Genomic DNA, 132,648 nt, shown 5'->3' on the forward strand with positions numbered 1-132,648 from the left:
AAACATGTTATAATACAAATACTGGTCTTTATCTGACACGCTGCACAAATACCTTTAAACAGAACGTGGACTCCAATGTTTGACTGAGGACAAATATAATATATCTTAAATATACATCTATATATATCTTTATCTTCAGACGTTTGTATAAATCATCCAGTAAGTGTGTTGTTATTAGTTTGACAATAATTAGAATTAAATTTGACTACTTCAGAGCGGACAAATCCCAGCGAACCCTCTGTGATCTTTGGCGGACCCCTAAGAGGACCCGGACCCCAGGTTGGGAACCACTGACCTGATTCTCTTTGGTGTTTCTCTCTGAGTGTAAATCCACTACAGCAGGTGGTGGGTCTTTACTTAGCACTATGACGAAGTGACGGCCGGGGAACCACACACACACACACACAGAGAGGACAACCAAGTCTATCTGTGAGGCTGAAAGAAAGACAGACAGACAGACAGACAGGAAGGAAAGAAGGAAGAAAGAAGGACAGACAAGAAGGAAGACAGACAGAGAGACAGACAGACAGGATGGAACAAAAGAATAAGGAAAGACAGAAAGACAGACAGACAGACAGAAAGAAAAACAGACAGACAGACAGTCAGGATAGAAGGAAAGAAGAAAGAAAGACAGACGGACGACAGTATATTTGGACAGACAATGACACGTAACGCTGAACAGAACACATGAGACTCAATTAAAGGTCAGGTGGAGCTCGTTCTGTCAGTCTGCAGCGTTTAAAGGGAAACTCCACACATTACACTTCAGAGACTGTTTACAGGTCTGTAGGAGTACTTCATGTTTATGTTTTAAAAAGTAATACATGGTACCAACATTCATGCGAGAAAATAACGTTTAAAACAAAGATCTGTACTGTTTTCTTTAGTGGAGCCACCAAAATTCATGGTGAGGAAATGAGGGACAAATCAAACACTAAGAGATTACATATAGTATGGATATTTATATTCCTGTAGCCTTTATTATGGAAGTTCAAATGACTGATTTCTGATCTGTTGTGGACGCGTGGAGCTTATAAAACACGTTCAGACACGCAGGAAGGAGATGCTTCGTTTCACCTTTACCATAAAGAACACTCACTGTCATCTCATCCTAATTCTAACCCTCAAACAGATCTTTAAAGTCCTCTTTCTCATCTGTGACCTAACACACACACACACACACACACACACACACACACACACACACACACACACACACATTTACACATGTTGTGAACTGAATGACCTGGTTACCTTTATTCTCCCCTCCGGCGAGGGTCATTTTATTTTTCCTAGTAAACATTTTTTCGGTCATGTGATCCGGTACATTAAGGTATAAACACCTGGAGGACGACTGTTCTTAAAACAGAGAAAATCTGATTTCATCTACAACTAAAATGTCTTTAAAAAGTCCTGAATGATGACGATAACTCTCTGTAAGATTCAAAATAATGACATCGTAAATAGCTCAAAATTTTGACTTTTGACACAGTCGTGTTTTCACGAGTCCAAATTCCCAGACATGAGTCAGCACTTCCTGTTCCCTCGTCCTGAAGTCAATGGGTATTTGAATGTTTGTCTGTTTTTTTATCGGTAAAATAATACATTTAAGCAACCGGTGTTGTCAGCAATTCATTTAACATTTTGACTTTATATGACTTGTGTATGGAATATTTTGATACTTGTATTTTGTTTTATGTTTAGTCCTATGAAGCCTGTGTGTGTGCGTGTGTGTGTCTGTGTGTGTGTGTGTGTGTGCGTCTGTGCGTCTGTGTGTGTCTGTGTGTGTTTGTGTGTGTCTGTGTGTGTGTGTGTGGTCCGTTTGTAGTGGAAATGTATAGTTTCATTTCAGCTGCCTAGGAACTGCAGATGGAAGTTAGCTAGTAGCTAAATCGGGTACAAAGCATCTCTTCTCTTTGAGATTAATGTATTTTTGAAAATGGTTGATGTAAATATATTAAATAAACTAAAGTAAAAGTCATCACTAGAACACTGCCTTTATCTTTTTTAAGTGATGTGACCGTGGTGTAGTTACTTTAATGTTAGTTTATTCAGTGTGGCTTTGTAGCACAAAGGCAGTAAAACTGCCTGTGCCAAAGCACACTGTATATAATCCATCGGGCTTAATGATAATCATAATGTTTATCCAGAAAGTTTGGCACGCTTCTCCTCACACAGCGTTGCCAACACCTGCGCAAAAAGGTGTAAGTATTTTTTAGAGAGATTCGCCCAGCGGTTTTCCCGAAAATCCCCAAAACTGAGAAAAAAATTTCCATTCACTTGAATGGGGTTTTGGCATGAAGAGAGCTAAAAGAAATACTTAACTTTGGGCCCATATTGACTAGCCGTACATTAACGTAGAAAAATGATTTGAAGTTTAAAATGTTGACAAAACGCTGGACTTTATTGAGCCAAAGGGACATTTTGATAGCTAGCACAGTTTTCATTAAGTCACAGATTAAGTTTCAGGAAAATGTTGGGGCCGTTTCAGATTTTATAATGGGTGTGTATTGCACGGCTCGTTAAGAGCTAGAGTGAGAGCATAACTGTCAGAGTGGAGCGGAGCATGAAAATATTCTGTGATTTTTCCAAACAAATTGCTCCAGGTCCCACAATTTTTACTCTTTATACACCATTTTTGGCCAAAAAACTTGGAAATGTTGTGCTGTCGCACACAGATATCTATGGAATCCGACAGACTTACACATTTGGATCAAAAAGCCGCAGAGCGACATGAACCCCAACCAACTGCTCCATTAGTCTCCATGTTAAACCTGACCATTAATTTCTCAAAGAAAGCAGACGGTACCAGTTTTGTATATTGCTCTAGAGCTCACATTTTTAACACCACAAACATAAAAACCACATCAACGCGTTCGGCAGAGTCTTATCTTTCTCATGTTTTGGCACTCAGACTCCTGCTTTTTGTTAAAAGGAGGCAGGAGTTTTGTTCAAAATCACTGTTTACTGTAAAGTTTCTTAATCAGTCTGCCTCTGACACCAGGTGCGTCCTCACCATGGCACAGTGACACACACGCACTCTCTCTCTCGCTGTCGGTCTCTCTTTGTCTGTTTCTCTGTCTGTCTCTCTTTGTCTGTTTCTCTGTCTGTCTCTCTTTGTCTGTTTCTCTGTCTGTCTCTCTCTCTCTACACACGCACACACAAATGACTTGGAGATATTCAGTCAAAGGCATTGTTAGACCTCCTGTCTGTCTGTCTGTCTGTCTCTCTCTCTGTCCGTCTCTCTCTCTCTGTCTGTCTCTCTCTCTGTCTGTCTGTCTCTCTCTCTGTCTGTCTCTCTCTCTGTCTGTCTGTCTCTCTCTCTCTGTCCGTCTCTCTCTCTCTCTGTCTGTCTGTCTCTCTCTCTCTGTCCGTCTCTCTCTCTCTGTCTGTCTGTCTCTCTCTCTCTTTGTCTGTCTCTCTCTCTGTCTGGCTGTCTCTCTCTCTGTCTGTCTCTCTCTCTGTCTGTCTGTCTCTCTCTCTCTCTGTCCATCTCTCTCTCTCTCTCTGTCTGTCTCTCTCTTTGTCTGTTTCTCTGTCTGTCTGTCTCTCTTTCTCCGCAATCTCTCTCTCTCTCTCTCTCTCAGACACACGCCTGTCATTTAATAACCTGTGTATGTGTGTCAAACATTATGATTCTGTCTCCTCTCCCCCTCTCTCACCCACCCAGTCCCACCCTTTCAAAATAAAAGCCCCTTGGAGTAACCATATCTTAACATTAAACTCAGAATTTGCCGAGTTGTTTTTGTATTTTTTTTCTATTCAAATGTGTACACTGCACTCTGGTCCTGCCTTGTATGAATTTGTGGTTACTTGTGAGCCCAAGTGGTTACTTGTCAGTGGGTTGGGTGTAGTTATGCATGATACATTGATAATACATTTTAAAAACATTCTTTCAGTCATTCATTGATTCATTTCCTGTTGCAATGGTAATTAAACAACGCAATACAACCATTGTATTCTCTACATGTCTCTCACAGTGAAACACACAGAGCATGTGGTGTACCTTGAAAATACATACTTAGTTACTTGCTTACGCTCCTTGTTGATAAGTGAAAGTTCTGTTCGACCAAATCAACATTTGGAAATCACTGATCTTTCAGAAGATCATGGTACTGAACTACTGAATTTAGTTTTTATATTGTCTCATATATTGACCACCTCAGCATAATGTCTTCATCAGCATAATGGAGTTTAATCATCTTTTAATAAGATCGTAGATGTTTAAATTTGGTGATTCTGAGCGCTTTTGGGACTTCTTGATTATTTCGGCTTAAAAGCACAAACAGACAAAACACCATGTGTAAATGTTAGTGAAAGGTGTGGCAACATAATCCTGTTCATTTTTTCCATATGCCGTTTAGGCGTCAGTGCAATGCATTGTGGGCTATTCCCTTTAGCACATTCAGCAGAGAGGTGAACAAGAGAGCCCTCAAAGACTTGCTGATTTCAGGCCTGAGATGACGTGGACTTAGTGAGAGAAAGCATCAAACGTCTGTGAGTAAACTAGGTCATCGTGATTTATTTTTTCTATTTCATTTTTAGATGATTCAGCAGCTGACTGTCAAATCTAAAGTTTTAGATGCTTTGGCTGCAAATACAAATGTGTTTTGCTGGTCATGTTTTCTTTTATTACGTGTATTTTATATTACCATTTCTATGATCTTTAAATGCCCAGTTTTTTATTTCAGGTTGCCACCGTCGTTCAATTCAGTTACTTCATATGTGCAAAACACTCACACTATAGATGACGGAGGCTTTATCCCACTTCTGCTTAGTCATGTCATGTGACGCTGTTCCTGTTGGATGAGGATATGAGGCTATAAAGGACCTGACAAACATCCATGTTGTGCAAACACAATATTTACACACACACACTCTCCAGTTTTTTATGAGATGAGGCTCATAAATCCACAGATAGCAGCTTATTTTATTATCAGCTGGTACATTTCCAACTTACTTTTCATTCACCGTTGAAAGCTTCTGAACTCATATCGAACTTTACATTCCAATAACTTCTTGGATAAGTAGCCAAAAATATATGCAATCTGAATTATCAACAACAACTTAAATAAGTGGGAGAATGTGAACATGTGTAAGGCTGTGCAGAATGAAATCTAGTGTAAAATGCTGTAAATTTAGGGATCTGGATCAAGAAAATTATGCAAAATAAGGTTTTTCATCCATCAGCCAAGTGTGAAAATACAATTTTTTCCCAAGGCACTAAATTCTTAAAGTCTTATTTAGCTGAAGAAATGTGCTGTTGTGTCTGCTGGTCCAGACTGATCCCTTAATTCCTCCTGAATCACAACAAGAGGTCTAATCCTGCAGGAACTTTCCTCATTCATCGCTGTAAATATGTTAACGCTACAAAGCAGCTTAAACCGAGAAAAAACACCGACGAAAAACAAAACGAGTGATAAAAACCTGCAGAACAAGTTTCAGCGTTCATGGAGAGCAAGTAAAGTGTTGTTCTGTCTTTCACATCTTAAGTTTACAGCTTGTTATAAAAGTTTGCATTAAAAAAAAGAATCCACTAAAAGGAAGAGGCAGATTCAAGGAACATGAATTAAAATAGACTGAGGGGCAAAAATATAAAGACAAGCAAAGTCTATCCTCTGTACTCTATTCAAGTTACGTTGAATACAAACTCTGATCGAGTTCTGGGGTCAGCAAGTTCAGCAGACTGGGGGATTAGAGAAGTAGCCTGTGTGTGTGTGTGTGTGTGTGTGTGTGTGTGTGTGTGTGTGTGTGTGTGTGTGTGTGCGTGTGTGTGTGAGAGAGTGTGTGTGTGAGAGAGTGTGTGTGTGTTTGACCTCCGCTCCATTTGAGGTCCGCTCATTGACGCAGGGTCACAGGGTCAAACACCACTGGTGAGCGTCTGGACATATGTCCGTATGTGCTGGCATGCTCTGTGTGTGTGTGTGTGTGTGTGTGTGTGTGTGTACTTATGTCTTTGTGAGGACCAGTGACGGTTGTGAATAAACGAGGACATCTTTTTTTTTTTATGTCCTTACACTTCGGTTGTTGAGGGTTTAAGCTGCGTTCAGACCGACTTAAGCTCTGCATGTAGAAAAAAGCAGCTCTCGCTTTAAATGCAAGTACACATTCCTTGTGGATCAATATCATGAATTCTGCATTTTACGGTTAATCTCTTTAACGTTGAAGCGTGAGATAAAATAATTGCTGTCGTGATAACTTTCCAGAGTTGTATAATCCTGTCTGTGAGTGTTGTGCAATGTTTCGGCATCTGATATCAACACGTAAATCTGTTAATCAATCTGAACTTCCTGGATTGAATTTCACATCTCACCAACGCAGCATTAAGGAAGACTGTTTTCTGGCTAAATCCCCGCTTGAACCTGGTTTTAATGTCACTTTTTTTGTCTCTTTCTTGCTGATAGTAGGATGTGAAGATCGACACCACTCTCTTATCTGTATGGTAAATATGAGGATGGGCAACATGCACGTGCAGCCGGCCCGGCTGTCACAACAAAGCATGGTGGAGCTCAGATTAAAGCACACACACAGACGGACATTACCGCACGATAGCTTTACATAGCTATTTGTTATTTGCTGCTTTATTAATGTTCTGAATTGTAAAATACAGCTATATATATATATGGAGCCTCACCAGCTTTGGCAACAGAGCTGCTTGTAAATGTTTCTCTGAGCAACACTGTTGGCTTTTCGTCTGCATTTGGAGCAAACAAAGGTCCTAACAAGGCGATACAAAAGAGCCGGCGGGCAGGTTTACTAGGTGGGGCTGAAACATACATGCAAAACAACGGATTTACACAACGCAAATTCAAGCACCAATCATTCAGCTGTCACCCTTCAAAGGAAAACAGCAAAGTCATTTGGAGTTTCAGTCCACCTGATGACATTTCTCGTCATTACATAATGTGACCTGTGTGACATTTAGACAACATCCAGTTGATTAGATAAGAGAGAGAAAATGTAAATAAATATAGAAAAATGTATAACAACTTTTATGTTCATAGTTTTTGGTTGACTACGTTACATTTCCGTGTGTTTTGTAGAGTAAAGTCCACTTCCACTAACTGTAAATGAGATTTCATAATTTTGTTAACCCCTCACTTTTTAAAAATTGTTCTACAAATAATAAGCACAAGGCAAATGTTTGCTTATGCAAATGTTTGTTTCCTGCACTGAACACACATGCTGCTGGTTTTACCGTCTATTTGAAGACGGCAGTTTGTTGATTGGCCGCAGGTCTCTTTGGAAAAGGTGAGATAGCGCTTAAGTTTTCTTGACTTTTCAAGCTGGAGTTCTGCAAATATACATTCAAACATCAGCGTGAACCAACAAAACAAATTTAAAGTGACATTGACAGTGAGCGTTAATCCAAATCTAGGATTTCACGAAAAGAATGTTGAGCAGGTTGTGACACAAAAGTGTCCTTGAATGGAAGAATACCGGACCAAAAAAATACCTCTTAATGACTAACTTCACACTATCAGAGGAAAATAAACGGAGTGAAAAGAGTACTTTAGACTCTAGAATTTTAATGACAAGAGTGGAGAGATAGACAGTTGAATGAAGAAGGGAATTTACAGCAGAGATAAGAGGGAACTGGGAAATGGGAAATGTTTGTTAAAGACAAGATGAAACTAACAGAAACAAGAAGAAAATATGAATCGTCAGATGGACAGAAACACATCACGGTTAAAAAACGAAAAACACAGGAAGTGTCTCTTTTCTACAATTCAGCAGAAATAATTAAATGTGTAAGAGGAGAAAAAAATAGTGGCATTTCTTTTACAACATATCGTTGTTTGTTTGATATTTTTGCACTTAACTATGTACACCTGCCTTTGTGACAGTTTGCATAATAACTGACTTTAACTGACGTTGGAGGATTCAGTGACACAAACCCACTCTGGTTTGTTGAAGAGCCTGTCAGCCGTAGCTAAGAGGCATGCAGGTAAAAGTTGACAGCCCTCCTTTGTGAGTCACGTACAGACCTGAGCATTAAAACTATTTTAAACACACTACACTCATCACTCATACTGTATGTGCAACATGATGCTACTGGACACAATGCATGTTTTATAATGTCTATGAATTAGCTTTTAAGTCCTTGTGGTAATATAATCTTTATTGTATGAAGGTGGACGACTCAAATGTTGACTAGATATCGTTGGTGTTGAGTGAATGAAATATTTCAAGTGATTTAGGTGACCGTGTTTACCAGCTTCTCCTCCCTAAATGAGACTAAAACTGGTGCGTTCAGGTGCTCCTCCTCCTCACCCTGTAAAGTTACTCATGGGTTTATCACCAGAACGTTGCCCTCAAATAAATACCCACTATAAACAAGAACGTTTCATGATCCCTGAGTTTACAGGTTGTAGCCAGTAATGTTTCACTTTGAGACATGAATGAGTTTAGTTTTCTCTTGTAATTTCACTTCATTAAAACTGTTTGAACAAATCTGAGTTGTGGATGTGGATTCAGAGGTTGGAACAAAGCTAAAAAATGTTTTGCCACCTCTTTCAATCAAATGTCTCGTGATTCACACACATGAGTAAAGACTTCTGGCATTTGGCCATTTCACGCCCTGAAGAAATTGCTGATTCATTGTGACACAACACACACAAATGCACTCTGCAAAAAGGCTGCAGTCGTTCACCCTTTTACGCAGAGACCCATACACATCTATTTGATCTAAAATATGACTCTAAAAATGACTTTGTGACATCCACAAGTGGGTGATGTCACAGAATATCCTTCGAACAAATAGAGATAAGACGGAGACACAAAAGGTCCAGACAGTCAATGAAAATGTTTTATTCTCAAATTCTCCTCGTGGCTTACATCGTTTCATTCTGTAACTGCATTGTGGACATTGTTGACGAATGAATGACGTAATAATGAGAAATACTCGCCTGCAAATATTATGTCTAGGGGTTTTATTGTGAAAGGCGAGAGTGGAAGGATTTGATCTGCTCTGTGACAGCTTTTGTCGATGTTGAAAGGAGTAATAAAGTTTTGCCGTCTTGGCTTGGACTATTGTTTTAACTGATGTGTTGTCATGTTGTTTATATTTGAGTTATTGTAAAACACTTTGTAGATGTGTCTTTGAAAAGTTTTCTATAACTAAAGATTTAAATTATTATTACTATTATATATTTGTCTGCATTCCAAAAATGTAGGGAAAACCGTTATCTATATAATTTAATAACCAGCTTCACATAGAAATATAAGAACAGAAATATACCTGCTGTGAGATTTGAAAGGTAGAAACAAATACACCAAATGCTGGATGTCTCGGTGAAATCAAATTCTGCAGCCAGAGTGCCGGTGAGCAAGGCACTACGACACCGTGTCTGATAATCCCAGCGATCAACATAATGCCGTTTCAGCCCCGACAGCAAAGTGTTACGTCAGTCAGCCTCTCTGCACAAAGACAAAGTATTGCATAATCTTATTCATGTAATATTTTAATCCAATTTGCAACAAACTCCCCCGACCACTCATGTTCACACAGTGTGAGCAGCGAAACAGGATGACTTACATCTTAAAGGAACAGTTACGAAGGTATTATATATTTGTGTGTTAAGTGCACAGTTTACATCAGACGTGGTTAGCCTAGCTTAGCATAAAGACCGTTGCAAGAGTTGGCGTCACATGCTGGAACTACTTCTTCAAATAACAATGCATCCACTATAATCCAGTGAAATCCAGTGAAATCCCAGTATGTCTGAGCAGCGTCACCGGCTGCAGCGTGGGTTGCCAGATACAGTCGGAGGTACACTGGCTACTGAATGTCTGCACACGTCGCTTTTCTTTTTAATGATAACAGTGAAGAAAGACCTACCCGGCTTTACAGGGACAGAGTTGTTCCTTTAATTTCATCATCTTCTGTCCTAAAGTGAACCTGGTGATGTGGTGGTTCACTTTAACTCTGTGATCTGTAGCTTTAACTTCTTATCTTTATCTTTTTAACATGTTTTCACTGCTGAATCAGTTTGACATCCTGGATATATCCTTTAAACATATATTGTAGACCCTTCTGTCTGCTTCTCTGTGAAATCACATTTTAGTTTTTTCCATTAATTTAATATTAAGGCAGGGAGTGCAGTTAGTGACAGTGTGGGCTCCACGGTAATGTAGCTCTGACAGCTTGATGGAGTCGCAGAGGGAGGCGGGGCTTGTTGAAGAGTTAAATCGAGTGCTACAGTGTACATCACAGAATTAATAATTCAAACGTTCAATGCTGTCTCTTAAACTGCATGTGGCCTCTTACAGCATGTCCCCCGTCATGAACAGCTATAGAGAGACACATTCAGGTAAAATGTCTTACGCGGCACATCTCGCCCGTCGCTGTTTTCTTTGGGCTGTGTGAAGTCCGAAGCCCCCGAGCTCAGTGTCTGACCACCACTGTACCTCACTGTGTCTCTCTGTCTTGTTCAAATGTTCCCTCTGTTCCTGGAAAAAAAAAAAAACGACAGATGAGGAATGCTTTGTGTACTTTTAACCCCTCGCAGGCCCTTTTGTCTGGCTCTGATCTGTTCATCCTCTGCCTGTGATCTCGGCTGTTGAAAGCAGATCCCCGTGACGTCGGCACACACGGACAAAAGGAAAGCTTCCTGGACGGGATTACGCGGTGACTCACAGGCCGGTGTTGGGTTTCCCAACGGCATCTTTAGACTCGCACCGCTCGGCTTTCACACCAAAAGCTGTCATGGCCCTTTATTTGACACCCGAAGCATTTTTTCCTTTAGGTATATGAGGTCACATTAAGTGCTGTTTCAGATACATTTTTTTCCCAAATATTCCCATAAATAGTGAAAGCATTTCCAATTCATCCACCACAAAGAATTCAAAGTCTGCAGGTTTCCTTTTCACAACTTGTTTAACTGTGTTGATGCTACAAACGAAAAGAAAGAAAAGTAAATGTTGAAAATCAAACATCTTCAAAGTAGTGTGGGACATAAAGCAACAATGATGTCCCACCATTGTTCCCCAATCCTTGGCAACATGTTGAGCTTCCTCGGGTCTATTTTGGTCTTCCAGGTTTTCTCTTTTCCTTGAGTCCACGTCAGTGAAAGCTTTGGTATATACAGTAATCGTCCTCCATTTGAAGTATATATATTTTTTTTTTATGATCTTGTTAGGCCAGAAGACTGAACCAGCTTCGGGCATTCATAACGGTCCATTACCATGGACTTATAATTGTCTTTTTATAGATGGACTTTTGTTTTTAGCTTACAGATTCCAGAGGTTTTTCTTTCTGCTGTCCTTCCTGATAAGTCCGTCTTAATAATCAATATACTTTGACTTTCCATTTTTTAGATATTGAACTAGAAATAAAAATGTTCTCCCACTTTAAAGTGCTTCAGTTGCCAAAACCTAACATGTCCTTCGTCCTAGTACGGCCTTAAAACCACATTATCAAACAGAAACTAAGCCATGAACATAGAAAAGATTCATCCACCATTTCTCTCTACTTGTATTGGATGAGAAGACAACCTGGACTGGTTGGTTTGTCTGTTACAGAAGCTTCCTGGTGATTGTTTTACGACTTTCTAATTACAAACCAGTTTAGTGTCTCAATCACACACATCAACATGTTTGCATTCCAGCTCGTCACATGCTATCCCTTTTGTAAATGGTAAATGGACTTGTATTTGTCGAACACCTTTTTAGTTTTCCAACATGGCATCATTCACCCATTTACACCCACTCATACTGATGGCAGAGGCTTTCTTGCAAGGTGCCAGATATAGACCCTGAACTAACTCACATTTATTAACTGGGAGCCTTTGGCAGCTTTTGGGGTTTGATGTCTTGCCCAAGGACACTTCGTCATGCGGAGCTCATGGAAGTTACCAGATGCAGCGTCAATATTCATTGCAAAAACAAAATCCCCATTTTGTTAATGGGGATAGTGACTTAACAGAGATTTATTTCCCTTCATACACTGTTCTTGTGATGGGCTGCACGTCTTTGTTTTGTGGGGAAGGAAGCGTTAAAAGAATTTACTTAAAGGGACAGTGTGTAGGATTTGGTGGCAAATAGTGATGACAGACTGCAAAGTGCAAAACTATGGTAACGGTGTCACCTCGCCACTTCACTACTTGCAACTGAAGTCAGGCTGCAGCTGTCGGTGCCACAGTTTTGCACTCTGCGACTCATGTTTCCACAGTTTCATAAGTGTGTCGGAGAACTACGGTGGCCTTAAGGTAAAATACAAACACGAAAGGCTCTCTCTAGAGGTAGTGTTTGGTTTGTCCATTCTGGGCTACTGTAGAAAAATGGCAGTACAACATGGCCGCCTCCATGAAGAGGACCCGCTCCCTAATGAAGGGCTCATTCCAGACGAACGAAAACACAACAATTCTTAGTTTCAGGTGATTTTACACTACTAGCAACATTATGATTATTATATTAGATTGATGCTAATAGATCCACGAAATACTACACAATTGTAGTACAAATCAAAGTATCAAAAGTAATCCTAATCCATGAAATAGTCTGTCAAAAATGTAAACCTTCTGCACATTTAATGCTAAAAGGAAGACCGAGTTTACAATAACATCAAATGTCCGTATGAAGTTCAATAAATAAATAAATGATGACTTGACTCATTTCTATATACTGTCAGTTAAAAGGTTGTGTGTTAACAGCCAGATCAACCACACATTTACAAAAGATAATAGAACACAGATTAATAATAATTTCAGAGGTGATAAGTGGACCCGTACAAAAGGGTTTGAACATCTTGTCCTCCAACAAAAAGAAAAGTAATTTTAAAACTGTGCGTGAGAGACGCCTGTTGCTCTGCCTCACTAAACACACAACATTACAGAGATTTCTCTGTGAGATTTCTGGAACAAGATAAAAGGTGTGACTGCTGGAGACGGGCCATCAGTACATTCTGTACAATTTAACTTCATCAGCTGCCTGTTTTACACGTGAACAGCTTGTCTGCAGGCCACAACACATCTGCTAGTCTTATGCCAGCAAATGTATATATATTTATTTCATTCTCCCAGAGGCCTCCCTATATCTGCCTCTCTGATATAGACTGCTTGTGTTTCTCATAATGGCTCCCTTGTTTCATGCTGCATCGACATTTATATTTTCTGAAATATTTGAACAATTAATTGATTTTACACTGACATTCATGGTTCCCATGCAATGACTCTGACTTTTCCTCCTGCTTCAACATGAGGTTCACTTCTTTCTTTAAACCTCAGCTTCATAGTGACGTCACCCGGTGGTTTGTGGACTGTGGTTTTGAAGCCTTGAGTTCGGCATTTTGGCCGTTACCATCTTGGCTTGTTTGCAACCAGTGAAAGGAAATGACCATATTTGGACGGCGGAGGAGTGACGTAGAGACGCTTTCTACAGCTCTGATAAGGTAGACACCTGTCAATCACTGTCTAGACCCGCCCTAAAGCATACTCTGCTTTATGGTCTGTTTGACTCTAAATGGACCATAATGTACTAAATGAACATCATGCTGTGTTGAAGAAGACTTGAAACTAGAGATTGAGACCATAAACTCATGTTTGCTGAGGTAATAAATCAAGAGAAGTAGAGTCATTTTCTCATAGACTTCTATACAACCAGAGGAGCCAGGAGGTTGCCGTCTGGTATGTACCAAGTGATGACTTTATAGTTGAACTTTAGGGTGAACAGTACACCTGCTTAGCATCATGCGTGTTAGCATTGACATTATGATCATTTTAGCTTGCTAATGTTAGCATTAACATAGTCCTTAAAGAATAATAAATAAGAGTAAAAAAGACCCCCTGACCTTTCCTTTTATCACCATTATCAAACCAACATTTCCACTTATTCACAAAATAAATATCAAAGAACGATTCATTTAATGGAAGAATGAAATTAAACCCATTCATGCTCCTAATTCTAATGATCCAGAGGGACGTTGCTTGTTTTATTAATCTGGCTTCATTTTCATTTTTCTGATAAAATTATTGATTATCTAGAATCTAGTTAGTTTAAACTTTTGAGACTTTCACTGTATGTGAATAGAAGCAAGTGCCAATCGACCAACAGTTTAAAAAAAAAAATTCCACCCAAGTCTACTTCAGATTCAGCTTCATTTATTAGGACGGGAGGGGGGAAAAGGGGGACGGGACCTCAGAGCGACTCGTCGTGCCCCACAGATAGATCCCCTTTGGGCAATTCACAGACAGAGCGCCCACTCTGTTTCAAACCACCACCGCTACAAAAACTATATATATAAAATAATAAAATATATAATATTATAATAAATAATATATAATAATATAAAACAATAATATAATAATATATATAATAATAAAAAACTATACATTAATATTGTGTTCGGTTCGAATTAGTATTGTGCTGGAAAGTTAAGATGGACTAAACAACACACACATTGAATTTACCTAAAAACAATTTTACATTTTTGTAGTATTTGTACATTTACGTAAGTAAAATATCTGAGTACTTCTTCCACCTCTAGATATCTGTTACCGAACAGGAGCCCTTCGGCTACTTCCGTCGGTTATGTCATCCTCGTACTGGCCTCGTGCCTTCTCCTCGCACACATAGACGATCTTTCTTCTTCGTCTGACGACATCGCGCGTGAGGTAGCAGAACCAGCAGCGGAAGGTCGCTTCTGATTGGTCGGCTGGGTGTCGGACTCGGCGGTGACCGTATATATATAATCTGTGAATGTGCAGCTCCGAGTCGGCAGCAGGACGTTTTAGTGTCGCACATGTAACGGAAGAAACCGAATAAAGAGCGTGGAAGGAATGAGAGACAGAAGAAGATAGAGGAAGAAGAAGAAGGTTGCAGTCATTTCTTCTTCTTGAGAGCTGAAGGAGAGCCGGCATCAGCGGGGAGGAAGAAAATATCTGTGAGTTAGATTTCATCTTTGATTAAAGCGGCGCGTGGAAGGCGGATGTTATAAATGAGCCGTTAGCCGGTGCAATCAAAGACTCGTTCGTTCAAAGAAAATCGTACTTAATGGAGCTTTATGTCACATTCTGGCCATTAATATAGCAGCAAACTAACTATTAGCTGTGAGAGGATTTGTGTGTGTTGTCATGGGAGCTTCTCCTTTCTTTGTTTACATTGCCGGCATAACCTCGCGTGCTTCTTAGTGCGTGTTAGTGCACGTGAGAGCGTGCCTCACTTGCTAGCTTATGTGCCCGCTGCGCTCATATGGAGGTTACAGTTGATGACGTCGCGGAAGACATGTTGAGAGCCGTCAAGAGTCAATCGAATGCTCCCCGATCTCGATGCTAACACGCATGATGCTAAGCAGGTGTACCATTCACCCCCTGTCACGATTTTAGTCTAGTTTATTAGCATGCTAGCATTAATGCTAAGTAGCTTTTAACACAAAGTCACTGCAAGGTGGAAGAAGTACTCGGATACTATATTACAAAAATATTTTAATTGAGTCAAAGTACAAAAGTATTAACATCAAAATGTACTTCAAGCACAAAAAAACTAAAAGTACTAAATTTGCAGAATGGTCCATTTCATAATAATGTATGTTTATGTAATTACATTATAATGATCTATTTACTGATGTGATCATCACTGCTGGTAGATGTGAGGCTAATTTCATGGATATTTAAATCCATAAAAATGTATTCGTTTATTACATATCACAATAATAATCTCAATCTGCAAAGCACAGTTAAAAGTACAATACTTAGAAGTATAACGTAGCAGAAAAATGAACCTCTTCTGTTACATACAAGACCTTTTTGTTTTTAATAGACTTTTCAAACTCATTCACGACATCATTATGTAATGAGCGTGTCGTCTGCAGCATCCATCATTTAAAGGTATCTGTTGTCAGATGAGTCTGAATCAACACAAACCACTTCAGTACGTTTACAACTGGACTCGTGTGTCTCCTTCGGTGGGCAGATAATTAAAATCTCATTAGCAGTCTGGCAGATGGTTGACTGCAGGAGGCCGTCAGTGCCGGTGAAAGATGGTGTCCGTGTATTCAAATGACACCAGCAGCTGGATACGACTTTGGGCTTTGCTGTATTTGCTGCAGAGGAATATGACTCCTGTGACAGCGAGGGTGTCGGATCTTTCTTTATTTAATGTTTTGCAAAAGCACCGGTTCATTTAATGGATGAAAAAGTCTTTGTCGCACAGGTTCAAACCTCAAACGTGAACCAAAATACGTTGCGTCACGGATTTTCTTCTTCTTTTTTGCAATTTTCGTTTGGTTTTTCCCATCAGAAAAAAAAACATAAAATAAAAGATGACTTGGTGTTTGAAATTGGTTTGTGCCAATAAATTAAACTCTAAAAACTGAAAGTCTTTTGAAATATATTCTTAATCTGCTGTTGAGGTCTTGAAGTGTCTGTTTGGTTTCTTTTGTAATGTGCCGATGTGATGTTGCGTCATCAGAGGAAGTTAATGTGTGTTTGTTTTGTAATGATTGACGACGACATCGTGTGCCGACTGACTGATGGAGGAAAGAAACCAGAAAACTTTCACATTTAACAAACTGGAATCAGAGAATTAAAAAAAAAAGTCAGAAAAGGCCAAGTTCTTGTGTCTCTCTGTGCTGATTTTAAAGTGAAAGGAAATGTTAACGACGACATCTACATCTGACATCTGACATCAACAAATAGATTGTTTTGTCTTTTTTTTGTTTTTTGTTGAGTTAACGTAAATGATTGTGTTAAACAATAGTTAGGCCCCCTATTGATTATAAAATTGTATCGTATGAGCGCGCATACATGACTGAAGTGCTGCGTCACTGTTGTGGAGGGCTAAACTTTCACAGACGGTAACTTAACGTTGTTACAGCCAACATTCGGCTCATTTAATTAAAACAGACTTTTAGCTCCTCATGTCTGAGCTTGTCAATGAGAAGATAAACCTGTGTGGTATGCAGGTTCTGCTTCAAGATAAACATTAAGATGAACAAACTCAAAAAACAATGACTGTTGTCAGGTGTTGGTCAACTCTTTTTCTTGGCAGACATTCTTTTAGTGTTTTTACTGCCAAACAAATGAAGGAAAACCAATTATTATCCAGTCAAATCAGTTCAACAAGGAAACTGGGCCAGTAGTGCTGCTCGTAGTACAGTGTGTGTGTGTAGTACAGTGTGTGTGTAGTACAGTGTGTGTGTGTGTGTGTGTGTATGTCCAGTAAACCCATTGGCTATTAAACACCCTCTGGTCTGGGCTTGCTTCCAACCTCTGCACTGCTCTTATATAACCTTCTTTATCTCTTCCTCAACGTGTCTGTCTGTCTCTCTGTCTCTCTGTCTGTCTGTCTGTCTGTCCTCTTCCTCCTCCTCTTATTTATTTATTCCTTCTTTCATTCGTTTCACTCTCATGTTATCTGTGTAAGCATGACTTTGCAGATTTCCCCCACCCACCCCCCACCCCCCGGTGGGCTCACGGTTGTCATGGTGCTCCTTGTTTTAACTCTTTGACCCCGTTGACTTCCTTTTAACCCCTTCCTGCCTCCACAAACACTCGTATGTCTTAGTTCAATACGATCAGACGGAGAGTTTGTTTCTGTGCAGTAAGAGAGAAAAGTGAACAATGAGCTTTAAGATTAGAAATGTTATGATTTTGTCGCTGGAGCTCGAATATTTCTATTTTTTTAAATTAATCCAATATTTTCTGCACACTGAATTAGAATATTTTGAATGATCTATGTTAATTTATTATACGTAAAGATTCCAGCTATAAAGTCTCCAAAGATTCTCAGGGTTTGTTCTTCAGTCTTCAAACATTTCATGAAGAATATTTTCTGTTTCTGCAGGACGATAAATAGTTTAATTGTTTGCTCCTCGTGCTTTATCTCTCCCTGAGGTCACACTGCTTCTCAAGTGTGTTTATCTGAGGTCACACTGTGTGTGTGTGTGTGTGTGGTGTGTGGTGTGCGTGTGTCAGTGGAAATGTACTGACTGACCATTGTAACTCATTGTAACTGGCCTTAATGATTAACTACTTCACCCTTTACTCTGCTTTCTCTCAGATAATAGTGGTGATAATGGAAGTTATCTTAACGTTGCATTGATAAAGATATAATATTAATAATGATAATGTCTCTTTTCTCTCCTCAGATAAATATGGATCGTCACGATAAAGAAATTATCCCCGGAGACATTTTGCCCGCAGTGATCATCGGTAAGAAAACACACGCACGGTTGATTTTATGCAGCAAGAAAAGAACCTTTTAAAGGAGAAAGCCGGTAGATGTGTAGAGAACTATGACACAGCACAACTCCCCTTTTTCCTACCTTCTCCCAAGCACCCGAACGCACCAAAAAAAACAACCGTTCGCTCTCTCAGCAGCATTACAAGGTAACTATGAAGTAAAACCATCTCCAGTGCAACTGGATGGAAACAAACAAAAAAAAAAAAATATATATATATATATATATCTTACAAATAAGAGCAAATTTTGCTAAATTTCGTATTGATCTGCCAAAAATATTAAAGTGAAGAAGAAGTGGCAGAGTAGTGAGCGAGGAGTGTTTCAGTGCAAGTTATTTCAACTTAAGCAACAGGTTGCCGAACACGCACGGGTTGCTAAATACAACAATATCCTTAGAAAGTGTTGACATCAGCCGCATGCGGTGTTGCGCGAAAGTTTCCCAGCAGAGAGATGATGAATGTTTTTTTGGATTCTGCCGAGTCACCGGCTGCTCGTACGGGTTACTGTGTGGCATTCAAAACTTGCTGAGTCATGCTGCAGTCCCAGCCAGTTTTTATGACAGCGTGCAATAGTATTTTAGCCGTTTTGTCTTTTCTAAAGTAGCTGTTTTATTTATAAAATGCAGAAGACAGATCATAAACACCCTCCCCCCCCCCCAATTGCACACACTAACACAGCTAGCAGTTGCCAGTGCAACTGGAAACCAGTCACATCGCTTCCACTGCAGCGACCTGACAGTCTCGGTGACGCTCACCTGTCTCTCTCTCTGTTTCCTAAGGTAACGGCCCGTCGGGGATCTGTCTGTCATACCTGCTGTCGGGTTACACGCCGTACCTGTCGCCCGAGGCGTCTCACCCCAACCCGCTGCTGAACAGCAAGCTGAGGGAGCAGCCTCACCTGTCGCTGCTGGAGCAGGTACATGCACAAACACGTGTGACGTTTGTCAATAAAGTTGTATCATGAACGTGTGTAAAATGGGGAGGAGCCTCACACTCACGGTGTCTCTCTTGACCCTACCTGTCCCAGGATCTGGAGTACCTGTGCGAGGGTCTGGAGGGCCGCTCGTCCAATCCCGTGGCCGTGCTCTTCGACTCGCTGCTGCTCCCCGACAGCGACTTCGGGCTGGACCACACGTCTCCGCTGGCGTGGCGGTACGAGCCGGAGCGGGCCGTACCGCACCTGGTGCTGGGAAAGGGTCCGCCTGGAGGGGCGTGGCATGTACGTATAGCTGCAATACGGGTTATTTAGATAAATAATAATAATAATAATAATAATAATTTAGATAAAAAATATGTATAGTCATTTATAATATTGTATTATTTAAAAAGATATATATTATTATAATAATATTTATAATTATTATTTAGATAAATAATAAAAGCATGCATTTTGCACTTACATTTTAAGTGTCATTTTAAGAATTTCAACAGAATATTTTACATTGGGGAAAAATAAATGTGTTCAGAAGAAAGAATACGTTTTAGTGAGTTTAAAACAGCAGAAATCTTTTTTTTTTTTTTTTTTTACTCAATAGTCTAGTAATAGTTTTTAAATGGTTGTTTTGATAATAATGTGTACTTACTCAGAAGTAGTATTACTTTTATCTTTCTGTAAATATCTGTGATTGTAATTGTGTTGTTGTTGTTGTTGTTCCCAGGCTATGGAGGGCTCCATGCTAACCCTCAGTCTGGCTAACTGGATGGAGCTTCCTGGACTCAAACTGAAGGACTGGATGAGAGAGAAACGCAGGTTTGTCCTCAGTAAACAGTACAGTTGACTCGCATTACTGCTCGTGTGTTTAAATACACAACAGGGTTAATAAAACACTCAGGACTTACAGTCGTCACACGTTTCCTGGTGTTCTTTTAGTCCAGAGAGGCTCGTTCACAGTTTCTAAAACGTACGTTGGTTTTCACAGGTGATATATATATATATATATATATATATATATATATATATATATATATATATATATATATATATATATATATATATATATATATATATATATATATATATATATATATATATATATATATATATATATATATCACCTGTGAAAACCAACGTATATATATATATGTATATATATGTATATATATATATATATATATATATATATATATATATATATATATATATATATATATGTATATATATATATATATATATATATATATATATATATATATATATATATATATATAATAATAATAATAATATATAATATATAATAATATATATATTATTATATATATATAATAATATATAATAATAATAATATATAATATATAATAATATATATATTATTATATATATATATATATATATATATATATATATATGTATATGTATATGTATATATATATATATATGTATATATATATATATATATATATATATATATATATATATATATATATATATATATATGTATATATATATATATATATATGTATATATATATATGTATATATATATATGTATATGTATATATATATATATATATATATATGTATATATATATGTATATATATATATATATATATATATGTATGTAATATATATTATTTTTTTCCAGAAATGTCCGTAATGACCGCGCCACACCAGCAGAGATAGCCTCGTACTACCAACACTACGTTTCCCAGATGTCCCTCGAGCAGAACTTTGCCTGCGGCACCACCGTCACCTCGGTCACCAGACAGCCCGGCGGTGACCGGGAGGGGGCGCCGCTGCCCTGCTGGAGAGTGACGGGACTGCAGCGCAGAGAGGGGGAGGAGCTAGGAGGTACAGCGAATAAAAAAATTATTAAAATCAACACTCCTGATTATAGCGTGTTTTAATAAATGAACGAGTGCCACATGTTAACCTTCACTTCCTGTTTCCTCTCCTTCCTTCCTCCTCCCTAGATGGCTCCGCTGTGTCGGAGGAGGTGCCTTTCTCCATGTTGGCCCACAACGTGGTTCTGGCGACGGGCACCCACGACATCCCGGCCCGGCTCGGCGTGGAGGGCGAGTCGCTGCCGTACGTCTGTCACTCCTTCTGGGAGCTGGAGGCGGCCATCTCCCGCGGCGAGCTCGACAAATCGTCGGACCCCGTGCTGGTGGTGGGGGCGGGGCTTACGGCGGCAGACGCAGTACTGGCCGCCCACCACCTGAACACGCCGGTGTACCACGCCTTCAGACGCTCGGTCAACGACCCCGGACTCATCTTCAACCAGCTGCCCAAGCTGCTCTACCCAGAGTACCACAAGGTAAGGAAACCGACATTTAATGTCAAGTATTCAACGTGAACCAGTCATGATCCAGATTATTGGAGATTAATTTCAATCTTAAAACAATTTTTTTCCTGTTTTTAAAAAACAAAAACTCGACTTTTTAAGGTCTCTTTTAAACTTTTCCAGCCACTACAGAGTAAAAATTCTAAATGTTTTATTTTAATTTAAATAACTGTATTTATTAAAGTGTCTCGCCAAAAATTAACTTTTACAAGATGACATTTGAACACATCATGATAACGTCATACAACGTTACCTTCGCCCAATACTCATTTTTTACTATTTGGAGCTTGAACGCACCACAATGTAAGTGAATGGAACCTCCGTTGACGTTAATTGTCGACTCCCGAGAGACGCCGTAGTCTGCAGAAGAGCATGTGAATGATTTACGATATAATATTTCTAAGAGTCTGATTTTAAATTATTTGTTTCCAAATGTTGCTATGCTGTTAGCTCCGTTATTTAGCTTTCGTCTTCCCGATTTCAACGGATTTTTTGTTCACAATGTGGCTTTATGAAGGAACGGTGGCTTGAGAGCATAAATGGCTAATCTCCAAATCACATATTTTTACCCCTTAATAAAGATCACATTTCATCTTTATTTTAATTAATTAATGAGGCATTCCACTTGCCTGAATACAGTTTACTTGCGTTACTGTTGATCCCTGAAGTTGCATCAAACCCACTCTTCTTTATCTTCGGTGTCCAGATTCACCAGATGATGACTCAGCAGCAGTATCAGCCGGACCCACCGCCACAGGACCACGCCCAGAACCTCCACGACCCCTCTAGCTCTTCCTCCCTCCCTCCTCTCTCCTCTTCCACCACCTCTTCATCTCCTTCCTCCTACCCGGGTTACCTGAGCTTCCCGCGCTACAGGGTCGCTGCGTTCCGACCCGACCGGAAGTGCGTCCTGGAGTCTGACTCCGGCCAGCGGACCGTGGTCCAGATCTCCAAGGCGCTGGTTCTGATCGGCGCCCACCCGAACCTCTCCTTCCTGGGTGACGACAACGGGCGCACGCTCGGCGTCTACCCCGAGGAGCCGATCACGTGTCGGAGGAACCCGATCGAGGTGGACCCGTTCACCAACAAGGTGGTGGTGGCGGACGGGCCGGGCATGTACGCCATGGGGCCGCTGGTCGGCGAGAACTTCGTCAGGTTCCTGAAAGGCGGAGCGCTCGCGATCGCGAGCGACCTCGCCAAGTCTCTGAGGGAGGGGGGCGGGGGGGATCTGACCGCGGACGGGTTCGTGGACAGAAAGGAGGTCTGCGGTCTGGATTCGTAGCAGGAAGAGAAGCTAAAGACTGAGCACGAAGTAGGGAAACGAAAAACACTGCTACGTTGGCTGTGCTACGTACGACGGTTGTGAGAAAGTGACGGTGCGTTTGGGGTCCTCCCCGTTAAAAGGATAAAGCTTGAAAAAAAAGAAAAGATGTTCACCACCTGGAAGTCTCTCTGGAAGGCCGTAAACTCAGCAATACTGGATTTTTAGAGGCTTGTACCAATAACTGCATTTGAATAATCAAAACTCTGTACAATATATATCTATATCAATCTTTACATAACGTTTTTGGATGATGATGATTCCTTAAATCTGGTTATGAAAGAATCATATGTGCTTTATTTTAAAGGGACAAAACTACTTTCAGTGCCATCTGGTGGTCAAACGCTGTACTGCAGACTCTCTCTCTTTCATAATGACCTCAGATCTGCTGCAACATTTGGCGTCCATGTGCCAATGTGTCTTTTTAACATTTATTTATATCCATATTGTGTCACACAATAGCTGCTCGACATGTCCGGGCTCATAACACCAAACATACGAGTGTAGAACCTGTAAATGTGTACATTTCTTTTTAAACCTCACGAGGTGATGAGGACGGACGGGAGGAGATGTGGGCATGAGGAAGAGGAAGACAGTGACTAGAAAAGAGACTATTCAAAGAAGAAATCCTTTTTCAGTAATTCTGGTCTGTTTGCTTCCTGGTTAACCAATCGGCATCACACTCGACCAAAACAGCCTCTTTTTATTTTTTTATTTAATGAATAATATACGATGAGGATGATTTCACACGTTTCTGTGGTGAAACGTCAGATTCTTGCGACACTACTGTGACAGTTTTCCACAAAACAAACTCCTGCTCGTTTCTGTTGCATCATTCTCCGTGTGTGTCTTTGTATATTATGGGTTTTATGAATATGTGTGTGTGTGTGTGTGTGTGTATGTATGTATGTATGTATGTGTATATATATTTGGTGCTTTATTTTTCTATGTAATGAGTTTTAAGCCACTGTACCGACCGGATATCTTTGTGGATCTGACGATTATGAAAAGCTTTTGTACTTCGTAGAAACTGAAGAGAAGCGTCTATATCTGTATCTGATTCCTCGTTGGTGGAATGATGAACGACGGATTCCAGCGGCGGTTTTTAAACGATGTTCTTTCTCTTGAATCTTCCACACGTGTGACTTTTTATTATAACAGAGGAGATCCTCTTCTGTGCTTCTGATTTCAATCAAAACATGTTGATTTCAACGATATAAAAACATTTTCTCAGCTTAGTTTACATTCTTTTTTTTCTTCTGCTACTTTCATGATGTACTTTTTAAAGTATTTTCACCACAAACTTTTTAAAGTTGTGTGTTTTGTGAACGAGTTGATGCGTTCAGGAACAACAGTTTGACGGTAATTCATCAATTAATTCGGTTAAATTTTAGTCACAATTCAAATTTAGTGTAAATTTAGTTTAGTGTAATTCATCTTTAGATTGTAAACATATTGCAGCATCAGACTATAGTTCACTTCTTTCATCTGATTTATCTTTGATCTTCAATATTATGCTTTAAAATATGTATATTTAGCGCAGCTGTTTATGAATGTTACGGTTTGACGACTAAACCGTCACATTGCAGATTGTTTCACCCCAAAATATTTTATTATTTGAGAAGTAAACTGCAGACTCGACCAAGAGACTTTCAAAATAAGACTCACCTTTTACTTTTAATTAATGATAATTAACCTTGAAAATTAAATTAAAATATTAACAGAAAGACAAAAGTTCTACAAACTGTATCACAGCTACCCTTTAAGTGATGAGTTGATCGTTATGTCAACAGATATCTGTCCGTGGCACGTTACTGAACACATCTTTAAGAACGAGTAACAAACATTCAGTTTCTTAAACAGCTGGTCCCTGTAGTTTTTATCAAAAGTATTTAATTGTATTTAATAATAAGATGTATTAAGCTTTAATACACAATACTTGGAAGCAAATCAATTATTTTTATGGGTTTTATTGACAATAAGAAAAATATAGAATATCAGATTCATTCATCACTTAATGTGTTTCTTTACAGATTCATTATGAGTTCAGTTCTCTGGTCTCAACATATCGGCTACTTTAAAGATGCACTTCTACTTATATTTGTTGATAATCGCTTTTCGTCCCGGCAGCAATTAATAAATAAAATTAAAAATAAAGAAGAATATGAGGCTGAGTCAGCAACACTGAACTGGGTTTTTGGGTTTAATAACTCGTTAAATGTAGCGTACTCTCGCTCGTTTCTCAATATTACCGACCGTAGCTTTATGACATTTATAATATACGAACATTTTAAAAAAGAACTGTCTTTCTCACTATCGAATACCAAATTATAAATTAAAAGTTCCAAAAACAAGTGAGACATATTATTGTGTTATTGTATATGAGAAGCAGGACTGCAACTAAAATTATTTTGCTGATCATTTTCTCAATTAATTCATTAATTGTTCAGTAAAAGAAAACTGTAAAAATTCCATCACAAGTCCATCTTCAGATGCTTTTCATACCAAAACTAATAAACTTAAAGATAATCAGACAACACTTTAACAATCGATTATCAAATTAGGTGCTTATGAATCTATTGTCAATCGATTATTAAATTGTCTTATTGTGTCAGACACAGACAGGGTTGGTGTGTTTTCATGAGTATCCTTCATACTTATTATTTCATATATGTATTTAAGGGTTTATGCATTTATTGTGTCAACACTGTGTCTACATTCAGTGCCTTTAACACATATTTATGGTTTCACTGCAGGTAAAAATCATGTCCAGTCTTTTTTATCAACACTTGTTACTTGTTCATATTTTTCTTATTAAATTGGGAAAAATTAGCATTGCTTTGAGTTTCTGGGTCCTTATGTTTTAACATACCAAAGAAAAAAATTCCAAATCTACGAGCATGTTTTCACAATAATGATCAATGTAGAAACACTTTTTCTGTGATTCGGGGGGAAACCAGTCAAAGCATCTTCTTACTGTGAAACTATTTATGAATATTCCATTTCTCCTTCAGTTCAAACTACCACCACTTATTGTTTTTAATACCAGATTTGACAACAGGTTGTTTAAGTGATGTGAAAAAGGACGCCGGGTTAGCTAACGCTCATACTTCTCATGTGCTGAGTCTGAAAAGTGGATTTGATGCTGAAGTGACTTCATCTTGAGTTCTCTCCACTGACCAGCAGGGGGCGACTCCTCACTGACAGATACTAAAACGTTCCAAATGAGTGAAGAAGGTGAATCCTGGCCCGTTCATAGTGGAAGAAGTACTTTTAGTAAAAGTAGAAATACTACAGCGTAGAAATACTCTGTTACAGGTAAGAGTCCTGCATTTAAAAAAGTAAAGGTGCAAAATAATTAGTATTACAAATATTTAGAGGCCCCTTTATTACATATGATACTCCATATAATACATGATTAAATAACTATGCTTTGTATTATTGATTTGAATCTGCAGAGTAACTAGTAACTATACGGCTGTCAATAAATGTAGCGGAGTAAAAAGGAGGCTGGAATAATCACAGAATCACAGAACAGTACTTGAGTAAATGTACTTAGTTACTTTCCACCACAGAAAGATGACATGTGGAGTATCGATAGGCACACATATGAGTACTGATAAGCAGTACACTGCAAAAATTTAAATCTAAGTAAGATGAAATATCTTAAATCAAGGCAATTTATGCTTGTTTTTTGTCTGACAAGATATTTCTTCTTACCAGGCAGTTTTTATATTCGAGCATTTCACTTGTTTCAAGCGTTCCAGTCCTTGATTATCTTAATAAGGTATTATAACTTGTTACTGAGATTTTATTACTGGTTCTGAGCAAGTTAATGCTTGAAACTAGAATTGCCATAATTATAAGGCTGTTTGATCACCACTGACAAGTACAAAACTGCTTTGTCAAAGTCAGAATTTCTTATTTCAAGCATCCTAACCTTTTCATCAACGACCAAATGGAATTCATTGTTTTATTGTCAATAAAATATGTGTTATGTAGGAATACATAACACAGCACAGCAATTATGTATTCCTAGACAAAATACAGTACAGAGCAAAGACAGTACTTAACAAAGTCAAACTGTTGCTTTAACAACAAACGTTCTCCTCGGCCTGTCTCGTCCTTTAGCGAGTTAAAGTGAGTGAGCACTGTGCTAACATCTCATCTGGAATATAAAGGTTGACATTACATTCATCTGGCCAAGATGTGGTTATGAACAGAAGCAGAAATGCCATGTGATAATTCTGTACATCTAAATGGACTCTTAATACATTTGATCTAACAGACAATTAAAACAACCTCCAATAAACGCAGCCAGTATTATACCAAGATTCAGATGATTTACTGTATTTAGGTAGCTATCTTTATAGTTACGTATTTTCACAGCCGTATACTTCAACAGTTTAACTACAGAAATGATGTGTAAAAGGGTTAGGGTTAACTCTCACCCTTTTATTTTTAGATGGAGCCATTGTTTTACTTGAAATGAGAGAACATTTATTTATGTATTTCTATGTATTATTTATAATCCATCCAGTTAAATTGGAAAACTGAGAATAATAATTGTTAAAATATAATTGATGTGTACTTTCTTTATTTGATTTGACAGTTGTTGACTACACAGAGACGCTGTTACTATATATGGCACTAAATAGCGCAAATTAGATATTGCCTCAGAGCTGTCCAGGTGTCTTCTGTGGAGTTGTTGAAAACAGTAGGCGCAGGTTCAATTCAATTCAATTTATTTTGTATAGACCAAAATCACGAATCACAAATTTGCCTCAAAGGGCTTTACAATCTGTACACATACGACATCCTCTGTCCCAGGACCCTCACATCGGAACAGGAAAAACTCCCCCAAAAACCCCTTTAACAGGGAGAAAAGAGGAAGAGACCTGTGGGAGAGCAACAGAGGAGGGATCCCTCTCCCAGGATGGACAGAAGTGCAATAGATGTCATGTGTACAGAATGAACAACATTTACAGAGTTACAACACATTCAATGCATATGACAGAACCACGGCAGGAGGCAAGACCAGGGTCCAGGTATCACCAGGATCCACGGAAACCTGCGAGGTGGGAAAGCACAGAGAGTGAGTGAATGAGTACATAAAAACACTGTCCTAATGTAGGAGGTTAGAGTAAATCCCAACATTCTACATAGTTAGTTAATTATTATTTACAACTGTATGATTATAAACACTATATTTCAAAATATCACTCCTATAAGCAAAGCTCTCTAAGTTTTACTGTACTTAACTCTCAGTAAATAATCAATGTTAACAATTTGATATTCAAGGAGGGATTTGGTAATCCTTAAATTACTATAGTGGCATAAATACAATTACGAAAAGTGCTAACGGACAAAATCTATTCTGAATCCAATGTTACAGGTCAGATATGCTGCTGGTTTACACGACAAGAGTTTGGTGAGAGTATATTACCCATCATCCTACATCGGACACTGAAAGTACCGCTAACGCAAGTGTTCACATGATTTGAAGACTGGCCGCTCCCTTTTGACTCTATTGAAACAGCGACCAAACAGTGTCCTGCTGGTCTTTTAGAACCGTGAACGCCTCTCCCCGACAGTTCACACTCACTGTCCCGATCAAAGCAACCAGGGAAATTACTCTTGCATATGACACAACTATGGCAGCAGCAAGACCAGTGTCCAGATATAGCCTAACGATGATCCATAGAAACCTATGAGAGCATAAAAACACATGTCCCAATCCACCATCCTACATCGGACACCGGTCGTACCCTAACACAAGTTGTCACATGATTTGAAGACTCCCACCCCCTTTGACACTATTGAAACAGCAGCCCAACACAGCGTCACCGTGTTTGGGCTGTAAAGACGCGACTGTCTCACCGACAGTTCACGCTCACTGTCTCGGCACAAACAGGGCAATTAGTCTTGCATAATTATGTCACAACTACGGCGGAGGCAAGACCAGTGTCCAGATATAACGATGATCCATAGAAACCTGTGTGATTATGAGAGCATAAAATCACTGTCCTAATGTAGAAGGTTAGAGTAAATCCCAACATTCTACATAGTTAGTTAATTATTTTACAACTGTATGATTATAAATACTATATTTCAAAATATCCCTCCTATAAGCAAAGCTCTCCAAGTTGTACTGAACTTAACTCTCAGTAAATAATTAATGTTAACAAAGTGGCACCAAACATACTAAGTCAAATTACGAAAAGTGCTAACGGACAAAATCTATTCTGAATCCAATGTTACAGGTCAGATATGCTGCTGGTTTACACGACGGGAGTGAGAGAAAGCACAACCAGTGAGTGAATGACAGCATAAATACGCTGTCCTAATGTACATCCACATACAGCAGTGGTTTGCTTTGAAGATGAAAGGTCTTTGAAGATGAAAGGTCTTTGAAGATGAAAGGTCTTTGTGACACGTCAACATTCTAATTTAGAATTTAGAATTTAGAACATGCATGTTCCATCCGGCATTCCATTCTATTCTCAATGGCATTTTATGAATTATTTTATGAATTATTTTATGAATCATTTTATGAATCATTTTATGAATCACTTTATGAATTATTTTATTAATTACTTTATGAATCATTTTATGAATTATTTTATGAATTACTTTATGAATCATTTTATGAATCATTTTATTAATTACTTTATGAATCATTTTATGAATTACTTTATGAATCATTTTATGAATCATTTTATTAATTACTTTATGAATCATTTTATTAATTACTTTATGAATCATTTTATGAATCATTTTATGAATTATTTTATGAATTATTTTATGAATCATTTTATGAATTATTTTATGAATTATTTTATGAATTACTTTATGAATCATTTTATGAATCATTTTATGAATCATTTTATTAATCATTTTATGAATCATTTTATTAATTACTTTATGAATCATTTTATGAATTATTTTATTAATTACTTTATGAATCATTTTATGAATCATTTTATTAATTACTTTATGAATCATTTCATGAATCATTTTATGAATTCACTATTTGCTAGTTCAGCGATCACCATGTTTTCCATGGCACAGTTTTCACAAAACTCCACACATTATGACCCATTTACAGTACGATGGGAAAAGATTGTACTGACTTTTTGAATACAATTCAGTTTCAAGTCAGTTTCTTTCTGTAATCTACCGTTTCTTCTGACTAGTTTTTAAACTTTCCTTCACTTAATGATGTCATCCTATAAGTCTGGATAAGTCTGGATAAGTCTGGATAGCATCAGTGTTGCTAATGAAGTAAGTTAATTGATCAAACGGTCCGGTACTTCTCCACCCTGCAGCTCACGATGTTCTTCACGTTCTCCATCATGCTCAATTTCTCAAACCAACTCTCCCTCTCCTCCTTATTTCGCCCCGTCACATGCAGTCCCACGTCCTCTGTTCATGTGCTAATACCATTAGCTGCTGTTCATCTTAATGCTCTGATTCATTACATTACTGCAGCGAGTGAAGCCGGAGGGAATTCTGGCAGAAAGACTCTGCCACCTCAGAGAGATCAAGTCGTTTCAAGTCCGGCCTGTTAATTCGGAACTGTCGCGCACGGACATTTTCCCCTCAACAAAACCCAATTAAATGTACAATTACAAGTCGGCCAATTTTACAAATCTGCTTTTGGTTCCCATCAATTATGAAGTGTGAGGTAAAGCCCTGGGTGAGTGATTATCCCTGACAAACACACACACACACACACACACTTGAGTACACACAACCCTTGTTATCTGCTAATTAATAAACTAGCAGGCTTAAGAATTTCTAAATGTATTATCTGTTTGCCACAACATTGGCGCTCAGTGTTTCCTCTGACGTCTTCTGGAGCAAAAAATAGGCAGAGAAATCCTGACTTTTAGTAAACCACCACCTCTCATTATTTAATAGTAACTACGGGGGACAGATTCTGACTCATTAGGAAAATGGTTGTGAAATCATCTCTCATCAGCCCTCTCCACCAACCATCACTACACAGGTTTGTTTGTCCGATCACAGACATGCTGTCTGTACTCCGCGAGAGCACAATTTTTAAATCAATAAAATATATACATTGTGTGTGAAATGATTGATTTCTTTAGTAAGTGGCCGTGTAATAAGCGTGATAATAAAGCAGAGACGGGGACAAATGGCTAATTATTTTACTTCAAAAAATAGCTTCAGAAGTCAGCTCAAGAGCTAGGATTAGGATGTGTTGGAGCTCCCTACTGTCACATGACCCTCCCAATAAACAAATATTCCATCTGCTGGAAGCATCGTCATCCATGGATTAATTTTGCAGAGCTTTTATGTGCATGACTTATTATGTTACCTGAAGTTACAAGGTTATACTCTCTTTGTATTTTGCCAGGTAATCAGCATTTTCTACGGTAATTCACTGGAGACGCGAGGCTCAACACAAGCAATGAAATATGCTCAAGCATCCACAACACAATAAGCATCGTGAGAGCGATCGCCCCTTCATTCTGGACAAATCAAAGCTGCTCTGAGTGCTGCTGATTAGTGGAGACCGCATCAATCCATTCTGCTCAGCCTAGTCTGTCGTTTCACTGGAGGTTCTGCTGAGTCATGGTTAAGCTGCCAGAAAAGGAAAGGAACACAAAACGAGCAACTGCAACATGCATGCAGACAAAAGACGTCAAGAGCACATGTCGTGTGAGACAGGAAGCATGAAATGCACAACAGCAAAGCAACCAAGCTGATGGGAGACGGGGATGTACAGATGTATGATGGGATATTCTATTGAGACGTTTGCACACCAAGTCAACATTTTTAGTACGTCTTTTTAAAATGAAGTCATTGTGACGCAGAAAAACACTTATATACAGTGTTTTAACGGTCGCAGAACAATTCATGATGGACGTGTTAGTTGTAAACATCTGCACAAAGAACACAAAGTTGTATTTACTTTCTAACTTCTCACATTTTCAGACTAAAATAACGGTGTTGCGATTACTTTACTCGAGTGTTTTTTAATAATTAAACCTTTAAGATGAGTCGTGGGTTGTACGCTCATTAAAGCGGCAAGATTCAAGCAGGAAGTGGACATCCGTGATCCGTGTACAAATTATGGAGTTGAAGCTGGATGGAGGGATAGTCATGAGCTTTTCACTATTCACAATTAGAGTGGGCACACAAGCTCAGCTGAGCATTTGTCAAAGAGACACGGGGAGGAAAAATGAATTGATGAGGCTCGAGAAAAAGTGCAAGGGAGAATCCAAAAAGGTCTCCCCATGAATAATGAATGCTGCTTTTATATCCTCCTCACTTGCCTCGGATATCCCTGTTTTACCATCCTCTCAGCATCCCTCCCTCTGCTGTGCCGTTTCAGTCCACACCTGCCATCTTAAGTCCCATCAGGGTGAAAGAACAAAGAGGATGCAGCGATCCAGGGCTAACGCAGACCCGTCACACTCCTCGCCATGTGAGGGGTCAACAACTATGACACAACTTTGCACAGAGCGCGACAATGATATGCTTACTTCAGACAGATGTTCCTACCCGTGTATCTGCTAGAAATGGGCCTTTAATTCTCTCCTATGCAAACTATCACTACAGATACGTCTATAATGAGCAGAACCAGGACTGATCCAACCGAAACCGGACAACACGCTGCATGAGAGCTGAGCGAGCCGTTCCTCACATCCTGATTGTCCACCAGCACTGTAAATATATTGACGGCTTATTATGAACGGACAGAAATCCACCTCTACATGTGTGCTACATTTTTTTATTTATTGTTTGCTCACAGCGGTGCAACATAAAAACAAAGCAGAGCCTTATATATTTCCTGAATGTGTGGGGAAACAAGAGATTAAACAAATGGGCATGCTGTGACAAACATGCAGAATTAATTCTTCTCAAATTAGAACGTTTTGGATTATATGAATTGTGAGTAATAACGCATCAAATAAGCTCTAAGTTGCAGTAAAGGGCTAATGCTCTGTGATCAGGATTTACAAGTTTTTAAGCACCAAATTATTTGAAAATAAAAAGTCTGTGTGTGAGTGTGTGTCCGGTTTCAGGTCGGTCATCAGCTGCTTCTGCTCAACAGCACGAACCATCCCATTCACCATCGGCTTGTGCAACCCCCCTCCACCCCACCAGGGGTGCTACAGCCACTACGAGGACTCACCAAGATCCTTAGAGCCTTGACTTTCGCTGGCCATCTCGCCCATCCGCACCAGAGCGTCGAAGTAGCCCTTTGCAGCATATGTGACACCTGGAAACATGGAAGCATTGGGCATCAGACCAAATTACGTTGAAACCAAAACACGTTGAAATCTGGTCTAAACGTGAACGTTGAATCAACGTCTTCAAATAGTCGGCTAAAAAACTTTCACTTTTCAATGTGTTTTCAACCTCACCGTGTTTTCACCGTGTTTTCAACGTGGAAATGCTCACAGTACTTCTGGGTATAGGATGACAACTCGACAACCCACAGCACATTAAAAGTTACATACTTAGTCATAATACATTAACATCTTCCACTTACATTAACATCTTCCACTTAAAGGACAACAAAAACGCAATGCTCTTCACACATTTGTATTTATTAATGAACAATATAAATATAACATGAAGTATGTTTATTAAATAAAAGCACAATAAAATAGGAAAGATGAACAACTATGGAAATAAAACTATATTCTGCTGAAATCAGCTAGCTCCCACCTGTCCTGTCTTGAAAAACAACTTTTTTTTATCAATAAACAGTCAGTGTAGCATTAACATAGCACCTTTATGTTTCTTTTATTTTTAAAAGCCACCCCCACCGGACCTCCCAGGAGCCTGCTTCAAATGGTCTGCCATGGCTCTGTCAACTTTTGACTCTGTGGCACTGGGGTCGGACCGTATGACAGCCTCTATAAAATTAGGAGAATAGCATTATTGAATATAGTAGATCATGAAATGAGAGACTTTGACTGTACAACCATTCATTAAATGTATTTTGCATATTAGAACATATATTACCTTTAACCACAGAGTACAGTTCAGTTTCCCTGAAGGCACTCTTGTTCCTCTGACCACCTCCTTTCATGTTGAAAGTGGCCATTAATCTGTTTGTGAAAAGTCTGTGAATAAGAAAACGCATAGTGTCACTTAGGCAGTTTCAACTCCCAGTAATGCTCACCTGTTTAGAATGGCTCCATAATGTCCATGCCATATCAATTGTATTTCCACTTCTTTAGTTGACAGATATTACCGTGTTGGTATGACGTTCACACCTGTCCATGATTTTGTTTGTTGCATCTTTTATATTCTTCCCCCCAACGTTGGCCAGCAGATGAACCTGTTTAAAAATAAAGGCGTACAATCTATTGCTCTGTGCTCTTAGAGACCGACTTCAGGTTTTTCATAAATGTTTAAACTTAAAAATAAATTATCTTTAAAAATCTTTTCTTTTTACCAACAATGCCCGCTGCTCAGCATTTTTTAGTTTGCCCTCCAGCTCATCCAGCTCCTCGTTGCTGTTTAATGTCGGGACCTGTCTTTGAAGTCCTTCGTGCTCCACCCCTCTCCCGATTCTTTTCACTTCCTCAATGAGGTCCACCAACTTCCCGAGCACCACCCTCTGGAATTCTTTAAAAAAAAAAAAACATGGCATGGTCATTGATGTAGATATTATAGACAAATCACTCAGTCTAAAAGCTATTACTTACTTGCTGTGGACATCGGAAAAACACTTGACCTTTTGTTGCCTGGAGAAATTGTTGGACAGATGGAAAAGGAATGTTATGATACTGTGTTGAACATGTCAGTCAAGTATTTTGTTGAGTCATACTAAGTTGAAAGTCAAAGGAATTAGGAGATACTTTAAGGTCTTTATTACAGGGCAGGCTGTAGTACTTTGTTAGTGGTTAAGCCTCACCTCTTTGAGTTTGTCTGTGGACTTCTGTGCCCATGGTCTGACTGTTCTGGGGAGCTGATGGTGCTGGTCTCCAGGTGAGTGCGTACAGAACCTAACAAGAGTAAATCATGACACATTAGCATGAACAGTGTGGAATGTCAACGAAAAATGTTATTAACTTCAGAAAAAAGACTGGAAAAGGGGATGTTTGTGTGTCTTCTCATACCTTTAGTAGAGTGGTGACTGCGGTGCCACATCTCTCTATGAGACGTCCTGGCAGCTTCATTTAAAATGAAAAGAATTTAGCAGGGCTTTAACAAATTTTGCAAACATGCTTCTTCATAGCTGTTTACGGAACATTATGACAGTGACAGGATTGAAGGACTGGTGACATCTTGATGTGTGATGCAATTGTGTAGTCTTACCTTTCCACATTTGACTGGGGGAGGGTCTTCCAGCTTTATCAACAACCACACATCATGGACACGATGTAAGGGGAAAAAAAGGATCCAAATTATGCATTTTAGTGGCAACTTAAAAGTATAGAATGTACCAATACTGGGACTTTATCTAGATTACATTTCTGCCTGTTGTGTTCAACGTGTTTACATATCAATGTAACCAGATCCTAAGGAAATTAAATCATGAAATGTTACCCCAAATATTTATGTAGCCATATATGTTAACCAGCATACCTCCTCTGGGACTCTGTCTATGCTTTTGTTGGTGATGTTCTTTATGTATAAAGAAAAACAACCACAAAGCAGTTTTGTCAAAATTGAATGCAAACATTGCTGGATGAGCTCATTTTTATTACTCCAGTAATATGATAGATTCATTGAATATATGGCTGTGTGGGTGTTACGTTCCCCTTTTAGGCATCTAAGGGATGCGGGGAGTAACGGTGTTATTTTACCTGGGGGAAGAGAGAGAGAGCACGGCGAAGGGTTTTAAAAAAGGATCGTTTATTGGAGATCAGCCCGCGGCAAAACAAAACTACCCTCCGATAGTCAGAGGGCGACCCAAAAATGATAATCGCACCAACACGATGGCGACACCAGCCCACACGGCTGTACCCGGAGAGATCCACGGCACCACTCTCTCAGCTTGGTTGCGGCTTCGGCCCCGGAAAAAGAAGACTGTCATTCCGGAGCTCCTCTCCTTTTAACCACGCCTCCGATCGTTGATTGGGCGCAGCTGGCCTCTAGTAACGGGCGGCACCCGAGAGGACACTGCGTGTAATCAGAGAGAGCACAACAACAACACACGGCACGTAACAGTGGGTATAAACCTTTTCCTGGACTCATTTTATTTTGAATCATAGACAGCTTATCCAATTTATGACGCCACATATCTGTGAAATAAAACCAATGCCAATGAATTATCATTCAGTACAAAAGGCCCCATAACATCATGTTTAGTACAAATGGAGCAAATGCTGAGGAACATAATATGATCTTAGTTTTGGTTATGTGATTTAGTGGGGTGAGGTTACCTGTTCTCGGGCTATAAGCTGGATTCTTGGAAATGGATGGTCCCCGCCGGGCCATATCCTCCCCGCAGCCTTTTGTCCTCTCTACGGATGAATATCGGAAGTCAGCCAAAAGATCTCGAAATCTACTCTGTAAAAAATCCTTGTCATTAACATCATCATTCAGTCAGGTGAGGGTACGCAGGCGCACGCTAGCTGCCGCTCCTCTTGACACTTTGTTACCGCTTGTGTGATTTATGTGATTTTTTACAGCTATTTTATTCAACCCCCGTTTTAGTTTTTTTTTTACGTATTTTGATTGCTCCCGTGTTGGAATACAATAGGAATACGGCGGACATTTGGTCAAACTGAGAGCTTACCTGCTCTACTGGAGTCCTTGTTCTGTGATGACTATTGGTTTTTGAACTGTTGGCATTTGCTGGCCTGTGATTTTGAAAAACAGACCTCACTACATCCATAGAGGTTCGCGCCGCGGTTTCAACGTGGAATCAGGAAACAAAACAAACCCAGGAGTCATCATCGGAAACATCGCGAGACTATCCAATACTAGGCAAAATGGGAAACATGGAGTGGATCGCAGTGTATTACGGAGCTTGCAGAGACTTCCACCCTCAGCTCTGACTCCTACCACCATGGAGCTGCTAAACACACAATCCCTCACTAATGAATCCCTCCTCATATACGACCATATTCTGGACAAAGGGCTTGACTTCATGTGCCTAACAGAAACCTGGCATAAACCAGGGGACTACTCCATGCTTAATGAACCATGCCCCCCTGGCTATAACTATATGGAGAAAGCCCGCAGCTCTGGTCGTGGTGGTGGACTAGCCATCATGCACCGGGCTGAACTAAAACTGTCTCCTCTGCCAATGCCTGATCTTTCCTCTATGGAATGCCTGGCCTTCAAATGCAAACCTCCATACTCCATGACAGTGCTTCTCATATACCGTCCTCCAAAGCCAAACCCATCTTTTCTACCTGAGATAAGTGATCTGCTTACCTCACTCTGCACTATGTCAACTAACATTGCCATTGTTGGTGATTTAAATATCCATGTCTGAGTGTGCTTGAGTGTCTTGGCCTGCAGCAGCATGTTGAGGTTCCTACTCACACCAAGGGGCACACTCTGGATCTGGTTATCACTGACTCTGCTTCCATCAGTAACCTACAGGTTTATGATCTCGGTGTGTCCGACCACAAGGCGGTCTCAATGGCCTTGACGTTTGTGCTGCCTACTATTAGCCCTAAGCGTCAAATGTCTTTCCGGAACTGGAAAAGCATTGACTCAGCCACAATGACCACGGATCTCCAGCTCATCACCTGCCCAGCCTCTGCATCAATGGATGAATTAGTGGAACTCTATAATACATCCCTGAGCAGTGTTTTTGATCTCCATGCCCCTGTCAAGTCACGTGAGGTCAATTTCTCATGCTCCGCTCCATGGTTCACACATGAGCTGCGGAAAATAAAAACAGCTGGGATGTCTTTCCACCTGGGATGTCTTTCCACTGTTATGCCGACGATACACAGCTCTACATCAAAGCTGCCCCAAGCCCCTCTGCAGCCATGTCATGTCTCACCGCCTGTCTTGGGGAGATAAAGGCGTGGATGAGCAACAACTTTCTCCAGTTAAACAGTAGCAAAACCGAAGCCCTCCTTGTTGGCACCCCACACCAGGTTCAGTCATCCTCCATAACTCATCTCACCTTCGACGGTCAGGTCATCCCCCTCTCCTCCACAGTCACTAATCTGGGAGTTAGATTTGACCCACACCTGACCTTTAATGACCATATAAAACACCTGTGCAAAACCTCGTTTTATCTCAAAAACATCTCCAAACTTCGCCCCACTTTAACCCAGTCAGATGCAGAGAAGCTCGTCCACGCCTTTATCTCCTCAAGACACTCTTCACTGGGATCACTGCCAAGAACATCCAGAAGCTGCAATACATTCAAAACAGCGCTGCCAGGATCCTGATGAGAGTCCGGAAGTATGAGCACATAACACCCATTCTGCACTCACTACACTGGCTCCCTGTCTCATTCCGGATTGACTACAAAGTCCTACTACTCACACATAAATGCATAAATGGACACGCACCTCCCTACCTACAAGAACTCATCACTCCCCAAATCTCCACCCGCACCCTCAGATCATCAAACAGCTCGCTCCTCCGGGTCCCCAACACCAAGCTCCGCACCATGGGCGACCGGGCCTTTGGCTCGGCAGCGCCGCGCCTTTGGAACAGTCTCCCTGACCACCTAAGGGCAACACAGACACTGGTCTCTTTTAAAACTGGCCTAAAAACCTTTTTATTCAGGAAGGCGTTTCTGACCTAAGTCACTGTCAGTTATTTCTTTTGTGTTTCTGTTCATTCACTGTTTTTTTTTTAAATATTTTTTTTATGCCTACTAGTTATTTTATTATAGTTTGTTTTAACTTTGTTTTAACTATGTTTTTTACTATGTACTGGCTCTGTGGCACTCTGAGATTTTTTTATGAAAAGTGCGTTATAAATAAAATGCATTATTATTATTATTATTATTATCTGCACCCATATTTTAGGATTCAATTTTCACTGTTGGTAAGTCAACACAAGCAACGATAACAAGGAGGTTTTTGGAGCAAAATTGCGCACCACGGCTACAAAAGCTGCGAGAAGCACTCTGTAGTTCTTCCTAATCCCAGTGACTTACTTGAACTGAGAATGAACAACCGTTTGTAGCAACAGAGTACCAATTTCCAAAAGGTCTCTGTTTAGGCCTCGATCCACCACCCACTTTGGAAACATTACCTACACAACACAAGTTTACAACACGGATCATTTTCTTAGTGAGCATGTGTACCTGTTAATGGACTGGGGGTTGATGCGGAAGCAGCAAAACCCTTGTGTGTGGGAAAGACAGAGTGTGTAGAACACCCCTCGAGTGCAGACATGGACGAGTCCTCTTGTACAGATGCGTTGGAACCCTCATTAACAGATGTGTCCGATTCCTCGTGTGCAAAAGAACCCTCCTGTCCACCATCAGTTGTGTTTGAAGTAGCTAAATCATCAATTTTGGCTTTTTGTTTCCTCCATTCTTTCAAATAATTGTAATCCATGATTGTTTGAGCAGATGTTTAATTACTGTAATGTAAAATGTAGTTGTGTTAGATTCAGCTTGTGTTGAGATTTGACAAATTCAAGTAAATTTCATGTAGTCAACTTACGTTGTGCATGTTGTCCCTGTGGGTGATTGATAGGGAAGACGCCTGTAAATAAAAATATTGTTACAATTAGTACGTTGTTAGGTAGAATTACATTATTAGATTACCAAATAAATATAATTGGAATCAGTTAGTTACCGAAAAAAATACATGCAATTAAATAACAGTTTCTTATCAAAATGTTGGTGATTACAAAGGGGTTACACACAAATTTACTCTTTTGATAAAAGGCTTAGGCTAGAATATATGTAGAAAAGAGCATTCATTATAGTACCCCTTTCTAATCTTAAATCAAGTTATATTGAGGAACTTTAATACAAGTTTGATAGTATTCAATGTTGATCGGTGTTGTGAGGTTTACACTGCCTATTTATGGTGCTCTTTTAAAAAGTTTTCAGCATTATTGCCCAGTTTAAAAAAGTTATACAAATAAGAATGAAAACATACTCACATGTAATAAGTAACTTGTCATTAATAAAGTAAATACAGCTTACTTATTACACTATTAACAAGATAACTATTCATTTCTAAGCTATTACATTGATATAGTAACATTCTCAACACTGTGCATTACACTCTATTATACTATACATTTGTTGCTGTTTAGCATACAGCAACATACAATGTTTTGGCCCTCTTGTTTGCACAAGGCTTTGTTGTTTACTCCCTCTCCCATCCAATCTGTATTTAGCCCCTCTCGCTTCTGCAGTGTATTTTCGATGTGAAATGGGCTTTAAAAGTACTTTATAGGCAACAACGACAGTCCACTGAGCCAAATGCATTAGCAACACCAAACACACACATACATTAAAGTCTGGGAGACTATTTAAGTTTACTTTTTATCGTCGCCGCGACAGGTGTTACAAGTTAGCATGCTAACATTACAAGCTAGCATGCCAGAATGAGCAGCCTATCCTGTATCGTGTGGGCAGCATAAAGTGAAAGAAATAGTTATAATTTAAGGTTTGCTTTATTTGAAATAGTCAACGTACTTACAAAGTATGTGTAGCGTGAAGCCTTGGGTTTAGTAGCCCGTTCCTGACGATCTGGCTCCGCAATGTCTCTGCTGTTCTTCTCTGGCGTGCAGTCGAAGCGTATAAGGATTTGCGCATGCGCGTTACAGCTGTAAACAAACTGTCTTATTTAAAATAAATGTATAAAAAGGACCGAATTACGATGTCCTGTAAGCTTATTGTGGCAGCAAACAGTCAATATAGTTCCATATTGATGACGTTTTATATGAAACATTAAATGCGTTGAAATCACTTTTATTTTGAAATATTCTTCTTTCCGGCTTTCCGGGATAGCTGTTACTATGGTTTTATGCATCTTTTAAAAATTAAAAAATAAAGCGATTTTCATAAAACGAATTATTGCTATTGTGGACTGTGGCTGCAAAAGAATATGGACGAGGACAATTCAACACTAGTGGTGAGTTATTGGGGTTGTTTAAATTACTAAAACAGTGGCTTAATGTTTTAATTGGGGCGACCATGGCTCACTATTAAGAGGGTTGTCTGGTAACCCCAGGGTCAACGGTTATATCCTTGACTGGGACGTGTAACGTGTCGAAGTGTCAAATTTCGTATATATGTATATGACAATAAAATCCTAACTTTAAAACTTTAATGGAAGGAAAGCGTTACCGATTTTCTTCTAGCTCAGTGTCATTCGAGTTGCGCCCGTCAAACTCCCGCCCATCAGCCGATGTTGGACAGCTAACCGTTAGCTAGCTTCTTTGTTTAACTGCCTGGGTTCTTAAATTATGTTCTGGGCATCATGATTATGTGATGGAAAGTTGAGTCATGTTAGCATTCGTGAGCTAGCAAACACTCGGTATCTTTGTTATATTGAATTCCAGTGGTGGAAAATTTTCTTGGTACACTCACAGAAATATTTAGGCCTAATAATTAAGATTTATGTATTTTAATTGCATATACAATTTCCATCCATTTGGATTACATAGTTTTAATATAAATAAACTAATAAACTTAATGTGATTTATATTTGCTAGTCAAACATAAATGAAACACGTAAAATGTATGTAATAATACTAGTAAACTCAATGTGTTTTGAATACACAATATCATTTTTATTAATAAAACCAATGTTCTGTCAAATTTGCGTTTCCATTCTCCCCACACTCACAATATGTAATACATAAAAAAACAAAACGTGTTAGTATGTACAGTTGTGTTTAAAATAATAGCAGTGTTTAAAAAAAGAGAGTAAAGCCCAAAATCCTTATAATAGCTTTTATTTTACACTGCACATTCTATTCCAAATCAAAACATGAAGAAACATTTCTGAAATGTATTACTTCACAGAAAGTGAAGAAAAAGGAATATTTGGCTGTTCAAAAAAATATATTCCATATGATATGATATATATATTATTATATTATATTATACTGAATTGCTTGTGAGGGGGACAAAAATAAGTTAATATTAAGCCATACAGTAACAGTATTCAATGAAAACTATCACTTTATTTTGTACAGGCGATGAAAATGAGAGCTCGGTCTCAATGGATTTTGTCTAAATAAAGGTTAATAATAATAGAGCTGAAATACTGATTAATAACTGAATAATAAATCAGTTTTTTGCTTAAAGTAAATATTGTCTTATCACTTAATTTTATTCTCAGAGTACACCAGAATGCTACATTTTAAAGCTCATATTTAAAATGAAATTCTCCCCCAGCACCCAGCACCCCCTCCCCCCCCCAACCGGCCTCCAGGGGAGCCGCTGCGCCGTTCACAGAGGAACACTGCTGCAGGAAGGTGAGTCTTTAGTTTTAAATCTCAATTCAAAGTAAGAGGCTGTTATCATGGTTTGTGGGGAACATTAGTTAGGGTTTTCTCATCAAGGCTCTTTTTTAGATAGGGATGTACATTTTTCTCAATGTCCCTTATTACTCACGTGGTGGAGTGGGTGGTGTAGTGTTAGCACTTTTTTTGAATTTTTGGGGCGGCACTGGCAGATTGATTCTCTGAGAAGAGGACTCTATGAAGGAAAAATGAGTTGCAGTTTTTGGTAGTCAAGAGTGTTAAATAGATGAGCATGTCAAAAATTCAATCACAACATATCACAACAGAAACAAAACTTTCATCAATATCCCTTATTACTCACGTGGGGGAGTGGGTGGTGTAGTGTTTGCAACTCTTCTAATTTTATTCCATGGCACTGGCTGATTTGTTGTCTGAGATGTTGACTCTGTTTAGGATAAACGGTTTTCAGTTTGTTACACTCTAGAACTCAAAATACCTCAGAGTTAAAAGTGTGTCTGTGTGTGTAAGTGTATACTGTATAGATACACACACACACACACACACACAGAAACACATGTAGCCGATTACCACAATGGTATAACAACTGTTATCTAAGTGATTTACTACTCACGTGAAGGATTTCGTTTTTCCTGTGTGTGCCTGCTTTTAAGAGCTCCCTTTGAATTAGTGGCGTCCTCATCAGGTGAAACGTCGATAAGATATACGCTGGCATTAAGAAGAGTATAGAGGCCTTTTAAAAACATTCAGATAGCATTAATAATCAGGGTCTATAAATCCAAGAGCACACAGGTCTAAGTATTTTTAATGATAATGCACAAGATAAACTCACTTGGAACAAAATCTTGGAACACCCTATGCCTTCTCACTCTCTTGTCAACTACAAGGTTTAGAGCCATTGCCTGGGAAAAGAAAGAAATGGTTAATAAGCATCTCATAAAGAAACAATATTTCTGTCAATTTGCACCCATAAAATTCTACTAATATAGTTACCACTAACTATAGTTATTCCATATCGTGGAGAAGAGGAAAGACCGCAAACCCTTCTGCGTACAGAAGACACACGGCTTTTCTGTGCAAGTCTTTGTGCTGCAACAGACATCTTTTGGCTTTCTCCATGGGGCTAATGACATAAACTATGTCAATCAGCTTTGACTTGCAGGGACTCTCAAATAGGTCTTGTGTGTCATCCTGCTTAATGACATCAGCAACAAGAGTACCGTCGGCTTGTACAGGCGATAGTTGTTGCTACTCTTGCTATCTTTGTTTGTATGTCTAAAACTTTTGAAAATGAGAGCTCGGTCTCAATGGATTTTGTCTAAATAAAGGTTAATAATAATAGAGCTGAAATACTGATTAATAACTGAATAATAAATCAGTTTTTTGCTTAAAGTAAATATTGTCTTATCACTTAATTTTATTCTCAGAGTACACCAGAATGCTACATTTTAAAGCTCATATTTAAAATGAAATTCTCCCCCAGCACCCAGCACCCCCCCCCCCAACCGGCCTCCAGGGGAGCCGCTGCGCCGTTCACAGAGGAACACTGCTGCAGGAAGGTGAGTCTTTAGTGTTAAATCTCAATTCAAAGTAAGAGGCTGTTATCATGGTTTGTGGGGAACATTAGTTAGGGTTTTCTCATCAAGGCTCTTTTTTTCAGACCCGGCCACCAGTCAAAGGGCGAAGGCGCCCGTGGGCTTAAGCGTAGCGAGGCTCCCGGTCAAAATACCAGCTTTCCACCGACCCCTGCCAAGAAGCCCAAATCGCTCCCACCGCCCAGAGACGATGTCACGGACTCTTCCTCCTTTGCCTCCACCTCTTCCTCTTCCTCCACCACAGGCCCCAAGACTGAGACCTCCAATCCTGGGCCAGGATTACAAGATATTCTAGAAAGTGAGTATTCCTGATCTTTAATGCTTTGGCTTTTGTATAGTTGCTCTCTAAACTTTGCTGGTTTTGTCCCTATAGCCCTACTGGAGGCCAAGGGTCTCCCCCCTCATCTTTTTGGGCCCCTGGGACCACTCTTGAAATCGGTGTTCCTAACATTTGGTAAATAACCGATGAAATGTTCTGCCCCGCTGTCCACAGGCTCCAACGCTCAGCAGTTACTGCAGGGCCTGCAGGCCACAGGTGACGAGTCTCAGCAGCTCCAAGCTGCCGATGAGATGTGCCAGCTGCTGAAGATTGGCAACAAGGAAACACTCTGTGGATTCCCGGTCAATAGTGTGGTGCCCGCTTTGGTTCGTCTTACTTTGTTTAGTCATTAGTTATCTGTGTGATATTTGACTTCCACTATTCTGATCCCATAGTAATACACTCAACTGTCTTTTTCACAGATCACACTGTTAAAAATTAAACAAAACTGTCATATTGTGAGTATGAGGAACTTTTATCTCTGTAAATGTAGTCGTCTTTTGTGTGAGTCGTTCATTTTCCTAATGATGCTCATTTGAATGCCTTTGATCCGTGCACACAGATGTGTCGTGCCTCTTGTGCACTCACATACATGATGGTCGCGCTCCCTCAATCCTCTGCTGTGGTGGTCGATGCTATTCCTGTCTTCCTGGAGCAGGTGAGACACTGTGCACTCCGTCTGTCCCTTATCGCTTGTTAATTCGCAACGGTGGCTTTTTTTGATATGCTAATGCCTTGTTTCACCTTCTTCTGTGCAGCTTCGGGTGATCAAGTTCATTGTCGTAGCAGAGCAGGCCCTGATTGCCCTAAAGATGCTTTCAGGGCGACATAGAAACGTGATTTTGCAGGCTGTAAGTGATTTTTTTCACACTCTGAAAACATCCCATCTGTCAGCCACAATTATATACAGCCATCGTGTTATTTCTTCCCCTGCAGGGTGGGCTCGCTGACTGCCTCCTCTACCTGGAGGACTTCAGCATCGCGGCTCAGAGGGATGCTTTGCTCATTGTATCCCGCTGCTGCAAGAGCATCAAGCCGGATGAGTTCCACTTTGTTGCGGATTCTCTGCTGCTGTTGACTCAGCGACTCACACACCAGGTGCGTTTTTCAATTTCTCAACTTTCATCCATAGTTGGTGTTTTCTGCGCAAAAGAAGTTAAAACTGCATCTAGTTGTACGACAAGCTGAAAAACGGAGAGAAACATGTGATTTTCTAATGTATAACTGTATACAAAGTGTTAAACCTAAAGTGTTTTTTAGAGAAGTCGTACTACTGGTATAGTGTGTTGGTCAATCATTAGGAAATTAATCATTTTAACTCAAAAATGTAGCTTTGCCACCATTTATTCCTCCCCTGTATCGTATCATATCCTCAATACATTGTTCTTTAAATTGTATTTGTATTTCAGTCATTTCTTTCAGTTCAACCTGATTTACTAATGGCTATTTTCACTAACCTCTCTTTCAGGATGAAAAATCTGTCGAAATCACTTGCCTCTGTTTCAACAGACTGGTGAACAGCTTTCAACACGAGGAGGTTTGTGCCTCAATTGTTTTTAAGACTTAACACCACGTTTGCTGTTTCTGTATTATCTCCTCCATTTGCCATCCAACTCCACCACTCATGCGCATGTCTGTGTTTCAATCGACAGAAGCTGCTGCAGGAGGTGGCGTCACGGGACCTGTTGACCAACATTCTGCAGCTGCTGGTAGTGACCCCTCCTGTGCTCAGCTCGAAGATGTTTATCATGGTTGTGTGCATGTTGTCCTTCATGTGCTCTAACTGCCCCTGCCTGGCAGTCCAGCTGATGAAACAGAGTGAGTAACACACACACACACACACTAGGTCACACCCTTGCCACTCACTTATGCTGTCATGCATATTTGTATACATTGGTACTGTATGTACTCACGACACTTATACTTAATAAATGAGATAGTTACTAGCTGTTGCAGCCTGATAAATATTTTGCAGGGGAAAAAAGGTAAGTGTGGAATAGCAAAGGAAACCGTTTTTATTCTATGTTTCAAATCTTTCAAAATATTACAAATGTAACGGCCACTTAATTATGCTAACAGTTACTCAGCCCCTATTGTCTTAGCAAACACTGGTCATTATCAAAATCGTTTTCAAAGACCCCAAAAGTGGCGATGGAACACCAATGTCCCTCTCACGGTCAGATTGATCTCGCTGTCAATCAATGTACAAACTGACTGATATAGCAATCCAATCAACACTTCAGCAACACTTGAGCATCAATTTGGTTGTGTCCCATTCTCCCTAAAGGGAAATTCAACTGCCCTTCATCAGAAGATCGGCAGTTCGATCCCCGACTCCGCTAGTCCATGTCGATGTGTCCTTGGGCAAGACACTTAACCCCAGATTGCCCCCGGAGGCTGTGCCTGTGGTGTGTGAATGTTAGTTTGATGGGCAGGTACCTTGCAAGGTAGCCCCTACAACATGTGAATGCCGTGCAGTGTTAAATGTTGTAAAAACGCTTTGAGTGGTCGGAACACTAGAAAAGCGCTGTACAAGTGCAACTCCATTGACTTAATAACTGCCTCACTTATTTATTGGTTATGAAGCTTTAGTGAACTATTCACAGTTTAGGTGCCCTCACCCTTATGAAGTCAGAAAGTAAACGTACACTGATTAGTTGTTACTGTTTCTTTATGAGCTAACACATTCGACACATTCACAATTCTAGTAAAATACATTTTGTAGCAATATTTCAGGAAAACGTGGGGTCTGTGATGAAGATCCATGACAGTACAAAATGTAGCTTGTAGCTAGCTAACACCTATCAACTGATGTGTATTTGTGTGTGCAGGTGTACATGCTATACTCAAAACATTTTCAACTTGAGCAGACACATCTCTGCCTTCATTTTAACCTTCTAGACCGTATTCACGTCTGTTCACATCAACTCACATCTCATTGGCTGCCTCTAAAATTAGCTTAGCATTCAGTCTTACCTTCCTTTTGGAGAAGTGAAAGAATATTACGTGTTAAAGGTGCAACAGACATATTTTTGATGTTTCCTTTTTCTCACAGACGTCATAGAAACTCTGCGTTTCCTTTTGTGTGGTGCATCAAAGAGGTCCTGCAAGGAACACATTAACCTGTTACCCCGGAGCCCGGAGGAGCTTTTTGAACTGACCTCACTCATATGGTAACATCTATTAGCCTGACTTCTTTTCAGTATGTTAAGGGTTAAGATCATGCAGGGCAATACGGCAAAAATATCGCAATTTGCATGATGGTTAAACTGAATTAGATAAAATGTCGTAGCCTTCTCAAACCGCTCTTCTTCTTCTTCCAGCGAGCTGATGCCCTGCCTGCCCAGAGAGGGCATCTTTGCAGTGGATTTGATGCTGAAGACGACGGATGGAGCGATCTGGCAATGGAGGGATGACCTTAGATTGTGGCACAATTACGACTGCTTTGTCAGCCGCAGCATTGAGGTATGAGTGCATCACCCACATTCTGTATTAATAATATGAAATCATAATAACTGGAGATATAAATAGTGATATGTTGTATTTTAATCATCATCAGTATTTTTGGTCAGTCATTCTGGACCTCGTCACATTACAAGTTAATTATCTGATTGATGAATAATGGATTTAATCAATTAAAATGTTGCATCACACTACTTGACAACATCCAGTCTTATTTACAGTGCGTCATCCTCTCTCAATACATTTACACACACACAAATATTTGGGGCTTCCCCGTATGGAAAACTGATGTTGGGTGGTGATTATCTTGCCCTGCAGACAGCACACCAGAACGGGGAGGATGAGATGAGCTTGTCAAACCGGGACTGTGTGAGCACTTTCAACCTGACGTCTATGCAGGAGATTAATGGCACAGGAAAAGCACTTGGTATCCAGAGGAATCCCTATCCTCTTGCCAACCCCGATACAGGTAATACAGACCTTTTCAAATAGCATTTGTGTGAAGACGACAGTGCATAGCAGTATGTGATAAAATAAGAGGAATGCATTGTTAATTACAGTAATTAGTTGTGATGTTATGATCATGGTGATTTATAATCACCATACATTTACTGCGTGCAAGTCAGTGGAATTGTGTCACCAAATTCTGTGTGGTTGAGGAGATGAGCCTTACCTGTTCGCTGTCTTTCTCCAGAGGATGCACGAGCCCGGTCGATGGAGGAGGACCCTGAGCTGGCAAAGCGCTTTATCGAAACCCTGTTCGGGGTCTTGTATGAGGTGTACAGCTCGTTGGCCGGCCTTGCTGTCAGACACAAGTGCCTTAGAGCAATGCTCAGGATCATCTACTTTGCTGACGCAGAGCTGCTGAAGGATGTGCTGAGGAACCATGCCGTGTCCAGGTATCCGTTCACTGATGGATTACTGTTAACATTGACATTAAAACCTGCTCAGAAGGTTGCCTTAAATGAAGTTAATAACCTTGTAGTATTTCTAAGGCGCTAGGAAATTACTGGTGTAAGTCTTTGAGTTGAAAGTAACTTGACTTCAATCTATATTTTTTATTTCTACAGTCACATTGCCTCCATGCTATCCAGCCAGGACCTGAAGATTGTAGTGGGTTCTCTTCAGATGGCTGAGATCCTGATGCAGAAGCTGCCGGATGTCTTCATTGTCTCTTTTAGAAGAGAAGGTAGCGTATAATCCAATGAAAAACTCAAATGCCTATCCTATACATTACATTAGTTACAGATACATGACAAACATGCTTTGAAGGTGCAGAAGACTCACCTCCGCTGCTACAACTCCATCCTAAGGCAAACACTGTGTTGCTGTGTATTGTGCTATTGTTTTGAAGGATTTATACAATTCCGGTCCCTCTGCTTTCTCTTCCAGGTGTGATGCACCAGGTGAAGAACCTGTCCGATTCGGAGAGCTTTCGAGTCACTAGCTCACCCAAGGACTCAATTTCTAATAACAGGTACGATGATGACAGTTTCCACTCCAGTGTTATTCAAATTGTGCTCTTTTTCTTGCAGTGTTAAGTGCCAGTGATTATGAGGGTAATATGTGTTTACTGTATGTAATCGGTGAATTGTTTTTGGGTTTGTAGAGACAAAATAAAAGCCTGGATTAAAAAACAGGCGAGTACGTTTGTGGAGAGCAACTTCAACACTGAAAATGTGGATGGCAGCAACCCTGCACTGAAAGTACTCCAGAGACTTTGCACAGCCACTGAGCAGCTCAACCTGCAGGTATAACACATCCACGCACAAGATAATAACATCCACTACAAACTTAAGGATATGTATGGTTGTTTTAGATGTTGTCCTTTAAGTTGAAATTGTTAAACCTGATAGAAATCCTAAGAGAGAGATGGATGCTAATTTCTTTATGAGCTAACACATTCGACACATTCACAATTCTAGTAAAATACATTTTGTAGCAATATTTCAGGAAAACGTGGGGTCTGTGACACATTTATCTGACGATGCGTTTTGTTTTCCCAGGTTGATGGTGGTTTGGAGTGCCTGGTGGAGATATCCAGTACTGTATCTGACTTGTCGTCTTTTGCGATCGAGCACAGCGGGCTGGTGAAGCAGCTCCTGGTCTACCTCACCTCCAACACCGAGACGGACTTGCTGAGCCGCGACGTGCGGCTCAAGAGGTTCCTCCATGTGTTCTCTGGCTGTCCGGTGAGGAACTAGAATACATTTTAAAGAATTTCATGGACTTTGGCAGTCTAGATATTCAGAATTTGATTTTGGTCCTCTCTCGTTTGGTTTGCAGGTTCAAGGAATGGAGCCTATAGGTCTTCTGGACCCGAGAGAGAACGGCCCGTACCTGGCACTGGTGCACAACATGAACAGCTACCTGAGCCATGTTAAGAAGTTCCCCGTCGAAGTGCCAAAGTGCCGAGCAAAGCGTCATGATTTGCCCAAAATGTATGGTTTGATATACGTTTAAAAAGTGTTTTTAAATGCATCTTTGAAGATGTCTTCTGCCTCTAAATGTGTCTGTTTTGCATCTTCCAACTTTCTTAACCTTCACCGCCACTTTTAAAACAGAAGAGCAAGGATTTGTTTTCTGAATGTCATTAGCCAGTCCTTGAAGGGTCAGAGAAATATAAACAATGTATCTCATCATTTACACTAGTGGTGCCTCGCCATGCAGATTTATTTCAATTTATTTTGATATACACTCTACAGTGCAGTGGGGACTACACAGTAGGTGATTAACACATATACTCGCCAACAGTTGGAATTGCAAATGCTTATTGGCCTCAGTGCATTTCCTCCTTGACATGTTCATACCGAGAGTCACATGCTCGTCAAAGCGCTCAGAGACATAACGTCCCTTCTTACTTCCTAGCAAAGACGCTGTGGCTGGAAGGAGCGGTCAAGCACAGAGTGCTCGCAACAAAACCTCGCCTCGCAACTCCAAGATGCAGGATGAGCTGTGGCATGGTGGGACCCTAAATATCTCGTAGTGAAGGAAGCACATGTTTTGATCACACAGCTTCTGATCGTTTGTCTGAATCTTTACTCCTGTTAATTCCTGTCTCTTCCAGATGGCGTGTGTCCCAGTGTCGTCAACCTATTAGAGACATACCTCACGTTGGAGCGTCCAGAGACCATAACCTTTGATGACCCTTCTTTAGAGGTCAACCTGCTGCTGAGGGTCCTGCACACCATCAGTAGATACTGGTTCTACTTGTACGACGTAAGTCTCTGTCCTGAAGAATCACACGAGGAAGGCAGTGACTTGTAGTCACTTTGTTGTGCGTTTGTGGAAGTAACATGAAGATATGTAATATTTCTGGTTGTTTTGCAGAATGCTGTCTGTAAGGAAATCATGCCTACCAGTGAGTTCATCAACCGTAAGCTGACCGCCAAAGCTAACCATCAGCTGCAAGACCCGCTGGTCGTCATGACGGGGAACATCCCGACTTGGCTCATTGAGCTCGGAAAGACCTGGTAAATGTTTCATACTTCAGACCAAAAGGAGGAGTTAGAATTGTATCCGTCGCCTGTGTTGTATCTTGGCGACAGAGTTAATATTGGTGTTGATTTTTGGCTAAAATGACTTGGTTCTAACAAACATTCTCTCTCTCTCTCTCTCTCTCTCTCTCTCTCTCTCTCTCTCTACAGTCCGTTCTTCTTCCCCTTTCACACCCGACAGATGTTTTTCTATGTAACTGCCTTCGATCGCTACAGAGCGAAGCAGTTCGTAATGGAGTCAAACCCTGAGCTCCAAACATCAGATTTCTTGGACACCGGACTTACAGCAAGTCTCCACAGGGAGAAGGTACAATGTTTTGTGTTATATTGAACAGTTGTACTGGACGCCATCTATTGTACTGTGTATCTAAATGGAATTAAAATTGCGTTGTGCCTTTTTATGATTGTTGGGATCTTTTTCTTATTGAAATGGTACCTATTTTTGTTTTTAAGGACAGCTCTTAAACTTAATGTCTTTCCTCTCTTGTCTTGTGTTCAGAGGACGATAAACCGCAACGAGCTGCTCGAAGAGGCAGAGTCTGTGTTACAGGACCTGGGCAGCTCCATGGCAATGTTGGAGATTCAGTATGAGAACGAGGTATCTGTTATGTTAAAACCGGATGATGACTTGCACTTTGGTGCAATAAAATGCTTCTTTTTTTTTTTTATAGAAGTGATTGTAATCTTTTAATCTTCCTCCAGGTCGGCACGGGTCTTGGCCCCACTCTGGAGTTCTACGCTCTGGTGTCTCAGGAGGTCCAGCGGGCTGATCTTGGCCTGTGGAGGGGCGAAGAGGTCACACTGGCCAATCCTAAAGGTACGAACCTTCAGACTCACCGAGAATATGATGAAAAGCATCTCATGTTAGTGTTAGCTTTGACCTTTCACTCACAACGTGAGACACGGCCACAGTGAAATGTACTTATTTTAAATTAAGAGCTCTTTGTCCCGGACTGATCTTGTGTAGATTTAAATCCTTTGGTGAAAGTGTGTGTATATAGTGATTTTATTCTGACCATACTTGTGTCTCTGCCCCAACAGAAGACCAACAGGGAACAGGGTACATGTTCAACTCCAAAGGACTGTTTCCTGTTCCCTTCGGAAGGACAACCACACGAGGAGACGAAATCACAATGAAGTTCCGCTTCGTAGGAATGCTGATGGCCAAAGCCATCATGGACTTAAGATTGGTAAGCAGCTCTATTTTCTGTTCTTTAAATCCAGCAGTAAATGAATCTTATTTAGATCTGTTGCAGTCAGAGCTTTCAGGCATCATCAAGGTGTCTGCTGGCAGTCAAATACACTGTTGTTATTTCAAATATTGGTCCTAATATATCTTTCAACATTTAAAACATTGTATTTTCATGCACGTTTTCATTTGAACTGACTTCCTAAACCACTTTCCTCTCGCTCCTTCTCCTAGCTGGACCTGCCTCTGGGGTTGCCCTTTTATAAGTGGATGCTCCGGCACGAGGCGTCCATCAGCTCCCATGACCTGGTGAACATTGACCCCGGTGTGGCGGAGTCCATCCACCACTTGGAGGATATTATCCGCCAGAAGAAGAGGTTGGAACAGGACCGGTCACAGGTGAAGCACGGCACAGATGACTTTTCATGAAAGCATCTAAAAGTACATCATTAGTCTCCATTGTAGTCCTGAAATACATTATTTTTCCCTCTGTCTCTTTGTTTGTGTGCAACAGACACGGGAGACCCTACAGCAGGCCCTGGAGAGCCTGAACATGAACGGCTGCTCAGTGGAAAACCTGAGTTTGGACTTCACTCTTCCAGGATTCCCACACATTGAGCTGAAGGAGGGCGGCAAAGACATTCCTGTCACTATCTACAACCTGGAGGAGTACCTCAGGGTATGTGAAATAGTCTGTTCTTGCAAACAGTCACTGTTTCATACTTTTTGTCTGTCTTGAGATTGTTCCTCTTAAGGCTGATCTTTTCCGAGTTCTTTGATTTTTCTCCTCTCTCCCTCCAGCTGGTGGTGTACTGGACACTAAATCAAGGAGTGTTCAGACAGTTTGAGTCATTGAGGGAAGGCTTTGAATCAGTCTTCCCCCTGCATCACCTGCAGTATTTCTATCCAGAGGAGGTAGGCACATTTCATCTCAGTCCATCATCGCAACTGACGATATGATTCAGTCAATAAAAACATTTACAGCTACATCAACTCTTGAACAATCACGCACAATTCAATAGAACTATTAGTTAGTCCACAAGTTCCTTCATTGTCTCTCTTCTCCTGCTGTAGCTTGACCAGTTGCTGTGCGGCAGTAAAAAGACGTGGGACGTCAAGACGTTGATGGAGGGCTGTCGATCGGGCCTCGGCTACACACACGACAGGTGAGACCACGCTCTTTATTTATAATGGAGCACCATTAGATACGGGTGCAGACTCTCTACATAACGTCTGTCTAAGTAACTTTTGTTTCGAGACAAATGCTTGACGTGTATTTCCTCCCGTGTTTTTGCAGCCGTGCCGTACGGTTCCTGTTCGAGGTGCTGAGCAGCTTTGAGGCCGAGCAGCAGAGACTCTTTCTGCAGTTTGTCACAGGAAGCCCCAGACTGCCTGTTGGTGGTGAGTCACTTCACAAACACAAACACTTGACATTAAGCCTTTTCAGCCTTTTGACAAGTAGTTGAGTTGTTCAAATCAACAGGGATTTGGACAATTAGACACAAAACAAGTTCTAAGCGTTATCCTTTTACTTTATTTTCATATAAAGAGTTTATTTGCATGAAAACACCTAGCCAAAAGTACATTTTATAAGATTACAGTTGAACGCATCATGATATCGCTGTACTTTGCATTCGACCAATACAAGTTCTTACTGTTGGGATCCTGAACGCACCATAATGTAACTTAATGCAACTTCTGTTAATGTTAGCTCCGTTATAAGCAGGACTGTGTTAAAGAGGGACTCTGTCACTGTGATTACTTTCAGTAGCAAACATGACAATGACTGACGATACAATAGGCCTACATGTCTGATTAAGTTCATTGTTAGCTCCGTTATTTAGCCAAGAAGGACTGTGCTTCCAACTGGAAGCTAACGGCTAACGTTACCTAGCTCTCCTCATGTCTCTACTGTAACTTTGCCCGTTATCTGGATCTTGTGTCTCAGGTTTCTGGGGCCTGAAACCCCGTCTGACGGTTATTCAGCAGATAATGGAGTCAACCCAGAACCCGGATGACTTCTACCCGTCGGTCAGGACCTGTGTCAACTACCTGATCCTGCCCGACTATTCGAGCATGGAGAGACTGCGGGAGCAACTATTGATTGCGGCCCGCGAGGGCCAGTCTCTCTACTAGGAGGAGAAAGGGGCGCAGAGGTACCGCAAATCAAACATGCTTTTCTTTTATTTTTCTGACCTTTTCAAACGCACAACGTAGAGTTTGAGATTGTCAAATGTTTTTTCCTTCCCGTCTTCCATTCGTTTTTATTGGCAGACTCTTCAGACTTGACTTTAGTACTGCTCGTTGGTGCCAGGTGCCAAACATCACGTGGGTCAGATAAGAGTAAGATGAGTGTTTCTACAAAGGGACTGTGTATTTCCATAGGTGCTGCAGGATAAAATGACCACACCAAATGAGGATTAGTGTGGCGCTTTGCTTCCTGTGTGCCCTCATAAAAGAGAAATCGTAGCGATTGTGAAACTCGTAAAATTTGGTTTATAAACTGTTTTTATTCAAATACGAAGTTGATCCCAGTTTGAAATGAGTTTTAAAAATAATTCTACAATCAAGGGAAAGAATTAAAGATACTTTAAAAACTGTTAGATCTGAAACAACGAACAAGTTGACCTCATTTTAATTACAAACTAGTCTTATCTATTATTGGTGTTACAAATAGAGAGTAGCTTTTGGTTACTTTTCTTTGTAAATTAACACGTTTTGGGCATTTCGGTTGCCTTTTTTAGACATTTAACATACAAGAAACATGGAGGAGACTGAGACAAACAAAGGTCTGCAGCCATAATCATAATCAAACTAAGGACGTTGTGGTTAAATGGTACAGTACAGTACAGTTAGGACAAGATACGATACGATATGATACTATAATATATGAAAATACGATAAGTTATATAGGATAGGATAAATCGAAACGATAAGATTTGATAATACGATTACAGTTAATAAAATGATATATTATATATATGCATTTTATTGTCAGTTTACACTGATATTCATTTTGCATCCTTTGGCAGTACACCATGAGTTAATGTGGCCTGTTTATGTGGGATATCTTAACAACATATCGTTCACCTGTTTATGATCCAAATACATCAAACAGTCAATATTCATTTCATGAGAAAGTCATTTTAGCAATACTGTTGCAGGAGACCGCTGAACAGCTGAATAATGATGACAATCTCTGTGCCTCTTTGATAAATCCCTAAATTTGAATTCCTCCATCTGAAATCATATAAATAGACAATCCAGATGTTGTTCTGTGATGCTGACGATAGTCTTCTTCACTTCCCTGTTTTATAACCGAGCTCCTGGTTCAGCATTAAGACAACAGCTTCCTCATCAGCCGAAGGCCTTTCGTTCTCTGACTTCATTTCAGATCACATGGAGGAGACAGAGGAGACTCTTCAGATGATCATTAATTTATCAGCTGAGAGCCGAGTGTCGGGTTTCTTCCCCCCATTATGTTACACCTACTACTCACAGATGGTGAAAAGAAGCCTCAGTTACTGTCGACTCTCGAGGTCTCGAGCTCTGAGACTTGTGAGCTGTACTGCTCTTTAGTAAAAGCAACCTGCAGATCAATTATGAGCGGGATTTCAAAATAATACATTATTAATATATCAAAACCTGCAGCACAAATCATGACATTTTCATCTTGCATGGTCTAAATGCTTCAATAAAGATGCAAGGTGGAAAGTATTTAATGCATCAATGGGTGGATTCTGAGACAATGGACCTCAGGGCACAGACATGCAAAAGGCCCCACCACCTCTCCTACATGGAGCAATACTCACAAACTTTATAGTTGTTTATCCTCTTTTTGTTGCTGTTTCGTGTCTCTTTGTAGTCGTTACGCATCTTTCTGCGGGGTTCTGTCTCTTTGTAAAACTTTTGTGCCACTTTGGAAAGGTTGTTTTTTTGTAGTTATTTTTGTATGTGGTCACTTTTTGTCTCTTGGCAGTTGTTTTGTGAATCTTTGAGGCCGTTTTGTCTCTTTGTAGTTCCTTTGTGTTTCTTTGTGGTTGTTTAGTGTCTTTATAGTTCCTTTGGGTTTCTTTTGGTCGTTTTGCATCCTTTTTGTAGTTGATTTAGGTGTCTTTGTAGTTTTGCACCTTTACATAGTCCCTGTGAGTCTATTTGTGTCACCTTGTAGTTTTGTGTCTATTTGTGGTAATTTTATATTTTTGTAAATGGTTTGTTCTTTTGTAGTTATTTTTTTTGTCTGTGGTTGTTTTTGTGTCTTTGTAGTTTTGTAAGTCTTGTCGTTTTGTGACACTATAAAGTTGCGGTGTTTCTCTTTTCTCACATGTTTGAAGGTTCAAATGTTGCAGACAGAGTGTGTTTACAGCTATCATAAACATGGTAACTCATTTGTCAGAAAACAGTAAAAAGCACTTTTTCATTTAAGCAACATGGACATCTGACAATCTTAAAATAATAAATGTGTGTAAACATGAAACGATGGATGATGACAGATGTTTTAAATCCATCCTATTGTGTGCGTGTGTGTGCAGGAAGTTGTGGCAGTGGGGACGAGTTTCAGTGGACGAGTGGATAATGCATCAACATAGCTTGGAGATGTGATGGGACTAAAGACTGCACAGATGACTCAGATGAGCTGAACTGATGTGAGTATTACACCCAATCCCTGGAAACACAGATAGCACCAAGCATAACATTCTCAATACCCATCTGTTAACTGGGAAATAAAGTTTGCCAGGAAAAAAGCAACAAAGAGAAGAGTCTTACAGAAACATAAATCCATGCCTCAACACAGCCCTATTATGTATGTGTTAACTCTTTATATTGTTTTGTTCTTTGTGGCAGCAACTCCATCATGCACCTCGTAGGAATTTAAGTGTGTGACGAGCGGTGAATGCATCTCTCTGGGATTTGTCTGTGATGGAGAGGAAGACTGCGTCGATGGTTCGGATGAAAAAAGAACCTGTGGTATGCAAAGTGGACTGTTTATTAGCTGTTGTTAACAATGAAAGACTGACAAAAACTCACAAGTCATGAAAATTGGCTCAAAGTAGTGAACGTAAACAGCTGAAGGAACCTCACAGAAAACAAAAAGCTGCACGCAATGAAGAGTAAAACCACTAGATGGCCACATCAACTCCCTTTAAAATATGAACCCTTCAATAGGAGTCCAAATTATAAAAATAGAAATAATACAAAAATAAATATAAGGAATTTAAATTACATGCAAGACTTGTAAATAAACTGTATTTCTCTAATGTAAACAAAAACATACTTGAGATAGGAAACCTATTTTCAAACTTCATGGGACATTTACTTTTAGTGGTTTGGTAATAAACAGATTTATGTAGGTCAAGGTTTTACTGCATTTCTTTTTTCCTATATTGTTTATTCATGGCTTTCCATGTCAGAGTGAGAGAAGTAGTCAAGACAAACAGATTTGACTCATAATACCAAACTGCCCTTTAAGAACTTTGTAATTTTACATTCCAAATTGCGAGTCTAATTTCCCTTTTATCATTGCATTTTGAAACAAAACTGCCCCGCATGCTCTTGGTTCTTCAGGTGGACGGACCTGCAGCCCAGACCAGTTCACCTGCCAGGAGGGCCAGTGTATCCCCGGAAACTACAGATGTGACCATGTAAAGGACTGCGTGGACAACTCTGACGAGAACAACTGCAGTAAGACTTTTACATCTACAGTGAACCTAAGGCTCTGTACTTTGATGTCAGTCAAAAATTCACAATATGGATGTATGTCAGATTTTTTTGTTTACCCTTTTTTTGGGTACCCTCCTTATCTATAATATGTGGTTTTGATATGGATCATTTTATTTGCATTGTTGGACAGGAAATGTATCGTCCTTTCAATAAAATAATACACTTTTTTTGCAGACTATCCACGTTGCACTGAGAAGACGTGTGCCAATGGGGCCTCTTACAACCACTCTCAGCACTGCAACGGACTGCAGGACTGCCGAGATGGCGCCGATGAATTCAACTGCAGATGTACACAAGACTTTGGACCTCCAAAGTCTTGTTTTGGACCACAAGCACCTACAAGGCGGTGGTGGCCTTCAGAGTCACAGACAAGTCCAGACGAGACATTGTGACGGGATTAAGGAACCCAAAAGGAATTGCAGTGCATCCCAGTGCTGGGTGAGTGCTCTGATTTATAAGGTGTAAGTACTGGAGAGTGACTGGTTTGTTCTGAGGAGATTTCAGGTTGTAGGGACAGCAAGGGAATTAACACAATACACATTATCTATTACATCATTCACTGTTTTACAACTTTTGCACTTGAATATCTCCGTCTGAAGCTTTGTTTGTACTCAAGCTTGGCGCCGTAGAACGAGTTCCGTTATTACACATGAAATGACATCAAAGTTAACTGATTTCATTATATTGTATTTTTGATTGACACTTAACAGATCTGTCCTCTTCTAAACGTTCATCCACAGCTTCTTCTTTTGGTCTGACTGGTACCGTCCAGCGGTCATAATGAGAGGCTTCACTGATGGAAGCAATGCTGTTCCTCTGATCAACACAACACTGGGATGGCCGTATGGACTTTCTGTTGACTTTGTGTAAGCACGGTGATGACCCAAAAAGAACAATTCTCAGGCTTTTTCAAGGAATAGAAGAACGTATGTTTACATTCACTGGTTGATTCCTTGTGATTGGTCTTCAACAGGATGGACAGGCTGTACTGGGTGGATTCCCAATTGGACCAGATTGGTCACATTAGCATCCAAGGACATGACAGACAGACGTTTACCCAGATTGGCCAGATCACTCAACCCTACTCTCTAACCGTTTATTCAGGTGGGTCTCTTGGTCTCTCCTCATTACTCACACTTATTCTAGTAAACCTATATGATACATGCACAATATCATTCCAATTGTATATGATATTATTCAGGTTTATCTTCAGCTTTGACACAAACTTTTTCATAAACCTCTAAAAATGGCATTTAGTACATCCCTAAAATTTTGGATTTGTATATATGGATTTGTTTTAATACCGTTGCAAGTCTTTGTTAAAATAATAAACCATCTATTTTTTTGTAGACTACCTGTATGTACAAGGACCAGAGCAGTATTCGAGATGAGGAAGAGGGATGGAGGAGGAAACACTATGATGAGACAAGGAATCACGGGCATCATGAATGTCAAGGCCTACACAGCTGACCTCCACAGCAGTAAGTTCACACACAGCATTGGAGTCTGCAGATAGTGTAAGACTCCAGTCCTACAGTAGCCAATAGGCCAATATTCTGACAGTTTAGATAATAAGGCGTTGACTGCCAGTAGGCAAGAAGTGCAGTAACAAAATGGAGCTAGAAAAAGAAGATAATGACATACATATCACATTCTGATACCAGAATAATCAAAGACTTTAATACCAGGGCAATTGTTGTGTGTGTGTGAGTCAGCCAGGCATGATAATCCAGAAACCCGCCGACCGCTTCTTCATCATTCTTCTGACAGTGTTCACCAGCCACTGCAATATGGTGTTCAACGGGCGCTGCAGCCACTTCTGTTTCCCGACTCCCTCCTTCAGTGGAGTGTGTGGCTGTCCGTACGGCATGAAGCTTCAGGCCAATCAGAGGGACTGTATGAAGGACGATTCTGTTCCCCCACCGGACAACAACTGTGGCGACTTTGCTTTTGAGTGTGATGAGGGACGCTGTCGACCCAACTCTTACCGCTGTGATGGAATTGCTGATTGCATAGGTAAGACGGATGAGGCCAACTGCACTGATACAGGTAAATGTATCTTATGAAAAAATGTTGTGTTTGAGGAGTAGTGGAAGGAAGATATTGAGCAAACCACTTTATTAATCCGTCTGCCTGCCTCATGTGTCTTTACCAGGAGCGACCTGCTCTCCACGAGCGTTCACCTGCAACAACAAGCACTGCATCCTGTCCAGTTGGCGCTGTGATGGCATGGACGACTGCGGCGACGGTTCTGATGAATTGAACTGTCCCACTCGTCTCCCTCCCACCTGTGCCGCCAGCTACTTTACCTGTGATAACAATAGGTGTATCTCTAAAATATGGGTGTGTGACGGTGACTGTGGCGATGGCTCCGACGAACACAACTGCAGTAAGTGTGTGTGGGGACAAATCTTAATTTGTCCAGGTCATGTAACAAAATTCCGATAAATGAGCTGTATCTGCGATTGACAGATTCAACCATCACTACTTGCCCTCCTACCTACTTCCTGTGTCCCGACCACCGCTGCATCCACAACTCATACGTGTGTGATGGAGACCAGGACTGTCTGGATGGCTCTGATGAGAAAAACTGTGGTAGGAATCACTATAACGTCAATATGTGTTGTGTACTGTTTCACTAATGTGATTCTTTTATGTAAGACAGAACAACTTATTGATCCACAAAGATTCATTTTTGGGGTCTGAAATACCATTTTCTTTTTGTGTTTTGATATTTCAGTTGAATTATCTTTTGCTTCTTAATTTCTCCTTTCCACCTTAAGAGTTTGACTGTGCCTCCTATCAGTTTGCCTGTGCCAGTGGGGACCAGTGTGTCAGTTCGAGATATCGGTGTGATGGAGTGTTTGACTGCAGGGACCATTCTGATGAAGGAGACTGTTGTAAGCTTGCAACCCTGACTGACGATGTAACACATATAATAATTGTGTTTACTAGTATACTTAAAATTCTGTCAGCTTTACTGTTGATATTATTCATTCAGATAGGAAATTAATTTTGACCTGAATAGTTTACAGTACACCTTTGTCTTGATGTTCAGTGTTTCAGTTTTCTGTTGGTGAGTAACTGAAATCTCTCAGAGAAAGCATTTTTATTTTAAAAAGTAATTTTAAAATATTTGTTGCTCCTCCACCCTCCAGCCTCTCGAGGTCCTGGCCTCTGCCACAATAACGAGTTCCGATGCCAGGCAGACGGTTTCTGCGTACCGGGTGAATGGGAGTGTGACGGCCATCCAGACTGTGAGGATGGATCAGACGAACACAACTCCTGCCCACCTGTCACCTGCAGACCCAACTATTTCCAGTGTACCAACCAGGCATGCATCTCGACAGGCTGGTTGTGTGACGGCGACAACGACTGCCGGGACATGAGTGATGAACAGAACTGCCCCACCCCTCCTTTTAGTTGCCCCTCCAGACAGTGGCTGTGCCCCACCGACCAGCTGTGCATTGATCTGGACAAGGTGTGCAATGGCCAGAGGGACTGCCCCAATGGAGCCGATGAGTCACCTATCTGCAGTGAGTTTTTAAAATATCATGCATTATACATACCATAATTAAGCCTCTGCAAAGAGGTATTCCTACAAAAACAGAATCAACCGAATGGTGCTGTTGTGTAGTATGTAAGAGAGATATGAATAATCAAAAAGTAATTCAACATATCAAATAATCTTAGACCACTGTTAAAGTAGAAATGTAGAGGACTGTAGGATACTCGCACAAACGCAACACAATTTATTGAGAATAAATGTAAACATGAAGACAAACCCATCGAAATAACAGAAATCAAAGCAAAAATCAGCAACAACAAATACACCATGATGCCTAATAAATGCAGAGTACTAACTCACTGGCATGTCATTTCATGAAGACCAAGACGACTGTGTACTGAACAACGGGGGCTGCAGCAGCGGCTGTGTCCAAGGACCATTTGGGGCTCAGTGCACCTGTCCACCAGGATTTCAGCTCCTCAACGACTCCAAGACCTGTGAGGACATCGACGAGTGTCTGATCCCGGGTTTCTGCAGCCAGCAGTGCTACAACGAGAGAGGAAGGTTCAGGTGCTCCTGCTCACACGGTTACCTCCTGGAGCCTGATGGACGCACCTGCAAAGCTGGAGGTAAGCAACAAATATTACATTACAAAAACGCTGCAATTAAACAATGCCGAATTGATGTAATACCTAGATTGTTTTTTTTATTAATTCTGGGTTTATGTTAGATGCTATCCGTCTGTTAAATGCTCAGTGCTACAAAACAAATGAACAAAGTACTTTAAAGTACAAACTAAATGCAGCATTTACAGGCATTTAAAGCAACTAACAATGTTATCACATCCATCCAAACAAAGCAGAATACTATTCATTGACACTTTTATTTGTGTGTAGTATTTATATTTAAAATTCTTCTCTATGAGGAGCATGGAACCGTATCCACAAAAGATGCACCTTCGATGAGATGCTGGTAGGGAACAAGATATTCTTTCTGCCCTTAGACCCACTAGCAGCTGTTCTTCTGGTCACCAAGCGAAGCCAGATCATCGCCAACCGGATCAACATGAGACCCCCCCCAGATGCGACCAGTGATCAGCGGTTCAGGCATCGTGACCGTGGACTTCGATCGCGTAACTTCCAGAATCTACTGGGCCGATGCCTCGCAGAAGAAGATATGGAGTGCCTTCCAGAACGGCACCGACAGACGGGAAGTAAGAGAAATGATTCCACAGATGCGTTAAGAGAGTTCAACCACTGGTACCAAAGTTCAAACATGGCTGCTGCACAGCAACACAAAGACCTACATAACTAAATCGAACAGGGCAATATTCTCAGTTCAATGTGTCATTGTTCTAGGTGTTCACCTCTGGCCTGATGGTACCAGAGACTATAGCTGTGGACTGGGTGGGTCGGAACCTTTATTTGACCGACTCTGTCATGGAAAACATTGAGGTCTCCACTCTGGACGGTCGCTTTCGGAAAGTCCTCCTCACCAAGAATGTCACCAGCCCCCGCGGACTAGCTTTAGACCCCCGTAACTAGTAAGTAGAGACTCTTTGGGAGAAACTGACATGTTTTTTTATTTGATATTACATTGCTATCTTTTAGATTTTAGGTTTAGCTTCATACTTCACCCTTGTGCCCCTAAACAGCAAATCACAAGACATTGATATCACATGTACTTATCACACTCTCATTCCTCCCAGCACCTACCCGATGTTCTGGTCAGACTGGGGTCAGAACCCCAGGATCGAGCGGGCAGACATGGACGGAGCCATGAGACGAGTCATTGTCAGCACTAAGCTCTACTGGCCAAACGGCCTGGCCCTGGACTACACCACCCGCAGGGTTTATTTTGCTGATGCCTACCTCAAGTATATTGACTAATGTGACTACGATGGCAATAACCGCCATCAGGTCATGGCAAGTGACATGGTAGGTTTAGTTTGATTCAGCTCTTTTGAGAATTGTTTTTGTCACTCATGGTGCCAAATCATTGATCAAACCAGACAAGACGACAACAAAAGCACTTCTTTTAGCAGGGACTCTTGGTAAATTAGGGAGTCCTTAATAAATAAATAAAAAACATCATCCCTGTGCACCTCACACCAGGTTCTCCAGCACCCACACGGAATGACCATCTTTGAGGACGACATCTACTGGTCGGAGCGCTACACCAGCAAAGTGATGAGGATGAACAAGTTCCAATGGCGGCAACATCACCACTTTGATGAACAACGTCTACCAGCCCATGGGCATCGTTACGGACCATCCCATCAAACAGCCCATAGGTAACCTCCCGTTAAACGGTTAATCTTACAAGCATACTTTAAGATTTCTGAAGTGTACTGAAATGATGCCATGTAGGTTGTTAACAGCTTGTCTAATTTTGAATCAGTGAGCATAGATTGAGCTCTCTAGAACTTTATATCTTTTTGAAAAGAAGCTCCTAAAGTTATGCTAACCACATGTTAATATCTTTAAGGAATGCAAGTGCACCGACAGCATAAACAGCAGTGTAGTGCATCTAAAAACTCCACCACTCCTCCCTGCAGCAAATGATCATTTTACCAGGACAAATTGGATAGTATGTCGAAAAAGTATGTCAAATGTCATTTTAAGTCTGGTTGAAGGTGACACTAGTTTTGTTTTTTAGCCATCGACCAATGCAGAGAACACCTGTGCACTCAACTGTGCCTGCTGTCAGGCATCAGACCCAGGTACTACACCTGCCACTGTCAGTCTGGCTGGAAGCTTAATGCTGACAAACGCACATGTGTCAAAGGTAGGTTTTATTTTTGATTGTCCTCTCTGCATAAGTGTTTTTTTATTGAACCATGTTGAAATCTGTGTTCCTCTCGCCATGTGCACTGTTCTATTCTAGATGAGACTCCCTTCTTCATGGTGGTGAGAGATTCTGTGATTTTTGGCATTCCTCTGGACCCCGCTGACCCTTCCAACAATGCAATGGCCCCCGTGTCAGGCATCAGCAAGGGGCAGGACATTGACTTCGATGACCAGGAGCAGTTAATCTATTGGGTGCAGAGCACTGTGAGTGGAGGTTGACTTGAACCTTGTATAGATCTTTCATGATATATAATGTACTTGTGTAGTATGTAAGTATGTACTGTGGACAATTGTATCACATGTTATACTTGAATAGTATCCCTGAAGAAGAGAAATAAAAGGTCAGGCTTTGAATGCCTTGCATGAGTTGATTATTTCCACAATCTAATAGAAATGTATTAGTTAATGATATTGATATTGATTGATATCTCCCTCTGTTTTTTTGGTTATTTTTTAAGCATTAGTTGAGTATCTACAGTTTCTAAAAGGCTTGTTGTGAATCATGGTTTTTCTATTTCTTTTTATTAGGGTTCTATATGGCAAGTGAAAACCAGCGGTACCAACAGGTCTGAGTTTGCTCCAGCTGCTTTCATTGTTTCGCCGTCTGGTTTGGCTTTTGATTGGATAAGCCGAATAATGTATTACACCAATCCTACTCTTAAGGCCATAGAGGTAAGCACCGTTTGAGACAAAAATGATGATGATTGTTGATAACTGACAGTATAATGGGAAATGGAGCCTAACATTGCAAAAACTAGCCTCACATGACGAGGATTGTTCATGTTCATGGTAGACAACATTGGAATTGTAGAGCGTATACTGTAGTGTTGAACATAATCCCTCCCTGTTTTGTTATCCCACTTTCAATTTGTGTTCCCTTAAATGTTTTTTTTTTTCAGTGTATCACTTAATTTCAGTTTTTGCAATGTTATTGTGCAAGTAAATAAACAAAGGTTTGCACCTCACCAAGGTTATCCGTGTGGATGGAGACCAGCACTATAGGAAGACCCTCATCATCTCCACCGGTAAACCGGAGGGAACAGGAGAGCCCTTTGGAATAGCCCTGGATCCAGCTCGAGGGTAAAATCTCTGTTTAATGAAGCATTTGCTCTATCACTTTTATTCAGTGGCATGGGGGAAAACAATGAAAAGAACAAATCATCAAGTGTCAGTTTCTGTGGGTAAAATGGCCCAACATATTTAAATTACGTCCGTTTCTAAAGGCGAGAACAATACTTATTCATTTGTACGCGCGTTCTTGCTGGCACTGGAAAGACAGAACCAATAGACCAGGACCTGATTAATGGGACTGCATTAATTAAGCAGACAATAGCAGGCAGACAAGGACAAAGTGGTGGAATTGTTTGAAAGACCATCAACTAATTGGAAATTAAGAGGATTTATTTCTCCATCAACAACATATCCATCTGAATCATGTTCCCTGCCATATGAACAACCCATCCAAAGCTGTAGACAGTAATAGGTAACACAATCACACATTCGTGGCCGTATCTTAACATGTTTGTACAATATGTAAAAAATAATCACTTTCTGTATGTATATTCAGAATTAATTTTACACAAAGCTCGATTTAAAAACCTTTTGATACAAACAGCATGAGCACTGACGCATTGTTTGACTCTTTGTTTCTCACATTCACATATTCCCTTCACAGGAAATTGTTTTGGACAGACAAGGGGTCAGACAATGGAGTTCCTCCAAAGGTCGGCAGTGCTGACATGGACGGAGGAAACCTCAAAACCCTCTACACGGGCAACCTGGCAAACATAGGATTCATCGCCGCTGACATCTCCACCATGAAACTGTACTGGGGTGTGGCGGGCTCGGGGGTGGTATGTACACTATACTATACTATACTATACCTGGTTATCTCTTTGATACTTAATGTCAAAATATACAACAAGTGATTTCCACTGCAATAATGTGATGTGTTCAGAACAAGCTTTTTTTATTTTTTGTTCTTATGTTACATCTTCTGCTATTCTTGTACTCATAGTATCAACTTCATACTGGTCCTGATTTAACTCCTTTCAGTAACCATGTTCCTCTTTGCTCTCCGTCCTTATTTGCCCAGATTGAGTGTGGCACCATGGACGGAGTAACCCGGGTGATTATGGTGAGTGGCCTGTCCCACCCATGGGGGCTGACGGTCTACCAGAGCCACCTGTACTACACCGACCTGGACTACGAGGTCATTGAGAGGGTGGACAAGGACAGCGGTGCTAATATGTTGGTGATGAGGAGCGGCATGTCTGGCCTGCGCGCCCTCAAAGTGCACGCCAGAGACGGTATGTGCACTCGCATGTTTTTTATTTAAACCAGAGATGTCTGTCCTTGAGTTTTTATGGTGTTTTCTTCTGGACTGTCGTATTACGCAACACATAAGTAATGCCAGGGAGCAGTCGTGTCCTCCTCATGGACGCCATCGTCAGTATTTCATCTTTTGAATGTAGCTTTTGTGTTGATAAGGACTTTTACCATTAAAACCGTCATTGCTCTGAAGTGTTTTTTTTTTTCTCTTTCACCCAGTGATAAATAGAGGAATTAGTATATTTTAAATGCTCTATTAATTACAACTGTAGTGCATAGTAGCAAGTCAGACATGTTTTTCAGAATATTCATAATGCAACATATATTTTTATACATGAAGATCCAATCTTGCTCAGTTTAGATCAAAATAAAAGATTTTCTCTTACATACCGTTGAAATTGTAAGTCGGATATTCTGCACAGCACAAACATATTTGTTGTTGGAGAAAGACTGCAGCCTCCTTACCTTCTTCAGATGTTTATTTAAATGTCGAGTGCATTACAGTACTATGGGCTCATATGACCCAGTGATGCTCACTTCCACCAATATCTTTCTCTCTCTCCCACTTCAGACTCAGCAGGGACCACCAACGCCTGCAACTCCAACAACGGCAGCTGTCCCCACCTCTGTCTACCCAAACCAGGCAATCAGAAAACCTGTGCCTGCACCAGGGGCTTTAACCCGTCTCAAGATGGCTCACGCTGCGAACAGTATGAATCTTTCGCAGTTGTCTCCACTACCAAGTTCATCCGTGGCTTCCACATAAACAGCTCCGACCACTCTGAGGCTATGGTGCCTGTCGGTGGAAGTATGTTGGCTTAATGTTGTTCTGCATTATAGTGTTGTAAATTGTTGGCTATAAATACGAAATGATCAGTTGATACAAGTAGCATTTAAAAACTTTTTTGCAGCTTCCTACTCCATTAAGGGCAAGTTGGACCTCCATATTGAATCTGGCTTTGTATACTGGACTGACAACAGCACTTCCACCTCCTACAAGGGCATCTTCAGGGCCAAAACAGATGGGGGGCAATACAGCACTGTCCTCAACTCGGGCGTTGGAAAAGGAGGCATCCAGGGCCTTGTTGTAGACTGGGTTGCGGGTATGAAGCCTCAACCTTCCCATCTTTCATCCATTATCTTTACAAATACAGGCACAAGGGGCAAAGATATTAACTAGAACTTGTATAAAGAAATTCATAGATAATATTTCACTAAAGTGTATTCAGTTCATGCACAATGCAAACCGTATGTTACTGTGTCAGGCACTATAGTTGTACGTCTGTCTGCTTGCAGTAATCTTATCCTCGTCTCTCCATTTACTTTCTCAGGTAACTTATACTTCACCAATGCCTTTGAGAGCGAGACCTTCCTGGAGGTGTTTGCCATCAACACCACCTACCGAATGATTCTCCTCAAGTCCTCCCAGGACAAGCCCCGTGACGTGGCTGTCAGCCCCAAGCTTCGCTACCTCTGCTGGACCGACGGTGGCCAAACGCCCAAGATTGAGCGGGCCCTGCTCGATGGCACCAACCGCACGGTGTTGGCATCAGAAAGCCTAGCGTCGCCTCGTGGCCTTACCATTGATTACACCAATGATTTCCTCTACTGGACAGATGACGTTCTTGACATGATCTCCCGGATGGCTACAGATGGCACACAGAGGCAGATCATCCGGGATAAAAAGCTTGGGAAGCTCTTACAGGCCAGTAAGGACCCAGCCAATACCGACCAGCCGGAGGTGAGAGTTAAATCTGCTTGATTTAATACAGTTTCAGCTTTCATGATGACCCTGTTTTATATCTCATAATGAAGAAACTAAACGATTTCTTTAATTTACTCAGTTTGTTGGGGAAACGCATATGTGGTCTCAAATATTAGAATAATATAAATACAACAACAACCGTAATGATAGCAGATGTTAGTTGAAAAATGAGTGAACCTGCTGTGAATGTGCTGTGCCCATGCCACTAAATAACAAAACATTTTTAACCCTAAATGTTACCAGGTCATTCGAGACAGTCTTGAGGGGCTGATGGGAGTCACTGTCTTTGACGCTCATGTCCAGCCTACATCTGCCAACCAGGTGGGCTTTAACCCATGTCAAGAAGATAACGGACGTTGCCAGCAGCTCTGCTTTGCCGTGCCGGGCCAGGAGCATCCAAAATGCGGTTGTGCACATGGGTCGCTGCTTGGTAACGGAGTAACATGTGGTTACGGACAAGAGGAGTTTTTAGTTTTCACCACAGATTACACGCTGAATAGCCTGAGGTTAGATCCTCTGGATCACAGCACCCCCACAAAGTCACAGTGGTGACCTTGGGCTACAACTTGAGGGCTTTGGATTATGACTTCAAGGAGAAGAGAATTTTCTTCACCCAGTATCTGGGAATTGGTCGGAGCAGAATTGGCTACGTCACCACTACATCCATCACCAACCCGCCTGTCTTCATAGCTACAAGTGAGATAAGCCTTAATTGTTGCTATGATCCCTTTGTTGGGACTCGCTCTCTTCTCTTACCCCGTTTAATTTTTTTAATTTGTTTTATAATCATTGTGTTATTCACTGTTTATTCAATACCCTCTCGTCTCCGTTACACTGCTCAGATTTGGATGACCCAGAGGGATTGGCGTACGATTGGGTCAATAAGCGTCTCTACTTTACCGACTACTATCGCCGCAATGTCCAGTCCGTGGGGGTGGATGGGATGAACCGCTCAATCGTCGCCCATGCAAATCGTCCCAGAGGCATCATTGTTGACCCCTGCTATGGGTAAAAACAACACCCCATTATTTTCACAAACCAGTGTCTACAAATTGGACATCGATGATTTATGTACTCACTATGGAGCTCCTCTCCTCCCTTTTTACTCCGTTGTCTCTTCCCAGTTACCTGTACTGGACTGACTGGGGCTCTCCAGCTAAGATTGAGAGGGCCACACTAAGTGGAAACCTCCGGGCCACGATCATTACCGGCAGCCTGACGACGCCCAATGGCCTGTCTCTGGATTACGAAGAAAGGATGCTGTACTGGGCTGACGCCTCATTGTATGTCCAGTTTTTGATAGATACTGTGTTGCAACAGATCCCATACTGCTCACATTTTTTAACAACTCCTCTTCTCCCCTGCTGCTTCCCTCAGAGATAAGATTGGAAGGGCTACGCTAACTGGTGCCAACTGACAAGTGATCTTGCAGGGGTCTAGTACCCGTATGCCGTGACTGTCTTCCAACAGGACATCTTCTGGACTGACTGGACTGAGAGAGCCGTCTTTAGGGCCGGGAAGGACGATGGCTCTGGCTTCGCAGTGCTGGTCCAGGACCTGAAGTACCGACCAAACGACATCCACGTTTACGCCGCATCTAAGCAGGAGAGCTGCTCCAGCTCCTGTCAGCAGTTCAACGGCGGCTGCAGTGATGTCTGTGTTCCCGGTAAGAATACTTCCTTGTGGGTGCTGCTATGCAAGGCACCGAATCCCCTCAAATACTTCATTTGAGTCACACATCAACTGACAGTGATTATTCAGATGACCTTTCCTCTAAAAATCTAAAATTGTGAATACAGCTTTCTCTCGACAAATCGTGTAATTTGCTTCTGTTCAAGGCACTCGACTCATAATGTTTTGGTGCCTGAAATAAATTTAAACCAGAAAGTCTTCCATTCAACTTCTTGAAGCTTAAACCATGATAATGACAAAACAGTTTTGACAAACTGTTTTGTATTTCAAGTGAGTGCTTTTGCTCACTCAGACATACGAGCACGTAGAGAAAGTTCTGAACGTCCTAAACGACTCAAAGAGACACACATTACTACTAAATATTAAGACTCTTCATTCTTCAAAGACTCTACATTCTTAATTTCTCTCACCTCTCACTATCTCTCATGCAGGTCCATTGGGCCCAGAGTGCCAGTGTCCTCATCAGGGGAAGTGGTACCTGGCCAACGATGGCAAAGACTGTATCACAGACACAGGGAAACGCTGTCAGTCAGAGCAGTTCACCTGTCTCAATGGTGACTGCATCACAGCGCGCTGGAAGTGTGACGGCTACAACGACTGCCAGGATAAGTCAGATGAGCTGGAGAGAGTGTGTGGTGAGCGATGGGGTTTAATCTGACTTTAGACAGTAGATGGTTACCGTTTTGAGTGGACAGATAGAAGCAAACCAAGTAAGCCAGCAGATTGTTTGCAGGTAATGTACATAAACACTGATGATTTGGGGCATTTTAATCCCCCATTAGATATCAATTGTGCCACGCAATGCCAACTTGGGAAAGGGACACACGTATTATGTTATCTGTTTTGACTGGTCAAATTATAATGTCTGTTAATTTTTGGATTGCAGCCCTTACTTGTTTTTAAAAAAAGATCATAAACAGAAAGTCTAAGACATAAATATCACAGCACTCTGTTTGTTATTCCTGCTCAGCCTTCCACACCTGCTCAGCCACGGACTTTACCTGTGACAATGGGCGCTGCGTGCTGCTCAGCTACACCTGTGACTACACAGACGACTGTGGAGACAACAGTGACGAGCGAGGCTGCCCCTTCCCCACATGTAACCCTGCTACCGAGTTCACCTGCGCCAGCGGACGCTGCATCAGTGCAGCCTTTGTCTGTGACGGCCACGACTGCCGAGACAACGCCACCTCTGACGAAATCAACTGCCGTGAGTGATGAATAAGCTGATCAACAACAAGTGTGTGTTCTGTGTTTTGTATTCTATGGTTGATGTTTTGATCTTTTCCCTCCTCGCCCCTCTCCAGCTGACAGGTCGTGTCCTGCAGGCCAGGTCAAGTGTGAGCGCAACAACATCTGCATCTACCCTGAAAACCTGTGTGATGGCTACAACAACAGCGATGAGAATCCTCTCTTCTGCGGTAAGTTGAACACTCAGCATTTGCCGTGCTGCTGACTCAGAGTGCGTAAGAAAGAGGGACATGCTGGGAGGAAGTGTATCACTTACAGAGTTTTTGTTTCACCTGCTAAGTAGATTAAGTAGTACTGGATGTATGGAAGAGTTTGTGTTACTGTGTTACAGCGGGTCGTACATGTTCTCCGGATCAGTTCCGCTGCGACGAAGGGAAGTGTATCCCCGACTCCTGGGAGTGTGACTCCATCCAAGACTGCATTGATGGGACAGATGAACCTCTTTCCTGTAGTGAGTTGTCGCGAGAATGTTGATATCTTCGTCAATTTCATCTTTGTAGTGACAAACCTTTCTTTTAGTGTTCCTAACAGGATTTCTTGTTGGTTTAATGAGTTTTTATTTAGTTGTGCATTTTACTTTAAATCCAGCAGTCAGTGTGTCCGAACAGATGCCGTGTATTTCCAAATGAATCAGTGATTACCATGTGCTAATCTCAGCTTTTTGTTGCTGATTAGCGGTCTGCGATAAGAGTAGATCTCTTAAGGCATCTGTAAAAACAATTCTCTTTCTTTGTTCGTGTGCAGAGGATCAAATCAAAACGTGCAGTCCCAGCCAGTTCACTTGTACAAATGGAAACTGCATCCCCCAGTCAATGGTCTGTGATGGTAACAATGACTGCTGGGACACCAGTGACGAGGCTCCCGAACTACAGTGTGGTGAGATAGCACATAGACATGTATTACACTGTGTGACAGGACTACTGCTACTCTATTTATTGTATGTGATGTGTGAGAAGATAGAAACATACACTATATTTGAGCTAATTTATTTTTTTCTCAGCTTCATCCCACATCTCATGTGAATTTTGCCTCCTCGTACACTTATATCATGTGTGCTCTTAAAATCTTTACAGCTAAATGTGTAATTTTCCATCTCTAGTCGACCCTGCTCATCTTCTCTCCGTCTCCTTCAGGCCAACGTACCTGCAGTTCCAACCAGTTCACCTGTCCAACCTGGTTTCCCAGCTACCCGCGCTGTGTGCCCTTAAGCTTCATGTGCGATGGAGAGAAAGACTGCGCCAATGCGGCGGATGAGCTCCAGAACTGCCCCAACCGCTCCTGCCATATGAATGAGTTTGCCTGTTCCAACGAGCTTTGCATCCTCCTCCCCTACCAGTAAGTATGAAGAGTGTGTGAGTGAACAAAAGTAGACATTGTTTTTCGAGTCCAGAAACTAATTATCTTGTTACTTAAGAGAGTTTAATGACTTTGTCCTCCTCCCCAGCTGTGACCGTGTGAATGACTGCGGGGACGGCAGCGATGAGTTGGGCTGCACCTATGACACATGCAGCAGCAACCAGTTCACCTGCAGTAACAGAGCCTGCATCTCCACCTCCTTCACCTGCGATGGGCAGAGCGACGGTATGGACGGCTCAGATGAAGCGGAGAGCTTGTGCATCACGCCCCAGCCCACCTGTGCTCCTCAGCAGTACATGTGCAAGTCGGGCGAGTGTATCGACATCAGTAAGGTGTGCAACGGACAAAAGGACTGCCAGGACAACAGCGACGAGAAAGGCTGCGGTGAGAGATTCGGAAATATGACGACATGTCCAAATATTGATGTGAATTGATTTGTCATTTATCTGTATCACCTTTCTTTCTTCCACTTCACCTCCTTGTTCTGTTTAGGAGTCAATGAGTGCCGCAACCCATCAGTCCACAAGTGTGCCCAGCTCTGCACTGACACCCTCACTGGTTACTACTGTTCCTGCCAACCTGGCTACCGACTCATGCCGGATGGCAAAGCCTGTGAGGACCTCGACGAGTGTTTCAGCACACCCGCCGTCTGCAGCCAGATCTGCGAGAACACCGTTGGCTCGTACCACTGCAAATGCGCTCCCGGGTATATCCGTGAACCGGATGGACGCACCTGTCGTCAGAACAGTGGCATTGCCCCATACCTGTTGTACAGTAATCGCTACTACATCCGCAATTTGACCACTGACGGGTCACATCTGAGTTTAGTCCTGCAGGGGCTGTCCAATGTGGTGGCGTTAGATTTTGACGACTATGAGAAGAGGCTTTACTGGCTCGATGCCGGGGCTGGAAAGATTGAGCGGATGCGTTTTGACGGGACTGACAGGGAGACGCTGGCGGAGGACGATATATTAGGAGCTGAAGGCCTGGCACTGGACTGGGTGGGCAGGTGTGTTATAGCGGGCATCATTTTATTATTAAAGCTGTCTTTGTTCATGAATAATGAATAATTTATTGTACAATAAATTCCTTGTATGTGTTCACAATTACCTCCTAAGTGAAGCTGATTCTGATTCTGATAATTAGTCTCGTACAAAACAGATACAAAAAAACTATTTTAAATCTGCAGGAGAACTTTGCTCCTTTAACTTATATCAATTTTTTTGTAAATGCTGTTGTTATGAGCATGGAATCAGTCGGACTCACCGAAACATGGCTGCAGGGATCTCAGTGAAAACGTTTGTGTCTGTTGCAGGAAGTTGTACTGGGTGGACAGTTATTACGGCTCAGTCCATGTGATGGAGCTGGATGGACGCTACCAGAAGAGACTGCTGTCAGGAGAATTCACTGATGGAAACTCCATTTATCTCATCAGCCGGCCTCGTGCTGTGGCGGTTAACCCTAAATATGGGTACTGAAACACACACACACACACACACACAATATTAGATATTTCTACTGTAGCTATTTGATAGATTTAAATGCTAAATATCCACTACAATATACTCTTTAATCCTTTTGTCTTTCCTCTTCTCTTTCCCAGATGGCTTTACTGGACTGACTGGGGTGACACAGCATATATCGGCAGAGTTGGCATGGACGGATAAAATGTCAGTGCCATTATAACGACCAAGCTGGAGTGGCCCAGCGCTCTGACCATGGACTACACCACCACAAGATCTTCTTTGCGGATTCTCACCTCAACTTTCTGGAGTGAGTTCAGAGAGTCGGACATTTGTCCATTTTGAGTTGCCATCAAGTACGCTTCAACAGGTGTTCCTGTATAATAGTACCAGTGAAATGCCTTCAACGTGTATTAACCCCTGCACTCCATCAACCTTCAGCTTTGCAGACCTGAACGGCCAGAACCGACACCGGGCCATCGCTGGTACACTTCCCCACGTCTTTGCTGTTTCCCTGTTCGAGGACTGGGTTTACTGGACGGACTGGAACACACATACAGTAGAGAATCTCGGCTGTTGAAAGCAGATCCCCGTGACGTCGGCACACACGGACAAAAGGAAAGCTTCCTGGACGGGATTACGCGGTGACTCACAGGCCGGGGTTGGGTTTCCCAACGGCATCTTTAGACTCGCACCGCTCGGCTTTCACACCAAAAGCTGTCATGGCCCTTTATTTGACACCCGAAGCATTTTTTCCTTTAGGTATATGAGGTCACATTAAGTGCTGTTTCAGATACATTTTTTTCCCAAATATTCCCATAAATAGTGAAAGCATTTCCAATTCATCCACCACAAAGAATTAAAAGTCTGCCGGTTTCCTTTTCACAACTTGTTTAACTGTGTTGATGCTACAAACGAAAAGAAAGAAAAAGTAAATGTTGAAAATCAAACATCTTCAAAGTAGTGTGGGACATAAAGCAACAATGATGTCCCACCATTGTTCCCCAATCCTTGGCAACATGTTGAGCTTCCTCGGGTCTATTTTGGTCTTCCAGGTTTTCTCTTTTCCTTGAGTCCACGTCAGTGAAAGCTTTGGTATATACAGTAATCGTCCTCCATTTGAAGTACATTTTAGGTTTTTTTTATGATCTTGTTAGGCCAGAAGACTGAACCAACTTCGAGCATTCATAACGGTCCATTACCATGGACTTATAATTGTCTTTTTATAGATGGACTTTTGTTTTTAGCTTACAGATTCCAGAGGTTTTTCTTTCTGCTGTCCTTCCTGATAAGTCCGTCTAAATAATCAACATACTTTGACTTTCCATTTTTTAGATATTGAACTAGAAATAAAAATTTTCTCCCACTTTAAAGTGCTTCAGTTGCCAAAACCTAACATGTCCTTCACTTAGTACAGTGCAAATTGACCTGTTAGCTGAATTAAATTCCATTATACAAATAATTGTGATGTCACCTTATAAACAATGTCAACCTGTTAAAAGTGGAACATACCAAAGTTATCAATGAACATCTCATATTTCCACCACAAACTTATTATTCAAATAACATATTAATGTTATTCAAAAACCCACAATACTTACAGTAAAAAAACACTTAATTCCTATTTTACCTTGCCATAATTTGCAGCCTTTTGAAATTTCTAACTTTTTTGCTTCTAGCTCCATTAATCAATTTGTGAAATATGGGTCATTGCTATTTTCATTTAATGTTACAAGTTTGTAATTGTATTATTTTATTGTTCACATAAAGTTACTGCCTATCTTGATTTATAATGCTACTGTACCGCACCATTTTATACACCAGAAGAGTTTCCTCATGAGGATGTCGACATACTGACGTCTACATTAAGTTATACCACCTCCAGTAAAGAGATCAGAGACTCAGGTGACTTCTACGTCCTCTTTACTTCACAACATGGAACACAATTAACACATTAATTACAACAAACAAAAATAAAGGTTCAACTGCAGATATTTAGTTTCACTGCTGCTCCTCAAAAGAAGCAACAACTTTACATTGTTTAATGCCAACTGCCTCCATACAGAAAAACTCATCATCAGTTTGTAACTGGAATGAGAACATGAATTGTTCTAAGAGGGACACTGACTACGTTTACGTGCACTCTCACATCCCACTATTATTCTGAATATTACAATATTCTGAATTTGATATGGTTCATGTAAACGTCATATTCAGTTTGGATATTCTGAATCAGGCTTTATTCCAAATGGACCATTTTCTGATTAAGACATGTAGGATATGCCGATATTATTCAGGTTTCAGGAGTATTCTCTGGACATGCGTACAGCTCATTCTGAATATGCATCTCAATGTTGTTTTTACGGCACTTTGCGACACATGGCCTCCTTCCTGTTTACGACCAGCTCTGTGGCTTTTACTCAAACCAACTAGCTAATAGTTTGCAAAGCTGGAGTAGAGATGCTTGCCCAAAAGAAAAGCTCACATTTCTGGTCGAAAGGAGAAACGCGTCTAGTTTTAAGCCTTTTAAAGGACTTGAATATCAACAGGTTTTTTAATATGTTTAAATATCGCAGTGCCGACCTTTTCAAGAAGGTGGTTGAAGGAATGAAAGAGGGAGGCTGAGTTCACACGGCCGTACAAGTGTTTTCAGAGCTTTATTTTGAGGATTACAAGTCAGAATATCTGCTAGTTTCTTAGTATTATGAAATTAATCAAAATGTTCAGATTTTAAGAGTAATGTATTTTTTTCTGTAGTGTTTTTGTTTCTTCATGTTAGAGAAACATCAGTTGCAAATTTGTTTTTGAAGAAATGGTTCCTATAAAAGTCATTTTGTTTTCCTATTGTCTTTATCTTCGATACATGTGAGCCTCTTCTCTTCTGTGATGTTGATCTAAAGCTTAAATATGAAACCTTTCTTATATTGAATATGAAGCGTAGACACTTGTCTCAAACTTGTACAATAAGGTCTGATCTTCAGAAAACAATGTTTGAGATAAAACTAAATATGAGCAAATATTATTTACTTAGGATGTGATCCAACAGTCTAAAATGATTCTCAATGACTTCTCGTCTCCTAGCAACAAACTGTAAACAAGATGATTTATTTAAAGTTACGACTTAATTCCTAAAATACTTTTTTATCATAAGGTTATGATGTTTTCATCCTAATATTATGACTTTCCTTTCGTAATGTTTTGGCTTAGTTCTCAAAATATTGCAACTTATTTCTCTGAATGTTATAACTTAAAATTTAAAATATAATGACTTCAATGTCAAGACATGATTACTTTTTATTGAATCTTTTTAAATATTACAATATTGCACAAAATTTCTGAACACATTTTAGTCTGAAACCATTTCTATTTTATTCTTTATTAGTTTTTTAATCATAAATCAAATTAGTTCAAAACGATCAGAACACAATCAGTAATATATAGTTTACATTTACATTATTAGAGTAATATCAAAAATGTTCATTTCAATAAATGTTAAATCTCTAAATGACGTGACACAATGGTGATTGAGCTTATGACCCAGTGCTGAAAGTTTTTGCATTTACAGAATTAATAAATCGAGTCTCTGTGGCGACATTCCCGGTAAAAATCACAAGCGGTGCAGCTGTTTGCATCTCTGGGAAGTCAGATCCAAAATCACCTGTAATTACCGCGTATCACCGCAGGTGTCGCAAAAGAGAACAAAACAGATCTTCTAGATTGAAATTTTTAGCTCAAAATCAACATTGAATTTAAAGTCTTCACAAATTCAAAATAATGAATGCCTCTAATAACACAATCATTGACAGTGCAGACTTAAATTGCAACTATGAAGGCAAAATGATTTAAAAAATCATCAACTTGCCCAAAAAGCAAGTCGAAGAATATATAATGATTCCTTACAATGAGTCACACCCCCCCCCAAGAAAGACAATACAAATGAATACATTGGAGATAATTGTTTGTCTGTATTATGTATATATGTTCACAATATTCTGACATAATTAATGCTCAGATTGTCACAGCAACATGGTTGTTCCTGAAACACTGACACTCTTAATTTATGTAATCAGACATTTGCCTTAAATCAAAAACCAGAGGAAACAAGGAAATCAAAACTCCAAATTGCATTAAATGTTTTTCTGTTTCACTCCTAGAACTTGATTAGTATCACTGATGTGTCACATGACAGGTTTTCTGAGCATTTCCTACTACTATACCAGACCGCACAATGAACGAACTTGAGATCCTCATTGGTTCGTAAAACAGGTCAGGCATGTCACAATGTCACACACAGGGGCGGACTGCGGGAAAAAGTGGCCCGGGAGTTACTGTCAGACTAGCCCACTCAATGCACGGCGCTTTGCCCACTCAATGCATCGCACGTATCGACCAGTCAGTGGCCTACTTGGAAAAATACCCATACACTTAACATTATTTTTGATGATTACAAAGAAATTACATCATATATGTTTTTTTTAATAACATTTGGATCCACCAATTTGCCTGGATGGACACATGGAATAAAAATGACACTGGCTATTGTAACACTCCAAGGTAGGTATAGTTAGCTAGATGAATATGCTTAATTCTGGGCTAGTATCAGATGGTTATACGCAGTGGCGGCTGGTGGAAAATGTTCACGGTAGGGCTGTGCCACATCCAATCAATTTCAGCAAACATCCCAGAATGATTTAATGCAAAAACATTAAGGTATCAAACACGCATTACTACTTTGCAGTTAAATATTTAACCTTTATTCCAACATGAAAAAAGCAGTAAATAACACTTTGACAAACACGTCAGGACATCTTATTTTTGTCACCCTCACAGGGAATTCAGTATAATATAATAATATATATCATATAATAATATTCTGTATAAGATAATAATATATATATCATATAATAATATATATATCATATAATATATATATATAGTATAATAATATAATAATATATATATCATAATATTCACTATAATATATAACACACATATATATATAATGATGTATTTATAACTATATATCATGTCTCAGCAGGTGCTTCATGTCCCTCTCTCCCTAACTGTCCATGCTGGATCTGTCCCCGTTGTTTTAAAAAGCTAAATAAGTTATTAGCATGACGTCATCCAGCTAGCCAAACCTGTCTGGTGTTCAGTGTGTAGTCTGCTGTCTGATGGGGCGACCGTGGCTCACTAGGTTAAGAGGGTTGTCTGGTAACCGCAGGGTCAACGGTTCGATCCTTCCTTGACTGGGACGTGTCACGTGTCGAAGTGTCCCTGAGCAAGACACTGAACCCCCGGCTCCCCGGGCGCCTGTCATTGGCAGCCCACTGCTCCCTATATACAGGGATGGGTCAAATGCAGAGACAAAATTCCCCTTCTGGGATCAATATAGCGATCAATTAAAAATTGTGCCGTTTCTCCTCTCAAACAGCTCTTGGAGGAGTGCTAGCGCTGGCACTCGCGCTCTCCTGTAGAGACTAGTCAGGACGGGAACGTGCAGTTTGGGGCAGAATCTATTTGATTGGCTAAATTGTATGTCACTCATTTATATCTTTAATCGGCATTAAAGCATCATTGGCTAAACTGCTTCATAGACCCGCCTCTTTGGGGCAGTTTCGCCAGCGCCCCAGCCAGCTGAGACGTGCACACGCAGAGAGGATGAGCAGGAAATGCATATATTTACCGCACATATCATATTTTACACATATTATTATTTCAAAAACACAAATATTGACAATTTGTATAGTTTATTATTATTTATTTTATTTGTTGTGGCTCAAGGTGGGGCGGCGCCCTAGCGCCCTCTATTGACCAGCCGCCCAGTGGTGGGCCATCAGGGCCTGCAAGGCCTTCTCTGCTGGCCTAAACAGAATCACAAATTTATATCTATTTTATAATTTAATAATTTTTCTTAAATACACTACATGTATTATAATTTATAAAAATATTTTTCCCATTATCTTATTTTCTCATTGCACAGCTACTGTCTTCCTCAGTTGCTCTGCTTCCAGTGCAGCTTGTTTTAAGTAGAGCTTTCATCCAATCAGATTTCACCTCTGTGTCTCTAGGTAAGAACAGAGGCCACAGGCCTGCAGAGTCTCAAGTGAATCCCTGAGCAGTTTAAGTGAATGGGGACGATATTGTTGATTGTCATAGTGTTCAACCAATCAGATCTTTAGTTGGACATGTTGGGCGTATTCTTTGACGTGCCAGAGCCTGCTAGCTGGTCTACAAGTACGTGATTGGTCAGTGGGCTAGCCTGACATGTTGGGTGGTGACAATGCCAAAATCTGCTGCCTCTGTTGAGCAGACATTTTCAGCCTCAAACACATTAAAACCTATTCAAGAAATACAACTGGGGAGGCTCGACTGTCTTCACTGGCGTCCATGAATCAAGAAGGACTTCTTACTGGAACTAAAACGCACGGATGTAATGAACAACCGTGAGATTAAACTCTTAAGAAAGGAGGAACAGCAGCTAAATAGTGAACAGCAGCTCTGGTAAGTTAAATGCATTTGTTTTTACATCTGCAGTAGCTTTAAGATGCTTGTTTATATATTATTATTTGTACAACTTGTTTTTATGAAGATTGGATTTTTGTTTGGTTTATTATGTGATGGGAACCATTATTACGTCCAGTGTTGCTCTATAGACGTTTCACCTGATGAGGACTCCACTAATTCAAAGGGAGCTCTAAAAAGCAGGCACACACAGGAAAAACGAAATCCTTCACGTGAGTAGTAAATCACTTAGATAACAGTTGTTATACCATTGTGGTAATCGGCTACATGTGTTTCTGTGTGTGTGTGTGTGTGTGTGTGTGTGTGTGTGTGTGTGTGTGTGTGTGTGTGTGTGTATCTATACAGTATACACATACACACACAGACACACTTTTAACTCTGAGGTATTTTGAGTTCTAGAGTGTAACAAACTGAAAACCGTTTATCCTAAACAGAGTCAACATCTCAGACAACAAATCAGCCAGTGCCATGGAATAAAATTAGAAGAGTTGCAAACACTACACCACCCACTCCCCCACGTGAGTAATAAGAGATATTGATGAAAGTTTTCTTTCTGTTGTGATATGTTATGATTGAATTTTTGACATCCTTATCTATTTAACACTCTTGACTACCAAAAACTGCAACTCATTTTTCCTTCATAGAGTCCTCTTCTCAGAGAATCAATCTGCCAGTAGCATTTGGTAGGAACATCTGTCTGAAGTAAGCATATCATTGTCGCGCTCTGTGCAAAGTTGTGTCATAGTTGTTGACCCCTCACATGGCGAGGAGTGTGACGGGTCTGCGTTAGCCCTGGATCGCTGCATCCTCTTTGTTCTTTCACCCTGATGGGACTTAAGATGGCAGGTGTGGACTGAAACTGCACAGCAGAGGGAGGGATGCTGAGAGGATGGTAAAACAGGGATATCCGAGGCAAGTGAGGAGGATATAAAAGCAGCATTCATTATTCATGGGGAGACCTTTTTGGATTCTCCCTTGCACTTTTTCTCGAGCCTCATCAATTCATTTTTCCTCCCCGTGTCTCTTTGACAAATGCTCAGCTGAGCTTGTGTGCCCACTCTAATTGTGAATAGTGAAAAGCTCATGACTATCCCTCCATCCAGCTTCAACTCCATAATTTGTACACGGATCACGGACGTCCACTTCCTGCTTGAATCTTGCCGCTTTAATGAGCGTACAACCCACGACTCATCTTAAAGGTTTAATTATTAAAAACCACTCGAGTAAAGTAATCGCAACACCGTTATTTTAGTCTGAAAATGTGAGAAGTTAGAAAGTAAATACAACTTTGTGTTCTTTGTGCAGATGTTTACAACTAACACGTCCATCATGAATTGTTCTGCGACCGTTAAAACACTGTATATAAGTGTTTTTCTGCGTCACAATGACTTCATTTTAAAAAGACGTACTAAAAATGTTGACTTGGTGTGCAAACGTCTCAATAGAATATCCCATCATACATCTGTACATCCCCGTCTCCCATCAGCTTGGTTGCTAATGATTAAATAAAATGATTCATAAAATGATTCAGAAAATGATTCATAAAATGATTCAGAAAATGATTCAGAAAATGATTCATAAAATGATTCATAAAGTAATTCATAAAATGATTCATAAAGTAATTCATAAAATGATTCATAAAGTAATTAATAAAATGATTCATAAAATGATTCATAAAGTGATTCATAAAATGATTCATAAAATAATTCATAAAATGATTCATAAAGTAATTCATAAAATGATTCATAAAATGATTCATAAAATAATTCATAAAATGATTCATAAAGTAATTCATAAAATGATTCATAAAGTAATTAATAAAATGATTCATAAAATGATTCATAAAGTGATTCATAAAATGATTCATAAAGTAATTCATAAAATGATTCATAAAATGATTCATAAAGTGATTCATAAAATGATTCATAAAATAATTCATAAAATGATTCATAAAGTAATTCATAAAATGATTCATAAAATGATTCATAAAATAATTCATAAAATGATTCATAAAGTAATTCATAAAATGATTCATAAAGTAATTAATAAAATGATTCATAAAATGATTCATAAAATGATTCATAAAATGATTCATAAAGTGATTCATAAAGTGATTCATAAAGTAATTCATAAAATAATTCATAAAATAATTCATAAAATGATTCATAAAGTAATTCATGAAATGATTCATAAAGTAATTAATAAAATGATTCATAAAATGATTCATAAAATGATTCATAAAATGATTCATAAAGTAATTCATAAAGTGATTCATAAAGTAATTCATAAAATAATTCATAAAATAATTCATAAAATGATTCATAAAGTAATTCATGAAATGATTCATAAAGTAATTAATAAAATGATTCATAAAATGATTCATAAAATGATTCATAAAATAATTCATAAAATGATTCATAAAGTAATTCATAAAATAATTCATAAAATAATTCATAAAATGATTCATAAAGTAATTCATAAAATGATTCATGAAATGATTCATAAAGTAATTAATAAAATGATTCATAAAATGATTCATAAAATGATTCATAAAATAATTCATAAAATGATTCATAAAGTAATTCATAAAATGATTCATAAAGTAATTCATAAAATGATTCATAAAATGATTCATAAAGTGATTCATAAAATGATTCATAAAATGATTCATAAAATGATTCATAAAATGATTCATAAAATAATTCATAAAGTGATTCATAAAGTAATTCATAAAATGATTCATAAAGTAATTAATAAAATGATTCATAAAATGATTCATAAAGTGATTCATAAAATGATTCATAAAATAATTCATAAAATGATTCATAAAGTAATTCATAAAATGATTCATAAAATGATTCATAAAATAATTCATAAAATGATTCATAAAGTAATTCATAAAATGATTCATAAAGTAATTAATAAAATGATTCATAAAATGATTCATAAAGTGATTCATAAAATGATTCATAAAATGATTCATAAAGTAATTCATAAAATGATTCATAAAATGATTCATAAAGTGATTCATAAAATGATTCATAAAATAATTCATAAAATGATTCATAAAGTAATTCATAAAATGATTCATAAAACCATTCATAAAATAATTCATAAAATGATTCATAAAGTAATTCATAAAATGATTCATAAAGTAATTAATAAAATGATTCATAAAATGATTCATAAAGTGATTCATAAAATGATTCATAAAATGATTCATAAAGTGATTCATAAAATAATTCATAAAATGATTCATAAAGTAATTCATAAAATGATTCATAAAGTAATTAATAAAATGATTCATAAAATGATTCATAAAATGATTCATAAAGTGATTCATAAAATAATTCATAAAATGATTCATAAAGTAATTCATAAAATGATTCATAAAGTAATTCATGAAATGATTCATAAAGTAATTAATAAAATAATTCATAAAATGATTCATAAAATGATTCATAAAGTAATTCATAAAATGATTCATAAAGTGATTCATAAAATGATTCATAAAGTAATTCATAAAATGATTCATAAAATGATTCATAAAGTGATTCATAAAATGATTCATAAAGTAATTCATAAAGTAATTCATAAAATAATTCATAAAATAATTCATAAAATGATTCATAAAGTAATTCATAAAATGATTCATAAAGTAATTAATAAAATGATTGATAAAATGATTCATAAAATGATTCATAAAGTAATTCATAAAATGATTCATAAAATGATTCATAAAGTGATTCATAAAATGATTCATAAAGTAATTCATAAAGTAATTCATAAAATAATTCATAAAATAATTCATAAAATGATTCATAAAGTAATTCATAAAATAATTCATAAAATAATTCATAAAATGATTCATAAAGTAATTCATAAAATGATTCATAAAGTAATTCATAAAATGATTCATAAAGTGATTCATAAAATGATTCATAAAATGATTCATAAAATAATTCATAAAATAATTCATAAAATGCCATTGAGAATAGAATGGAATGCCGGATGGAACATGCATGTTCTAAATTCTAAATTCTAAATTAGAATGTTGACGTGTCACAAAGACCTTTCATCTTCAAAGACCTTTCATCTTCAAAGACCTTTCATCTTCAAAGACCTTTCATCTTCAAAGCAAACCACTGCTGTATGTGGATGTACATTAGGACAGAGTATTTATGCTGTCATTCACTCACTGGTTGTGCTTTCTCTCACTCCCGTCGTGTAAACCAGCAGCATATCTGACCTGTAACATTGGATTCAGAATAGATTTTGTCCGTTAGCACTTTTCGTAATTTGACTTAGTATGTTTGGTGCCACTTTGTTAACATTAATTATTTACTGAGAGTTAAGTTCAGTACAACTTGGAGAGCTTTGCTTATAGGAGGGATATTTTGAAATATAGTATTTATAATCATACAGTTGTAAAATAATTAACTAACTATGTAGAATGTTGGGATTTACTCTAACCTTCTACATTAGGACAGTGATTTTATGCTCTCATAATCACACAGGTTTCTATGGATCATCGTTATATCTGGACACTGGTCTTGCCTCCGCCGTAGTTGTGACATAATTATGCAAGACTAATTGCCCTGTTTGTGCCGAGACAGTGAGCGTGAACTGTCGGTGAGACAGTCGCGTCTTTACAGCCCAAACACGGTGACGCTGTGTTGGGCTGCTGTTTCAATAGTGTCAAAGGGGGTGGGAGTCTTCAAATCATGTGACAACTTGTGTTAGGGTACGACCGGTGTCCGATGTAGGATGGTGGATTGGGACATGTGTTTTTATGCTCTCATAGGTTTCTATGGATCATCGTTAGGCTATATCTGGACACTGGTCTTGCTGCTGCCATAGTTGTGTCATATGCAAGAGTAATTTCCCTGGTTGCTTTGATCGGGACAGTGAGTGTGAACTGTCGGGGAGAGGCGTTCACGGTTCTAAAAGACCAGCAGGACACTGTTTGGTCGCTGTTTCAATAGAGTCAAAAGGGAGCGGCCAGTCTTCAAATCATGTGAACACTTGCGTTAGCGGTACTTTCAGTGTCCGATGTAGGATGATGGGTAATATACTCTCACCAAACTCTTGTCGTGTAAACCAGCAGCATATCTGACCTGTAACATTGGATTCAGAATAGATTTTGTCCGTTAGCACTTTTCGTAATTGTATTTATGCCACTATAGTAATTTAAGGATTACCAAATCCCTCCTTGAATATCAAATTGTTAACATTGATTATTTACTGAGAGTTAAGTACAGTAAAACTTAGAGAGCTTTGCTTATAGGAGTGATATTTTGAAATATAGTGTTTATAATCATACAGTTGTAAATAATAATTAACTAACTATGTAGAATGTTGGGATTTACTCTAACCTCCTACATTAGGACAGTGTTTTTATGTACTCATTCACTCACTCTCTGTGCTTTCCCACCTCGCAGGTTTCCGTGGATCCTGGTGATACCTGGACCCTGGTCTTGCCTCCTGCCGTGGTTCTGTCATATGTGTTGCGCATTGAATGTGTTGTAACTCTGTAAATGTTGTTCATTCTGTACACATGACATCTATTGCACTTCTGTCCATCCTGGGAGAGGGATCCCTCCTCTGTTGCTCTCCCACAGGTCTCTTCCTCTTTTCTCCCTGTTAAAGGGGTTTTTGGGGGAGTTTTTCCTGTTCCGATGTGAGGGTCCTGGGACAGAGGATGTCGTATGTGTACAGATTGTAAAGCCCTTTGAGGCAAATTTGTGATTCGTGATTTTGGTCTATACAAAATAAATTGAATTGAATTGAACCTGCGCCTACTGTTTTCAACAACTCCACAGAAGACACCTGGACAGCTCTGAGGCAATATCTAATTTGCGCTATTTAGTGCCATATATAGTAACAGCGTCTCTGTGTAGTCAACAACTGTCAAATCAAATAAAGAAAGTACACATCAATTATATTTTAACAATTATTATTCTCAGTTTTCCAATTTAACTGGATGGATTATAAATAATACATAGAAATACATAAATAAATGTTCTCTCATTTCAAGTAAAACAATGGCTCCATCTAAAAATAAAAGGGTGAGAGTTAACCCTAACCCTTTTACACATCATTTCTGTAGTTAAACTGTTGAAGTATACGGCTGTGAAAATACGTAACTATAAAGATAGCTACCTAAATACAGTAAATCATCTGAATCTTGGTATAATACTGGCTGCGTTTATTGGAGGTTGTTTTAATTGTCTGTTAGATCAAATGTATTAAGAGTCCATTGAGATGTACAGAATTATCACATGGCATTTCTGCTTCTGTTCATAACCACATCTTGGCCAGATGAATGTAATGTCAACCTTTATATTCCAGATGAGATGTTAGCACAGTGCTCACTCACTTTAACTCGCTAAAGGACGAGACAGGCCGAGGAGAACGTTTGTTGTTAAAGCAACAGTTTGACTTTGTTAAGTACTGTCTTTGCTCTGTACTGTATTTTGTCTAGGAATACATAATTGCTGTGCTGTGTTATGTATTCCTACATAACACATATTTTATTGACAATAAAACAATGAATTCCATTTGGTCGTTGATGAAAAGGTTAGGATGCTTGAAATAAGAAATTCTGACTTTGACAAAGCAGTTTTGTACTTGTCAGTGGTGATCAAACAGCCTTATAATTATGGCAATTCTAGTTTCAAGCATTAACTTGCTCAGAACCAGTAATAAAATCTCAGTAACAAGTTATAATACCTTATTAAGATAATCAAGGACTGGAACGCTTGAAACAAGTGAAATGCTCGAATATAAAAACTGCCTGGTAAGAAGAAATATCTTGTCAGACAAAAAACAAGCATAAATTGCCTTGATTTAAGATATTTCATCTTACTTAGATTTAAATTTTTGCAGTGTACTGCTTATCAGTACTCATATGTGTGCCTATCGATACTCCACATGTCATCTTTCTGTGGTGGAAAGTAACTAAGTACATTTACTCAAGTACTGTTCTGTGATTCTGTGATTATTCCAGCCTCCTTTTTACTCCGCTACATTTATTGACAGCCGTATAGTTACTAGTTACTCTGCAGATTCAAATCAATAATACAAAGCATAGTTATTTAATCATGTATTATATGGAGTATCATATGTAATAAAGGGGCCTCTAAATATTTGTAATACTAATTATTTTGCACCTTTACTTTTTTAAATGCAGGACTCTTACCTGTAACAGAGTATTTCTACGCTGTAGTATTTCTACTTTTACTAAAAGTACTTCTTCCACTATGAACGGGCCAGGATTCACCTTCTTCACTCATTTGGAACGTTTTAGTATCTGTCAGTGAGGAGTCGCCCCCTGCTGGTCAGTGGAGAGAACTCAAGATGAAGTCACTTCAGCATCAAATCCACTTTTCAGACTCAGCACATGAGAAGTATGAGCGTTAGCTAACCCGGCGTCCTTTTTCACATCACTTAAACAACCTGTTGTCAAATCTGGTATTAAAAACAATAAGTGGTGGTAGTTTGAACTGAAGGAGAAATGGAATATTCATAAATAGTTTCACAGTAAGAAGATGCTTTGACTGGTTTCCCCCCGAATCACAGAAAAAGTGTTTCTACATTGATCATTATTGTGAAAACATGCTCGTAGATTTGGAATTTTTTTCTTTGGTATGTTAAAACATAAGGACCCAGAAACTCAAAGCAATGCTAATTTTTCCCAATTTAATAAGAAAAATATGAACAAGTAACAAGTGTTGATAAAAAAGACTGGACATGATTTTTACCTGCAGTGAAACCATAAATATGTGTTAAAGGCACTGAATGTAGACACAGTGTTGACACAATAAATGCATAAACCCTTAAATACATATATGAAATAATAAGTATGAAGGATACTCATGAAAACACACCAACCCTGTCTGTGTCTGACACAATAAGACAATTTAATAATCGATTGACAATAGATTCATAAGCACCTAATTTGATAATCGATTGTTAAAGTGTTGTCTGATTATCTTTAAGTTTATTAGTTTTGGTATGAAAAGCATCTGAAGATGGACTTGTGATGGAATTTTTACAGTTTTCTTTTACTGAACAATTAATGAATTAATTGAGAAAATGATCAGCAAAATAATTTTAGTTGCAGTCCTGCTTCTCATATACAATAACACAATAATATGTCTCACTTGTTTTTGGAACTTTTAATTTATAATTTGGTATTCGATAGTGAGAAAGACAGTTCTTTTTTAAAATGTTCGTATATTATAAATGTCATAAAGCTACGGTCGGTAATATTGAGAAACGAGCGAGAGTACGCTACATTTAACGAGTTATTAAACCCAAAAACCCAGTTCAGTGTTGCTGACTCAGCCTCATATTCTTCTTTATTTTTAATTTTATTTATTAATTGCTGCCGGGACGAAAAGCGATTATCAACAAATATAAGTAGAAGTGCATCTTTAAAGTAGCCGATATGTTGAGACCAGAGAACTGAACTCATAATGAATCTGTAAAGAAACACATTAAGTGATGAATGAATCTGATATTCTATATTTTTCTTATTGTCAATAAAACCCATAAAAATAATTGATTTGCTTCCAAGTATTGTGTATTAAAGCTTAATACATCTTATTATTAAATACAATTAAATACTTTTGATAAAAACTACAGGGACCAGCTGTTTAAGAAACTGAATGTTTGTTACTCGTTCTTAAAGATGTGTTCAGTAACGTGCCACGGACAGATATCTGTTGACATAACGATCAACTCATCACTTAAAGGGTAGCTGTGATACAGTTTGTAGAACTTTTGTCTTTCTGTTAATATTTTAATTTAATTTTCAAGGTTAATTATCATTAATTAAAAGTAAAAGGTGAGTCTTATTTTGAAAGTCTCTTGGTCGAGTCTGCAGTTTACTTCTCAAATAATAAAATATTTTGGGGTGAAACAATCTGCAATGTGACGGTTTAGTCGTCAAACCGTAACATTCATAAACAGCTGCGCTAAATATACATATTTTAAAGCATAATATTGAAGATCAAAGATAAATCAGATGAAAGAAGTGAACTATAGTCTGATGCTGCAATATGTTTACAATCTAAAGATGAATTACACTAAACTAAATTTACACTAAATTTGAATTGTGACTAAAATTTAACCGAATTAATTGATGAATTACCGTCAAACTGTTGTTCCTGAAAGCATCAACTCGTTCACAAAACACACAACTTTAAAAAGTTTGTGGTGAAAATACTTTAAAAAGTACATCATGAAAGTAGCAGAAGAAAAAAAAGAATGTAAACTAAGCTGAGAAAATGTTTTTATATCGTTGAAATCAACATGTTTTGATTGAAATCAGAAGCACAGAAGAGGATCTCCTCTGTTATAATAAAAAGTCACACGTGTGGAAGATTCAAGAGAAAGAACATCGTTTAAAAACCGCCGCTGGAATCCGTCGTTCATCATTCCACCAACGAGGAATCAGATACAGATATAGACGCTTCTCTTCAGTTTCTACGAAGTACAAAAGCTTTTCATAATCGTCAGATCCACAAAGATATCCGGTCGGTACAGTGGCTTAAAACTCATTACATAGAAAAATAAAGCACCAAATATATATACACATACATACATACATACACACACACACACACACACATATTCATAAAACCCATAATATACAAAGACACACACGGAGAATGATGCAACAGAAACGAGCAGGAGTTTGTTTTGTGGAAAACTGTCACAGTAGTGTCGCAAGAATCTGACGTTTCACCACAGAAACGTGTGAAATCATCCTCATCGTATATTATTCATTAAATAAAAAAATAAAAAGAGGCTGTTTTGGTCGAGTGTGATGCCGATTGGTTAACCAGGAAGCAAACAGACCAGAATTACTGAAAAAGGATTTCTTCTTTGAATAGTCTCTTTTCTAGTCACTGTCTTCCTCTTCCTCATGCCCACATCTCCTCCCGTCCGTCCTCATCACCTCGTGAGGTTTAAAAAGAAATGTACACATTTACAGGTTCTACACTCGTATGTTTGGTGTTATGAGCCTGGACATGTCGAGCAGCTATTGTGTGACACAATATGGATATAAATAAATGTTAAAAAGACACATTGGCACATGGACGCCAAATGTTGCAGCAGATCTGAGGTCATTATGAAAGAGAGAGAGTCTGCAGTACAGCGTTTGACCACCAGATGGCACTGAAAGTAGTTTTGTCCCTTTAAAAAAAGCACATATGATTCTTTCATAACCAGATTTAAGGAATCATCATCATCCAAAAACGTTATGTAAAGATTGATATAGATATATATTGTACAGAGTTTTGATTATTCAAATGCAGTTATTGGTACAAGCCTCTAAAAATCCAATTCTAACTCCTCCTTTTGGTCTGAAGTATGAAACATTTACCAGGTCTTTCCGAGCTCACGAAGGGAACAGGAAACAGTCCTTTGGAGTTGAACATGTACCCTGTTCCCTCTTGGTCTTCTGTTGGGGCAGAGACACAAGTATGGTCAGAATAAAATCACTATATACACACACTTATAAATGTGTATATAACTGTTCAATTTAACACAAAACATTGTACCTTCTCACTGTGGAGATGTGCTTTGAGTCCAGTGTCCAGGAAATCTGATGTTTGGAGCTCAGGGTTTGACTCCATTATGAACTGCTTCGCTCTGTAGCGATCGAAGGCAGTTACATATAAAAACATCTGTCGGGTGTGAAAGGGGAAGAAGAACGGACTGTAGAGAGAGAGCGAGAGAATGTTTGTTAGAACCAAATCATTTTAGCCAAAAATCAACACCAATATTAACTCTGTAGCCAAGATACAACACAGGCGACGGATACAATTCTAACTCCTCCTTTTGGTCTGAAGTATGAAACATTTACCAGGTCTTTCCGAGCTCAATGAGCCAAGTCGGGATGTTCCCCGTCATGACGACCAGCGGGTCTTGCAGCTGATGGTTAGCTTTGGCGGTCAGCTTACGGTTGATGAACTCACTGGTAGGCATGATTTCCTTACAGACAGCATTCTGCAAAACAACCAGAAATATTACATATCTTCATGTTACTTCCACAAACGCACAACAAAGTGACTACAAGTCACTGCCTTCCTCGTGTGATTCTTCCGGACAGAGACTTACGTCGTACAAGTAGAACCAGTATCTACTGATGGTGTGCAGGACCCTCAGCAGCAGGTTGACCTCTAAAGAATGGTCATCAAAGGTTATGGTCTCTGGACGCTCCAACGTGAGGTATGTCTCTAAGGGGTTGACGACACTGGGACACATCCATCTGGAAGAGACAGGAATTAACAGGAGTAAAGATTCAGACAAACGATCAGAAGCTGTGTGATCAAAACAGGATAGGGTTTCCTCTGGATACCAAGTGCTTTTCCTGTGTCTACATTAATCTGCTGCATAGACGTCAGGTTGAAAGTGCTCACACAGTCCCGGTTTGACAAGCTGATCTCATCCTCCCCGTTCTGGTGTGCTGTCTGCAGGGCAAGATAATCACCACCCAACATCAGTTTTCCATACGGGGAAGCCCCAAATATTTGTGTGTGTAAATGTATTGAGAGAGGATGACGCACTGTAAATAAGACTGGATGTTGTCAAGTAGTGTGATGCAACATTTTAATTGATTAAATCCATTATTCATCAATCAGATAATTAACTTGTAATGTGACGAGGTCCAGAATGACTGACCAAAAATACTGATGATGATTAAAATACAACATATCACTATTTATATCTCCAGTTATTATGATTTCATATTATTAATACAGAATGTGGGTGATGCACTCATACCTCAATGCTACGGCTAACAAAGCAGTTGTAATTTTGCCACAATCTAAGGTCATCCCTCCATTGCCAGATCGCTCCATCCGTCGTCTTCAGCATCAAATCCACTGCAAAGATGCCCTCTCTGGGCAGGCAGGGCATCAGCTCGCTGGAAGAAGAAGAAGAGCGGTTTGAGAAGGCTACGACATTTTATCTAATTCAGTTTAACCATCATGCAAATTGCTATATTTTTGCCGTATTGCCCTGCATGATCTTAACCCTTAACATACTGAAAAGAGTGAGTTCAAAAAGCTCCTCCGGGGTACCAGGTTAATATGTTCCTTGCAGGACCTCTTTGATGCACCACACAAAAGGAAACGTAGAGTTTCTATGACGTCTGTGAGAAAAAGGAAACATCAAAAATATGTCTGTATAACCTGCATAATATATCTCATTAAGTATGTCAAGTCTAAACATTACAATAACAAACTACATACTGTAGTACTATTCAATATTTAACATTAAACTGGCTGACAGCCCTGTGGCCTCACTGATCCTGTCTGTCTGTCCGCTGATGTGAAGACACACGCTGCAGGTAATAGAGGAGGGGGGGGGGCTGTTGTAACAAAATGTCAACTGTTTGGAGACCCTTCACTTAATAAGGCTCAACCATTTATTTTTTAACCTACAATTGACGTTCATTTTTAGTTAATTCAACCATTTGCCAGCTCCGTTTGTCTGTGTAAAACATACCAGTGATGAAGCAAGTTGACTGCAGAGGGAGCGGTCAAAGACACTTTCAAAGGTGTTTGAATAATTCTTATTGTCTCTACCAGAGGATTTGTTGTCATTTTAAATGAATGTTTTTGTGACAGCAGTAATGTCCCCCTGCAGAGACAGTCATAGAATCTCTTTTTCAAATGTTAAAGATTTGCTTGTCAGAGATGACACTCTGGGGTTGATGTCCTCTGATTGTCCCTCTGTGATGATGTCCATTGTCCACACGTCCTCCTCCCTCTGAACCCGGTTCATTGATCTTAAATGTCCGCGAGGAGAGGGAGAGTTGGGTTTGAGAAATTGAGCATGATGGAGAACGTGAAGAACATCGTGAGCTGCAGGGTGGAGAAGTACCGGACCGTTTGATAAATTAACTTACTTCATTAGCATCACTGATGCTATCCAGACTTATAGGATGACATCATTAAGCATTTATGAACGCTTGAAACAAGTGAAATGCTCGAACATAAAAACTGCCTGGTAAGAAGAAATATCTTGTCAGACAAAAAACAAGCATATATTGCCTTGATTTAAGATATTTCATCTTACTTAGATTTTAATTTTTGCAGTGTACTGCTTATCAGTACTCATATGTGTGCCTATCGATACTCCACATGTCATCTTTCTGTGGTGGAAAGTAACTAAGTACATTTACTCAAGTACTGTTCTGTGATTCTGTGATTATTCCAGCCTCCTTTTTTCTAAAATGAATTTCGTTATGTAATTAATTTTTTAATCCAGCTGTTATTTTACTTGAAATGAGAAGAACATTTATTGATGTATTTCTATGTATTATTTATAATCCATCCAGTTCAATTTGAAAACTGAGAATAATAATTGTTAAAATATTATTGATGTGTACTTTCTTTATTTGATTTGGCAGTTGTTTACTACACAGAGACGTTACTACTACTAGACTTCTTGATTATAGATATACCCAAATTATATATATATATATGTGCTTATGAACAGAACACAGGACATATATATATATAATTATATATATATATATATATATATATAATTTGGGTCGTGGGTCGCGGCTTGTCATTAAGGGGTGATGGTGGGTCCCGCAGCCAGACCAGTTGAGAACCACTGATTTAAACAACCTGTTGACAAATCTGGTATTAAAAACAATGTGGTGGTAGTTTGAACTGAAGGAGAAATGGAATATTCATAAATAGTTTCACAGTAAGAAGATGCTTTGACTGGTTTCCCCCCGAATTACAGAAAAAGTGTTTCTACATTGATTCTACATCCGAATAACTACAAATTCTCATTTGGTGAGTCGCTGACATTTTTTAAATTTATTTAATCGTATGAGTGAAATTGATCCAGGAAAACCATATCGTGAGACTGAAAAGCAAATATGTCTGTTATTGTTCACATTGGTTTCTTTTATTTTGTTTTGTGGGTTTATTGTGGATGTTGGTTAACCTCGTATCCTAGCGTTTTCCTGGGCATCACGATTGGGTTACTGGAATAGAAGGGGTCAGTGTTTGGCGTTGCATGTCGACATGAGTGTTTGACAGTGTAGACGTGAAGGACTGAAGCCCTTTGACCTAAGAAATGTTAGAGTCCGTAAGGATACATGTTATCTAGAGGAGGACTGGTGCAAGGATGAGTGTTTAGTGTTGTATGTTGCATGTTGTAGACCTTGGAGAGGGGTAGACGTTGTAAGCATTGGATTCCTTGGACCTAAGACTGGAATACTAGGGGTGAGCGTTTGGTGTCTGCCTTGGAGGTTGAATATCTTGGGGTTAGGCAGTAAGCGCTGGGTTCCCTTGACCTAAGAAGACGCCAGAGTCCGCAAGGATAAAGGTGGGCTAAGAGAAGGCTTAGACTGGGAGTCTAGAGCAATGGCTTTTATTCAGATTGTGCCAAAAACGAATCTAGAAACTCACTGTGACGACTACAAATAATGTTTGGTTCTTCTTCGTGTTATGTGATGTTAATAAATGAAGATACACAATGTTGTAGTTTCCTTAGCTATCACAACTGACCAAGTGTTGAATTTCAATAGATATCTGCTTTTGCATTCAAGTTTTCTTGAGACCTAAATTAAATGCTTGCTGGGAACATAATATGTTTTCCTGTTTTCTTTTGTACTATATAAATTACGATTTACTAGCTTTGGTTAAACAGGACAAAATGGCTGACATATTATTGTTTAGTAAGATTTTACTCTGTAGCAGCCTTTTATGAAGTGTGCTGCTGCTTCACACAGCGTCTCTGTACAAAGCAGTTTTTTTTTTCTTCAAATTGAAGTTGACTGATAGGATGAATGTTTGTATATTGCTATAAGCCAAACAACAATGTTTTGACCGTGTTCTTATTAGCTAGTAAATTACTTTGTTTTACGTTTTGTTGACAGCACAGTCTATAGTTCCATATTTACGAAGTTTTGTATGAAACATTAAATGCGTTGAAATCACGTCTTCGTGTAGACCACTTATCACCGGCCAGCGTAATATGATTTTGGAGAAATACGTTTAAGACCCCATTTCAACGCGTTTTCAACCAGAAATCAACATTGAAATCCGGGTTAGCGACGTTGTGCTAATAATAATATATCATCATTTTAGAGGCTTAGGCCTACTAAGAAACCACATCCACATTTATCTTTATTAAGCACAATATAAATATAAACAATGTTCTTTATATAAAACCATAATCTCCTTTTCCTTCTTTAAATGTCGTTTTCAAAGCCACACAGGAGCCGGTTTCAGGAGATCTGCCATATTTTCAACGTCGAGATCTGTAAATAAAACAAGTATTAAAAAACAGTTTTGAACCTCTTTGGAGAAATACGTTTAAAGTAACCAAAATCGCGTCTCTTTCAACCTACAACTGAACAAACCATCAATATTTTAAAACAAATTGGTGTTTTATGACACGTTGATATTGTAACCGTAATTTAGCCGGTTGAAAAGACGGTGAAAATAGGTCTAAGATGTTCAGACCCCATTTCAACGCGTTTTCAACCAGAAATCAACCTTGAAATCCTTTTCACCGGAGACCATAGACGTCTTTTAAACGTGTTTTCAACGGAACGATGCTGACCTGGATATTACACAGTATATTGTTTATATTGTCTGTATATTGCCATAAGCCAAACAACAATGTTTTGACCGTGTTCTTATTAGACATTAATTTGTTTTACTCACGTCCTCCACATTTAAACTGTGTACAGCCCCACTCGCTGTCCATCATGTATTTTACATGTGAAATGTCCTAAATACTCTATTTTATAAGGTTGGGCTACAGGGACAGTCCACAAAGAAAGTGTCTCCAACATTAACTAACACACATGTCTATGTTTAGCTACTGTTCGTAAAATGCTAACGCTACATGCTAACACTACAAGCTAGCAGCCTCGCCCGCATGGTGAGCATAACATGATATTAGTGGTATGTAGGATGTAGGGGTGCAACGGATCACAAACCTCACGGTTCGGTTCAGATCACGGTTCTTGAGTCACGGTTCGGATCAACAAAGAAAAGGGGAGGAGACAAATATAACTTTGCTTTCCATTTATTAATTAAAGAACTTCAAGAACACTTAAAGAAAAGAACTTTGGTCTATAGTCTTACATAAAAACAAAAAATATTGAAGATGTCCAATTTGAAACAAAATGAAATAAAAAATATAACATTCAAAAATACTCAATTCTGTTAAGTTTAAGTGCAACATGAGGTAAGTTGATATCCTCGTCCTTTGATCAATACTGAAAGAAAGAAACAGCCAGTGAGCTAGCTTCTACTGTTTCAACTGAACTGAACTGCTAGGCAACAACTTGGGTCTATGTTTACTTCCTGTCAGGTTATGTCATTCAAATACACAATAATGTTTACCATTACCATTATTTTCAAAAAGATGAGAATATCTACATTGTCTGGGGAGAGGGTAGACCTTTCTGTAGTGATATTACTATTGGGCCGGTCTAGCTTCCACTCTGATACTTCTGTCAGCACCTGCCCCAGGTCTGTGTCTGTGTGACTCTCACAGAGGGGGCGTGTCTGCAGCACCGGACTATGAATCTCCACTCCGCCGTGGTGAAAGCGGTCACAGTCTTTTCCTTCTCATAGAGGCCTGGAACAGCTTCATACTGAAGTGGGTGCGTGAGTGGATTTCGTAGCGTGGCTCAAGCATTTTAACCAGATTTTGAAATCCTTTGTTTTCCACAACGGAGTGTCGCCCGTCGCTGACAGACGGGATGGTGGCTCTTCATATGTGTGGACATGCCGATGTATTGCCGTTATCGTATGTCTTTCTCTTTAAATAACGCCTACATACCGTAACGGTTTTGTCCACCACCCTTATCCGTCATTATAAATTACAGGGAAGACAAAATGCAAGTTCCTCCGCTCGCCATGACTTTCGCCGTTAAATGCTTTTAAGCTGCTCCGTTCACGTGAACACACTACTGCTTTATATCTGTTCACTGACACTCTGCATTAATATTCGGGGACTTGTTACTTGAAAAGGAACAGCAGCAGTAAAACTTTATTACACACTATGATGATTACACTGTAAAACAAAAAGAAAAAAAATACTCGATTGATCCGCGGTTCACGAGTGATCCGAACCGTGAGGGGTGATCCGAACCGTGAGGGGTGATCCGAACCGTGAGGGGTGATCCGAACCGTGAGGGGTGATCCGAACGGATCACGGATCGATCCGTAATCCGTTACACCACTAGTGGTATGGTAATAATATTTTGGTTTGAAATATTGGAATAAAGTAGGTCAAGTACTTACAGAGTATGTCGTTAGCGTGAAGCCTCGTTTATTCCGTCAGCTCGTTCACTTCGCTCATCAACTCAGTAAGAGCTAGCTAGCTCAAACCTGCCGTCTTTCCATCCATCGTCTAACTTAGAAAAATGCAGAGTCCGTGCGCATGCGTGTTCCAGCAGTAAACACAGAGTCGTATTTTACGTGAATATACAGACAGAATGTGCTCTGCTCTCATTACGATGTCCTGGGAGCTTCTTGTTGACAGCACACAGTCTATAGTTCCATATTTACGAAGTTTTGTATGAAACATTAAATGCGTTGAAATCACGTCTTCGTGTAGACCACTTATCACCGGCCAGCGTAATATGATTTTGCAGAAATACGTTTAAAGTAACCAAAATCGCGTCTCTTTCAACCTACAACTGAACAAACCATCAATATTTTAAAACAAATTGGTGTTTTGTGACACGTTGATATTGTAACCGTAATTTAGCCGGTTGAAAAGACGGTGAAAATAGGTCTAAGATGTTCAGACCCCATTTCAACGCGTTTTCAACCAGAAATCAACGTTGAAATCCGGGTTAGTGCTCACTGGGGTTGATTAAACGTTCACGCTTAGACCAGATTTCAACGTGATTTGCAATACTACAATTTTCCGTCCTCTACATTGTTTTAATAATAATATATCATCATTTTAGAGGCTTACTAATAAATCACATTTACATTTATCAGTTGAAAGCCAGTATTGGAAATCACATTGAAATCTGGTCTAAACGTGAACGTTGAATCAACGTCTTCAAATAGTCAGCGAAAAAACTTTCACTTTTCAACGTGTTTTTAATGTCAAAATGCTCTCAGATCAATATGTAGCAACTAAATACTTAATCATAGTAACACATCATCAGTTTCCACTTACAGGACAAAAGACCAAGTGACACAGGCAACAGTTCATTTGTATTTATTAAGCACAATATAAATATAAACAATGTTCTTTATATAAAACCATAATCTCTTTTTCCTTCTTTAAAAGTCGTTTTCAAAGCCACACAGGAGCCGGTTTCAGGAGATCTGCCATATTTTCAAGCTGGACATATTAAAAAACATATTCACTGTTAGACCAGTTTTGAACGTCTCTTCACCAGAGACCATAGACGTATTTTAAATGTGTTTTCAACGCGTTATTATCGCGTTAACGCATTCATTAATTAACGCCGACAATTATTTTATAGCGCGTTAACGCATTTTTTTCCTAATGATTGACCAACACACTAGTAGTACGACTTCTCTAAAAACACTTTAGGTTTAACACTTTGTATACAGTTATACATTAGAAAATCACATGTTTCTCTCCGTTTTTCAGCTTGTCGTACAACTAGATGCCGTTTTAACTTCTTTTGCGCAGAAAACACCAACTATGGATGAAAATTGAGAAATTGAAAAACGCACCTGGTGTGTAAAAACGTTGGGGAGACGCATAAAACCGAACCTCGAAGCGCCTCCCTTCTGGTCTCTTTCTTGTTAAGATCTGTGTGGACCAGGATATCTTTGACAAAAGATACACACAAAAGACGACTACATTTACAGAGATAAAAGTTCCTCATACTCACAATATCACAGTTATGCTTAATTTTTAACAGTGTGATCTGTGAAAAAGACAGTTGAGTGTATTACTATGGGATCAGAATAGTGGAAGTCAAATATCACACAGATAACTAATGACTAAACAAACCCTGACGTCTGTTCCCCAGTTGTCCCTGGCACCTCGTAGAGTCCCACAAATACCTCATGTGGCACAAGTTCTTTGTCCACATACCTTAGGTTTATTTAGGATTATTATAATTTTATTTATTTTTATTTTTTGTGTGGCTCAAGGTGGGGGCCAGTCCCCATGGCCCTCTATTGGCCAGCCGCCACTGGCCCAAAGAGTAAATACAGTTTGATAAGAAAAGCGGACCTATTTTGAAAACTTCAGATTTGTCCTTTAACATCATGAAAGCAACACAATAGAGTGGATCCGAATGAATAAAAGAGGACAAATGGGGAGAAACTATTATTTCCAATGGTTTTTATTTGTAAATGTTCCCCTTTTTGTGAACATAAAATAAATTAGATATACTGTGTTACTATTGATCGAGAATCCATAGAGTGTTTCCTCGTTGCCACTCTTCAGCAGCTGGCACATCTCATCGGCAGCTTGGAGCTGCTGAGACTCGTCACCTGTGGCCTGCAGGCCCTGCAGTAACTGCTGAGCGTTGGAGCCTGTGGACAGTGGGGCAGAACGCCTTCGCTCTTTGACTGGTGGCCGGGTCTGAAAAAAAGAGCCTTGATGAGAAAACCCTAACTAATGTTCCCCACAAACCATGATAACAACCTCTTACTTTGAATTGGATGTATAATGGGGGGGGTGGGGAAAAGGGCAGAGGGATGGCAGGCGAGGCTCCAATAAAAACAGACTGGGTGTTAATATTTTTCATTTAGCACGTCGGGGTCTATAGTTCCCAGTCTGTGGATCCATTTCCTCTCCGCTGCTTGCCGCTGTGCCGTGCTCTACTGCCTGCTGTTCTCCAGGCCCACACTTTGGAGACTGTGTGAGCCATGGAGTTTATAATGTGCATATATTAAAAAAAAGTCAATGTTCACCAGGTCATGGGAGCTGATGGACGCCTCGTGCCGGAGCATCCACTTATAAAAGGGCAATCCCAGAGGCAGGTCCAGCTAGGAGAAGGAGCGCGAGGAGAGTGGTTTAGAAAGTCAGTTCAAATGAAAACGTGCATGAAAATACAATGTTTTAAATGTTGAAAGATATATTAGGACCAATATTTGAAATAACAACAGTGTATTTGACTGCCAGCAGACACCTTGATGATGCCTGAAAGCTCTGACTGCAACAGATCTAAATAAGATTCATTTACTGCTGGATTTAAAGAACAGAAAATAGAGCTGCTTACCAATCTTAAGTCCATGATGGCTTTGGCCATCAGCATTCCTACGAAGCGGAACTTCATTTTGATTTTGTCTCCTCGTGTGGTTGTCCTTCCGAAGGGAACAGGAAACAGTCCTTTGGAGTTGAACATGTACCCTGTTCCCTCTTGGTCTTCTGTTGGGGCAGAGACACAAGTATGGTCAGAATAAAATCACTATATACACACACTTATAAATGTGTATATAACTGTTCAATTTAACACAAAACATTGTACCTTCTCACTGTGGAGATGTGCTTTGAGTCCAGTGTCCAGGAAATCTGATGTTTGGAGCTCAGGGTTTGACTCCATTATGAACTGCTTCGCTCTGTAGCGATCGAAGGCAGTTACATATAAAAACATCTGTCGGGTGTGAAAGGGGAAGAAGAACGGACTGTAGAGAGAGAGAGAGAGAATGTTTGTTAGAACCAAATCATTTTAGCCAAAAATCAACACCAATATTAACTCTGTAGCCAAGATACAACACAGGCGACGGATACAATTCTAACTCCTGCTTTTGGTCTGAAGTATGAAACATTTACCAGGTCTTTCCGAGCTCAATGAGCCAAGTCGGGATGTTCCCCGTCATGACGACCAGCGGGTCTTGCAGCTGATGGTTAGCTTTGGCGGTCAGCTTACGGTTGATGAACTCACTGGTAGGCATGATTTCCTTACAGACAGCATTTGCAAAACAACCAGAAATATTACATATCTTCATGTTACTTCCACAAACGCACAACAAAGTGACTACAAGTCACTGCCTTCCTCGTGTGATTTTTCAGGACAGAGACTTACGTCGTACAAGTAGAACCAGTATCATAAACATAAAGGTGCTATGTTTACACTACACTGACTGTGGGTTGTCTAGTTGTCATCCTATACCCAGAAGTACTGTAAGCATTTCTGCGTTGAAAACACGTTTAAAATACGTTGACGTTGAAAACACGCTGACGTTGAAAACACGTTTAAAATACGCTGACGTTGAAAACACGCTGACGTTGAAAACACGGCTAAAACACGCTGACGTTGAAAACACAGTTAAAAGTGGTTCAAAAGTGAAATTTTTTCGCCGTCTATTTGAAGACGTTGATTAAACGTTCACGTTTATTCCAAATTTCAACGGGATTTGCAATATTGGCTTTCAACTGATGAATGTGGATGTGGTTTCTTAGTAAACCTGATTTTAATATTTTACTGATCACTTTTAACGCACGTCTGGGTCTGGCCCCAAGATATAAAGCAGAAATGTTGATCTCAAATGAGCTGGCTGGACTGGACGCCTTAGATCCTCAGGTGGGGCCCACCTGGCTTTGGAACAACCTGCCTGAGTATATAAGGCTTGCAGAATCAGTAATCTCCTTTAAATCACTTCTTAAAAAAAAGTCAATGTTCACCAGGTCATGGGAGCTGATGGACGCCTCGTGCCGGAGCATCCACTTATAAAAGGGCAATCCCAGAGGCAGGTCCAGCTAGGAGAAGGAGCGCGAGGAGAGTGGTTTAGAAAGTCAGTAGAACCAGTATCTACTGATGGTGTGCAGGACCCTCAGCAGCAGGTTGACCTCTAAAGAATGGTCATCAAAGGTTATGGTCTCTGGACGCTCCAACGTGAGGTATGTCTCTAAGGGGTTGACGACACTGGGACACATCCATCTGGAAGAGACAGGAATCAACAGGAGTAAAGATTCAGACAAACGATCAGAAGCTGTGTGATCAAAACAGGATAGGGTTTCCTCTGGATACCAAGTGCTTTTCCTGTGTCTACATTAATCTGCTGCATAGACTTCAGGTTGAAATTGCTCACACAGTCCCGGTTTGACAAGCTGATCTCATCCTCCCCGTTCTGGTGTGCTGTCTGCAGGGCAAGATAATCACCACCCAACATCAGTTTTCCATACGGGGAAGCCCCAAATATTTGTGTGTGTAAATGTATTGAGAGAGGATGACGCACTGTAAATAAGACTGGATGTTGTCAAGTAGTGTGATGCAACATTTTAATTGATTAAATCCATTATTCATCAATCAGATAATTAACTTGTAATGTGACGAGGTCCAGAATGACTGACCAAAAATACTGATGATGATTAAAATACAACATATCACTATTTATATCTCCAGTTATTATGATTTCATATTATTAATACAGAATGTGGGTGATGCACTCATACCTCAATGCTACGGCTAACAAAGCAGTTGTAATTTTGCCACAATCCAAGGTCATCCCTCCATTGCCAGATCGCTCCATCCGTCGTCTTCAGCATCAAATCCACTGCAAAGATGCCCTCTCTGGGCAGGCAGGGCATCAGCTCGCTGGAAGAAGAAGAAGAGCGGTTTGAGAAGGCTACGACATTTTATCTAATTCAGTTTAACCATCATGCAAATTGCTATATTTTTGCCGTATTGCCCTGCATGATCTTAACCCTTAACATACTGAAAAGAGTGAGTTCAAAAAGCTCCTCCGGGGTACCAGGTTAATATGTTCCTTGCAGGACCTCTTTGATGCACCACACAAAAGGAAACGTAGAGTTTCTATGACATCTGTGAGAAAAAGGAAACATCAAAAATATGTCTGTATAACCTGCATAATATATCTCATTAAGTATGTCAAGTCTAAACATTACAATAACAAACTACATACTGTAGTACTATTCAATATTTAACATTAAACTGGCTGACAGCCCTGTGGCCTCACTGATCCTGTCTGTCTGTCCGCTGATGTGAAGACACACGCTGCAGGTAATAGAGGAGGGGGGGGGGGGGGGGGTTAGGGTTAAAAAGTGTTTTTAAATGCATCTTTGAAGATGTCTTCTGCCTCTAAATGTGTCTGTTTTGCATCTTCCAACTTTCTTAACCTTCACCGCCACTTTTAAAACAGAAGAGCAAGGATTTGTTTTCTGAATGTCATTAGCCAGTCCTTGAAGGGTCAGAGAAATATAAACAATGTATCTCATCATTTACACTAGTGGTGCCTCGCCATGCAGATTTATTTCAATTTATTTTGATATACACTCTACAGTGCAGTGGGGACTACACAGTAGGTGATTAACACATATACTCGCCAACAGTTGGAATTGCAAATGCTTATTGGCCTCAGTGCATTTCCTCCTTGACATGTTCATACCGAGAGTCACATGCTCGTCAAAGCGCTCAGAGACATAACGTCCCTTCTTACTTCCTAGCAAAGACGCTGTGGCTGGAAGGAGCAGTCAAGCACAGAGTGCTCACACCAAAACCTCGCCTCGCAACGCCAAGATGCAGGATGAGCTGTGGCATGGTGGGACCCTAAATATCTCGTAGTGAAGGAAGCACATGTTTTGATCACACAGCTTCTGATCGTTTGTCTGAATCTTTACTCCTGTTAATTCCTGTCTCTTCCAGATGGATGTGTCCCAGTGTCGTCAACCCCTTAGAGACATACCTCACGTTGGAGCGTCCAGAGACCATAACCTTTGATGACCATTCTTTAGAGGTCAACCTGCTGCTGAGGGTCCTGCACACCATCAGTAGATACTGGTTCTACTTGTACGACGTAAGTCTCTGTCCGGAAGAATCACACGAGGAAGGCAGTGACTTGTAGTCACTTTGTTGTGCGTTTGTGGAAGTAACATGAAGATATGTAATATTTCTGGTTGTTTTGCAGAATGCTGTCTGTAAGGAAATCATGCCTACCAGTGAGTTCATCAACCGTAAGCTGACCGCCAAAGCTAACCATCAGCTGCAAGACCCGCTGGTCGTCATGACGGGGAACATCCCGACTTGGCTCATTGAGCTCGGAAAGACCTGGTAAATGTTTCATACTTCAGACCAAAAGGAGGAGTTAGAATTGTATCCGTCGCCTGTGTTGTATCTTGGCTACAGAGTTAATATTGGTGTTGATTTTTGGCTAAAATGATTTGGTTCTAACAAACATTCTCTCTCTCTCTCTCTACAGTCCGTTCTTCTTCCCCTTTCACACCCGACAGATGTTTTTATATGTAACTGCCTTCGATCGCTACAGAGCGAAGCAGTTCATAATGGAGTCAAACCCTGAGCTCCAAACATCAGATTTCCTGGACACTGGACTCAAAGCACATCTCCACAGTGAGAAGGTACAATGTTTTGTGTTAAATTGAACAGTTATATACACATTTATAAGTGTGTGTATATAGTGATTTTATTCTGACCATACTTGTGTCTCTGCCCCAACAGAAGACCAAGAGGGAACAGGGTACATGTTCAACTCCAAAGGACTGTTTCCTGTTCCCTTCGGAAGGACAACCACACGAGGAGACAAAATCAAAATGAAGTTCCGCTTCGTAGGAATGCTGATGGCCAAAGCCATCATGGACTTAAGATTGGTAAGCAGCTCTATTTTCTGTTCTTTAAATCCAGCAGTAAATGAATCTTATTTAGATCTGTTGCAGTCAGAGCTTTCAGGCATCATCAAGGTGTCTGCTGGCAGTCAAATACACTGTTGTTATTTCAAATATTGGTCCTAATATATCTTTCAACATTTAAAACATTGTATTTTCATGCACGTTTTCATTTGAACTGACTTTCTAAACCACTCTCCTCGCGCTCCTTCTCCTAGCTGGACCTGCCTCTGGGATTGCCCTTTTATAAGTGGATGCTCCGGCACGAGGCGTCCATCAGCTCCCATGACCTGGTGAACATTGACTTTTTTTTAAGAAGTGATTTAAAGGAGATTACTGATTCTGCAAGCCTTATATACTCAGGCAGGTTGTTCCAAAGCCAGGTGGGCCCCACCTGAGGATCTAAGGCGTCCAGTCCAGCCAGCTCATTTGAGATCAACATTTCTGCTTTATATCTTGGGGCCAGACCCAGACGTGCGTTAAAAGTGATCAGTAAAATATTAAAATCAGGTTTACTAAGAAACCACATCCACATTCATCAGTTGAAAGCCAATATTGCAAATCCCGTTGAAATCTGGAATAAACGTGAACGTTTAATCAACGTCTTCAAATAGACGGCGAAAAAATTTCACTTTTGAACCACTTTTAACTGTGTTTTCAACGTCAGCGTGTTTTAGCCGTGTTTTCAACGTCAGCGTGTTTTCAACGTCAGCGTATTTTAAACGTGTTTTCAACGTCAGCGTGTTTTCAACGTCAACGTATTTTAAACGTGTTTTCAACGCAGAAATGCTTACAGTACTTCTGGGTATAGGATGACAACTAGACAACCCACAGTCAGTGTAGTGTAAACATAGCACCTTTATGTTTATGATACTGGTTCTACTTGTACGACGTAAGTCTCTGTCCTGAAGAATCACACGAGGAAGGCAGTGACTTGTAGTCACTTTGTTGTGCGTTTGTGGAAGTAACATGAAGATATGTAATATTTCTGGTTGTTTTGCAAATGCTGTCTGTAAGGAAATCATGCCTACCAGTGAGTTCATCAACCGTAAGCTGACCGCCAAAGCTAACCATCAGCTGCAAGACCCGCTGGTCGTCATGACGGGGAACATCCCGACTTGGCTCATTGAGCTCGGAAAGACCTGGTAAATGTTTCATACTTCAGACCAAAAGCAGGAGTTAGAATTGTATCCGTCGCCTGTGTTGTATCTTGGCTACAGAGTTAATATTGGTGTTGATTTTTGGCTAAAATGATTTGGTTCTAACAAACATTCTCTCTCTCTCTCTCTACAGTCCGTTCTTCTTCCCCTTTCACACCCGACAGATGTTTTTATATGTAACTGCCTTCGATCGCTACAGAGCGAAGCAGTTCATAATGGAGTCAAACCCTGAGCTCCAAACATCAGATTTCCTGGACACTGGACTCAAAGCACATCTCCACAGTGAGAAGGTACAATTTTTTGTGTTAAATTGAACAGTTATATACACATTTATAAGTGTGTGTATATAGTGATTTTATTCTGACCATACTTGTGTCTCTGCCCCAACAGAAGACCAAGAGGGAACAGGGTACATGTTCAACTCCAAAGGACTGTTTCCTGTTCCCTTCGGAAGGACAACCACACGAGGAGACAAAATCAAAATGAAGTTCCGCTTCGTAGGAATGCTGATGGCCAAAGCCATCATGGACTTAAGATTGGTAAGCAGCTCTATTTTCTGTTCTTTAAATCCAGCAGTAAATGAATCTTATTTAGATCTGTTGCAGTCAGAGCTTTCAGGCATCATCAAGGTGTCTGCTGGCAGTCAAATACACTGTTGTTATTTCAAATATTGGTCCTAATATATCTTTCAACATTTAAAACATTGTATTTTCATGCACGTTTTCATTTGAACTGACTTTCTAAACCACTCTCCTCGCGCTCCTTCTCCTAGCTGGACCTGCCTCTGGGATTGCCCTTTTATAAGTGGATGCTCCGGCACGAGGCGTCCATCAGCTCCCATGACCTGGTGAACATTGACTTTTTTTTAATATATGCACATTATAAACTCCATGGCTCACACAGTCTCCAAAGTGTGGGCCTGGAGAGCAGCAGGCAGTAGAGCACGGCACAGCGGCAAGCAGCGGAGAGGAAATGGATCCACAGACTGGGAACTATAGACCCCGACGTGCTAAATGAAAAATATTAACACCCAGTCTGTTTTTATTGGAGCCTCGCCTGCCATCCCTCTGCCCTTTTCCCCACCCCCCCCCCATTATACATCCAATTCAAAGTAAGAGGTTGTTATCATGGTTTGTGGGGAACATTAGTTAGGGTTTTCTCATCAAGGCTCTTTTTTTCAGACCCGGCCACCAGTCAAAGAGCGAAGGCGTTCTGCCCCACTGTCCACAGGCTCCAACGCTCAGCAGTTACTGCAGGGCCTGCAGGCCACAGGTGACGAGTCTCAGCAGCTCCAAGCTGCCGATGAGATGTGCCAGCTGCTGAAGAGTGGCAACGAGGAAACACTCTATGGATTCTCGATCAATAGTAACACAGTATATCTAATTTATTTTATGTTCACAAAAAGGGGAACATTTACAAATAAAAACCATTGGAAATAATAGTTTCTCCCCATTTGTCCTCTTTTATTCATTCGGATCCACTCTATTGTGTTGCTTTCATGATGTTAAAGGACAAATCTGAAGTTTTCAAAATAGGTCCGCTTTTCTTATCAAACTGTATTTACTCTTTGGGCCAGTGGCGGCTGGCCAATAGAGGGCCATGGGGACTGGCCCCCACCTTGAGCCACACAAAAAATAAAAATAAATAAAATTATAATAATCCTAAATAAACCTAAGGTATGTGGACAAAGAACTTGTGCCACATGAGGTATTTGTGGGACTCTACGAGGTGCCAGGGACAACTGGGGAACAGACGTCAGGGTTTGTTTAGTCATTAGTTATCTGTGTGATATTTGACTTCCACTATTCTGATCCCATAGTAATACACTCAACTGTCTTTTTCACAGATCACACTGTTAAAAATTAAGCATAACTGTGATATTGTGAGTATGAGGAACTTTTATCTCTGTAAATGTAGTCGTCTTTTGTGTGTATCTTTTGTCAAAGATATCCTGGTCCACACAGATCTTAACAAGAAAGAGACCAGAAGGGAGGCGCTTCGAGGTTCGGTTTTATGCGTCTCCCCAACGTTTTTACACACCAGGTGCGTTTTTCAATTTCTCAATTTTCATCCATAGTTGGTGTTTTCTGCGCAAAAGAAGTTAAAACGGCATCTAGTTGTACGACAAGCTGAAAAACGGAGAGAAACATGTGATTTTCTAATGTATAACTGTATACAAAGTGTTAAACCTAAAGTGTTTTTAGAGAAGTCGTACTACTAGTGTGTTGGTCAATCATTAGGAAAAAAATGCGTTAACGCGCTATAAAATAATTGTCGGCGTTAATTAATGAATGCGTTAACGCGATAATAACGCGTTGAAAACACATTTAAAATACGTCTATGGTCTCTGGTGAAGAGACGTTCAAAACTGGTCTAACAGTGAATATGTTTTTTAATATGTCCAGCTTGAAAATATGGCAGATCTCCTGAAACCGGCTCCTGTGTGGCTTTGAAAACGACTTTTAAAGAAGGAAAAAGAGATTATGGTTTTATATAAAGAACATTGTTTATATTTATATTGTGCTTAATAAATACAAATGAACTGTTGCCTGTGTCACTTGGTCTTTTGTCCTGTAAGTGGAAACTGATGATGTGTTACTATGATTAAGTATTTAGTTGCTACATATTGATCTGAGAGCATTTTGACATTAAAAACACGTTGAAAAGTGAAAGTTTTTTCGCTGACTATTTGAAGACGTTGATTCAACGTTCACGTTTAGACCAGATTTCAACGTGATTTCCAATACTGGCTTTCAACTGATAAATGTAAATGTGATTTATTAGTAAGCCTCTAAAATGATGATATATTATTATTAAAACAATGTAGAGGACGGAAAATTGTAGTATTGCAAATCACGTTGAAATCTGGTCTAAGCGTGAACGTTTAATCAACCCCAGTGAGCACTAACCCGGATTTCAACGTTGATTTCTGGTTGAAAACGCGTTGAAATGGGGTCTGAACATCTTAGACCTATTTTCACCGTCTTTTCAACCGGCTAAATTACGGTTACAATATCAACGTGTCACAAAACACCAATTTGTTTTAAAATATTGATGGTTTGTTCAGTTGTAGGTTGAAAGAGACGCGATTTTGGTTACTTTAAACGTATTTCTGCAAAATCATATTACGCTGGCCGGTGATAAGTGGTCTACACGAAGACGTGATTTCAACGCATTTAATGTTTCATACAAAACTTCGTAAATATGGAACTATAGACTGTGTGCTGTCAACAAGAAGCTCCCAGGACATCGTAATGAGAGCAGAGCACATTCTGTCTGTATATTCACGTAAAATACGACTCTGTGTTTACTGCTGGAACACGCATGCGCACGGACTCTGCATTTTTCTAAGTTAGACGATGGATGGAAAGACGGCAGGTTTGAGCTAGCTAGCTCTTACTGAGTTGATGAGCGAAGTGAACGAGCTGACGGAATAAACGAGGCTTCACGCTAACGACATACTCTGTAAGTACTTGACCTACTTTATTCCAATATTTCAAACCAAAATATTATTACCATACCACTAGTGGTGTAACGGATTACGGATCGATCCGTGATCCGTTCGGATCACCCCTCACGGTTCGGATCACCCCTCACGGTTCGGATCACCCCTCACGGTTCGGATCACTCGTGAACCGCGGATCAATCGAGTATTTTTTTTCTTTTTGTTTTACAGTGTAATCATCATAGTGTGTAATAAAGTTTTACTGCTGCTGTTCCTTTTCAAGTAACAAGTCCCCGAATATTAATGCAGAGTGTCAGTGAACAGATATAAAGCAGTAGTGTGTTCACGTGAACGGAGCAGCTTAAAAGCATTTAACGGCGAAAGTCATGGCGAGCGGAGGAACTTGCATTTTGTCTTCCCTGTAATTTATAATGACGGATAAGGGTGGTGGACAAAACCGTTACGGTATGTAGGCGTTATTTAAAGAGAAAGACATACGATAACGGCAATACATCGGCATGTCCACACATATGAAGAGCCACCATCCCGTCTGTCAGCGACGGGCGACACTCCGTTGTGGAAAACAAAGGATTTCAAAATCTGGTTAAAATGCTTGAGCCACGCTACGAAATCCACTCACGCACCCACTTCAGTATGAAGCTGTTCCAGGCCTCTATGAGAAGGAAAAGACTGTGACCGCTTTCACCACGGCGGAGTGGAGATTCATAGTCCGGTGCTGCAGACACGCCCCCTCTGTGAGAGTCACACAGACACAGACCTGGGGCAGGTGCTGACAGAAGTATCAGAGTGGAAGCTAGACCGGCCCAATAGTAATATCACTACAGAAAGGTCTACCCTCTCCCCAGACAATGTAGATATTCTCATCTTTTTGAAAATAATGGTAATGGTAAACATTATTGTGTATTTGAATGACATAACCTGACAGGAAGTAAACATAGACCCAAGTTGTTGCCTAGCAGTTCAGTTCAGTTGAAACAGTAGAAGCTAGCTCACTGGCTGTTTCTTTCTTTCAGTATTGATCAAAGGACGAGGATATCAACTTACCTCATGTTGCACTTAAACTTAACAGAATTGAGTATTTTTGAATGTTATATTTTTTATTTCATTTTGTTTCAAATTGGACATCTTCAATATTTTTTGTTTTTATGTAAGACTATAGACCAAAGTTCTTTTCTTTAAGTGTTCTTGAAGTTCTTTAATTAATAAATGGAAAGCAAAGTTATATTTGTCTCCTCCCCTTTTCTTTGTTGATCCGAACCGTGACTCAAGAACCGTGATCTGAACCGAACCGTGAGGTTTGTGATCCGTTGCACCCCTACATCCTACATACCACTAATATCATGTTATGCTCACCATGCGGGCGAGGCTGCTAGCTTGTAGTGTTAGCATGTAGCGTTAGCATTTTACGAACAGTAGCTAAACATAGACATGTGTGTTAGTTAATGTTGGAGACACTTTCTTTGTGGACTGTCCCTGTAGCCCAACCTTATAAAATAGAGTATTTAGGACATTTCACATGTAAAATACATGATGGACAGCGAGTGGGGCTGTACACAGTTTAAATGTGGAGGACGTGAGTAAAACAAATTAATGTCTAATAAGAACACGGTCAAAACATTGTTGTTTGGCTTATGGCAATATACAGACAATATAAACAATATACTGTGTAATATCCAGGTCAGCATCGTTCCGTTGAAAACACGTTTAAAAGACGTCTATGGTCTCCGGTGAAAAGGATTTCAAGGTTGATTTCTGGTTGAAAACGCGTTGAAATGGGGTCTGAACATCTTAGACCTATTTTCACCGTCTTTTCAACCGGCTAAATTACGGTTACAATATCAACGTGTCATAAAACACCAATTTGTTTTAAAATATTGATGGTTTGTTCAGTTGTAGGTTGAAAGAGACGCGATTTTGGTTACTTTAAACGTATTTCTCCAAAGAGGTTCAAAACTGTTTTTTAATACTTGTTTTATTTACAGATCTCGACGTTGAAAATATGGCAGATCTCCTGAAACCGGCTCCTGTGTGGCTTTGAAAACGACATTTAAAGAAGGAAAAGGAGATTATGGTTTTATATAAAGAACATTGTTTATATTTATATTGTGCTTAATAAAGATAAATGTGGATGTGGTTTCTTAGTAGGCCTAAGCCTCTAAAATGATGATATATTATTATTAGCACAACGTCGCTAACCCGGATTTCAACGTTGATTTCTGGTTGAAAACGCGTTGAAATGGGGTCTGAGTGTCTTAGACCTATTTTCACCGGTTACTTTAAACGTATTTCTCCAAAATCATATTACGCTGGCCGGTGATAAGTGGTCTACACGAAGACGTGATTTCAACGCATTTAATGTTTCATACAAAACTTCGTAAATATGGAACTATAGACTGTGTGCTGTCAACAAAACGTAAAACAAAGTAATTTACTAGCTAATAAGAACACGGTCAAAACATTGTTGTTTGGCTTATAGCAATATACAAACATTCATCCTATCAGTCAACTTCAATTTGAAGAAAAAAAAAACTGCTTTGTACAGAGACGCTGTGTGAAGCAGCAGCACACTTCATAAAAGGCTGCTACAGAGTAAAATCTTACTAAACAATAATATGTCAGCCATTTTGTCCTGTTTAACCAAAGCTAGTAAATCGTAATTTATATAGTACAAAAGAAAACAGGAAAACATATTATGTTCCCAGCAAGCATTTAATTTAGGTCTCAAGAAAACTTGAATGCAAAAGCAGATATCTATTGAAATTCAACACTTGGTCAGTTGTGATAGCTAAGGAAACTACAACATTGTGTATCTTCATTTATTAACATCACATAACACGAAGAAGAACCAAACATTATTTGTAGTCGTCACAGTGAGTTTCTAGATTCGTTTTTGGCACAATCTGAATAAAAGCCATTGCTCTAGACTCCCAGTCTAAGCCTTCTCTTAGCCCACCTTTATCCTTGCGGACTCTGGCGTCTTCTTAGGTCAAGGGAACCCAGCGCTTACTGCCTAACCCCAAGATATTCAACCTCCAAGGCAGACACCAAACGCTCACCCCTAGTATTCCAGTCTTAGGTCCAAGGAATCCAATGCTTACAACGTCTACCCCTCTCCAAGGTCTACAACATGCAACATACAACACTAAACACTCATCCTTGCACCAGTCCTCCTCTAGATAACATGTATCCTTACGGACTCTAACATTTCTTAGGTCAAAGGGCTTCAGTCCTTCACGTCTACACTGTCAAACACTCATGTCGACATGCAACGCCAAACACTGACCCCTTCTATTCCAGTAACCCAATCGTGATGCCCAGGAAAACGCTAGGATACGAGGTTAACCAACATCCACAATAAACCCACAAAACAAAATAAAAGAAACCAATGTGAACAATAACAGACATATTTGCTTTTCAGTCTCACGATATGGTTTTCCTGGATCAATTTCACTCATACGATTAAATAAATTTAAAAAATGTCAGCGACTCACCAAATGAGAATTTGTAGTTATTCGGATGTAGAATCAATGTAGAAACACTTTTTCTGTAATTCGGGGGGAAACCAGTCAAAGCATCTTCTTACTGTGAAACTATTTATGAATATTCCATTTCTCCTTCAGTTCAAACTACCACCACATTGTTTTTAATACCAGATTTGTCAACAGGTTGTTTAAATCAGTGGTTCTCAACTGGTCTGGCTGCGGGACCCACCATCACCCCTTAATGACAAGCCGCGACCCACGACCCTATATATAATTATATAATTATATAATTATAATTATATATATATATATATGTGTCCTGTGTTCTGTTCATAAGCACATATATATATATATATAATTTGGGTATATCTATAATCAAGAAGTCTAGTAGTAGTAACGTCTCTGTGTAGTAAACAACTGCCAAATCAAATAAAGAAAGTACACATCAATTATATTTTAACAATTATTATTCTCAGTTTTCAAATTGAACTGGATGGATTATCAATAATACATAGAAATACATCAATAAATGTTCTTCTCATTTCAAGTAAAATAACAGCTGGATTAAAAAATTAATTACATTACGAAATTCATTTTAGCGAAATTATTTTCACTGAATTGCCCTGCAGCTTTAAATTCAGTTCATTCAGGGTGAAGTGAAAAAGCCACAATATTGTATTTTTCTCATCTTCTAAAAAGAGAAATTAGTGTTGGAAGAATTCACTTATATGAGTCTGTCCAGTCAGAGTCTAATGACTCTGGTCTCTCTGGACATTTTTCTCTTTTGGAAATCGTCCTATGATTTGACTTTCACAGCTCACACTTAAATAGTCCTGCTCTGCTCTCTATATCGTCTTCTCTCCCCCATGTGTCACGTGTGTGTGTACATCTCACTCAAGTCAGGAAACTTGTCAGAATGCCCATATTTGATTGGCTGAGCTGCATCACGTGATGTGATTCACAACGCATTGGGGTACATCCCAAGTCTCTTAATTGCATCCCCGTTTCCCTCACTTGGGTCCTTTCCTTGCGTCTTAGTCCCTCGCACCAGGAATGCATGGAGGAAACCATGCGAGGAGAGAGGAACGAGGAAATATGTTTTAAGAGTCATGAGACGTCCTTTCCTCAGTTGCGTCACGTGAAGCGACGTCTGTTTCTGATGACGGAGGATCAGCTGATCACAGCTGGATCAGCTGTCAGTCGGCTTTAACAGCTGGAGAGACTTTTGATAAATTTGTGTCTGTTCACATGATCACTGTACTTAATACTAGTAACTAATAATACTAATAACTAATAGACACAGTAATCACCACTGTAGAGGTGTTTCTCTCTGTAGTATGTTAACAAACTGTGTCCTGTGTTCTGTTCATAAGCACAGGATCCATTTCTACCGGCGGAATGCGATCGTCTTATTTATGAATTATTTGCGTCTGTACATTTTGAAATTCAGATTGTGACGTCGATATTAAATAACCCAGAATATGATTATTGTTTCTCTTAAATGATAAAACTCCTCAAACCTGACAATCACGAATGAACAGCCTCACGTGACTGAATGAAATGATAATAAATTATGTAAAAAGTGTTTCGTCTCTCCAGCTCTCTCTGACTTTAATTGTTTCCATAATAAAAGTTCAGATCATGAAAACACAAATCTTTCTAATAAATGAAGAAAGTTGTTTGTGGTCCTTTTGTTCAGTCTACAATGAACATTTATTTAAACCAGATGTTGAATCAGAAAACGAATCAAATATAAAGCTTGAGTTTAATCTGCGATCTGTCTTCACTGTTTACATGTTGAAAAAAATCTCATCAGTCCGATCGGCTGCAGCGTCCAATCACATGACTGATGAACAATGAGGGGGCGTGTCGGCCGTTAAAACACTTCCTGTAAGTCTGTTCTCGTGGGTCCTCGCTCATGGCTCCTCAGAGATCCCTCCTCCCTCCTCCATCCTCGATCCTCAGAGCTAAATAAGAGCTGTGGGATGCTGGAATAATTCCGCTGCATTAAAAAATGCCCTTCAAAATAAAATCACAACATTTTTTTTATTTTTTTTGTCAGGCAAAGGCCCGCGACCCACTGAAAACGGGTCCGCGACCCACTTTTGGGTCGCGACCCACCAGTTGAGAATCACTGGTTTAAATGATGTGAAAAAGGACGCCGGGTTAGCTAACGCTCATACTTCTCATGTGCTGAGTCTGAAAAGTGGATTTGATGCTGAAGTGACTTCATCTTGAGTTCTCTCCACTGACCAGCAGGGGGCGACTCCTCACTGACAGATACTAAAACGTTCCAAATGAGTGAAGAAGGTGAATCCTGGCCCGTTCATAGTGGAAGAAGTACTTTTAGTAAAAGTAGAAATACTCTGTTACAAGTAAGAGTCCTGCATTTGAAAAAGTAAAGGTGTAAAATAATTAGTATTACAAATATTTAGAGGCCCCTTTATTACATATAATACTCCATATAATACATGATTAAATAACTATGCTTTGTATTATTGATTTGAATCTGCAGAGTAACTAGTAACTATACGGCTGTCAATAAATGTAGCGGAGTAAAAAGGAGGCTGGAATAATCACAGAACAGTACTTGAGTAAATGTACTTAGTTACTTTCCACCACAGAGGGATGAATGACATTAATTCATTAACATGATTTTTACTGGTTTAACTGGTTTTGAGCGTTTTCTTTGTGATATGAAACACTTTGATCTGCAAGTCTTGCGTGTGTTTTTAAATATGAATTATATAATAATTATATAATATTACTGCAGCATGTAGTCAACCCACTGAGTGAACCAGGCCGCTGTTTAAAAATAGAACAAATAGGATGAATTGTATTTATTACATTTTACTGCTGTTATCATTTGCTGCCTGGAAACCAGCCTGGTGTTTGGTGGGTAGATACGGCGGTCGCGTGATTCAGCAAAACACACACACACACACACGCACACACACACACACACACACACACACACACACACACACACCACTGTGGCATGCTTGTTGCCATGGTAGTCAGAAAGGAAGGCTGCCGGTGCTGTGACTCAGCTTGTTGCCGGGTGAATGAGCTCGATACACCGTGACTCTGTTTTTATTATCAGCCGGTTGCTACAAAATAGAGTCATAAATATGAGCTGATGTGTTTGATGAAGTAGAAGTCAGTTACAATGTATATTTAAATATAATGGCCTTCTTATATATATATAACATTATTATTGGGTCAATGAACAGTGGTTTCCTGTCACTTCCACTGGATTCTGTTGGTGCTTTTAACAGTTAAAGACAAAAGTTGTAATGCTGTAAAATAAATAAATCTCACAATTTAACTCACATAGAACGTTCGATGTAAAAAGTACAAATAACATAAGGATGTAAGACTGAGAGATGGAACTCCCTTACTCTGTCATAGCACCCCCAAACCACAAAATGTTGCTTTAGTTTACATAAAATTTGACAATTGTCATAATTTCCAGGGAGGTTTTTCTTTCAGCCTAAATAATGTGCGAGGACATCTACAACAAATCTCAAGTCTCTTTAAATCGTCAAGAAATACCAACAATTAGCACATTTACAGTTAGGAGCCCATGTTGGCTGAGGGGCCCCCAAAGGAGCCTCTTAGTTCCCTCGTGTGTTCGTCTGACTAAAGTCCGACTACAGTCTGGGGTTTGCTTGAAAACAGACTAGTTTACACGACGTATCGTCCAACGTCTGAAGGAACGAATGTTTAAAACTGTTTCTAATGACGGTGAAATACTGTCAAACAGAACGAGAAAAACTGTGCAGACTTTTCACCATCTCTCCTCCAAAAAGTGACTCACAGTTGTGTGAATAATGAAAACGAGACATTGAGAGGAAGTTTAAACACCACCTACTTCCTCACCTTCACACACGGCTAACTGTCTGTTTAAAAAAGGTATAAAAACTGTCCTGAAAACAAGCCCTCCAGACCTGAACACCAACCAAGGCTGCAAAGTTAAGTAAATATTCTTCTTCTTTTTTTTTTGTAAGATTATATATATATTTTTTGGGCTTTATAGCAAATGTTCAGTGGGCCTGTAACGGTCCACAGGCCAGATGTTTGGAACCAACATGTATATATATACTGTATATATACATTTTATATACATATACACTATACATTATATATACATATACATTATACATTATAAATACATATACAGTATGTGTGTGTGTGTCACCTCCAGCTAAAAGTGTAAAGTTTGTTAAACCTTAACTCCGCCCCGCCGGACCGCCGCGTCCTCGTTCCACAACGAACCTCCTCCATCCAGAGACACGCAGAGCAGCATCAAGCGAAGCGAACTCAGCGCCAACCGGAAACTAGTAGGCCTTCAAAATAAAGGCATTGATTAGTTCAGTTTATGAAAAGTAAGATTTGTTACATTTGCAGTTAAAAACAGCTACAGAAACACAAAATAAAAATATATTTAGTAAAGTTAATCATTAACAGGTTTTTAAAATGTCTTAAACAAAACATAAAATAATAAACATCACAAAATATAAACACAACTCCTCCAACCTAAATTCCACAACTTGTCATCACTACATACACAATATAAATGCCAACGTAGAAATTTGACTCAGTTTTTTCCGTTGCTCTCCATGTACATACACAAAAATACACAAATAAACAAAAAACAAGGACAACGTAACAAAGGTAAGCATAAACATCTAACTTCTACATATACATATAAAAATATATACAAAAGTATATAAAACACAACAACAATGACAATAAAATTGAGAGAATAGTTTCAAATATATAAAATAAAAATAAACAAACATAACAGAGATAAATAATATCACAGTGCAGGAAGAGGTAAAAAGCCAACTGGGCTTATATGAAGCCTTCACCTATATAATATTACCATTTTACAATATTACAGAGAACATAACATGAATATGCATGATATACGACTATATAGATATAGATAGTTACTTTATTAATACCGCAAGGCGACATTTTTTCGCTACAGCAGCATTTATGGTACAAAGCAATAAAAAATAACGGAGTAAAAATACTAAATATATAAAAATGCTAAATATATACAATAAAAATAACAGAGTAAAAATATTAAATATAAAAACTCACAATATTTACAATGAACTAAAAACAATAGTGCAAAGATTTAACCAAACCAAACAAACAAACAACCAACACTACGTAAAATATTATATATATATACATACACTGTTGTATTGCTAACTTCATTTAAGTAAACATCTGAGACGTACTTCTTCCATCTCTGCTCAACCTGTATGAACGGAGCCACATATTTCTTATCGCATTTATTGTGAAACTCCGGTTCCGGATGTGTGTTAGCGCCACTGTGGCTAATTGTGCTAACAGCGATACGCTCTCATTCACTCCACAGTCAGGACTCCCGTTGGAGTAACTGGAGGCAAACGGCTGCTCCTCTCGTCGTTAAAAGAAGAAGAAGAAGAAAACTACGCAAGAAAAACAACGTGAATTCTCTCGGATACGCGGCAGGAAACAACGACTTTTTGTGGTGGATTTAATTCAGACACGAGCCGTATCGATTTTTATTTTTGTGGGCCAAATACGTGTTTTGGAATCACACACACACGCGCGCGCGCGTGCACACACAGGTTGCTAGCGGAGTTGACGCTATCCTAGCTAGCCAAGTTAGCTAGCTGTGGTTAGCTGTGTTTTTCCTTTTTGTTTTTCCTTTTTTTTTAGCCGGGGCTAAAACTTAAAATACAAACAAACGGGCGGACGTTTTTCCAGACAGGGTGCTGTATGGTTCGGGCATGATGTGGTGTTTTTTCGGACGTTGTTTGTCAAGTTGTCCGGCTGTGGTAGCTGGCTGAAAGCCTGACGTTAAGTTAAGGTTTCTCTCGACCTGGATTTAACTCCTGGAGGTTTTTCCATGTTGTTTTTTTTAAAGGTGGACTTTACCCTCAGGGTGTTATAACCCCCTCCTCCCGTAATTCAATAAAAGAAAGGCTCTATTGATTCTTACTTTTTGGAGTATTTAAAAACTTTGGCTGGAAGTTTTTTTTTTTTTTTTTGGAGGTAAAAAAAGTTTTGGGGAAGTTTTTTCCAAGCTCGTGGAAAAAATGGATGCGGGTATAGAGAAGGAATGCAGCGCCTTGGGAGGGCTCTTCCAACTCATCATGAACGACATGAAGGTAAATATAATTTAATTCACGTTTTACATTTGTAACATCTAGTTCTTTCCTTTGCATTTTATATTTTGGAGTTGGTCTGTTTTCTCTTAATATTTCTCTTTTTATTTTATTCTGTGCTATTTCATCATCTTTCTTTCACAATGTAACTTTTTATTTCTCCTTTTGTTCTCTTGTAAAATACACATACTTACTTTACTTCCACCCATGAAGGCAACACCTAGCAGTTTTTAAATTACAAACATTGTTTACTTGAGTTTAATGAGTAGGTTTATGGCTGTTCCATTCATTCTGAATGGAGACATTTTTATCCCTGCATTGCTTCACTTTAACATTTTTACTTCCTTAAAAAATATAAAAGCCATGTTTGCATTTCTTCCTTTTTTACGATGGCTGTCACAACCTTCTCGCGCAGGTTTGAGTCACAAAGTGCTCAGAAGACAATGGTATTATAATGATAAAACTATGTGTAATTTTAGAATAAAGAGTCCCAGAAATGAATGAGTAAGCTTGAGATACTCGTAAAAAAATACAGGTTATTATTGTCTGTATTTAGAATGAGTGGATGTGACTGCTGCTGATGTTGATTGGGTAATGAATGAGCAGAGGTTAGAGCTGGAAGTGGACCATCTGAGAGGGATTCTACCAGCTGTGTGCTCTTTGATGTTTGTGAAGCAGGCTGCCCTTTGCTGCCTGTCTGTCTGTCTGCCTGTCTATCTGCCTGTCTCACTGCTCTCAGATGTTCATCGTTAGCAGCCCCTTACTTCGGCCCTGAACACATCTTTTTTTGGTACCAAAGATGGGCAGGAAGAGGCTCTGGTGCTTGTGGAGTTGTTGGGGTTTCCTCCAACAAAGCAAAGCTCACTCATGCAATTTTTCTTTTTTTGTCGACTAAGCGATTTAGTGGATTTAATCGACAGATCTGTGAAGTTTCCCCTCAAAGAATCGCACAAAAGCACCACTTTCTTCTTTACCAGAGATGTGTTCATGAGTCATTCAGCATTCAAAAAGGCATAAAAAGAGACTACACACGATCGAGTTTACTGTCTTTTCACAAACATGTGGCATCCGTGCATGTATTTGATAAGCAACAACGAACTGCAGTCCAGTTGAGTCATGCCAGAAGAACGCTGGTAAACAAAAGATAATTAAATACATGAAGATGAATTAGTCACTTGTGATGAGCTAATTGTCAGCTCGTAGTATACTTCTGCCCACAAAGTACTTCATTTAAAGTCTGTAAAGGTTCCGTGAGATGTATTTCTACATGTTTTTGTAATAGTTTTTAATACATTTACTGTTGTACTTGCTGTTAGTGTTGCATGTACTTTTTCAGCTCGCAGTTCTTGGTCACAGTTCTTCAATAGACACATTTAGAGGGTCCTTATGTTTCTGAGTTGTTGTTAATCAATAAGCTTGTTATGTTGAATGTTTTCCAGCTTCTCTGACGTGAACACTTTTCTCAGTCTGACGTGATAGAAACTGAATATCTTTAGCTGAACACACGCAGCGGTTTAAAGGTTCCGGGAAACTCTGATGTTCATTTTTCACTCTTTGATGTTTTACAGACCAAACAGTGAGACAATGTTTGTTGGTTTACTCGGATGTCTCTTATTGGACAGCTTGTAATGCTGTTTGGCTTGTTGTCTGAAGTACTGCACACACTCTCAAAATACCACAAAAACACGCGTCGATACTCGTGAAACTACTTCTGTGGTTGTACTCCTTCCCCACGTGGAGTCAGATTTACTCGGTAAACCATTTTTATAATACGGTTAAAGCCTCCAAACCGTCACCAATGTTCCTCAGTTATGTTCTTTTATTGTTTAACACATTCGGCCTCATGCAATAACGTATTCATATTGTTATCCTGAACTTCTCTTTTCCGTCAGACTAACTGGACAAACTCGTGCTCGTTCATAAGCTTTGATCATTGGCATGCTTCAGACTAACGGCCTGCTGTTGGCAGTCAGCAGACAAGAAGATAATCACGTTTAGCAGAGTCAGCAGTTAGCCGCCGCCGTCCCATGTCATGTTGCTTTTTTCATACGTCAGCGGACGACTTTGGTTAATCTCCTCGTGTCTTTAGCCCCTCTGTGGAAACACAGACAACGGACTGAAGTAACCGTTTAGTCTCGGGACTAAAACTACCAGGAACTACTTTGGTGGAAATGTGGCTAATGTGTCATCAGAGCAGCGCTGTGCTGTTACAGTCTCAGACTACAGCTATAAAACATCTTTATTGAGGGGTCTGGTAAACACAATATTCATTTTGTAAATGTACACAGCAGTGTTTAGCTTTTTCATTTAACCCATCCCAGTGTTCGGAGCATTTTAGCATTAAGCTCTGCTTAGCTGTGCATTTGATTTCAGTTAAAGCTGCTACAAAGATCTTTCATTGTGTGTAGATTCTGTTGGTCCCTGTGAACTAAAGTGGTAGTGTTTCTGAGCGCCAGAGTCCCTTTAGGAAACCTCTCATTCTACTGCAGCAGGGTCTGACAGTCTGCCACTCTCAGTCCTGGTTCTCCCGTGTCTCCCTTCCCTCCAGCGGGTCCAGCAAGGAGGAGGAGGAGGAGACGCTACTGCTGCCGGGAGCTGAGCTCTCCTCCTCCCTCCGGAGCTCCGGATCTGGGTCTGTCCATGGTGGACCGGTCTCTGCTGGAGGCCCTGCTGGAGTCTGAGCTGAAGGAGTTTCTGGTGAACCTGCATGATTTCATCTGATTTCACCAGAATCTGACCCGGTGGCACCGATGGCGAGCATTAACAATAACTCTATAGAAATAGACCATCTTCTCTCTGATGGTCTCTTTGCTGATGGAGGTCTTATAGAGGATCAGGACTAAACTGAGACTGGTTCTTATAGGGGATCAGGACTAAACTGAGACTGGTTCTTATAGGGGATCAGGACTAAACTGAGACTGGTTCTTATAGAGGATCAGGACTAAACTGAGACTGGTTCTTATAGAGGATCAGGACTAAACTGAGACTGGTTCTTATAGAGGATCAGAACTATACTGAGACTGGTTCTTATAGAGGATCAGGACCAAACTGAGACTGGTTCTTATAGAGGATCAGGACCAAACTGAGACTGGTTCTTATAGAGGATCAGGACCAAACTGAGACTGGTTCATATAGAGGATCAGGACCAAACTGAGACTGGTTCATATAGAGGATCAGGACCAAACTGAGACTGGTTCATATAGAGGATCAGGACCAAACTGAGACTGGTTCAGGACCAGCTAAAAGTTCCTCACAGTAGCGTAAATTATGGCAACCTTTCATTCATACCACAAATGCTCTTCAGTGTAACAGCAAATCTGTTTTGTCAGAGAGGTTCCACATTATGTGGAAATAAAAATGTTGACTTGTCGATGATTCAGCGATCACACACACGAACATTGTGTAAGAGTGGAGCTCCAAATGAATCATGGAGTTCATAGCAGCCCTGCTGGGTGCACAGGCGCTTATTCTAGATGATATATATACATATATCTATATACAGAGTTCTCCATCCTACCGGAGAACGTTAGATCTCCGTGAGATGAAGAGTTTCGGGGCAACGTGAGGAAGTTCTCCTTTTCTTTGTGTGTTCTTGGACGTAACGTGATGGAACTTGCAGACTTCCTGTGAGGAGAACAGCGAGGAGAACACATGAGTCACGTCCGCTGTCAGATAACAGGGAAGAGGTGTGTGTGTGTGTGTGTGTGTGTGTGTGTGTGTGTTAGAGTGTTAGTGATTCAGAGCTTGTGGCATCACATCCTGGTATTTTACCAACATGGCACAAAACCAATGGGGGCACTCCTTCCATCTGCCACACACGCACGCATACATACACGCACACACACACACAGTCATGTCTAATTAAGCAGAGGGTTGCTTTAGATGAATCTCTCCTCAGGGCCTCATAACACTGAAGAGCTCTGAATCCGTCCGTAGACGTGATGGTGAGACGATACACAGATAGCGCTCAGTTCAGTGTAGCAAACAAACAGAAAGAAAGCATGAAGATCGTTTCATTTATTTTGGACAGAAAGTAGTTAAGTGCCAAAGATGTGTTGCGCTGTATGAACACGGAGCAGACCTGAATATATGAAGTTCGGTTCCATGTGTTTCCTGTCACATTCTCTACAACGGTGAAGCAAACACACACACACACACACACTCGCGCTTGTGAACCCTAATTCTGCATCACGTGTTTCAATCAACATACCATGTGGCTGCATGTGCACCGGTCTGTAGAATATGATGTGAAGGCCGGGGCGTCTCTGCAGCACCACAATATTTTATTTATTTTATTTTGACACACATTTCGCCTTCAACAAATATTGTCTCTCCTTTTGATTTCAAAAATCTCAGCAATAACAATAACTTTATTTATTTAAGAAGTGCTTCCAATAGATCCGGCTCTACGCATTAACATGAATACCTGAACCGCCCTAATAAACGAGCACTAAAGGTTATTTGGTTCGAGGAACACAGACTGTGGGGGTGCGGTTGAAGTGAAGCATCATGGGACCTTTAGACAGACGGCTTATTGATTTCTGTCTCAGCGATATCAGGAGTGACATTATGAGCCATCGACCCTCCCTCACCCCTCTGACACTCTCTCTGACTCACGGACGTCTTTCTCTCTCTTCTTCTCTCATTCGTCTCTTTTCTGTTCCTCCATTTCTAACTTTAGCTCCGCCTCCATGTTCGTGAGGATTTGACGAACGTTTGAGTTTTAAATTTATTCTCCTCGTTAACTCGACTTCAAAGGAAACGTGTCGCTCAAAACAACCGTCGACCCGCCCTCCTTCCTTCAGAGTGTGTTAAGTGTGTGCGTGTGTGTGTATTTTATCCGTCCTGTACTGAAGGTGAACTGAGAATGACACGGCCTCAGTGTGTGTGTGGAATAGCAAATAGCTTTCAACACCGAGCTACAGCTGCGTTCAGTGTCTACACACACACACACACACACACACACACACACACACACACACACACATGCGCGCTTATATACAAAAACACACCCTGCAAATACAGGCCATAATTTGATGTGATGTCATCGAGGCTTAGTCCCAACAATGATCTACTTAATAGTTCCTCAGAGTGTGTGTGTGTGGGAGGGAAGTCTCACTGCTGACAGGAAAATAGTTAGCCTCAGGTGAATATGGGTGTGGACACACACACACACACGGTGAATTTGGTCGCTTTGCTGGTAAACTGACCAACAAACACATTATATAAATACACACACACGTTAAGGTATGTCGTTGTGTGTTCGCTGAGAGGAAAGAGGGGGAAGGAAATAAGGAAAAAGGAAAGAAATAAGACAGAAGGAAGAACAGGACGAAGGAGGGAGGAAACGATGGGGGAGTAGAAGAGAGAAAGGAGATCAAAATCAGATTTGGGTCAAGTAGCTCGTGCTAAACAAGATGATATTTCCATGTGTCGGATACATATTTAAATCAGTCAACATTTATGTAAATAAGCATCAGATTGGACTTAATTGACCATGACATGTGTAATAATGTCAATTATTACACATCCATAGCCTTACTCGACAGTCTGTTGTGTAACAGACTCATTTTGTATTGACAGGGATGGTTAATAATTATATTCAACATTTCGTCTAGCTTGATAAACTGCACGACCGCTAAAAGGCAAACAACAAATAGTCCTAAATTGTTTAACTTTGTTGAGATCATGCATCTTTTTTAATGTCTGATAATCTTAGAATATACTAAAATATTCTTTTAACATCAGATAAAGATGGCGGCCTCTTTTTAACTTAATTCAAAGGGTCCTTAAATGGACTTTGAATGCATTAATCATCGGTATTATAATTGTAGAGATGCCTTTTTTTTTGTAGTTTGTAATTTGTTTTAAAAACAGATTTTTATCACTCAGGCTTGAGGATTTGCACATCCTTCGAATGCTAATTGTATTAATTGACCCTTCACTAAGTCCCGCCCCTCCACCGTCCACTAGCCAATCACAGCGTAGCTTTAGCTCTGCTCCATAGACTCTCATGTAATCTTAACTGATGGCATTAATCGGTCAAAATATGTATGTTAGGTTTAACGGTTAATTATTAACATATATGTTAACATATAAATATGTATTTATTTCAGGCTGGTTTAGAGGATTTGGAGCTCGTCATTGTTAAACTTTGCTACTTGTTACTCAGAGAGGTTGGAAGAAGATTAACGTTTCTAAAATGTTACGTTTCTACGTGGAGCTAACGTTAGCAGAGTGCGATAGCGTATCATTAACTTGCGTTAGCACGTCTATGCTACGCAAGCTACTGAAGGTGTATCCTCTATCGTTTGAACCTGTTTTCACCGCTGAATCAGTTTAACATCCTGGATAAATCCTTCAAACATGTATAATAAACCCTTCTGTCTGCTTCTCTCTCTGAAATATCTTTGCTTCACCATGAATATTATAATTATGCAATAAAATTGGAGACACAGTTGCGTGATCAGTAGGAGACTTGAGCTACAGGACTGGAGACAAAAGAGATACTCAAATGATATGCAAAGAAACAGAAATAGAAAAACAAAGTCACATGAAGATCAGCTGCCGTTCACTTCCTCTTCTCCACAACAACGTGAACCCTCGGCAGGAAGACAAGCGAGAGGGAAGAAAGAAAAACAGTGGGTTTTAGAGTAGGATTTGGACATAAAACTACAAAAAACAGACAATATTTATAATCGGATTCCTCCCACAGAACCATGTGAGAAGAATCAAGAGAGTCACTTTAATTCAGCTTCATAAACACAAACTTTTGGTGTCACAAAATGAGCACATGAATAGTTTTACTCATCTGTCAGTGATGAGAATATATATAGTTTAATAGACACGGGCTTCTTTAGACTCTGGGTTTGAAGTGTTTCCTCCTCCACGTCTCTGGGACTCCAACATTTGGGACTTTTAAGAAGCGCCTCAGCCCTTTTTTATTATTATTTATTTATTGAAACAGCGGCTTATTTAACGACTGAAAGTTTCCCCGCTGGAGGATCAATAATAGGCTCATTCTTATCTTTTTATGAGTTTCTGCAGCAGTCTGCCAGTCCAGAGTCATCAAAAGCAGAAAAATATAAGTGTAGGCGGCTAAGAGGATTTAAGGCGTCGGTCCGAAGACCTTTGTAACGTCTCAGAGTCGTGTTACCAAAATCTGTTTCTGTTTTATCTTTTGAGATAAAGTTCTCGCATCAATCATTTTCATTACAGTCGAGCAGACGGACTGACGTACTCGCCATCTTTGTTTTGACCAACTTGCGGTGAATCCCGCTGACTTTAGCCAATGACATCAACAAAAAAAGACGTGATCTACTGGCTGAAAAAGCAACCGTTACCAAAACGTTGAAGTTGTATTTGCAATGTGAGGTCGTGGTTGGCCATCTGTATCATTTCCTGGGTAGCACGTCTTCTGTTTGTGTGTCGAGGTTCATCAGGATACGGCTCCACAAACAATCTTTTTAGCAGTCCAGAGGGTTTGTTTGATGTGAGGTCGTGCTTTATGTAGTTCTTTGTCTGTCTGTGTAGAGAGGAAGATGGATGAAGGTGTAGAGAAATAAATTAGGAAACTTTGTAAATCCTCTGAACTCCTCAGCCTCACTGCTTCAGGCTTTTGTCTTGTATCGTGAGCTATGTACGAACAATAAAGAGGAATGGAAAGACCATTTCCACTCAATAAGCACCTCATTGTTTGACAGATAAAGGACCAGGTCCAGACTACACTGAACAAACCATTAACCTGATGTTGACACACCCTCCCTGTCTGTCTACTCCCCCCTCTCTCTCTCTTTTGTCTTCCTGTCTTTGAGTAAACCAGTGAAGCTCAAACACGCCGTCAAACAAACCATCAACCTGCTGTTTGAACAGCCTCAGCCTCTCTCAACGAAGCTGCTTTAATACAGAGACGCTCGGCAAACTTCACTGAAAAAGGCAGTTGGCAAAATTGCAGTTGCAGAAATGAAACTAAATGTTTGTGGGCCTGTTTTTAAAGAGCTATGTCTTCATTAGGAACCAAAGGGCTTCGGGTTGAGAGCCTCAGACAGAGTAGTGAAGTCATGAAGTATTAAGAGACGGTCCTGGGATTTATTGACAATAAAAAGAACAACCTGAGACGGACTGGAATGAAATGCATGTGCACAAAGCCCCAAACAGTGACTTCTTCTTGTAAAGTAAAACCAAAGTGATGACCGTCCTCTGTGGTGTGTAATCGACAAGTTTCGCTCTCAAACTGGTTTCAGAGGAATTCACTCCGTCACATTCTTCTGACGAACGCCTCCCACCGCAGTGATTTACGATGAAGGTGGTCATCAATATTTCCAATACATCACAAGCCGCCATACATATTTCCTCCTGCAACCAGTAAGTCTGACTGAAATGGTTGAGTTTCCTTCTAGAAGGCTGTGGATGCAGAGCTGTTGTCGCCATTTGTGTTTCTAACGAGGAAGTGAACATTTAAACGGTCCCGGTGTATTTCTTATTATCCGTTTAGCAGGTGACTTGTGAAGGATTTGTGCTCCACGTAATGTTTTACTGCAGTTTTAAAGCACAGCATGGTGTCTATTGGCCACTGAGGGGTCGCAGAAGCCGATTGGTTGATCCGACGTCCTATCGGGAGGCAGGTCTGAAATGAAATACAAGTATAGATAGAAGTACGAATGTTACTGAGCGACATCCGTGCACGTTTCACTACGACTCTGAAACCGGTTTTAGGACACCGTGTTTCCTACACACAGAGAAGGAAACACGGCTCCTGTTACAATTCACCAGCAGCATCGGGTTTCTTTGATCGTCCATAACTGGATTTTTGAGGCTTTAACCTGTCTTCAGTCCCTTTTTCTCTGGAGACGTTGGTGTTTCTCTCTAACGTTATCGGTTCTTTGTTTTGGTTCGTCCTGTTGTTCCAGTTGAACATGGTAAACGCACAGGTGTGTGTAGATCAGGTGACAGGATTTACATTTTGCATGAGCCAAAGTGATTTCAGCTTTTTTAATTACAGAAGTTTATACCGTTCGTCTTCTTTTGACGGATTCCTACTCGACGTCTCACCAGAATCTGGGTGATTGTCACTATTTAAACATTTTCAATGCCGAGATGGTTTATTTACTCAACAGTTAGGTGTGTTGTCCAGATCGTGCGAAAATATAAACTTCATATCTACCATGTTTATATTTAGCTGTGGATTGTGTAGAACAATGCATCCGTTCATTAGAACATTTTAATTCTGTTTGAGGAAATACTATCTTTTGTTGTTTTTTTAGGTTCTTTTAATCTCAATAGATAAATGCATTTGCAGCTATGAAGTTAAACAGAGATATGGCATGTTACTACAGCCAATAAAAAGGCGGGCCAAACCAATCACTGTCATTTATTTCTTTATTTGATAGCGACAGAGCACATTGATGAACATCAGTATGAAATATAAGATGTTAACAGGCCGGAGTTAGCAAGAATGCTAATTTACATCTGTTGTCCCGAGGCAGGGAACAAAAACAGAGACATTACAGGAACAAATATGTAATACACAAGTAAACGGTTAAATATTGAATATTAAGACAAAATAAATTGTTTTACAAGTCGAGTTAAAAGTGTTCACAGCTCTGGTTTGCTGTAAGCCGTTGTTTGAGATGATGTCTTGATGCGTTACTGTGGAGATAGGCCTTAAACACATGATAAACTGGTAGTTTATAATGACACCATCAGCACACTGTTGGCTACCTTTTTACTCATTGTTAATGGAATATCTTTTTGGTTTTGGTCGAACAAAATGAGCACATTGAAGAAGAAGAAGCTGGTCCACTCAGTAACGAAACGGTCTTTCTTTAGAAGTCCCGTCAGGTCGACAGCAGTACTCTCACTTTCCCGGGACGTCCCGTCTCTTTTCCTTTCTGCCGGTCAGTAGAGCGTGTCGGGATTATCAGAGGAGGATTATCCGCTGATAGACGGTGACTCCGCCCTCAGACCAAAGTAACCGTAGACCTGTAAGCAGACAGAATGACGGCTCTGTAGGTGAACAGAGTTTACTGGGTCAAAACTACACTTTCATGCTGGTAGCAAAACCTTTCATCAATATATTACATTTGTCTTCAGTTAATCTTCTTTAAGAAACCTTTCAGCACTACAGATGAACATAATATTAGATACAACCTGACTGATATCAGATTCTTTATGCTGATTGCTTTATCTTTAAAAACTCTATTTTCATATACTCCTTTTTAGACGATTAAATACCATAAACATTTATCTTTGATAACGATCACTTACACTTGGTAACATTTGGTACTCTTCGTCTTCGTCTTCTTCAGAAATTAAGCAACTTTAAGATGTCATTTTGGGCTTTTGTCTTTACTTTCGACTGATAGTTCGTAGCTCAAGCCATCAGTCGAGAAGACCCAGAATCCTAATGTTTATATTTAACAATAAATGATGTTTATATGTATGTATTTATGGATATAAATGGATCTCCTTCCGAGCCGACAACCTCTACTTCTGACATTTTCGACCATGAAACCCAGATTTAAATGAAACACAATCAAAGATCCGACTGGTTCTCATGTATTATGTAGTTCAGTCACCACCTTTGTCACTACTTCTTCTTATTCTTCTGAGAGTCTGCAGCTGTTTTGTCTTCAGCTGTCTCAATGAACTCTTCTGGACTCGGTCTTTGACCCTCGCGGGGCCCCCGGGACCCTAATTTAGCCACAACCCGCTCTCAAGCTGCTGAATCTCAAGCGCTGGTGCTCTTTGTCCGTCTGAGGCGTTTCGTTCAGCTCTTGCTCGCTGCAGAAAAACAACCTGCTGCTGAGATGTTACGTCTGCGGCCGACTGTGACATTCCTGTTAGTCACAACAAACCTCGACAGAATTTAAGGTTCAGGCGAGAAGCGGCTGTGGGAACGAGGAGGCTGAGATACAAGAGGAGACACTTAGTGTTGTAGGTTCTGGATTTAAAGTGATAGCGTAAGTAGAATAGACTTCATTCTTTAGATATCACATGTCACATAAAGGTAATATTACAGTGCTGTCAAGCCCTGTAGTGGGCCTGTAGGCTCAGTCACCATTGTGTTACTTCCTTTTCAATGAAAATCTTCAAGATGGCCACTTTAAGGAAGTAGGAAATCATAACGCTCATCACATAGGATCTAAAGGAAAAGGCAGGTTGTACCACGTCTGGTTGGTTTTTGCTAACGGACCAAAAACGAATGTCATGCACAAGAAGCTAAGATGTAAACACAAGTGTATTTGGGCTAATTGTTTGATTACAGGTCTCACTGAACTAAAGGTCTTTGTACACGAATGCTACGCTATCACACCGTGAGAACTAAAATGTACATGAATGTGATGAGATTCCGGTGGCAGAGCTACGAGCTACAAGAGATTTGATATCCGAACAAGTCCCGTCGGATTTATACATGAGACAATTTTACACACATGGATTTAGTGAAAGATTAAAATTAGGGTTTTTGTCAAAAAAAAGAAAAACCCTCGCATGAGATGAGGTTTTGGAAAGATTACAATATATTATAAATGCTTTCAATTCAAAAGAACACTCCACGTTATCATATCTAGAACTTTACCAATCCCATAACACTAATGACTTCTGTACAAATGCTCAATTCTAGATTACCTTTAATGTGCGTCATCTTAAATTTCACTTGTGAGTTTATGCTCTTTCCCCCCCTCTCTAAATCCCAGCATGCATTCTGTTCCAGCCACAACCCGTTGTGTCCCCCCCGCCGGGATCAATACAGTGAATTCACTTCCTCTTTTCCATACGTCCTGGCTTCACTGGTCACCTGCAGTATTTCACGGCGCGGCGCTAAATCCCCGTAGCTAGTAAAGCTGTCGGCCTCATGCCGTGTGCATGCGCGGTGTTAGGGGTTAAATCGGTATTATCTGAGGAAGAGGAGGACGGTCAGGGTGACCGGGTTCAGGACAGAGAGAGAAAGTGGTGATTTGGGCTCTGCGTTCCAACAGGGCTTCCCTGTATATTTTGTTTTAATTGAATAACCAGAGCGCAGCAGCTGTCGGCTGCAGATGTAACTCAGGGTCAAAGCCGGCCTCAAATGACGTAATCGATCAGCTGCTGGTACAGTCGGCCGACGTGCAAACAGCTCTTCAACTTTAGTTTGTTTACATTCAAATGTTGCTCAAGTTATGGACGAAATACTGAACGTTCATCAAAGTGTGTGTGTGTGTGTGTGTGTGTGTGTGTGTGTGTGTGTGTGTGTGTGTGTGTGTGTGTGTGTGTGTGTGTGTGTGTGTGTGTGTGTGTGTGTGTGTGTGTGTGTGTGTGTGTGTGTGTGTGTGTGTGTTTCCATCAAATATGTTCACGGGTGTTTAAAGGATTAGTCGACTAATAAGTCAATTTCATGCATTAATCAGTTACTATTTTGATAAAGAATGAACTATTCAACTCACAAGCGATGCTGCTGGAACTCACTCTGTTGCGATGATTTTCTTTTTTCTAACCGTCTTGAGTGGAAGAAGTTTAATGAAAACAAGACTCTCGTCTCATTGGTGATAAAAGCCGAACGTTGAAATGCCACCGACTGTGTTCCTCACGTGAAACACTGAGGAGCCAAAAATAACACGAGTCAGTCAGCTGTCCATCTTTTAAACAGTTCAGAGCTGCTGCTGTTCACAGTAACTCAGAAGGAAAGCTGTGAGGCTACGACTGTTGGATCAATCCATTAGTTGACAGAAAAGAGTTGACGGCAACTTAAACTGGTATAACGTGAGACCTTCTGTCTCCACCGTTCATCTTATTCATCGATATTCTGAATTAGTTTTTTCTTTTCTACCGAGCTGTCTCTTTTATTTTTGCAAACTCTCCTCTTCCTTACAGTCCTGATCCTGATCTAATCCAGATTTATATCCAATCTCTTATTAATTTCCTTTCAGGATAAATCATGTAATTTCTACTCTTAAAATCATATCATAAATGCTCCTTTCAGGGTTCGTATGATTGTGGAAAAGTCATGCAACGTGAATATGGCAATGTCCCGGCATGAGAAGGGTTTAAAAATAGATGAACCCAGAAAGTTTTGGAAAAGTCATCAATCTCCATTTTTTAAACAATCCTTTACTTTTTCCT

At 39.8% G+C, this 132,648-nt stretch overlaps 7 protein-coding genes, 1 long non-coding RNA gene and 1 pseudogene across 24 annotated transcripts in view; 6 read left to right on the plus strand and 3 right to left on the minus strand.

Moving 5' to 3' along the window:
- The first annotated feature begins 14,684 nt into the window (after positions 1-14,684).
- On the plus strand, positions 14,685-24,019 carry osgn1 (oxidative stress induced growth inhibitor 1). 3 transcript variants are annotated; one of them, XM_076096273.1, is made up of 8 exons: positions 14,685-14,881; positions 18,086-18,326; positions 18,959-19,095; positions 19,207-19,398; positions 19,838-19,929; positions 20,762-20,967; positions 21,090-21,433; positions 22,167-24,019. In XM_076096273.1, the coding sequence occupies exons 2-8, from the start codon at positions 18,233-18,235 to the stop codon at positions 22,740-22,742; spliced, it is 1,641 nt and encodes a 546-aa protein (XP_075952388.1). In that variant the 5' UTR covers positions 14,685-14,881; positions 18,086-18,232; the 3' UTR covers positions 22,743-24,019. The 3 variants fall into 3 exon arrangements, with proteins under 3 accessions (XP_075952388.1, XP_075952389.1, XP_075952387.1); XM_076096274.1 differs by having other exon boundaries at positions 18,086-18,149; XM_076096272.1 differs by lacking the exon at positions 14,685-14,881 and adding an exon at positions 17,504-17,728 and having other exon boundaries at positions 18,086-18,149.
- Positions 24,020-29,728: 5,709 nt separating this feature from the next.
- Positions 29,729-33,888, plus strand: LOC142954919 (uncharacterized). 2 transcript variants are annotated; one of them, XR_012955768.1, is made up of 3 exons: positions 29,729-32,238; positions 32,373-32,479; positions 32,869-33,888. It is a non-coding gene; the product is annotated as an uncharacterized LOC142954919 (long non-coding RNA). The 2 variants fall into 2 exon arrangements; XR_012955769.1 differs by having other exon boundaries at positions 29,729-30,792; positions 31,165-32,238; positions 32,373-33,888.
- LOC142954918 (uncharacterized) lies at positions 33,347-37,756 on the minus strand. 6 transcript variants are annotated; one of them, XM_076096280.1, is made up of 11 exons: positions 36,517-37,756; positions 36,161-36,241; positions 35,707-36,019; positions 35,091-35,123; positions 34,892-34,945; positions 34,687-34,777; positions 34,478-34,516; positions 34,225-34,397; positions 34,043-34,107; positions 33,789-33,889; positions 33,347-33,679 (listed from the first exon to the last, which is right to left on the minus strand). In XM_076096280.1, exons 3-11 carry the CDS (start codon positions 35,809-35,811, stop codon positions 33,573-33,575), a joined length of 768 nt encoding a protein of 255 aa, XP_075952395.1. In that variant the 5' UTR covers positions 35,812-36,019; positions 36,161-36,241; positions 36,517-37,756; the 3' UTR covers positions 33,347-33,572. The 6 variants fall into 6 exon arrangements, with proteins under 6 accessions (XP_075952395.1, XP_075952396.1, XP_075952393.1 ...); XM_076096281.1 differs by having other exon boundaries at positions 36,161-36,287; XM_076096278.1 differs by having other exon boundaries at positions 35,707-35,897; positions 36,517-37,755.
- A 4,296-nt stretch (positions 37,757-42,052) lies between these two features.
- Positions 42,053-54,353, plus strand: LOC142954995 (E3 ubiquitin-protein ligase TRIP12-like). The gene is made up of 32 exons (XM_076096379.1): positions 42,053-42,149; positions 43,639-43,714; positions 43,816-44,048; positions 44,244-44,395; positions 44,492-44,527; positions 44,632-44,727; positions 44,828-44,920; positions 45,006-45,167; positions 45,538-45,606; positions 45,722-45,887; positions 47,125-47,242; positions 47,393-47,534; positions 47,850-48,000; positions 48,199-48,430; positions 48,602-48,720; positions 48,924-49,008; positions 49,141-49,282; positions 49,538-49,723; positions 49,818-49,939; positions 50,400-50,494; positions 50,599-50,750; positions 50,862-51,004; positions 51,179-51,335; positions 51,528-51,626; positions 51,731-51,845; positions 52,070-52,218; positions 52,452-52,616; positions 52,732-52,896; positions 53,019-53,132; positions 53,292-53,383; positions 53,515-53,618; positions 54,166-54,353. Exons 1-32 carry the CDS (start codon positions 42,053-42,055, stop codon positions 54,351-54,353), a joined length of 4,215 nt encoding a protein of 1,404 aa, XP_075952494.1.
- Positions 54,354-55,873: 1,520 nt separating this feature from the next.
- On the plus strand, positions 55,874-75,939 carry LOC142954949 (low-density lipoprotein receptor-related protein 2-like; annotated as a pseudogene).
- A 14,020-nt stretch (positions 75,940-89,959) lies between these two features.
- On the minus strand, positions 89,960-93,045 carry LOC142954526 (E3 ubiquitin-protein ligase TRIP12-like). 2 transcript variants are annotated; one of them, XM_076095590.1, is made up of 6 exons: positions 92,741-93,045; positions 92,478-92,619; positions 91,812-91,962; positions 91,558-91,700; positions 91,253-91,409; positions 89,960-91,152 (listed from the first exon to the last, which is right to left on the minus strand). In XM_076095590.1, exons 2-6 carry the CDS (start codon positions 92,552-92,554, stop codon positions 91,090-91,092), a joined length of 591 nt encoding a protein of 196 aa, XP_075951705.1. In that variant the 5' UTR covers positions 92,555-92,619; positions 92,741-93,045; the 3' UTR covers positions 89,960-91,089. The 2 variants fall into 2 exon arrangements, with proteins under 2 accessions (XP_075951705.1, XP_075951706.1); XM_076095591.1 differs by lacking the exon at positions 92,741-93,045 and having other exon boundaries at positions 92,114-92,506.
- Positions 93,046-100,011: 6,966 nt separating this feature from the next.
- On the minus strand, positions 100,012-117,662 carry LOC142954525 (E3 ubiquitin-protein ligase TRIP12-like). 6 transcript variants are annotated; one of them, XM_076095586.1, is made up of 11 exons: positions 117,612-117,651; positions 103,352-103,458; positions 103,089-103,230; positions 102,725-102,775; positions 102,483-102,573; positions 102,318-102,392; positions 101,466-101,593; positions 101,161-101,317; positions 100,912-101,060; positions 100,604-100,678; positions 100,012-100,271 (listed from the first exon to the last, which is right to left on the minus strand). In XM_076095586.1, exons 3-9 carry the CDS (start codon positions 103,163-103,165, stop codon positions 100,965-100,967), a joined length of 675 nt encoding a protein of 224 aa, XP_075951701.1. In that variant the 5' UTR covers positions 103,166-103,230; positions 103,352-103,458; positions 117,612-117,651; the 3' UTR covers positions 100,012-100,271; positions 100,604-100,678; positions 100,912-100,964. The 6 variants fall into 6 exon arrangements, with proteins under 6 accessions (XP_075951701.1, XP_075951700.1, XP_075951703.1 ...); XM_076095585.1 differs by lacking the exon at positions 117,612-117,651 and adding an exon at positions 104,093-104,378; XM_076095588.1 differs by lacking the exon at positions 103,352-103,458 and having other exon boundaries at positions 117,582-117,662.
- Positions 100,592-107,873, plus strand: LOC142954527 (E3 ubiquitin-protein ligase TRIP12-like). Its single transcript, XM_076095593.1, has 11 exons — positions 100,592-104,194; positions 104,299-104,449; positions 104,561-104,703; positions 104,852-105,008; positions 105,109-105,257; positions 105,491-105,565; positions 106,290-106,417; positions 106,566-106,722; positions 106,823-106,971; positions 107,205-107,279; positions 107,614-107,873. Exons 5-9 carry the CDS (start codon positions 105,132-105,134, stop codon positions 106,916-106,918), a joined length of 582 nt encoding a protein of 193 aa, XP_075951708.1. The 5' UTR covers positions 100,592-104,194; positions 104,299-104,449; positions 104,561-104,703; positions 104,852-105,008; positions 105,109-105,131; the 3' UTR covers positions 106,919-106,971; positions 107,205-107,279; positions 107,614-107,873.
- Positions 117,663-118,775: 1,113 nt separating the features above from the next.
- The window catches only part of mtss1 (MTSS I-BAR domain containing 1), a 44,639-nt gene continuing 30,766 nt past the window's right edge, over positions 118,776-132,648 (plus strand). For all 3 annotated transcript variants that reach the window (XM_076095575.1, XM_076095576.1, XM_076095577.1), the window contains exon 1: positions 118,776-119,553. In XM_076095575.1, the coding sequence (XP_075951690.1) occupies positions 119,482-119,553 (72 nt within the window). In that variant the 5' untranslated portion in view covers positions 118,776-119,481. The remainder of the gene's footprint in view (positions 119,554-132,648) is intronic.

Source organism: Anarhichas minor, unplaced genomic scaffold, assembly GCF_050575085.1.
Source record: "Anarhichas minor isolate MPS153535 unplaced genomic scaffold, ASM5057508v1 ptg000021l, whole genome shotgun sequence".
Lineage (NCBI taxonomy): Eukaryota > Metazoa > Chordata > Actinopteri > Perciformes > Anarhichadidae > Anarhichas > Anarhichas minor.

Excerpts from the sequence above, each read along its gene's own strand:
- LOC142954918 (XM_076096275.1), bottom strand. The coding sequence starts at position 35,504 with ATGAATCTATCATATTACTGGAGTAATAAAAATGAGCTCATCCAGCAA. Across the intron at positions 33,890-34,042 it reads ACAAACAAAATCATGGACAG|ACTTTTCACAAACAGATTAA; the intron begins GTGTGAACGTCA and ends TCTTATTCACAG. Across the intron at positions 33,680-33,788 it reads ACTGTACTCTGTGGTTAAAG|AGGCTGTCATACGGTCCGAC; the intron begins GTAATATATGTT and ends CTAATTTTATAG.
- LOC142954527 (XM_076095593.1), top strand. The coding sequence starts at position 105,132 with ATGTTCAACTCCAAAGGACTGTTTCCTGTTCCCTTCGGAAGGACAACC. Across the intron at positions 105,258-105,490 it reads CCATCATGGACTTAAGATTG|CTGGACCTGCCTCTGGGATT; the intron begins GTAAGCAGCTCT and ends TCCTTCTCCTAG. Across the intron at positions 106,723-106,822 it reads CACATCTCCACAGTGAGAAG|AAGACCAAGAGGGAACAGGG; the intron begins GTACAATTTTTT and ends CTGCCCCAACAG.
- osgn1 (XM_076096272.1), top strand. The coding sequence starts at position 17,666 with ATGATCTATGTTAATTTATTATACGTAAAGATTCCAGCTATAAAGTCT. Across the intron at positions 19,096-19,206 it reads ACCTGTCGCTGCTGGAGCAG|GATCTGGAGTACCTGTGCGA; the intron begins GTACATGCACAA and ends TACCTGTCCCAG. Across the intron at positions 19,930-20,761 it reads TGGATGAGAGAGAAACGCAG|AAATGTCCGTAATGACCGCG; the intron begins GTTTGTCCTCAG and ends ATTTTTTTCCAG.
- LOC142954526 (XM_076095590.1), bottom strand. The coding sequence starts at position 92,554 with ATGGAGCGATCTGGCAATGGAGGGATGACCTTAGATTGTGGCAAAATT. Across the intron at positions 91,963-92,477 it reads TTGTTAGCCGTAGCATTGAG|ATGGATGTGTCCCAGTGTCG; the intron begins GTATGAGTGCAT and ends TGTCTCTTCCAG. Across the intron at positions 91,701-91,811 it reads ACTGGTTCTACTTGTACGAC|AATGCTGTCTGTAAGGAAAT; the intron begins GTAAGTCTCTGT and ends GTTGTTTTGCAG.
- LOC142954525 (XM_076095588.1), bottom strand. The coding sequence starts at position 103,165 with ATGGAGCGATCTGGCAATGGAGGGATGACCTTGGATTGTGGCAAAATT. Across the intron at positions 102,393-102,482 it reads TTGATGACCATTCTTTAGAG|CTGGACCTGCCTCTGGGATT; the intron begins GTCAACCTGCTG and ends TCCTTCTCCTAG. Across the intron at positions 101,594-102,317 it reads CCATCAGCTCCCATGACCTG|GAAATCATGCCTACCAGTGA; the intron begins GTGAACATTGAC and ends GCTGTCTGTAAG.
- LOC142954995 (XM_076096379.1), top strand. The coding sequence starts at position 42,053 with ATGAAATTCTCCCCCAGCACCCAGCACCCCCTCCCCCCCCCAACCGGC. Across the intron at positions 44,049-44,243 it reads ATTACAAGATATTCTAGAAA|GCTCCAACGCTCAGCAGTTA; the intron begins GTGAGTATTCCT and ends CGCTGTCCACAG. Across the intron at positions 49,009-49,140 it reads GACTCAATTTCTAATAACAG|AGACAAAATAAAAGCCTGGA; the intron begins GTACGATGATGA and ends TTGGGTTTGTAG.